We start from the raw sequence: 139731 nt of genomic DNA, 5'->3' as shown, positions 1-139731 counted from the left end.
TAAGGCAGCACAGAGTATTTCAGGAGATGAGCGTGCAAAAGTTTGGGGTCACTCAGACAATTTTGTTTTCCATGAAAACTCACACTTATATTTATCAAATGAGTTGCAAAATGACTAGAAAATATAGTCAAGATATTGACAAGGTTAGAAATAATGATTTTTATTTGAAATAATAATTTTCTCCTTCAAACTTTGCTTTCGTCAAAGAATGCTCCATTTGCAGCAATTACAGCATTGCAGACCTTTGGCATTCTAGCTGTTAATTTGCTGAGGTAATTGGGAGAAATGTCACCCCATGCTTCCAGAAGGCCCTCCCACAAGTTGGATTGACCTGATGGGCACTTCTTGCGTACCATACGGTCAAGCTGCTCCCACAACAGCTCTATGGGGTTGAGATCTGGTGACTGCGCTGGCCACTCCATTACAGATAGAATACCAGCTGCCTGCTTCTTCCCTAAATAGTTCTTGCATAATTTGGAGGTGTGCTTTGGGTCATTGTCCTGTTGTAGGATGAAATTGGCTCCAATCAAGCGCTGTCCACAGGGTATGGTATGGCATGGCGTTGCAAAATGGAGTGATAGCCTTCCTTATTCAAAATCCCTTTTACCTTGTACAAATCTCCCAATTTACCAGCACCAAAGCAACCCCAGACCATCACATTACCTCCACCATGCTTGACAGATGGCGTCAGGCACTCTTCCAGCATCTTTTCAGTTGTTCTGCCTCTCACAAATGTTCTTCTGTGTGATCCAAACACCTCAAACTTCGATTCGTCTGTCCATAACACTTTTTTCCAATCTTCCTCTGTCCAATGTCTGTGTGCTTTTGCCCATAGTAATCTTTTCCTTTTATTAGCCAGTCTCAGATGGATATGGCTTTTTCTTTGCCACTCTGCCCTGAAGGCCAGCATCCCGGAGTCGCCTCTTCACTGTAGACGTTGACACTGGCGTTTTGCGGGTACTATTTAATTAAGCTGCCAGTTGAGGACCTGTGAGGTGTCTATTTCTCAAACTAGAGAATCTAATGTACTTGTCTTGTTGCTCAGTCGTGCAGCGGGGCCTCCCACTTCTCTTTCTACTCTGGTTAGAGCCTGTTTGTGCTGTCCTCTGAAGGGAGTAGTACACACCGTTGTAGGAAATCTTCAGTTTCTTGGCAATTTCTCGCATGGAATAGCCTTCATTTCTAAGAACAAGAATAGACTGTCGAGTTTCACATGAAAGCTCTCTTTTTCTAGCAATTTTGAGAGTTTAATCGAACCCACATATGTAATGCTCCAGATTCTCAACTAGCTCAAAGGAAGGTCAGTTTTATAGCTCCTCTAAACAGCAAAACTGTTTACAGCAGTGCTAACATAATTGCACAAGGGTTTTCAAGTGTTTTCTAATCCTCCATTAGCCTTCCAACACAGTTAGCAAACACAATGTACCATTAGAACACTGGAGTGATGGTTGCTGGAAATGGGCCTCTATACACCTATGTAGATATTGCATTAAAAACCAGACGTTTGCAGCTAGAATAGTCATTTAACACATTAACAATGTATAGAGTATATTTCTGATTAAATTAATGTTATCTTCATTGAAAAAAACTGTGCTTTTCTTTCAAAAATAAGGAAATTTCTAAGTGACCCTAAACTTTTGAACGGTAGTGTATATATATATATATATATATATATATATATATATATATATATATATATATATATATATATATATATATATTTATATATAAACACAACAAAAGCTTGAACTGCACATTCCATCAAAATGATACAAAACGTGTTTGCAGGTGCAAGAACACCTGTGACTGCAAATATACAGCAGACAAAGAAATGGTGACAGCACACTGCGAACACTAATGCCACCTAAGCCACTAAATATAAATAAATATGTATTACTGCCAAATCTACTTATAAATAGGGAGGTTCTTAGTGCACATTTTGATCAAAAAGTGTTTGCCCACCTGCCACGACAAGGCGACCTCTGTAAGGTGGGGACCTACTCTGCACATACACCCAGAACTGGGACTAAGCCTACATATATATCTGGGGATGGTAGGAACCAGCATTGAACTAATTAAAATCACCCAGGGCAGAATGAGAGGAGTGCAAGAACAAAAATGGAGGCAGTCACTAACCCCACATATATGAATCACATAAACACAACAAAAGTGTGAACAGCACATTCCAACAAAATGATACAAAACGTGTATGCAAGTGCAGGAACACCTCCCATTCTGCCCTGGGTGATTTTAATTAGTGATTTAATCTATTTGTAAGTAGATTTAGCAGTAATGCATATTTATTTATATATATATATATATATATATATATATATATATATATATATATACATACACAGTATATATATATATATATATATATATATATATGTAGCCTTTTAATAGTGTACATAGCTTTTAAGAAATTCAGTAAGGCCTCTTTCACACACAATTTTTCTGCCGTTTAAAACTGCATCAAAAAGCACTTGCTGTCACGATCTGTGGGTATGGGGCACCCACTGGGCTGTCCCGCCGTAGCGGGAAAGCAGCTGGCCAAACAGTGTACCAAGTCAATGTCTATATAGTCCAAGCACAAGGGAACCTGTAGAGTATTCAGACAGTAGTAACGGCTAGGCTCAGATGGGACCTTGGCAGCAGACACCAAGCGTGTAACACAGCAGGCGTGACCGATGGCAAAACACGACTCCAACTTTCTAAGGCACAGGAACAAGGGTAGCACAGGATACAGGATTCAGGTAGCAGGTACACACTGGAAACGGGATAACACTAAGGGACCATTTGCAAGACTAACACGGGTAAACACAACAATGCTCAGGCAATGAGTGAAAGGTGATCATGGGTAAATTTGTTGATTATTTTCATGTGCACGCTGCCCCTTTAATGCCGGGCAAGGGCGTGCGTGCGCACCCTGCGAGACACAGCAGAACGGAGCAGAAGTGAGCACTGGTGTCTCCTGGGGAGGAGATGCGGGCCAGCACTCACAGATCCATGGCTGCAGCCGTCGGGGGGTGAGTAATCCCGACGGTCCGCAGTCGTGGACACTACAGTATCCCCCCTCTTACACCCCCCCCTCTTCTTGGGAAAAGAACGAGAGAGGAACTGTTTAATGAGGGCAGGATCATTTAGGTTCTCTTCTGGCTCCCAGGACCTCTCCTCTGGACCAAACCCCTACCAATACACCAAATAAAACTTTCTTCCTCCTACATTTTTGAAGTCCAGGATCTCATTAACCCCGAATACATCGTAAGAACCGCTGGGAGCAACTGCAGAGCTAGGTGTTTTTGTGTAGCGGTTCAGGACCACAGGCTTCAGGAGGGACACATGAAAGGAGTTGGGGATCCTGAGGGTAGGAGGCAGCCGAAGCTTGTAAGAGACAGGGTTGATTTGCTGTAGGATCTCAAATGTCCGAGGAACCTGGGAACAAACTTGTATGATGGCACCCTCAGTCGGATATTCCTTGAGGATAACCAGACCTTGGTATATGGAAGACACAGAGGTGGCTCTCTTCACCTAGCATCTGCTTTTCGCTTCATGCGATCGACTGCCTGCAGAATAGAGGACCGGGTTTGCTGCCAGACCTGTAGAAAATCTCCAAATGCAGAGTCAGCTGCAGGTACCAGGGATGTAGCCGGAACAGGAAGAGGAATTCGTGGATGTTGGCCTTAGACAATGTAGAATGGTGTGGAGGTGGTGGACTCACCTGTGTGGTTATTGTACGAGGACTCGGCCCATGGAAGAAGCTGTACCCAATCATCATGCTGCATGGAGATGAAGTGGCGAAGATAATTCTCCATGATTTGGTTAATCCTCTCGACTTGGCCATTAGACTGGGGATGATAGGCTGAAGAAAACTCCAACTTCACATCTAGGAGCTTACTGAGGGCTTTCCAGAATTTCAAAGTGAACTGAACCCCCGATCAGACATGATATGAAGAGGCAAACCATGCAAACGGAAGATGTGCTGGATGAAAAGATTCGCCAACCGAGGAGCAGAAGGTAGGCCGCTCAGCGGAATAAAATGAGCCATCTTCGAGAACTGGTCCACCACCACCCAGACCGTATTGCATCCTGCAGAGGAAGGAAGGTCAGTGACAAAATCCATTGCTATATGCTGTCAAGGAGCATTGGGCACAGGCAGATGTTGGAGCAGACCATCAGGCTTGACGTAAGCAACTTTGTTGGAAGCACACACAGTGCAGGACAAGACAAAGTCCACAATATCTTTGGGCAGCGTGGGCCACCAGAAATTACAGGCAATCAGATCTCAGGTCTTACGAGCACCCGTGTGCCCAGCCAGTTTGGAGCTGTGCCTCCCAGCGAAGGATTCTCCTCCTGTCTGCCAACAGCACAAAAGTCCTCCCCGGAGGGTTGTCTCTTCAACTAATCCTAGGCATTTAAGTCCTTTTGGCTTCTGAGGACACAAACGCACAACATGGCCTACGAGGCCGCAATACAGACAAAGTCCTGAAGTGCGTCTGCGTTGTTTCTCCTGGGCTGACAATTTGAGCCGGTCCACCTGCATAGACTCCTCTGGTGGAACAACTGGTGAGGGCAGCAGGGATTGCTGGAAAGTAGGAGCCAGACTGGGGAATCTTCTCTCCCCACGAATCTCTTGGGATCGCTCCTGGATACTCAAGTCAATCCGGGTGGCAAGAAGAATGAGGTCATCCAGGGTAGATGGCAGATCACAAACGGCAAGTTCGTCTTTAATCTCTGCCAGAATGTAGCCACCAAGGCCTCGTTGTTCCAGGACAGCTCTGCCGCCAGGGTACGAAACTGAATGGCGTACTCGCCTACGGAAATGTCAGCACAGATGCAGCTGCTGACGAGACTCGTCCAGGTTCCTCAAATACCGTACGAGAAGTTTGTAGGAAACACTGGAAGTCACGGGTCTCTGGTCCCTGATGCTCACAGATAGGATTCGCCCATGCTAGGGCCTTGCCAGTAAGGAGAGAGATGATGAACGCGATCCTTGCGCCATCGGAAGGAAATGCTCTGGCATATAGACTGAAGTGGATCTGGCACTGGTTCAGAAATACCCTGCAGGTGCTTGCTTCTCCATCGCAGCGAGGAGGTAGTGGCAGCAAAAATCGGGAGTCGGCACCGGTACTGACAGGAGGTGTAGTAGGAGGAACAGCCGGATCAACAGGAACAGGTGCCATGATGGCTGCAGCTTGCACATCCAGTCGCAATGGAGTTCACTGCCAGGAGGAGTTGGTCTGAAGGTCTCGCAGGTCTGTCTGCATGGCTTGTGACGTCGTCATGGTCCTGGGTTGATTAGCAGGGTCCATGGCCTGAGCATACTGTCACAATCCATGGGTATGTGGACCCACTGGGTCGTACCACCGTAGCGGGATAGCAGCTGGTAAAACGGTATACCAAGTCAATGTCTATATAGTCCAAGCACAAGGGTATCTGTAACAGTTCAGACAGTAGTAACGGCTAGGCTCAGATGGCTCCTTGGCAGCAAACACCAGGCGTGGTATAACACAGCAGGCATGACCGATGGCACAACACGACTCCAACTTCCTAAGGCACAGGAACAATGGTAGGACAGAATACAGGTAGCAGGTACTGGAACACTGGGAGCTGGATAACATTTGCAAGACTAACACGGGTAAACACAACAACGCTCAGGCAATGAGTGAAAGGGCAGAGCCCTTTTTATAGTCCAGGGTGATCATGGGTAAATTGATGATTATTTTCATGTGCGTGCATTGGCCCTTTAAGGACGGGCACGAGCGTGCTTGCACACCCTACGGGACACAGCAGAGCGGAGCGGAAGTGAGCGCTGGCATCTCCTGGGGAGGAGATGCGGGCCAGCGCTCACAGATCTATGGCTGTTGCCGTGGGGGAGGGGGGAGTAATCCCGACAGTTCGCGGCCGTGGACGCTACACTTGCATTATTAAAATGTAACATGGAGGCGTGTCCGGATGCCGAGTGAAGAGGATGTGTGAGGCAGGAGATTTGCGCTACTTTCGCCATTAGTGGCTCAAACAGCAGCGAAAATTAACCAGGACACACGCTCCTTGTGCCTGCTTACCTCCCTTCATCCTGGAGTGTTCTGCAATAATGACGATGAGTAAGAGGAAAGGTCAGGGTCCGCCGAAACTAGCAGCTTTTTTCCAGTTGGTCTCCCAAGATGGCGCCGGAACGCTACTAGCAGCTACGGAGGTGAACACATCCCCTTCTGCCAGCCCTAACATATCTCCGGTTGTGATAAACCTCCAGACGAGCTGACCACCCAGCCTCTCTCCGGAGAAATTACCCTTTCCTCCATTCCTCTCTCAAGAGGGGAATTTTGTAGCAGTAGCGCTGCCTCCATCTGATCTACCAGTCTCCTCAGCTGAAATGAGACTCCTTTTCCAAGAGTTCAAAGAAGCTCTGCACAATGACATTCAGTCAGCAATCTCCATTATGCATGCTAATATCACAGAGGTGGGGGAGAGAGCAGCTCATTTAGAAGAAACAATGGAGGCATTTGTTAATGCTCACAATTATCTGGTTGACACCCACAATGACATGGAGGATGATATTTCCATTATAAAGCTCAAGTTAGCTGATCTGGAAGACTGCTCCAGGAGAAACAATATTAGGTTCAGGAACATTGAATCTGTCTCAGACACACAACTACAAGAATTCCACTCCGATTTATTTGTAGCTCTCATTCCTACAGCTAAAGAAAGAGATCTCCTCATTGACAGAGCTCATAGAGTTCCTAAACCAAAGAACCTTCCCTCCAGTGTGTCAAGGGACGTTCTTGCACGCCTCCACTTCTATTATTTTAAGGAGGCGATAATGAAAGCGGCAATCCATAAAAATGATCTTCCAGAACGCTTCCAACAAATCTCCTTATTTGCAGACCTCTCCCATGCCATTCTATCCAGGAGAAGAGAATTTGCAGCATTCACGAAAATTTTGAGAGACCACAGCATCTCCTATAAGTTGGGATACCCCGTTAAACTGATCATCATGCACAATGGCACTACTCATATTGTTCTCGATCCAAAAGATGCAAATTGGTCTCTCTACCAGCCACAAGATGGCGACAGATCCCCTCCTAAGAAAAAACCTCCTCCAACTCTTGCTCAGGAATGGATAAAATCAAAGGATGGCAGACACTCTCGTGACGCTACTTGAATACAGGACTAAGGCCTCTCAGGTACCACCTATTCTTATGGATAACTTTCTTTCCGTTGCTTTGAATCTTACAGTTGTCATTTACAGCATATGTTTGATTTCCTCCTCATGTCACATCCCTTTCTTACATGCACAAAATAAGTAAACTACCTTTTGCTTCATTGCTCTGATTGACGGCACCGGAGCTCCTTCTGCCTCTATTTGGTAAATTTTGCTCTACCTACTATTTGGAACCACCCTCCATTTTGGGTTGCCTCGTCTGTGGCTTCCCAACGGTTCATTTTTAACTTGGACTGCAATTTTCTGCTATATTGTATAGTGCTTTGTTTATTTTATTATGTTTTGAATTAGTGTTTTACATGTATTTTTTTCATTTTTCTTTTCATTCAAAGTGATAAGATGGTCAAAATTCATTAATCCAGATGCTCTTTTGTGCTCTTTATCTTCCCATCTATACCTAAGGCTTAAATCAACTACTCTATGTATGTATAAATGGTGTTTAAAATATCCTCCTTGAACGTTAGGGGACTTAACAGTCCCTTTAAACGCTCACTGCTATGGAAAGAGATTCAAAAGCAAAAATGTGATATCTGTTGTGTCCAAGAAAACCATCTCCTGCAGTCTGACTCAGTGAGAGTACATAATCGTAACGTTTCCGTGACTCCCATAGAATTGAACGGTAGTTACGCAAACATCGTATCTCGCATGCTACGCTGCTTCCGTAACTGCCATTCACTACTATTTACACTGTTTCAGTAGCTCCACTTGTAACCAAGTGGCTGCTGGTTCAAGTCCCCTAGGGGAACTAATAAAATGTGTAAAAAATAATAATAATATATTAAAAGTTGGGAAAAAAAAACAACCTTTCCCCATTTTTCCCTAAGCACAATGTAAAAAATAAAATTATTTGGTATTGCTGCGTCCATAAAAGTCCCATCTATTACAATATACAATTATTTAACTCGCATGGTGAGTTTAAAAATTTAAAACCTCAAAATCGTTTTTTGATCACCTTAGCGCTTAAAAAATGAAATAAAAAAAAAAGTGATCCAAAAAATCGTATGTACCAAAAAATGCTACCAATAAAACTACAGCTCGTCCCGCAAAAAATAAGCCCTAACACTGCTAAATCGATGAATGCAATATAAAAAAAGTTTTGGCTCTCAGAATGTGGTGAAACAGAATAAATTATTTTTTAAGAAATAATTTTTTTACTATTTTCTGTTGTCTAAAACCTGTGTGCATCTTATAGTCCGAAAAATACGGTACTTGGCATGCAGATTTTGCTTGATTGGTTTTTGGGCACCATGTCTAATTTGCAGAGCCCCTGAGATACCAGTACAGTAGAAACCCCTGAGAAGTGACTCCATTTTGGAAACTATACCCCTCAGGGTAATCATCTAGGGGTGTAGTGATCATTTTGATCCCACACATGTTTCATAAATCGTATTAGAATTAGGCAGTGAATATGAAAAAATATTGTTTTTTCAAAAAATATGTAGTTTTGCTCCCAATTTTTTTATTTTCACAAGGGGTAATAAAAGAAGCAACACCACACAATATGTTACCCAATTTCTCCCGAGTATGGCAATACCCCATGTGTGACCCTAAACTGCTGTTTGGGTACATGGCAGAGAACAAAATGGAAGGAGCGCCATTTGGCTTTTAGATCGCAGATTTTGCTGGACTGGTGTACAGGCGCATTGTCGTATTTGCAGAGCTCCCTTAGGTACCAGAGTAGAGTGGAAAACCCAGAGAAGTGAAACCATTTTGTAAACTACACCCCTCAAGGCATTTATAATTTGCTTTGACATATGAGAGGGCTTAGGCGTGAAAGAGCAAATGCGCATGTGAGGCCTATTTGGATGATTTTCGAAGCATTGGCCCACAATGGCAGGGCTCTGGGGTTAAATAGTAAAACAAACTCTCAAGTAGTGAACCCCATTTTAGAAACTGCACCCCTCAAGGCTTTTTTTAGGGGGTGTAGTGGGCATTTTGATCCCACAGTTTTTTTTTTATTAGAAATGAACGCTCAGTGGATGGTGCAAAGTGAAAATTGCAATTTTCCACAGGTATGTGCCATTTTAGTGCACAATATGTTGTGCCCAGTTCGTGCCACTGAATACAAATACTTCAAACTGGGTTCTCCCGGGTATGGACAATAAAATCACTTTTGTTTCAAGTAATGTATTTTTTGTGTCACCATATTCTCAGAGCCATAACTTTTTTATTTTTCCGTCAAAAAAGCTGTGGGAGGGCTTGTTTTTTGCAGAACGGGCTGTAGTTTTTAATGGTATAATTTTGGGGTACATGCAACTTTTTGATTACTTTTTTTATTCTGTTTTGGGAAGGGTGATGACTAAAAAACAGCGATTCTGGAATTGTTGTTTTTTTTTATTTTTTTTTATGGTGTTCACTGTGTGGGTAAAATAGCATGATACTTTTATAGTTTGGGTCATTATGGACGCAGTGATACCACATATGTGCACTTTGTTTTTTTATGCTTTCCGTTTTTGTCCTACAATAAAAGACATATTATGGGAAAAAGGGCGGTTATTGTTTTTTTAAACGTGAAACTTATTTTTTTTCTTATTTACATTTTTATTAACTTTTTTTTGTCCCACTTGGGGACTTGAAGGCATGAAGCCCTGATCGCTTTTCTAATACACTGCACTACCTACATAGTGCAGTGTATTAGAGCTGTCAGCTATTCACTGACAACAAGCCTATTGGGCTGCTGAGCCAGCTCCATCACATACACGTTCTCAAGGACATCTGTTTGGTCAGTCTGCTGTCACTGACCAATCATAGTGATCGCCGGCAGGGGACCGCTGTGATTGGTCCCCTGCCATCTTACTGTGCCAATCAACTGTCATAAACATTTGATGGCACAGTTCTGTCACCCTGTGTTTTGACAGGGTGATACGGTAGTTGTTAACCAGGACGCACCAGTACATCCCGGTGCCTTAAAGCACTGCAATACAGGACGTACCGGTGCGTCCTGGTGCAGCAAGGGGTTAAAGCTTGTGTTATCCTGCCCCTGGCACTGTATGTAAGCACACACTAAATAAGTATCTGTGTCAATTCTGAGATAATTTCTGGATTTTCCTTTTAGATGAGCTGAAATAAACCACACTTTCATATTTCCTAGAAGATCCATTAGCAAAACACAATTGACTAGTCATTTTATTTATTGCAGTTTGCATATCATGGGAAAATAATATTGATAATTCAACACGCATGAGAAAATATTATGAACATTCTGTCTATGTGTCTTTAAATGAGAACATTACATTACATTACATATCACCTCACTTACAATACCTAGAAATCCGAATGACCTCAGTGCTTAATAGATAGATATATGCAGCAGATCAATAGCATTACTTTACCATACATTTATAGCAATACAATTTTATAATGACTGGTTCGTATTCATTCATTTTCCTAATCTTTGTTTGAGTTTATGGGATTGTCCACTTTGGACAATCTGTTTTTGTTAAATGTTCCCCAACAATAGAGTGACTAACTGTTGTCCCGCTGCTGGGACCTCTAACGATTGGCTGTAATCTATGAGGGAACCTGGCAGAGAGTGTTCAGTTCTCCTGCAGCGCCACCACAGGCAAAATTTATTATCACATGGTTCAGTACAGGAGCAGTGAACTGTGGGAATATTCAACACATCACCATCTGGTGGTCTACCATAAATTTCACGTCTGGTATATTCCCTGGTATAAAAGCAACTCAGTAACATAATGTTATTATTGTAATGGCTCCCTTTAGGCTGAGGAATGATTCCATTAAAAATGCACACATTAACAGCCTTTGTCTCCTGACGGATTTTTATGGAAAGCATGAGGTATATGAAATTCCCCACTACTGGGCTTAACAATCAATTACAATAATAACCTATATGACTATTCTAATTATTTAATATGTTCTCTAAAGGGGCTAAATATGCTTTAAATAATACCTATAGTTACAAAAAAAAAAAAAAATCGCAATAACTTCTTAGGTCTCTGTAGTGTATTAGATGTTGCCCAGCCAGAAATATTTGCGTCTAACCTCCAAGTTTTGGGATTTTTTTTCCTCTGTAACAATGCACATTTTCTCTCTCCATGACCTCTCCGTGGTGCCATGTAAGGGATGTTTTGTCTGTACTGAACCAATTAGATGCTCTCCTGCTGCTCAATCTCAACGTCTTTTTCTAAAACTATAAGGGGGAATTTATTAAGATTAGCATTTCATACACCAGTCCTAATCTAAAGTTCGCTGAAGTATAATGCCCCTAATTTATTAAAAGGCGCACATCTCCTTATAAATTAGGCACACCTTTGGCCATCCTTGCCCTAGATTTGCGCTATAGTTTACGCCAGTTTCATGGCGTTAATTATAGAGAATCTGTCCGGTCCCATCCCTTGCACTGAGCCACACTTGCTTTTGTAAAAATAGCAAAGGCAGAGTAAAATGGCAAAGAATAGCAAATTATTGCATGTATATGGTGTGCGCCATAACTTGTGACTTTTCAATACTGGCGTATAGCCGTTGAGAAATTCCCCCCTAAGTGAGAAGCTGCAGCTGAATCCCCTCATGCTCCTCATCCTCCTTCCTTATATGCTACTCATTTACGCAAACAAGTTGTAACGATGAGTACGTTAGAAATTAACTTTATTAGACAGGATTTAAATAAATAAACCTTTGTCATTTTTTTATGCACTTTTTATCATATCTGCTTATGAAGAACCATCTCAGTTTAGCTGTTTTCATGGACATAATGTATCTTGATGTTCTCAATCCTATTCTACTAAATTGAATACCAGTATTTCGGGTCATTTAGTGTCTTATGTAATGTTAAATGTCTGTGTGTTTTAGATTCTTTTGCTACTTATGGAGTTTAAATCTAAATATATAGCTTTACTTTGTTATGTATTGTAATTTCCCTTTGGATATGTGCACACGCTAGCTTCCTTTTACGTCTGAAAAGAAAGACTGTTTTCAGGAGAAAACAGCTGCGTCGTTTCAGACGTAAAAGCACCTCCAGGTCTGTGACGCCCGTAATCTTGAGCTGTACTTCATTGACTTCAATGAAAAACGGCTCAAATTATGTTGCAAATAAGTGTCCTGCACTTCTTTTGACAAGGCAGTCATTTTACAGCTGTCAAACGACGACGCGTAAATTACTGGTCGTTGGCACAGTACGTCGGCAAACCCATTCAAATGAATGGGCAGATGTTTGCCGACGTATTGCAGCCATATTTTCAGGCGTAAATCGAGGCATAATACGCCTCGTTTACGCCTGAAAATAGGTCGTGTGAACCCAGCCTTTGGGTTTGCATGTAATTGTGCTATTTTATGCCCCATTCTAATGCTCTGGAAAAAAATTAGTGCAGATTTATAAAAGCGTCGCTAATTTTGAAATCTAGAGCATGTTCACTTTTTTTTACGGTTTCCATGTTGAAAAAATACGGATTAGCTCCAATAGAACTGAAGTTCGTGCGGATCCACAAGCCTGCTGAACAGAAATATGACTCTTTTCAAACTAAGATATGACTCTTTTATGCTCATTTGCATACGGTGTGGGAACACTAAAAAACTGAACACTAAAGCTACAGAGCCGACTAAGAAGACAATTATAGGTTATATAGAAATGATTTGTCACGCATTACCACCTGATATTGCTGGTTTAACAGGTGAAATGCTGGTGACAGGTTCCCTTTGGCTGGATTCACACGAGCATGTTCGGTCCGTAAAGGACGGAATGTATTTCGGCCGCAAGTCCCGGACAGAACACACTGCAGGGAGCCGGGCTCCTAGCATCATAGTTATGTACGACGCTAGGAGTCCCTGCCTCTCCGTGGAACTAATGTCCCGTACTGAAAACATGATTACAGTATGGGACAGTTGTCCCGCAGCGAGGCAGGGACTCCTAGCATCGTACATAACTATGATGCTAGGAGCCCAGCTCCCTGAAGTGTGTTCGGTCCGGGACTTGCGGCCGAAATATGTTCCGTCCTTTACGGACCAAACATGCTCGTGTGAATCAAGCCTTTAAGTCACTCTGTGTGTTCATAAGACGGGTATAATTTGATGTGATTCCTAGCACACATCACATGCGCTGGCTACAGTATGAGTGATTTATATGTTAAAGATAGACATGCCTTCCTGTCACTCATTTTAAATTTTTAGTTACAATGTTGGGGATGACAAGTTTTGAAAATAGTGAAAGTGGCACATTCATTACATTTAACAATAGGTACAGCTTAAACATCCCAGCATATATTTTCATAGCAGAAAAGAGTATGCCATAAACTAAGTACAAATACAGCGTTAAAATATTTCCTAAGCCATTAATTTCTATTGCTTCTATAGGAAGTTTTTTTTCAGCAACGTGGATAACTCATCTTATAGATGCAGACAGTTCGGAAGAAATGGCAGTTACAGAAGGCGCATGGTTCACAGCAGGGTGGTGCAGGGGGCTTACAACTGGATTTAAGAGGCACACAGTTCGGAGGCGACGTCCATGCTTTCTTTTTAAGGCGATCTTTTTTCTGCAATATAATTGGTAATAATTATCAATTTCAGCAAGCACAATAAATCTTGATAGCCTGATACAAAATTACAAGAAGTGTATGATCTTATATATAATTGAGTTCTATAACATAACATAATGCATCCCAGAAAATATCATGTCTGAGTGGATTTATTCCATGTGTCTTGCACTGGCATAAAATAATTTTATGCTTAATTTATAATCTTATAATGACATTTGAAACTACTGTAGATTACATCAGACTACCCATCAGCACATGAAGTGGTTACTTTTTTGACAAAAAGGGGTTAATCAGCAGCTACAGTGTGCATCATATAGATATTTGTGCCATATGCTGCAAAACAACATAATGCACACTTGAGAGTCTGCCAACCTATAATATAAATGGAAATATCTGTTCTATATAAAATATTCCATCTTTTGTAAACTTGAAGTTGACCCATGTAACTGGTAAACCATGGATATTCTAAGGCCCAGTTCACATAAATTTTTTATGCTAATTTTGTCACGTCACCCCAAATCCCCCTTCATTGATATCAATCGGAGGTAGAGGTGTTTTTTCCAGTGGTCATTTGCTGTCCATTCCCAGGAAAAAAAAAAAGCACCATACCCTTTCTTGGAGCAGTTTCTGCAGAAAAAAAGAAGCGTCGGAGCGTTTTTTTAAACGAGGTTTTTGACCAAAATCCACCCCTGAGGATTTTTTGCCATGGCTTAATAAAAATAAAAAAAACGCCCAAAAAAAACCAAACCGTAAATAACAGCCACAGAATATGTGTCAAACGCTTGCATTTCAAAATCTGCCACAAAAATCCGATAGGGAGTTTTAAGGCAGATTTTTTTCTGCTTGGCAAGAAACGCTGTGGGCACACAGGGTCGGCCTTAGGGGTGTTCGACCTGTGTCATTGCAAAGGGCGCATCATTCCAGCAGGTGGAAGGGGGCGCTGCGCTGACTCCCTCCCTCTGCTTGTGTTTCAGAAGCGCCCGGGCCCGGCGGATCAGCGGCCTACTTTCTGCCCGGGGACTTCTTCTCTCAGTGGCGTCGGTACCATTGTTGCATCCATGGCGGCTGCTAGCGGCGACACCGGGCATGAGGGCGCCTGTGCGCCCATCGGGACGGGCCCTTCCATGGCTGGCGACGCCATATTCAATAGTATCTGCGTCCTTATGACGCAAATACTATTGAACGCTAGAGAGGAGCATGGAGGTATCTCCCTGCTCTGCTATCTACTAGCGCCACTGTAGCTCCCTGAAGGAGCGGTGTGGCCGGGGATTCCGCTCCTGGATGGAGCGCTTGATGTCTCTGTCCATATATGGACAGTGACATCAGGGGCAACTCCTGAAGTGGAATTCCCATCCCCGTGACCGGGGCTTGCACTCTAGGAGAAGTCCCTGACGTCAATGTCCATAAATGGACAGAGACCTCAGGAGCTTCTCCTGAAGTGGAATCCCCAACGCTGTGACCGGGGATTCCACTCCAGGAGAAGCACCTGACGTCACTGTCCATAAATGGAAAGAGACATGAAGAATCCCTGGTCACAGCGTCAGCAACGCTGTGGACGGGGATTCCGCTTTAACGCTGTGGACAGGGATTCCGCTTCAGGACTTGCTCCTGATGTCACTGTCCTTATATGGATAGAGACAACAAGCGCTCTGTCCAGTAGCAGCATCCCCGGCCTCAGGGGGATCCTGCTCCTTCAGGGAGCTACAGTGGCGCTATCTACAGGAAGGGGGGGGGGGTGCTACCTGCAAGGGGGCTGTGTGGCACTACCTGCAAGGGGACTGTGTGGCACTACCTACAAGGGGTTTGTGTGGCACTACCTACAAGGGGGCTGTGTGGCACTACCTACAAGAGGCCTGTGTGGCACTATCTACAGGGGGCATCTGTGAGTGGCGGGCTGATGATCATTTTAGTGAGAGTGGCGGGCTGATGGTCATTTTACTGTGAGTGGCGGGCTGATGGTCATTTTACTGCGAGTGGGGGCTGATTTTTTTGTTTTAGGGTGCATCGAATCCGAAAAGGTTTACGCAAGGATCCCGTCATCTGGGTTGCGGAGCAGCTCAGTTCATCGTGGGAATGGGGCCTAGGTGAGTAAAAAAAATTTTGTTTGGGGGCATTGTCTACAAGGGGGAGATGGGGGCTCTATGGCACTGGCTACATGGGGGAGGCAGGGGGCTGTATAGCCGAAAGATAATTTTGCACGAGGCGCCATCTATCCTAAGACTGTAGTTGTAGAAAGCAAAGTTAAAAAACAGTTTGATTTACCAATTGTTACTTGTTTGAGCTTTAAGTAGAAGGAATAAATTATTGCAGTTTCCAATAGAACTTAGACACCAGGTATATCAAAACAGCAAAGTATGTCAGTGAGCAAAGTACTTTGTTTGGGAATATCACATAACACAAATCTAACAGATGAGCTTCCACAACCTACGATTCAGCAATGCTGCTGGACAGGTGGAATCATGGCCGCCATCAGGGCAGTACTAGGGGTACTGCTGTAAAGGACCCAGCCAAACGTAACTGAAAGGGGGCCTGGCAACTGCCGCCACTTGCCTTTGGTAGAAAAAAACAGGCCCCTTCAATGGGGCCCATTCTTTTCACCAAAGTAAAGTCGTGAGCTGCGGGCCCCCCTCCACTCTGAGTTTGTCTGTACCTTTCTCCACCCTGAGTTTGTCTGTGCCTCTCGTCATGGGGGTCTGGCCATCAAACACCGCCCACCGCGCGCACACGCGAGCTACCGCGCACACCCGCGCACACAACCACACCAGGCTGGATGATTTCAGAGTACATCCCCCCTCTATTATACTCACTTGGGCCTCCTCCTCCTCCTTCAGAGCGTAGCTGCGTAAGGAGAGGGGGAGGAGTCAAGTTGTAGCGCGGTGGCGTGTGTTCTCCGATCCCCACCATTTTCTGGAGCCTGGAGAGGGAGGACTGGACCTGGAAGACTGGACCTGGAAGGCCTGTGGAGAAATCATCGCCTGACAACGAGGACTAGAGTGGGAGCTAGCAGCTCTTCTGACACAGTAAGCAAAGTGTCTGAAAGTGCTGATTAAGTATGGCCCTGTTCACACGGGGTATTTTGCAGGCAGAATAAATCCACCTTAAAATTCCTTCAAGAATTCCTTCCGATTTTGACCTGCCCACACCTTCTTGCCGCGTTTTTTGCTGCGTTTTTTGCCCGCGGCGATTGAGGACCGCAGACAAAAAACACAGCAAAAAATGCTTTTTCTGCCTCCCATTGATTTCGATGGGAGGTCAGAGGCGGAACCGCGGCAAGAAAGGTCATGCTGCTTTTTATTTTTTCCGCGACTGGCTCCCATTGATTTCAGATGAAATCAATGGGAGGCGGTTTTCCAAGCTTTTTGGCGCTGATTCCGATGTAGTGTCCTTGTCAAAATCAAGGCCAAAAAACTCTGTGTGAACTGGGCCTTATTATTAGGGTAGGAACACACTAGGCGTGAACACTTTTATGCAACAAATTTCATTGCAGAAAATCTGCAGCGTATAACAGTAGCAGCAGAGTGTATGAGATTTGAACAAGCAAAAAAAAATGTATGTCAATTTATGCTGCGGAATCACTGCTCCTCTGATGCAGTTCTGCCGCAAAAATCACAATTGAGAAATAAAAGGTATTTTTTTTATTTTAAATTTATAAAAAATTTTTAACTTACCGCCGGCCGTAGTCTAGGCGACGCAATCCTCTATTAGCGCAGCCCGGCCTCCTGTCATGACGTTACATCCAATGTGACTGCTGCAGCGGTCACATGGTCTACAGCGTCATCCCAGGAGGCTGGGCTACGTTCAGAAGAGAGACGCCTAGACTACGGCCGGGGTAAGTCTAAACTTTTTTTTCCCTGCAGGATTTCTGCAGCGGACATGCCTCACGAAATCTGCACCACTATTTGGTGCGGTTTTGCTGGCGGAATTCCCTGCGGCTACCAGGGCGGATAAGCTGTGTAGTTATACTCAGCGTATCAGCCTAGTGTGTTCCTCGCCTTATGATGCGCTCCTGAAGATGCTGGATATCTCTAAATAGGCAGTTGGTCCAGTAGAATTTGTAATATTTTTTTCTTTGTGAACCAAAAAATACAAAACTTTTGTGTCAGGCCTTGTTCATATCTGCGTTGGAGGCTCCGTTGCAGATCTGACCAAGAATACCAGATTCAATAGTGCAGCATGCTGCCCTATTGTTTTCGTTAAAACCACGGCCACCCCAACGGAAATCCAAGAAAACCCATTAAAGTCAATGGGTTTAGTTGGCGGCAGGTGTTGTCCGTTGTGCAACGGAACAGACGCTTCTTATTTTTCCGTTCTGCTCCTCTGACAGAGTAGAGTAATGGAAAGCTGAACGCAGGTGTGAACCCAGCCCTACATTTTGGGCATTTTCAGTAAAATAAAACTTGCACTCCCATGCAGGCGGAGCTTGTACGGAGTGGCGGTCAATCATGTACTCTGCTGTTTCCGTCATTGCCATACACTTTGAATGAAATGGAAGTGTGCACGCTTCACCAATACGCTCAATTCAATGTCACCCTTACTGCGGGGGGGGGGGGGGGAGTGCAGTGAGGAGGATCTGGGGGTTTGGGACCCTCGTTCTTATAATCACAAAAAAAAAATAAAGAATCAAAAACTGTAAAATTATTGTTAACTTACCTCACTTTCTTGCTTCCCTCTCGATCCCTCATTCTGGTCCCAGTTGTCCGAGATCCAAGATGACTGCTACCGTCTCAGACTTGCATGTGGAGAGCGTTGTCTGCAAGTCTGAGAAATGCCCCCACCTCCTTCACTGCTCTAAGAAGGACAAGCACCGATGATGTCAGTGCTGTGTCCATCTCTTCTGACACTTCTCCTGCTGGGTCCTTTACAGGGGCTCCAGCTGCAGCAACATCCTCACTGACAGCGCGTCAGTGGAGGACGGAGGAAGACAGCGCCAGGGTTGTCATGAATCATCTTCTGTATTTAAGTATATCATTGTATGCTTGTAATGGTCTTATATGTTTTATTGTCTGTGTTTTTTTTTTTACAGGTTTCAGTATCTTGGACTACGTCAGATCGTTGTAGGATCGAATTTTTACCAATAAAATGGTCAAAGCGGGTAGTAGGGGGCAGTATGTTTCAATAAAATGTTTTTTATACATTTTTTCACTGTATAACAGAACTAGTAATCGAGGTGTCTGACACCTCTCCATTACAATCACTAGAGCTTGGCGTCAGCCAGAGGTGTGCTATGTCCACTTTTGACTGACACCAACCCCTCCAATCTATTACCCCAATACCCAACGCACCAGGGATACTGGGAAGAGCCGAGGACTATCAGGGGCGGCCCATCTAATGTGATGGGTGGCCCCTGGGATGGCCGCAGCCTGGTGTTTTTAGGATGGGAAGGAACCAATAGCCATGGACCTTCCCATCCGGATAATCAGACTGCAGCTATTGATTTTCTCCACGTTTTTTTAAATTATATATATATTGTTTTATTTATGCATAGTGTAATGCATTTCTTAAAAAAAATAAGTAAATGATTAAAAAAAACAAAAACATGTGGGGTCCTCATATTTCTCTATCCAGCCAAGAAAAACCAACAACCGCAGTCTGAAATTCTCAGGATGGGAAAACACCAGCCAGCGGCCGCCAATTACGTTGGTTGGGCCGCTCCTGATGGTTCTCGCCTCTTCCTTGTACCCCTGGTGCGTTGGGTACTGAGCTAATTGGAGTGGTTTGTGTCAGCCAAAGTTGGACACAGCACACCTCTGGCTGACGCTAAGCCCTAGCGATTGTAATGGAGAGGTGTCAGTCAGACACCTCGATTACTAGCGCTGTTACACAGTTGAAAAAAATATATAAAAAACACTTTTTTCAAATAAACTGCCCCCCCCTACAGCCCGCTTTGACCATTTTATTGGTGAAAATTTGATCCCCCGACAATCCAACATAGTCCAAGACACGGAAAACTTTAAGCAAAATACAGACAATAAGGCCTGATTCATACAAGCGCTGCGCATCTCGGACTTGAAAAACTGCAGTTTTTCACGTCCGAGGTGCATCCGTGCTCAGTGCTGCGGGACGCGATGTCACGCATCCCCTATAGATGGGAGTCTCTGGAGGGATGCGTGATGCGTGAAAAGATTCGACATGTCCTATTTTCCCACGGATCCTTCACACGGTCCGTTGAAACAACGGCTGTGTGATCGGCCACATTGAATTACATAAGTCCGTGGGACGTGTTTCAACGGCTGTCCCACGGACGTTTAACACGTTCGTGTGAATCAGGCCTTAAACATATTAGACCTTTACAAGCATACAATGTGATATACTTACATACAGAAGTTGATTCATGACAACCCTGGCACTGTCTTCCTCCGTCTTCCACTAATGCGCTGTCAGTGAGGATGTTGCTGCAGCCGGAACCCCTGTTAAGAACCCAGCAGGAGAAGTGTCAGAAGAGATGGACACATCGCTGACATCATCGGTGCTTGTCCTTCTTAGAGCAGTGAAGGATGTGGGGGCATGTCTCAGACTTGCAGGCAATGCTTTCTATATGCAAGTCTGAGACAGCATCAGCCATCTTGGATTCCGGAAAACAGGGACCAGAATGAGGAAGCAGAGCCAGAAGCAAGCAAGTGAGGCCAGCAGGTAGGTTAATGGTTGCTTTTTAACCAATAAGCAGCAGCTCCAATGTGCGTCTAGCTGGGATGTATTTAAGTTGCTCAGCAGTCTCATGCTGCAATCTAGCACATCTTGACATCAGGCTCACAACGTCATAAGCGTTAACCGTAAAGTTTAAAATTCTGTAGAACTAATGATGAAGCTCATTATAAAATTTATTTTTTAATTTGTATTATTGCTAAAGGTCCAAAGCACTGAAGGGCAATACCAGTGACACCAACTGCTGTGTCTGCATAGGGCAGTGGGAGCGGCTCAGCTTCAGTGTGTGGTGAACACTTGTGAGCTTGATGCCTCAAGACTGCAAAGGTAAGTGTAAAATGACTAAATGGGTTACATAGAGAATTAGAATGATATTTACACACAGGGGTGTAACTACATTATGCTGGGCCCCATGCCACACTTTTGAATAGCCTTGTCCCTCTTAAGCATGGACCCCAGAGCCGACAAAAAAAATTACTCCCCACTACTCGCTCCTCTTGCTTTCATGGCCTGGTACACAAGGCCTACTGCCACATCAGGCCGGGCAGCGTCAGGAAATTATATTCGACGCAGCATACACCGTCCTAACGCTTCGTTAACCCCTTCAGGACTGAGCCTGTTTTGGCCTTCAGGATGAAGCCGATTTGTCACTATATGTGGTAATAACTCCGGAATGCTTATACCTATCCAAGCGATTCTGAGATTGTTTTCTCGTGACATATTGTACTTTATGTTAGTGAAAAAATTTGGTTGATAAATTCAATATTTATTTGTAAAAAACACCAAGATTTTGAGAAAATTTGCAAAAATTTGCATTTTTCTAAATGTAAATGTATCTGCTTGTAAAACAGATAGTAATACCACACAAAATAGTTACTAGCTAACATTTCCCTTATGTCTACTTTAGTTTGGCATAGTTTTTTGAACATTCTTTTATTTTTCTAGAACGTTACAAGACTTAGAACTTTAGCAGCGATTTCTCATATTTTCAAGAAAATTTCAAAAGCCTATTTTTTCAGGGACCAGTTCAGTTCTGAAGTGGCTTTGAGGGTGTTATATATTAGAAAGTCCCCATAAATCACCCCATTTTGAAAACTGCACCCCTCATAGTATTCAAAACAGCATTCAGAAAGTGTTTTAACCCTTTAGGCGTTTCACAGGAATTAAAGCAAAGTAGAGGTGAAAGTTATAAATTTCCAATTTTTTTTTACAAAATTCATTTGTAATAATTTTTTTTCTATACCACAGAAAGTTTTACCCGAGAAATGTAACTCAATATTTATTGCCCAGATTCTGCAGTTTTTAGAAATATCCCACATGTGGCCCTAGTGTGGTAATTTACTGAAATACAGGCCTCAGAAGCAAAAGAGCACCTAGTGGATTTTGGGGCCTCCTTTTTTTTTTTAGCATATATTTTAGGTACCATGTCAGGTTTGAAGAGGTCTTGTGGGGCCAAAACAATAAAGACCCCCAAAAGTGACCTCATTTTGGAAACTACACCCCTCAGGGAATTTATGTAGGGGTATAGTTAGCATTTTGAACCCACAGTTTTTTTGCTAAATTAATTTGAATTAGTATGTGAAGATGAAAATCTACTTTTTTTCTGAAAAAACGTAGAAATGTAAAAAATTTTCAAGGAATAAAAGAGAAAAAACACCCCAACATATGTAAAGCAATTTCTCCTGATTATAGCAATACCCCATATGTGGTAATAAACTGCTGTTTGGAAGGAGCACCATTTGGATTTTGAAATTCTGATTTTGATGGAATAGTTTTCAGTGCCGTGTCGCGTTTGAAATGCACTGGAGGGAACAAAATAGTGGAAACCCCCAGAAAGTGACCCCATTTTAGAAACTACACTCATCAAGGAATTTTTCTAGGGGTAAAGTTAGCATTTTGACCCCACAGTTGTTTTTCTGAATTCATTGCAATTATTCTGTAAAGGTAAAAATCTACTTTTTATCTGAAAAAGGGTAGTCATTTTTAATTTTTAAAAGGAATAAAGGAGAAAAAGCACCCCAACATTTGTAAAACAATTTCTCCCGATTACGGAAATATGCTATATGTGGTAATAAACTGCTGTTTGGACCCACAGCAGGGTTTAGAAGGGAAGGAGCGCTATTTGGCTTTTGGAGCTCAAATTTAGCTGAAATGTTTTTTGGGTGCCATGTCGCATTTGCAAAGCCCCTGAGAGGCCAAAACAGTGGAAACCCCCCAAAAGTGGAAATTGCACCACTTAAAGAATCTATCTAGGGATATAGAAAGCATTTAGACCCCACAAGTCTTTTGCAGGATTTATTAGAATTAGGCCGTGAAAATGAATATCAATATTTCTTCCACTAAAATGTTGCATTTTTTCAATTTCACAAAGAATAAAGGGGGTAAAAGCTGCCCAATATTTGTAAAGCAATTTCTCCCAAGTACAGCAATACCCCACATGTGGTCATAAATGGTTTTTCATTAGAAAGTAATTAACCCTTTCTGGACTGATACATTTTTTTCTTTTCCTTTTTAGTTTTTTCCTCCCCGCGTTCCAAGAGCCATAATTTTTTTATTTTTCAGTCAATAGAGCGGTATGAGGGCTTATTTATTGAGGGACGAGCGGTCGTTTTTATTGGTACCATTTTTTGGTACATACACCTTTTTGAGCACTTTTTATTAAATTTTTAGGTAGAGCCAAGGTGACCAAAAAAACAGCGATTTTGCCATTTTAAACTCTTTATTTTTCGCGTGAGATGCTCCATACATCACCCCCCACATGCTATGTCGTGGTGCGCAAAGGGGTTAATGTGCAGCGGATGGTGCAGAGTGAAAATTAAAATTTTCCACTCATATGCCATTTTAGTGCACTATATGTTATGCCCAGTTTGTGCCACTGAAGACAAATACCTCATAAAATATTAACCGGGTTCTCCCGGGTATGGTGATGCCATATCTGTGGACGTAAACTGGTGTTTAGGCACACTGCAGGGCTCAGAAGGGAGGGAGCGCCATTTGACTTTTGGGGCGCAGATATAGCTTGGTAGTTGTTCTGTTTGGGGTTTTACTGGTGTTTGAGTTTATAATGTGGGGGCATATGTTAGCTGTGCGGGGTACATCAGGGTATAATAAGAGGGTATAATAATGCAGTAAATAAATAATAATTCATAGATATGTGGCACTGATAAATGGCGCCCAATCTTATCCGCTTTTGGACACTCTGCACAACTTTTTATTTTTTCTCTACCGGAGCTGTGTGAGGGTTTATTCTTTGCGGGACAATCTGTAGTTTTCATTGGTAACATTTTGGGGTACCAGAAATTTTTTTGATCACGTTTTATTTAATTTTTGGGCAAGCAAGGTGACCAAAAACCATCAATTCTGACAATGTTTTTTTTTTTTTTTTTTATGGCCTTCACCCTTGTCTATAAATGACCATTTTACTTTATTCTGCGGGTTGGTACGATTACGGCGATACCATATGTATATAATTTCTTTATGTTTTGCAGCGTTTGTGCAATAAAATCACTTATTTATAAAAGAAGTTATTTTCTGTGTCACCATAATCTGAGAGCGATAACTTTTTTATTTTTCAGTCAAAAAGGCGGTGTAAGGGCTTGTTTTTTGCGGGACGGGTTGTAGTTTGTATTGGTACCATTTTGGCGTACATGCGACTTTTTGATCACTTTTTATTGCATATTTTGGGAGGGTTGGTAACCAAAAAATTGTGATTAGGGCATTGTTTTTCGTTTATTTTTTTCGTGTTTATTTTTTTACGTAGTGTAATGCATTCCAACTGTCATTGTGACGTAACAGTCACACTGACAGGAAGCCTCTGAGGACCGGCCTGAGGCTGCTCCTCCGAGGCTTCCGTACATGGCAGCCCGGAGGCCATTTTCTGGCCTCTGGTTGCCGTGATAAGGATCGCTAGCCCCCGCAAATGCATGTGGGGGGCTGCCGATCCGCTGTAAACCTCTTCAATGTGGTGATCGCAATCGACCACCGCATCGGAGGGGTTAATTGCTGATTTCAGCGGCGACAGGCCGCTGAACGGCGACGGGGAGAGCAGGGCAGACACCAGTTAACCGCCGCTGCGGTGTAGTGCCGCGTGGCGGTTAACTGTTAAAGCGCAGACGTAACTGCACGCCCAGGTGCGCGAAGTTACTGCTCACCTGGGCGTTCATTTACGTCAAGGCGCGGGAAGGGGTTAAATACATGGATCCAGTTTTAAGTGGGGCTCGCCCATTCCAGGTCGACCCGCCCCCCTGTGACCACAATTGTTATGCCACTGTTTTAACAACCTTTTTCCCCTTTGCTCTTATGCATCTATTTTTGATCATAGATGGGGTTTTAAGATTGTACCGAACCAAATCCTATATCTTCTATTTTGTTATGTGAAACTGTCGGCCTATTAATGTTGCCCTAACTGCGGGCAGTATGATATAGTGTCAGGTGTACTGATTAAACTAAACTATGTGTTACTCTAAAGTGCTGCGTCACTTTAGAGAAATCATAGCTTTAGCACTGGCTTGTGTCCATTGTTAGGGCAACATCAGTGTGCTAAAAAGTTCCTTTTTAAAGTGTTTTTTCAGTCCCTAAAAATGTATGGCCTATCCTCCGGGTCCAACTATCAAGACTCCCACCGATCAACTATTTTGAAGTGAGTGCTGCTTCCCCTTCATTTCTGCTTGCTCACTGTGAATCGTTGACATGGATGTAGCGGAAATTCACAGTATTGCAGCCTTCTCCCATTGAAGTGAATGTGAGAAGGCTGCAATACTCTGAATTGCGCTACATCTGTGTCGACGATTCACAGTGAGCAAGTAGAAATAAGGGGAAGCAGCGCTCGTGCGAGCGCTGCACACCTTTCATAACAGGTAGTTGGACCCCGACCCATCAGCTATTGATGGCCTATCCTGAGGATAGGCCATCAATTTTTAGGGACTGGGAAACCCCTTTTAAGTATTATGTTCATTACATTTGCAGAAAAAGGAATAAAGTCTATTTACTTTTAAGTTAGATTAGAGTAGGGCCCTGCCAAAAGAGTCTACCTTGTTGTGGTGGCAGGCTTCAAAATCTTTCGGCCAAATAAAAAGTTATTAGTTATGTATCACTTAAAGAGTGTGATATGGTGCTGGACGGAGTATTGTTAACGGGCGGTGCCACGGTAGGGGGGCCCAGACAATTTAGCTGTATGGGGCCCTGAAATGCCTGATGGCGGCCCTGGGTGGAATTACAAGCATAACAATAATGTAATTCCAGATAGATTGCAGGCCGTTCTTATTTGGCCTATGATGCTATGATGTTAGTCAAGGTAGTTAAAAAATGTCTGTGCTCCACATGTTTTCATGCTGCCATAGAGTTGTTAAATACCGCAGAATTCAAGCCTAAATAATAGCCAACTAGGCCACATGTAACATCTCACATTTCCATTGGGTCATTTAGCATTACATTCTGTTTTTGGAGTCAAAATAGTGGAAAATGGAAAAAACGTCCTACGGCTTCACATTCACGAACTATAAAAAGGAGGGGGTTTATGTATCAATAGCACCTCGTTGAAGGTTTGAATTCCAATTTATAATATCTGATAAAAATAACCGGGGAGACCTGGGGAACTATTTAAAGGAGGACCATATTGCTCAGGTTGAATATACTTTAAGACCCCATGCACACGACCGTAAAAAAACTCTGTAGTTGCAGACCACAATACAGTCCGCAATTACGGACCCGCCCGGTTCTATTGGCCGCAGACACTTTTCCGTAGCTCTACGAAAGGGTGTCCATGCAGTAGAACAGTGACGGGAAATATGGAGCATGCCCTACTTTTCGGATTTTACGGGCCGTGCTTCCATACTTTGTATAGGAGCACGGTACGAAAATGCGGCGCATGGCCCACGGGCATCGGCGGCCAGCCGTGCCCGCAATCGCGGGCTGTGATTACGGGCACGGCCGTGTGCATGAGGCCTAAACAGATATTGGGTGAGAAATATTTTCCAAAGAATAAACTTTGGAGATTATCATTTTGATTGTGCACAATTTTGTGCCGCATCGATAGTAGGATCGCTGAAAGTATACAGAGAATATGAGTCTGCTATATTCTTTAAGCGATCCTATCAGCCAAACGAAAAAAACCTGTGGCTACCAGGAGTTCGGAGCTGTGGCTGTAATATGCTGCCCTTACATAGGGTTGTATATGTTAAAGGGAGGGAAAAGAGGAAAGAATGTGATCTATTAATATAAAACTTTTATTGATATGCTTTATGAAATGTTAAATACTTTTGTGTCAAAAAAGACAAAAGTATAATAGGTATGATACCTTTATTGGCTAACCATAAAAGTTCTATATGCGGCTTTCAGAGCACAGAGGCTCCTTCTTCAGGCAGTTTACAAAAAAAAAAAAAAAAAATGATATGCTTTAAAATTGACAATAGAGAAAAATCCAATAGTGCAAACGGGTACGTGCGAGTGACCCCCAAGCTTACATACCCCTTGGCCATATCAGGGGTGTAGCTAGGGGGGGGCAAGCGGGGCATTTGCCTCGGGCGCAAGGGAAGAGGGGGCACCGAAGAGCAGCTGATCGCTGCTGGCAGGCGCCCCGTATGTCGGACACCTGCAGCAGCTTAGGAAGAGCCAGGAAATATAGGGCGTTCTGACTGGGGTCTGTGACAGCCATGGAGTGGACCAGTCCAGTCACCTGACCTGTCACCTGACCTCACGTCAGTGACATGAGGTCAGATGAACTCAGGTCAGGGGACAGGTCCACTCCCGTGCTGCAGCCTAGCTGCATCTGCCTCCACTCTGTGATCTGTGCTCTGCCGAGAAGCAGAGAGGAAGCTCCGCCCACAGCCCGTACTCACCTGTCAGCAAGGAGACATGGTGAGTGTCTGTGTCTGTCTGTCTGTCTGTGTGTGTGTGTGTGTGTGTGTGTGTGTGTGTGTGTGTCTCTGTCTCTGTCTGTCTGTGTCTCTGCATGTGTTTGTCAATTATATCTACTACATTATCTGTACTGTGTAGCAGAGCTGAGATTGTAATTTAGCACAATGTGTTATCTGTGATTTTACATAGGACTGCAGGGGACACAACTACATTATCAGTACTCAGAGAGTTATCATTGTGCTATCCAGTGGCGTAACTACCGCCGTAGCGGCTGCTACGGTGCCTGCGGCATGAGGGGGCCCGTGTTGCCCGCCGGCACGGCCCCCCCCATGGCCGGAGGCTCCGCTAGCTGCCGCTATGGCTGCTACAGCGCGACACCACTGAACACTACTGCAGAGCAGGGAGGTATCTCCCCGCTCTGCCATTAAACAAAAGACATGTATCCCCTATCCACTGAAAGTCCCCTGAAGTTCTCCATCACAAACCTCGGACTTCCGGGGTCTGTGTCGGCTTCTCCGTAGAAATGAATGGAGCGCCGGTCGCGCTTGTGCGCATGCGTGACCAGCGCTCCTTTCATTTTTATTGAGCTGCCGACACAGACGCCGGAAGTCAGAGGTTAGTCATGGAGAACTTCAGGGGACTTTCAGTCCCCCGTTCTCCCTATCAATCCAGCGATCACACATGTATCCCCTATCCTGTGGAGAGGGGATACATGTCTTTTGTAGGACACACTGTAGGTCAGATTTTTTTGGGAGGGGGGAAGCTGTATGGCGTTCCCTACAGGGGGGGGGGCAGTATGGCGTTCTCTACAGGGGGGCTGTATGGCGTTCTCTACAAGGGGGGCTGTGTGGCGTTAGCGCCATACATCCCCCTCTGTAGATAACGCCATACAGCCCCCTGTAGATAACGCCATACAGCCCCCCCCTGCAGGGAACACCATACAGCCCCCCCTGTAGAGAACGCCATACAGCCCTCCCCTGTACGGAACACCATACAGCCCGCCCTGCAGGGAACGCCATACTGCCCCCCCCCTTGTAGGGAACGCCATACAGCCCTCCCTGTACAGAACGCCATACAGCCTCCCCCCTGCAGGGAACGCCATACAGCCCCCCTGTAGAGAACGCCATACAGCTCCCCTGTAGATAACGCCATACAGCCCCCTGTAGATAACGCCATACAGTCCCCCTGTAGATAACGCCATACAGCCCCCCTGTAGATAACGCCATGCAGCCCCCTCTGTAGATAACGCCATACAGCCCCCTCTGTAGATAACGCCATACAGCCCCCTTTGTAGATATCTACTGGGGGGGGCTGTAAAAAAGGCACTATCTACAAGGGGGGGGGGGTTGTGTGACACCCAGGGGAGGGGGGCCCCAGTCAAAAGTTTGCTATGGGGCCCAGTCTTTCCTAGTTACGCCCCTGGTGCTATCTGTAGTGTTACATAGGACCGCAGGTAACATCTCTGTAGCAGAGCTGAGATTGTAATTTAGCACAATGTGTTATCTGTGGTGTTACATAGGACTGCAGGGGACACAACTACATTATCAGTACTCAGAGAGTTATCACTGTGTTATCTGTGGTGTTACATAGGACTGCAGGTAACATCTACTACATTATCTGTGCTGTGTACATATGTGCCTGTGTGGGTATATATGTGTCTGTTTGTGAATGTGTCTTTGTGCTTGTATATTTGTGCCTTTTATGTATTTGTATATGTTCCTGTCTGTGTATTTATCTGTGTGTGTGTGTGTGTGTGTGTGTGTGTGTATATATGTGTTTGTACGTCTATTTACCTGTTTTTATATATTCCTGATGTGTGTATGTATATTTGCCTGTATGTCTAAATATCTGTCTTTATGTATGTACAGTATATATGTTCCAGCGTGTCCATATATGTGGTTAGTTTTTGGTTTGTGTAGGGGGCGGCAATAGAGAGTCCCGCACAGGGCGCCATCCAAGCGAAGGCCGGCCCTGGCTGTCACCAACCCTAGTCAGAAGGAACTCCGCCGCTGCCTGCGCCGCATGACCTCCTCGGCTTCTCCGGTAAGTCACACCAGGCAGAGCGGAGAGTGGTAGCGGTAGGCTACCGCTCACTGGTCTGTTCACAGTGTGGCGCTAAGTACAAGGGGTGGGAGTGTGGCTCTATCTACTAGGGGGGAAGCGGGCTGTGTGTCGCGCTATCTACAAGGGGGGCTGTGTGTGGCCTCTTTAATTTATTTTCTTTTAATTTATTTTTATGTTAATTACATTATATAACTATATCGCTTGTAAAATGTAGAGATGCTTTTATACTCGCCTTACATTAAAAAAATAGTGAAAAAAAATTACACCTCGTTGATTGGTAGGGAAAGAAAACATGACGAGGGGGAAGGAGATGTCGGGAAATAAGTTGGGGGGGGGGGGCGCCAAACTGAATCTTTGCCCCGGGTGCAGGAGAACCTAGCTACGCCTCTGGCCATATAGCCAGTATAGCAATATATGTTGTTGTGAGATTCACATTAGAATGTGTGCTGCCAGCTTAGGTAACTATGGAAATTACATTGAGTCCTGTGCTGCCAAAAATTGGCAAGCAGCACAGTATGAGTAGGTTCCAGCTGCCGGCAATACAGTGAGCGTTGTATGACAGAAAGCGAGATGTACTCGCAATTGAGGCCGGCCGAGACCAAGTGTGCTGCCATGCTGTTAGCAAGCGGCACAATGTGAACAGGTACCAGCCAACTGATCTCTCACGATAGTGCTCCAGAGGCCGCAGCAGCAGCGTGGTAGACAGCTGTGGCTGGTGTGATGCAACAGCGCCCAGCTGTCAGCTGGAGCAGCGGTATGAGTGAGTCATCTAAATGTCAGACTCTTTCCGGGTAATGCAGGACCCGGCATATACGATGTGCCTGGGAGCAGAGCGGCAAGACACTACTCCCGCAGATGGACAGAGCAACAGTGTAAGGGAGACCGTACGGTGGATTGACCGACGACGGTCAGCAGTTATTGCAGGAGGTAAGTAATGGATCACACCCAGCTGCTGACATGGAGCACAGCGGGGTGTGTTACGAGCTGCACTGTTGTGCTCGTGTGACAACTGTCAGCTGTCAGTTGGTCCGATTGTGGGATAGTATTATGCTGGTAACCGATTGATTATTGCTGTACAGCAAAGGCCATGTACTGCACCATGGATTGTAAAAAAGTGCTAAGCACCCAACGTGCATTTCGCCAGCATTCTAGTGTCTTCTAGGGGTGGGGGACCGCCATTAAACTGCCCTATAAATAGGGCAAAAATTGATTGACAGCCAGTCCAGACAATCTAAGGCTTGGAATAAAAATCAATACAAAGGTCATATTAGAATAATGGATGACCAATCAGATCAAAGATTATTGAATTGTGGATACCCATGGCTGGATAAATGGTCAATAATGGCATATTAATGTTAAAAAAATGAATGTTTTTTTGATACTAGAAAAACTAGAAAAATTACACAAAGAGATGTATGCAAATAAGAAAAGAGATTAATAAGAAAATAGAATTATGAAATAGAGCAAGGGGAATTGTATGTACAGATGGAATGAAAATATAGAATTGTGTTTTATGGTGAAATTGACATATAGTTGAAACTTTAACCTCAATATCTAGTATTAGAGAAAACAGCTAAATCCAAAGTTCTCATTGAGTCCAAATGGATTGACTGAATTAAAATTAAATATCCCCTCACTCTCTTTTTTAAGGAGTGCCAAGTCTAAATCTCCCCTTCTAATGCCCAGGCGTATTTGACACAGAGCCCAGCCTTTGAGAGTAGTCCAATTCAAATTGTGCTTGACTTTGAAGTGTCTAGCTATTGGGGTCGGGCAGAATGGTTTATTTTTTGACTGACACTTACTTAGATTTTTGTCAGAATTAATGATGGAGTTGATGTATTCTCTGATGCTAATACGTAGTTCTCTCACTGTTTTGCCAATATATTTGAGGCCACACGGACATTCAAGACAGTAAACCACCCCAGGTGTGGTACATCTGATGTGGTCTCTGATGTGGTGGTTGATTCCATAGGCGTCTACGAACTCTCTTTTTTCTTCCAGAATTCTACAAGCCCTGCCCATTTTGCAGGGATAGAAACCAGGATTCAGAGTTGCCTTGGTTCTGTTCTCTCTTGAGAAATGGCTTCGTACCAGTTTGAAATTGTCTTGCCCTTTCTATATCCTAAGGATACTCTATTTCCTAAGATGTTCCTAAGTATTGGGTCACTGAGCAGGATTTTCCAATGACAATTGAGGATGTTGTTCATTTCATCCCAATTCTCATGGAAATCCGTAATAAATCGTGGTTGTTCTCGTCCCTTGTCAATTTTCACCTTCGGGGTTAACAATGTCTCACGTTCCCTTCTCAGCGCCCAGTTATATGCCTTTTTGATGCTCTTTTTGGAATAATTCCTCATTGACAGTCTGTTCTTTAATTTTGCTGCCCTCATTTTGAATAGCTGGAAGGTGGAACAGTTTCGTCTAAGACGCAGAAATTCCCCTTTGGGGATCCCTTTGATAGTATTAACTGAGTTGTGCACTGGTGGCATCTAGGAGGCTATTTGTAGCTGTATCTTTACGAAACAGATCAGTCTCGATTATGCCGTGTTCATTTGTGAAGAACTTTACATCAAGAAAAGGTATTGAATGTTGGTCATACGTTAAGGTCAGTCTTAGGTTAAAAACATTAGTGTTCAAAATTCTTATGAAATCTTTCATCAGAAGAACCATTCCAAATGAACAGAATATCGTCAATGTAACGACGCCAAATAGTGATCTTGGCTGGGAAATTATCCATTGAAGAGCAAAAAACAAATCTTTCTTCCCACCAACCAAGATAAAGATTCACAAAAGTTGGTGTTACCGCCGCCCCCATCGCCATTCCGCGTGTTTGTAATAAGAACCGTCCATCAAAAAGAAAGTAATTGTGTTTGAGAATAAATTTAAGTGCACGTAGGACAAAAGTCCTACGGGTAGGATTGTAATATTCTTATAGCATTTCTTATTTGCATACATCTCTTTGTGTAATTTTTCTACTTTTTCTAGTATAAAAAAAACATTAATTTTTTAACATTAATATGCCATTATTGGCCATTTATCTAGCCATGGGTATCCACAATTCAATAATCTTTGATCTGATTGGTCATCCATTATTCTAATATGACCTTTGTATTGATTTTTATTCAAGGCCTTAGATTGGCTGGCCTGGCTGTCAATCAATTTTTGCCCTATTTATAGGGCAGTTTAATGGCGGTCCCCCACCCCTAGAAGAAGCCAGAATGCTGGTGAAATGCACGTCGGGTGCTTAGCACTTTTTTACAATCCATGGTGCAATACATGGCCTTTGCTGTACAGCAATAATCAATCGGTTGCCAGCATAATACTATCCCACAATCGGACCAACTAACAGCTGACAGTTGTCTCACGGGCACAACAGTGCAGCTCGTAACACACCCCGCTGTGCTTCATGTCAGCAGCTGGGTGTGATCCATTACTTACCTGCTGCAATAACTGTTGACCGTCGTCGGTCAAGCCAACGTACAGTCTCCCTTACACTGTTGCTCTGTCCATCTGCGGGAGTAGTGTCTTGCCGCCCCGCTCCCAGGCACATCGTATATGCCGGGTCCTGCATTACCCGTAATGAGTCTGACATTTAGATGACTCACTCATACCGCTGCTCCAGCTGACAGCTGGGTGCTGTTGCATCACACCAGCCACAACTATCTACCAAGCTGCTGCTCCGGCCTCTGGAGCACTATCGTGAGAGATCAGTTTGCTGGTACCTGTTCACATTGTTAACAGCATGGCAGCACACTTATACATTTATATGAATTCAACAGTAATACTACTTGACAGCACATAATCTAAGGTCGAATTTGTGATACTCACTGATCAGCCTCGTGGGGTCCTGTTACAGCTGATTGTCAAACAGTTGGTCTCGGCCGGCCTCAATTGCGAGTACATCTCGCTTTCTGTCATACAACACTCATTGTATAACCGGCAGCTGGAACCTACTCATACTGTGCTGCTTGCCAATTTTTGGCAGCACAGGACCCAATGTACAGGGTGGGCCATTTATATGGATACACCTAAATAAAATGGGAATGGTTGGTGATATTAACTTCCTGTTTGTGGCACATTAGTATATGGGAGGGGGGAAACTTTTCAAGCTGGGTGTTGACCATGGTGGCCATTTTGAAGTCGGCCATTTTGTATCCAACTTTCAATGGGAAGAGGGTCATGTGACACATCAAACTTATCGAGAATTTCACAAGAAAAACAATGGTGTACTTGGTTTTAATGTTACTTTATTCTTTCATGAGTTATTTACAAGTTTGTGACCACTTATAAATGTGTTCAAAGTGCTGCCCATTGTGTTGGATTGTCAATGCAACCCTCTTCTCCCACTCTTCACACACTGATAGCAACACCGCAGAAGAAATGCCTCCCGATCTGACCCCCTTAGACTTTTATCTTTGGGGTCATCTGAAGGCAATTGTCTATGCTGTGAAGATACGAGATGTGCAACATCTGAAACTACGGATACTGGAAACCTGTGCTAGCATTTCTTCTGCGGTGTTGCTATCAGTGTGTGAAGAGTGGGAGAAGAGGGTTGCATTGACAATCCAACACAATGGGCAGCACTTTGAACACATTTTATAAGTGGTCATAAACTTGTAAATAACTCATGAAAGAATAAAGTAACGTTAAAACCAAGCACACCATTGTTTTTCTTGTGAAATTCTCGATAAGTTTGATGTGTCACATGACCCTCTTCCCATTGAAAAAACTAAAGTTGGATACAAAATGGCCGACTTCAAAATGGCCGCCATGGTCAACACCCAGCTTGAAAAGTTTCCCCCTCCCATATACTAATGTGCCACAAACAGGAAGTTAATATCACCAACCATTCCCATTTTATTTAGGTGTATCCATATAAATGGCCCACCCTGTAATTTCCATAGTTACCTAAGCTGGCAGCACACATTCTAATGTGAATCTCACAACAACATATATTGCTATATTGGCTATATGGCCAACGGGTATGTAAGCTTGGGGGTCACTCGCACATACCTGTTTGCACCATTGGATTTTTATCTTTATTGTCAATTTTAAAGCATATCAATAAAAGTTATATATTAGTAGATCACATTCTTTCTTCTTTTCCCTCCATTTAACATATATAATATTCAGGTGGTATACACCATTGTGATCTATCTTTCATTTCATTGTGTGATTGGTGGTCCTCCACATATTACCCTTACATAGGGTTGGATATTAACCCTTTCAGGACTAGACAAATTTTCGGTTTTATTCTTTTGTTTTTTCCTCCCCGCCTTCAAAAAGTCATAACTCTTTTATTTTTTCATTAGCACAGCCATATGCGGGCTTAATTTTTATGGGATAAGTTGTACTTTCTAATGGTACTATTTAATGTTATCTGCAATGGAAGCTGGAAAAAATTCAGAATGGGGTGGAATTGAAAAAACAGCAGTTCCGCCATTTTCTTATGGGTTTCCTTTTTTACGGTGTTTAATGTACAGTTAAAATGACACGTTATCTTTATTCTGTGGGTCAGTACGATCACGGTGATACCAAGTTTATATAGTTTTTGTTATAGTTACATAGGTACATAGTTAGTACAGTTGAAAAAAGACACATGTCCATCAAGTTCAACCTAGGGCTGGGAAAAGGGAATGGAGAAATTTCTACACATAGGGGCTGATATTTTTTTGTTCTAGAAATTATCTAAGCCTTTTTTAAAGCCATCTTCTGTCCCTGCTGTGACCAACACCTGCAGTAGACTATTCCATAGATTCACAGGTCTCACACCTTTTTTTCTCCAGACGGAGGGAGTGCCTCCTTGTTTTTTGAGGTGGTTTTACATGGAACAGGATTTCACCATATTTTTTGTATGTGCCATTAATATATTTATATAAGTTAATCATGTCCTTAGTCGTCTCTTTTCAAGGCTAAATAGGTTTAATTATTTTAATCTTTCCTCATAACTTAGATTCTCCATGCCCCTTATTAGCTTCGTTGCTCTTATTTGTATTTTTTTCCAACTCCAGGGCATCCTTTCTATGAACTGGAGCCAAGAACTGAACTGCATATAGTGAGGCCTCACTTATGCTTTGTAAAGTGGTAATATTACATCCCTGTCCTGCGAGTCCATTCCTCTTTTAATACACGACAATATCCTGCTGGCCTTTGAAGCAGCTGATTGACATTGCATGCTGTTATTTAGTTTATGATCTACAAGTACACCCTGATCCTTCTCAACAAGTGACTCTCCCAGTATAGCTCCCCCTAGGACATATGATGCATGCAGATTGTTGGCACCCAGATGCATAACTTTACATTTATCTATATTAAACTTAATTTGCCAAGTGGATGCCCAAACACTTAGGGTATGTTCACACGCTGAGTCAAAAACGTCTGAAAATACGGAGCTGTTTTCAAGGGAAAACAGCTCCTGATTTTCAGAAGTTTTCTAAGCCACTCGCGATTTTCGCTGCGTTTTTTACGGCCGTTTTTGGAGCAGTTTTCAGTAGAGTCTATGAAAAACGGCTGCATAAAAAAACGGCCCTTCACAACATAAAGCCGTTTTTCCCATTGAAATCAATGAACAGATGTTTGTAGGTGTTCTGCTTCTGATTTTTGGGCCATTTTTCAGGCGTTTACGGCCCAAAAAACGGCCGAAAATAGGTTGTGTGAACATACCCTTAGTGTGTTCAAATCAGCTTGCAATTTAAGAACGTTTTCCATAGACTGAACATTACTACATAGCTTGGTGTCATCTGCAAAAATAGACATAGTGCTATTAATCCCATCCTCTATATCATTAATAAATAAGTTGAGTAATAGTGGTCCCAGCACTGAACCCTGGGGTACACCACTTATAACCATTCATAGTAGGAATCATTGACCGCAACTTTCTGGATACGGTCCTTGAGCCAATTCTCCATCCAATTACAAGCTATACTTTCTAAACCTATAGTCCTTAATTTACCCATTAGACATATATGAGGGACAGTGTCAAATGCCTTTGCAATGTCCAAAAATACTATACCCACAGTACTATATGTTTTAGTACGTTTAAAAACATGTAAATGTTTGAAAGAAACTGAAACATTTTTGCATCACCATATTGTGACCCCTGCAACTTTTTTTATATTTCTGTGTACAGAGCTGTGTAAGACGTATTTTGTACGTGGAAAGATGTAGTTTTTATTAATACCATTTTGGGGAATGTCGAGCATTTCGATCACTTTTTATTAAATTTTTTTGGGTGTTCAAGTGTCATTTTGACCTTTTTTTTCCGCTATTGGATAAATATTTTATATTTTTACAGTTCGGGCATTTTCGGATGCGGGGATACCTAATGTGTTTATGTTTATTATTGTTTATTTAATTTTTATATGTGATCTAGCGAAAGAGGGATGATTTGAATTTTTATATTTTTATTAAAACTTTTTTTTAACTTTTAGTTAGCCCCCCAAGGGGGTTTGAACCTGTGATCATTAGATAGCTTATGCCATAGACTGTAATATCACAATATTGCAGTTTATAGCAAAATCAGTGCATTGCTATTGAGACCTGCCACAGGCAATCTTCCTATCGCAGGCATGGGAGCGATCTCGCTGTGCGGGAGTCGGTGACTGGCCCCGAAGCAAAAGAGGCAGTAAAAACCCCTCAGATGCTGGTGGTCACATCTGACACCGGCCTATGATGGGTTAAATGCTTGCGATCAGAATTTTTTTTTTGTACGAGCGTTGCAACCCCTTCAGAATTGTTGACCGGCGAGGGTGGTGGAAGTTGGACCACAAACTATAAGATATTGATGGTCTATGCTGATAATGGAACACACATTTTTTAGGCCTGGACAACCCCTTTAAGCTGACAGAATAATTGCTCTCCAGGCAACTATACAGCCACATCCAGCTTCTAACCTTCCCCACTGCTGTCTTGCATACTTGCACACTATCTGCAAGTCATAGGCAACAGCCAGCAGGGCCAATCTAGCTCTCTGCTATGTACTTTTCACAGGCAGGGAAGCAGTGGATTACCTAAATTCTCCTATTGGTTGAGGAATTCAGCCTGGGATCGAGGACTAAAGCGGTAGGAAGAGATTTAGCACAAGCTGGAGTCTAATATATGTTTAGCCCATCTTCACAAGGCTTAGTTTTAAGCATATTTCGGAGAGTAAAACACCCGTATTACACTGAGAAATGCACTTAAAAAATTCCTGCAAATAACTTCCTATTGATTTCAATCAAGTAGTTCATGTGAGGCGTATTTTTGCTCTGCTGAAGTATTAAAATGGCTTTTAAAAATAATGTCACTAATGTCACTTGTGACATGTTACTTATTGAAGCGTTTTACAAGCTAACATTTTCCCATTTGCTATAGACACTTCAAAAAATGCTTCCTTAAATGCGGCTTGAAATATGCTTCGAAGAGCGCTTGCAAAAATCAAAAAAGCTTTTGAAATCAAAAACGCCTGGATTCAGCTGCATTTTTCTTTTGAAATCCGCCTCATATTTTTTACCCTAAACATATGCTTTATGAACATATAGAGAAGCAAGTTTATTAATGCAAATTTCCCAGATCAAAAAGAGGGACATTTAAGGAGCAAAGAGGGACAGATGGATTTGGGTCAAAAGTAGGGAAATTGGAATGTTTGTATAACCCTGCATCTGCACACCAGTGGATTTCCCTGGTGATAAGGTAATATATGTTTGTTTTTTTTATATATACAGAGTTTAGTCTTCTTGTCAAAAAATTAACAAGCCTCATTTTGACTGATAGTATCAAACATAATGTGCTGATAATCCTTGCTGATTATACATATAGGGCTTGTTCACGTCCTTGTTGAAATTCCGTTTGAATTTCCGTTCATCATTTCCGTATTTTTGTTTAAGTTTGCTTCTATTCTGCTAGGTTTCCGATTTTTTTTTCCACAGAAACAATAGCGTAGTGTGCTGAACTATTGCTTCCATGAAAAAACAGAAACCTAGCAGAACGTAGGCAAGCTGAAACAAAAATACAATTCAAATCAATGGTGATGCAAATGGAAACTTTCCGTTTGTCGGAACATTTGAATGGAAATGCAAACAGAAGTTCAACGCTGATGTGAACAAAACCTAATTCATCCATTTGTTTTAGGTTACTTTAAGCAGTTTTAAAAAATGTACTGTAATTTACTCCATGGATCTTCATGAATTTTAAAGAGTGACTTATTGTTGGATACCTTGGTTGTGCTTTTTGCTTTTTCAAAAAGTATACATATTGATGATGCTAATATAATTGGTCGAAAATGTTTACAATTTTGTCTGAACTTGTATGCTAGTGTTAGAAGAATTGATAGCCTATATGTAGTGTCAAGGTTTTCTATAGCAATGTAACCCACATCTTTGTGTAAGTCCCAGAGATATGGAGAGTAAAAAAAACTAGTATATCACACAATTCACTTAACCCCTTCAGGACACAGCTTGTTTTGGCCTTGTGGACACAGCCGATTTTTCAAATCTAACATGTTTTACTTTATGTGGTAATATCTTTGGAATGCTTTTACCTATCCGAGTATTTCTGAGATTGTTTCCTCGTGACATATTGTACTTTATCTTAGTGAAAAAAAGTGGTCGATAAATTCAATATTTATTTGTGCAAAACACCAAAATTCAGAGAAAATGTGCAAAATTTAGCATATTTCTAAATTTAAATGTATCTGCTTGTAAAACAGATAATAATACTACACAAAATAGTTATTGTCATGGCGCGGGGTGTGGACCTACTGGATCGTAACGCGTAGCTGGATAGCAGCTGCCCAACTAGGTACAAAACAAAGTCTATAGTCCAGAAAGGGTACCTGAGGCAATGCAGACAGTAGCGGTGACACAACTTGACTTTCACTGTAGATGGCAAAGTAGATGCAGCGGAAGACACGACTTGACTTTCACCGTAGATGGCACAGTAGATGCAGCGGAAAACACGACTAGATTTTCACTGTAGATGGCACAGTAGATGCAGCGGAAGACACGACTTGACTTTCACTGTAGATGGCACAGAGGCACGGTAGCATGGGATACAGTGTATAGGCAGCAGGAATGGGAGACCATTAGCAAAACAAACTTTAGGTATACAACAACGCTCATGCAAGGATCAAATGGGCAGAGCCCTTTTTATAGGCCAGCAGCATTCTGGGCTAATTACTGATTATTAGCAACTGGACGCGTACTGACCCTTTAAGGCCGTGTACGCGTGAGCGTGCGCACCCTGCGGGAATCAGTCTCAGTACCCGGAAGTGAGTGCCGGCGTCTCCCTGGAGGGAGATGCTGCCGAGAACCCAGACGTTTATGGCCGGGGCCGTCAGAGGGTAAGTCTGAACGATGGTCCGTGGCCATAGACGTTACAGTATCCCCCCTCTTACGCCCCCACTTGTTGAGCGGGAGAGAAATCTCTTCACAAGGACAGGGGCATCAATGTTCTCCTCTGGCTCCCAAGACCTCTCCTCTGGACCAAATCGCCTCCAATCCACCAAATAAAACGTCCTTCCTCCCACTTTCTTGTTGGCCATTATCTCCCTCACTTCGAAAGTCCCTGATGAGCCGCCAGGAGCCACTGCGGAACTAGGAGTCCTGGAGTAGCGGTTCAGGACCACGGGCTTCAGCAAGGAGATATGGAAGGAGTTAGGAATTTTGAGGGTAGGAGGCAGCCGAAGCTTGTAAGACACAGGATTGATTTGTAGCAGAATATTGAATGGTCAGAGGAACCTGGGAGCAAACTTGCAAGACGGCAACCTCAGGGGGATATTCCTGGAAGACAGCCAGACCTTCGTACCTGGAAGAAACTGGTGGGGGGGGGGGTTCTCGTCTTCTAGAGTCTGCCTTTCTCTACATGCGGTCCACCGCCAGCAGAATAAAAGCTTGTGTCTGTTGCCATATCTGTAGAAGGTCCCTGAAGGCAGAGTCAGCTGCAGGCACCTGGGACATAGTAGAGACAGGAAGAGGTATACGAGGATGTTGGCCGTAGACGATGAAGAACGGACTGGAGGTGGTGCACTCACTAGTTTGGTTATTATAGGAGAACTCAGCCCACGGGACAAGTTGCACCCAGTCATCATGCCGTCTGGAGACAAAGTGCCGCAGATAGTTCTCCATAATCTGGTTAACCCTTTCGACTTGTTCATTGGACTGAGGATGATAAGCCGAGGAGAAGTCCAACTTTACACCGAGGAGGCCGCAGAGTGCTCTCCAGAACTTCGAGGTGAACTGGATCCCTCAATCCGAGACAATATGCAGAGGCAAGCAGTGCAGACGGAAGATGTGTTGAACGAAGAGGTCGGCCAGTCGAGCAGCAGAAGGCAGGCCAGTCAGGGGAACAAAATGAGCCATTTTAGAAAATCGATCCACCACCACCGAGATCACACTGCATCCCGCAGGAAGAGGCAGATCTGTGACAAAGTCCATAGCAACATGCTGCCAGGGGGCATCAGGCACAGGCAGTAGTTGGAGCAGACCGGCTGGTCTGGAGTGGGCAACTTTGTTTGCTGCGCACACCGTACAGAAGGAGACAAAGTCCATGACGTCTTTGGGCAGTGTGGGCCACCAGAACTGACGGGCAATTAGGTCTCAGGTCTTACGGGCACCCGCGTGACCTGCCAGCTTGGAACTGTGACCCCAGCGAAGGATTCTTCCTCTGTCTGCCAGACATACAAAAATCCTTCCCGGAGGAATGTCTCTAAATTGCATAGGGTTGACAGAGAAGATGCAGGAAGGATCAATAATATTCTGTGGGGACTCCACAGTGTCCTTTGTTTCAAATGACCTAGACAAGGCATCGGCCCTCACATTCTTATCAGCAGGTCGGTAGTGGAGTTCGAACCGGAACCGAGCAAAGAACAACGACCATCTGGCTTGATGAGGATTCAGCCGTTGAGCCGTCTGTAGATAGGTCAGGTTCTTGTGGTCCGTGAAGACCAGGATAGGATGAGCTGCGCCTTCCAGTAGGTGTCTCCACTCCTGCACGGCCAGCTAGATGGCCAGCAACTCCTGATCCCCAATCGAGTAGTTGCGCTCTGCGGGAGAAAACAGCTTAGAATAGTAGCCACATACCACAGTCTTGCCTTTCGAACCTCTCTGGAACAAAAGCGCACCGGCACCAACAGAGGAAGTGTCCACCTCTAATGAAAACTGTAGGGATACATCAGGGTGATGAAGAATAGAGGCTGACGTGAAGGCCTTTTTTAGGGTTTCAAATGCGACTTCTGCTTCTGGAGTGCCCACCTAGGCATTCATGCCATTTTTTGGTGAGGGTAGAGATGGGAGCAATCAATGAAGAGAAGTTGGGAATGAACAGCCGGTATAAGTTGGCGAATCCCAGGAAGCGTTGTATGGCCCTTCAGACTTGTGGGCGTGGCCATTCCAGGACAGCCTTTACCTTTTCAGGGTCCATTTTGAGACCCTGATCGGAGATGATGTAGCCCAGGAAGGGTAGAGACTTCTTTTCAAACACACAGTTTTGCAGCTAGGTATAAAGATGATTGTCCCTTAATCGAAGCAACACCTGATGAGTCACAAGATCTGGGGAAAAAAATCTAAATGTCATCGAGATACATCACAACATAGACATAGAGGAGATCACGAAAAATGTCATTGACAAATTCTTGAAATACCGCGGGGGCATTACACAGGCCGAAGGGCATGACCAGATATTCGTAGTGTCCATCACGTGTATTAAATGCAGTCTTCCATTCGTTACCCTGACGAATCTGGATTAGATTGTAAGCCCCCCGCAGGTCTAGCTTAGAAAAATTGTTTGCCTCCCGTATGCGATCAAATAGTTCCGAAATCAAAGGAAATGGGTACCTGTTGATCTGGTTGAGGCCCCAGTAGTCAATGCAGGGTCGGAGGGATCCATCTTTCTTCTTGACAAAGAAAAACCCGGCTCCGGCTGGGGATGAGGATTTACGTATGAAACCCCCTCTCCATATTCTTCTTAATGTAGGCTGACATAGACTGGGTTTCAGGCAAGGAGAGAGGGAATACTGTACCCCGAGGAGGAGATGAATCAGGAACCAATTCGATAGGGCAATCATATGCTCGATGTGGGGACAATGTCTCTGCTTCCCTCTTGTTGAAGACATCTGAGAACAGAGAGTAACAAGGAGGCAACCCTGCCAGTGACTGATGCAGAGGAGACTGAGGCGGATGGACATGCACCAGACAGCGATCGAGACACTTGGGACCCCACTGAAGAACTTCACCAGAGTTCCAATCCAGGACAGGGGCATGTAGACGGAGCCAAGGCAAACCCAGCAGCACGGGGTTGACGGCCTTGGGCAGGACAAACAGGGAGATGAGTTCAGAGTGAAGAACTCCCACTTGGAGTCTTAACGGCTTGGTCACAGGCAAAACTGGGTCAGGCAAAGGCAGTCCATATACCGAGGCAACGATCAACGGCCTTTCCAGCAGAACAGTGGGCAACTGAAGAAGATCCACAAGGTCTTGGCAGATTAAATTGGCTGCAGAGTCCAGGTAGGCAGAGACTGGATGGGACCTCTCGCCAGCGACGATGGTCACAAGAATGAACAGTTTGGAGGAGAGTTTTCTATAAAATGCAGTATCACCCAGGGTTGTCCTCCAACCAATAATAGGCGTTGGGGTTTTTTGGCGTCTGGGGACACAGACTCACGACCTGGCCAGCGAGGCCGCAATATAAACAGAGTCCAGAGGTGCGCCTGCGCTGTTTCTCTTGAACGGACAGTTTAAGCTGATCCACCTGCATCGGAAACTTGGGTGGAGCAGAAGAAGAAGGCAGGAGGGGTTGCTGGAAGTTGGGCGCCAGTTTAGGAAGCCGTCTCTCCTGTCGAAACCTCTTGAGATCTCTCTCTGAGCCTTAAGTCAACTCGAGTAACAATATTATATATACAAAATAACTCCTATAGCAAATTCAATAAGGGGCTAGATGCTATTGAAGTAAAGCATACTCCCTAAGTAGAAAAATAGGCAACTCCTGTACATACATTTATACAATAGAGGAGAAAAAGGAGCATGGAAGCCATATAGTAAAAATAAACAGCTAGAATGGCAGACTACCTATAGCATATAGGGAAAGTATCAGACAATGAAGGAGATGAATGTGAGGTGTGGGTGGTAAGCATATAATGAGCACTAGTTACCATGCCCTGACGTAATGCAAGTAGTACATAGAGATAAACAGAGATAGGATCGAGTGCTAATGACAAGTAACAATCAGTCCGAGGACTGATAAATCCACCCTTCCCCTCTACTTCTGGAGAGTCTTACCCATTTGAAGATGGTAAAAAGTCTGACAAACGTGCAAAAGGACCCCAACGCGCGTTTCGCGGTATGCTTCCTCAAGGGGTATATAGTGTCTAATAAATGACAGCTTTAAATAAGGTGAGACACAGGTGAACTGACTGTTTGTTGATTCACGGAGATCACGGCGCACGTCTCCTGCCGAAACCGGAAGTGAGGCATGCTCCACTTCCAGCCCCCAGCGCCATAGCGCACATCCAGGATCCCCGACGTGTACGGAGATCCCGGACATGCGCAGTGCGCTATGGGGGGCGGGAATGGGGCCGGCCACACACCGGCAATGTACAGAAGGAGTGCACACCTCATTTGACAAGAAACAAAGAGGGAGGCAGAAGGTAAGTATTGATACCTAAGCGTAAATTATAACCCCAAAATGTGTGCCGACAGCCGAAGTTATCCCCATGATTTTAAAATCGATCTAAGAACAATTCAAAAATCAATACATACAGTAATAACAAAAATAATTAGTGTCTAACATGAATATGTTAGTTAAAGGAAAATATATAAGAGTCATCAATGGCTCATTATAAGTGGTAAAATCAACAAATGGTGTGTTAAGACTAATACCGCAGTACTATCACTGCAAAATTAGATACGAGGAAGAATTAATCTCCCATGAAAAACAAGGAAAAATTAGACACTACAGTGATATATTAAAAGAAAACGTGCACTAATGATAAAACCACATAGATAGTGATACAAGATATAAATATAATTATAAGAGTTACTGTGGGGCATGGGGTATACCACAACCCACGTCCAACAGTAAAAACAAAAAGTGATTAAAAATTATTTTAAAAATATAAATAGAGAGGAACATAATTGGAGGCTATCAACCCATTGGGATACATATTAAAAATAATACATAAACAACATTTGTGTATTCTCCATCTGTATTTCGGAAACGGTCCAACTCAGAGTTTCATATTCTTATCAAAAAGAGGCTGTCAGGACAGATGATGCATCAAATACTTATGTACCATAATAAAAGACACAAAGTTAAAATACAATTAAACCCTTCCCTCTTTGGCCACTTTTGACCTTCCTGACAGAGCCTCATTTTTCAAATCTGACATGTTTCACTTTATGTGGGAATAACTCCGGAATGCTTTTACCTATCCAAGCGATTCTGAGATTGTTTTCTCGTGACACATTGGACTTTATGTTACTGGCAAAATTTGCCCGATACATTCAGTATTTAATTGTGAAAAACACCAAAATTTAGCGAAAAATTGCAAAAATTAGCATTTTTCTCAATTTAAATGTATCTGCTTGTAAGACAGGCAGTTATACCACACAAAAATATTGCTAACTAACATCCCCCATATGTCTACTTTATATTGGCATCGTATTTTGATCATCATTTTATTTTTCTAGGACGTTACAAGGCTTAGAACTTTAGCAGCAATTTCTCACATTTTCAAGAAAATTTCAAAAGGCTATTTTTACAGGGGCCAGTTTAGTTGTGAAGTGGCTTTAAGGTCCTTAGATATTAGAAACCCCCAATAAGTCACCCCATTTTAAAAACTGCACCCATCAAAGTATTTAAAACAGCATTTAGAAAGTTTCTTAACCCTTTAGACGTTGCGCAGGAATTAAGGCAAAGTAGAGGTGAAATTTACAAAGTTCATTATTTTTTTCCAGAAATTCATTTTGAATCCATTTTTTTTGTACCACGGAATGTTTTACCCAAGAAATGCAACTCAATATTTATTGCCCAGGTTCTGCAGTTTTAGGAAATATCCCACATATGGCCCTAGTGCGCTAATGGACTGAAGCACCGGCCTCCGAAGCAAAGGAACACCTAGTGGATTTTGGGCCTCCTTTTTATTAGAATATATTTTAGGCACCATATCCGCTTTGAACAGGTCTAGTGGAACTAAAACAGTGGAAACCCCCCAAAAGTGACTCCATTTTGGAAACTACACCCCTCGAGGAATTTATCTAGGGGTGTAGCAAGCATTTTGACCGGCCAGTTTTTTTGCAAAAATTTTTGGAACTAGGCCATGAAAATGAAAATCTAAATTTTTTCAAATAAAATGTAGGTTTAGCTAATTTTTTTTCATTTCCAAGAGAACTAAAGTAGAAAAAGCACAACAACATTTGTAGAGCAATTTCTCCCGACTAAAACAATACCCCACATGTTGTAATAAACGGCTGTTTGGACACACGGCAGGGCTTAGAAGGGAAAGAGCGCCATTTGGCTCTTGGAGCTCAAATTTAGCAGGAATGGTTTGCGGAGGCCATGTCACATTTGCAAAGCCCCTGAGGGGACAAAACAGTGGAAACTCCCAACAAGTGACCCCATTTTGGAAACTATACCCCTTGAGGAAATTATCTAGGGGTATAGTGAGCATTTTGACCCCACAGGTTTTTTGAAGAAATTATTGCAAGTAGGCTGTGAAAATGAAAATCTAAATTTTTTCAAATAAAATGTAGGTTTAGCTAATTCTTTTTCATTTCCACAAGGACTAAAGGAGAAAAAGCATCATAAAATTTGTAAAGAAATTTCTTCCGAGTAAAACAATACCCCACATGTGGTAATAAACGGCTGTTTGGACACACAGCGAGGCTGAGAAGGGAAAGAGCACCATTTGGCTTTTGGAACTCAAATTTAGCAGGAATGGTTTGCGGAGGCCATGTCGCATTTGCAAAGCTCCTGAGGGGACAAAACAGTGGAAACCCCCAACAAGTGACCCCATTTTGGAAACTACACCCCATGAGGAAATTATCTAGGGGTGTAGCAAGCATTTTGACCAGCCAGTTTTTTTACAGAACTTATTGTAAGTAGGCCGTAAAAATGAAAATCTACATTTTTTCAAAGAAAATGTAGGTTTAGGTATTTTTTTTTCATTTCCACAAGGACTGAAGGAGAAAAAGCACCGCAACATTTGTAAAGCAACTTCTCCCGAGTAAAACAATACCCCACATGTGGTCACAAACATCTGTTTGGACATACGGTAGGGCTCAGAATGGAAGGAGCACCATTTGGATTTTGGAATGGTTTCTGGGTGTCATGTCATATTTGCTGAGCCCCTGTAGTACTAGTACAGTGGAAACACCCCAAAAGTGACTCCATTTGGGAAACTGCACCCCCTGAGGAATCATCTAGGGGTATAGTGAAAATTTTGATCCCAAAGGTTTTTTGCTGAATTAATTAGAATTAAGCCATGAAAATGAAAAATATTTTTTTTTCCAACAAGATGTCGTTTTAGATACACATTTTTCATTTTTGCAAGGAATAGAGAAGAAAAAGCACCCCAACATTTGTAAAGTAATTTCTCCCGAGTACAGTAACGCCCCATATGTGGTTATAATCGGCTGTTTACGTATATGGGAGCATTCAGAAGAAAAGGAGCGGTATTTATCTTTTGGAGCGTAGATTTTGCTGGAATGGTTTGCGGACGCCATGTTGCATTTGCAAAACCCCTGATGTACCAAACAAAAGTGACCCCGTTTTAGAAACTACACCCCTAAAGGCATTTATCAAGGGGTGTAGTGAGAATTTAGACTCCACAGGTGTTTTTCAGAAATGAATACGCAGTGGATTGTGCAAAGTGAAAATTGCAATTTCTCCACTGATCTGCCCATTCACCGCACAAGATGTTGTGCCCCTAGAGAATCTTACCCCATAAATTGTTAAGCGGGTTCTCCCGGGTATGGTAATGCCTTACTTGTGGCCATAAATTGCTGTTTGGGCACACTGTAGGGCTAAGAAGGGAAAGACCGCCATTTTGAGCATGGATTTTGCTTGGTAATAGTCCTGTTTGGGGTTTTGCTGGTATTTCCGTTTATAATGTGGTGGCATATGTAATCTGTGTAGAGTATATCAGGGGTATATGTAATCTGTGCGGAGTATATCAGGGGTATATGTAATCTGTGCGGAGTACATCAGGGCATAATAAGAGGGTATAATAATGGGGTAAATAATACAATTATCCATAGGTGTGTTACGATGTGAAGCGATCCGTTATGCGCAGGCCGGTGTCACACTGATAAACGGTTTTCTTTCTTATCCCCCTTTTGTAACACTCTTTACACTGCACCTTTTGGGGACTTTTTCTCCTTCGTAGTTTGGGAAATATTACTGGGAAAGTTTTGCACTGGTATAATACGGGCACCCTCGCTTCCAGCGGATGTCCCTTCCCTTTCCTAGTTCCTAAATACTAGGGCCCTGAAACTGAAGGAATGTTCCCCTCCGGCCTGCGCATTGAGATGTTTTTCATAACCGCATTACTAGTGCCATAACTTTTTTATTTTTCAGTTGATTGGGCGGTGTGCGGGCTTGTTTTTTGCGAGACGGGCTGTAGATTTTATTGGTACCATTTTAGAACACATACGACTTTTTGATCACTTTTTATTTCATTTTTTGGTAAAGGAAATTACCAAAAACAAGCAATTCTGGAATAGTTTTTTATTGTTTTTTTTATCGGCATCCACAGTGCGCCCTAAATTACATGTTCGCTTTATTCTGCGGGTCGATACGATTACGGCAATACCAAATTTATATAGTTTTTTTTATGTATTGCAGCTTTTGCACAATAAAATCACTTTTTTTTATAAAATCATTTGTTTTCTGTGTCGACATTCTAAGACCCATAACTTTATTATTTTTGCGTGCACAAAGCGGTGTCAGGGATTATTTTTTGTGGGACGGATTGTCGTTTTTTATTAGTACTATTTTGGAGTAAATGTGACTTTTTGATCACTTTTTATAGCATTTTTTGGAAGGAGATGTGACCTAAAAACAAAGATTCTGGCGTTGTTTTTCATGTTTTTTTTTTACGGCGTTCACCATGCGGGATAAATTACATAATTGTTTTGTAGTTTGGGTCGTTACGTACGCGGCGATACCAAATTTATATAGTTTTTTTTATGTATTGCGGCTTTTGCACAATAAAATCACTTTTTTTATAAAATCATTTGTTTACTGTCTCGCCATATTCTAAGACCCAGAACATTTTTATTTTTGCGTGCACGAAACGGTGTCAGGGATTATTTTTTGCGGGACGGATTGTCATTTTTTATTAGTACTATTTTGGAGTAAATGTGACTTTTTGATCACTTTTTATAGCATTTTTTGGAAGGAGACGTGACCTAAAAACAAAGATTCTGGCGCTGTTTTTCATGTTTTTTTTTTACCGCGTTCACCGTGCGGGATAAATTACATAATAGTTTTGTAGTTTGGGTTGTTACGGACGCGGCGATTACAATTATGTATAGTTTTTTTGATTTTTACGGTTTTTCCCATAATAAAAGACTTACTATGGGAAAAAAGTCAGTTTAGCTTTATTTTTATTTGAAATGTGTGTGTTTTTATTGTTTTACCACATTTTTATTAACTTTTTTTTACTTTTCTGGCTTGTCCCACTAGGGGACATGAGGGCCTGATGCCCCGATCGCTACTCTAATACACTGCACTACATATGTAGTGCAGTGTATTAGCGCTGTCAGTTATTCACTGACAGCAAGCCTATGAGGACACGCCGCAGCGATTGCATCACTGGGTTGTCACTGGGTTGCCACTGGGTTGCTCTATTGAGCGCAGCATCTAAGGGGTTAATCTGCCGGATCGGAGAATAGCTCCGGTCCTGGCAGTTACAGGAGGGTGCCAGCTGTATAATACAGCTGTCACCCCGCGGTGATGGTGCCGGCTCTGCTCCTGAGCCCGCACCATCACTGCGCCGTATATATACGGCGCTTTGCGGGAAGCACCTCCCGACAGCGCCGTATATATACGGCGGATGTCGGGAAGGGGTTAAAAACATATGGTGGTAGGGAATTTAAAGAAGAGGAGGTACCATGAGAGGAGGTGACAATCTGACTATTACTCAGAGGAAAGCGTTGAGTGAATTGCAATTGTTGGATGATGTCGTAATTAGACCAGCAGACAAGGGGGGGAACATCGTGGTCTGGCCAACAGCTAAATACGAAAAAGAAGCTCTAAGACAACTACGTGACAAACAGACCTACGTCAAATTAGCACACAGCCCTTTGTCTACTTTTTCCTCAGAATTAGCTAAAATTCTCAACAAACCCTTGGATAAGGGACTTATTCCAAAGAAAATACATGAGGGACTTCTGATTGATGAGCCTAAGATGCCCACGATCTACTTTTTACCTAAGGTGCATAAGAGTCTGGTGGACCCCCCAGGACGTCCAATCGTGTCAGGTATGGGTGGTCTTTGTGACCCAATTTGCAAATTTGTTGAATACTATTTAAAACCACTGAGCTACCCTCATACGTCAAAGACACGACGGACGTCCTGGGTATGTTAGATGGAATCCAAATTGAGTCAGACATGCTACTGGTTACGGCAGACGTAGAGTCGTTGTACACATGTATACGACACTGTGATGGTCTGGAGGCGGTCCGCTTCTTCCTGGGGACCAGCAACCGAGATGGTGAAACGTGTGATCTAATTTTGGAATTGTTGCAATATATTTTGACTCACAACTTTTTTGTGTTTAAGGACCATTTCTACCTACAGACCCCCCCCGCCTGCGCGCCATCCTATGCAAACCTGTTTCTCGGACTCTGGGAGAGGCAGGTTTTCCTTGGGGATGGCGCTTGGGCCGCTGAACATGTGCAGTGCTGGCTTCGGTATATTGATGATGTTCTTTTCATTTGGCAGGGGTCTGAGTGTGAACTGGCGGAATTCATGCAGCGGTTGAATCTGAATTCTCTTAACATTAAGTTAATTTATAAGTCACACAGACAAAAAATAGATTTCGTGGACATACAAATTTTCACTGATTATGATGGATTTCTTCAGACTCTTGTCTTTCGCAAATCCACATCAGTAAATTCACTGCTGCATGCTACGTCTTTCCATACACGTTCAACTGTCAAAGCCATCCCGGTTGGGCAGTTCCTTAGGATGAAGCGGATCTGCTCCACTGACAGACTGTTTGAACAACAGTCAGATGAACTTAAATCCAGATTTGAATTCACAAAAGTATGGGTGTAGCAGGTATACGTTTACTTGTATTGACTTATATTTAGAACTGCCTGTGTAAACGTTTTAAAACAAATTTTATTAAACATAATTCATTATTAAAACATGTAGGGCAAAAGTTGCCAAAGAAATCAGCTACAGGCGTTGGCAAGCAAATCCGGATTGCACACAACAGCTTGCGGGGTGTGGACATGCAGTCAGCACAAGAATAGAAGTGCCTAGCATGTAATGAACCCCCCACACATTCACAGCTGCTAAGTGTGTTAGCAAAATATTTGAATGGGTTTGCCTGCCACAGATATAAAAAGACCACTTCCCAACGCGTTTTTGCACCAAGTAGGGGAGCGTCCTCAGGGGTATATCTTGTCTTATTAATCTTCATTGGTAAAGGGCCGGTCAGCATGTATTATGCTGTTTAAATTTCAGTTACGGCACGTATGAGACATCTGATGTCGGTCCCAGCACGCGCCGGTAGAGTGTCTTCCACTCTGTGACTCGTCTGATCTGTCGGCTATGTCACTATGCGGTGTATTTGCTGCATTTTTAATTGGATCTTGATATGCGTACTTGACGGTATGTTTGTGCCTTTGCGTGGGCATCGGTGACTGATGCCGGCGTCTATGTCGTCCTGGCTCTCTATTCTATAGTGCACGTGCATCTATTTACGGCCTTCGGGCTGTCATTTTCCGACTTTATGTCCCTTGCTGTATCACAGCGTTCATTTTGGTGCTATGTCGTCTTGCTGGGTTCGGCCGCCTTTGGCTCCCCCCACGTTACTAACGATGCTGTCTGCATCGATCCCTTTGGCTGAGTGGTTATCAGGGGGCCGGCTGATTGAATGGGCGTCTGTTTTGATTGGTGCGGCTCGATCACGCCCCTTGCAAAGGAGATGGGGGGGCTCTATGTGCATAAGATCCCAGTGTTCTGCCGGCGCGGGCTGGGACCGACATCAGATGTCTCATACGTGCCGTAACTGAAATTTAAACAGCATAATACATGCTGACCGGCCCTTTACCAATAAAGATTAATAAGACAAGATATACCCCTGAGGACGCTCCCCTACTTGGTGCAGATACGCGTTGGGAAGTGGTCTTTTTATATCTGTGGCAGGCAAACCCATTCAAATATTTTGCTAGCACATTTAGCAGCTGTAAATGTGTGGGGTGTTCATTACATGCTAGGCACTTCTATTCTTGTGCTGACTGCATGTCCACACCCCGCAAGCTGTTGTGTGCAATCCGGCAGCAAAGCCCTGGCGTGGGCGAATCCAATCTGGGAATGACAGGGACCCGTGACCAGAGACTTCCTGGGGTTTGTGCGGTTGTTCCGTTCCGTATTTGAGGAGCCTGGACGAGCCTCATCGGCAGCCACTGCTATTTTTAACCTGCGTCAGGAGGACGCCTCTGTGGGCGAATACACCATCCAGTTCCGGACTCTGGCAGGAGAATTGTCTTGGAACAATGAGGCCTTGGTAGCATCCTTCTGGCATGGCCTATCGCCTGAGATCAAAGACGAACTTGCTGCTCGAGATCTCCCTGCTGCCGTGAATGATCTGATTCTACTGGCTACCCATGTGGACATAAGGCTCAGAGAGAGATCCCAAGAGATTCTTCAGGAGAGACGGCTTCCTAGACTGGCGCCCAACTTCCAGCAACCCCTCTTGCCCTGTTCTTCTGCTGCATCCGAGGTCCAGATGCAGGTGGATCGGCTTAAACTGTCTGATCAGGAAAAACACCTCTGGACTCTGTCTATATTGCGGCCTTGCTGGCCATGTCGTGCGTCTGTGTCCCCAGAGGCCTAAGAAACCATAATGTCTGGGATTGGTTGGAGAGACAACCCTGGGCGCTACAGCACTTGATAATTCTCGTCCAAGCTGTTCATTCCTGTGACCATTATCGCTGGTGGGAGACCTCATCCAGTCTCTGCCTACCTGGACTCTGGCTCCGCAGCCAATTTCATCTGTCAAGACCTTGTGGATCTCCTTCAGTTGCCCACTGTTTTGCTGGAGAGACCATTGATCGTTGCCTCGGTAGATGGACTGCCTTTGCCTGACACAGTATTGTCTGTGACCAAGCCGTTGAGACTCCAGTTGGGAGCTCTTCATTCCGAGCTGATCTCTCTGTATGTCCTGTCCAAGGCCGTCAACCCCGTGCGGCTTGGTTTGCCTTGGCTCCATCTTCATGCCCCAGTCCTGAATTGGAACTCTGGAGAGGTTCTTCAGTGGGGTCCCAAGTGTCTAGACCGCTGTCTGGGCCATGTCCATCCATCCCAGCCTTCTTTGCCTCAGTCATTGACAGGGCTACCTCCTTGTTACTCTCAGTTTGCTGATGTCTTCGACAAAAAGGAGGCAGAGATATTGCCACCACATCGAGAATACGACTGTCCTATCGATTTGGTTCCTGACTCTTCTCCTCCTCGCGGTAGAGTATACACTCTTTCCTTGCCAGAGACCCAGTCTATGTCGGCCTACATTAAAGAGAATCTATAGAGGGGCTTTATACGAAAGTCTTCATCCCCGGCCGGAGCCGGTTTTTTCTTTGTCAAAAAGAAGGATGGATCCCTTCGACCCTGCATTGACTACCGGGGTCACACTCAGATCACGGTGAAGAACAGGTACCCCTTGCCGTAGATTTCTGAGCTCTTTGATCGTATATGGGGCGGCAACATTTTTTTCCAAGCTTGACCTGCGGGGGGGCCTACAATCTAATCCGGATCCGTCAGGGAGACGAGTGGAAGACTGCCTTTAACACACGTGATGGACACTACGAATATTTGGTCATGCCCTTCGGCCTGTGTAACGCAGTATTTCAAGAATTTGTGAATGACATATTTCGTGACCTCCTCTATGTCTTTGTTGTGGTGTATCTCGATGATATCTTGATTTTTTCCCCAGATCTTGTGACTCATCAGGGCCATGTCCGCCAGGTGTTTCTTAGATTAAGAGAGAATAATCTCTACGCCAAGTTGGAGAAGTGTGTGTTCCAAGAGAAGTCTCTACCCTTCCTGGGCTACATTATCTCTGATCAGGGTCTCAAGATGGACCCTGAAAAGGTCAACGCTGTCCTGGAGTGGCCACGTCCCCAAGGCTTAAGGGCCATACAACGCTTCCTGATATTCGCAAACTTCTACAGACTATTCATCCCCAACTTCTCTTCTCTGACAGCTCCCAACTCCACCCTCACTAATAAGGGTATGAATGCCAAAGTATGGACTCCAGAGGCGGAGATCGCATTTGAAACCTTAAAGAAAGCCTTCACGTCTGCCTCCATTCTGCACCATCCTGATGAGTCCCTGCAGTTTTCGTTAGAGGTGGACGCCTCCTCTATTGGTGCCGGGGCTCTATTGTTCCAGAGGGGTTCGAAAGGCAAGATGGTGGTATGTGGTTACTACTCCAAGCTGTTTTCTTCTGCAGAGCGCAACTACTCAATTGGGGACCGGGAGTTACTGGCCATCAAGCTAGCTCTGCAGGAATGGAAACACCTACTGGAAGGCGCAGCTCATCCTATCCTGGTCTTCACGGACCACAAGAACTTGACCTACCTACAGACGGCTCAACGACTGAACCCTCGTCAAGCTAGATGGTCATTGTTTTTTGCACGGTTTCCGATTCGAACTCCCCTGCCGACCTGCCGACAAGAATGTGAGTGCCGATGCCTTGTCCAGGTCTTTTGAAACAGAGGACACTGTGGAGTCCCCACAGAATATGATCGATCCTTCCTGCATCTACTCTGTCAACCCTCTGCATGTTAGAGGCATTCCCCCAGGAAAAACTTTTGTACGGCTGGCAGACAGAGGAAGAATCCTTCGCTGGGGTCACTGTTCCAAGCTGGCAGGACATGCGGGTGCCCGTAAGACCCGAGACCTGATTGCCCGTCAGTTCTAGTGGCCCACGTTGCCCAAAGACGTCATAGACTTTGTCTCTTCCTGTACGGTGTGTGCAGCAAACAAGGGTGCCCACTCCAGACCAGCCGATCTGCTCCAACCACTGCCGTTGCCCGAGGCCCCCTGGTGGCATATTGCTATGGATTTTGTTACAGATCTGCCTCCCTCTGTAGGATGCAGTGTGATCTGGGTGGTGGTGGATCGTTTTTCAAAGATGGCTAATTTTGTTCCCCTGACTGGTCTGCCTTCTGCCGCTCGACTGGCTGACCTCTTCATGCAACACATCTTCCGTCTGCATGGATTACCTCTGCATATTGTCTCGAATCGAGGGATCCAGTTCACTTCTAAGTTCGGGAGAGCACTCTGCGGCCTACTCGGGGTAAAGTTGGACTTCTCCTCAGCTTATCACCCTCAGTCCAATGGGCAAGTTGAGAGGATTAATCAAATTATGGAGTACTACCTACGGCACTTTGTTTCCAGAAGACATGATGACTGGGTGCAGCTGATCCCATGGGAGGAGTTCTCTTATAATAACCATACCAGTGAGTCCACCACTTCCAGTCCGTTCTTCATAGTCTATGGCCGACATCCTCGAATACCCCTGCCCGGCTTTACTATGTCCCGATTCTACTTTCAGGAACTTTCTGCAAATATGGCAGCAGACACGGTCTTCTATTCTGCTGGCGGTGGACCGCATGAAGAGAAAGGCAGACACTAGAAGACGAAAACCTCCCCAGTTTCTTCCAGGTACAAAGGTCTGGCTGTCTTCCAGGAATATCCGGCTGAGGGTGCCATCTTGCAAGTTTGCTCCCAGATTCCTTGGAGCCTTCGAGATTCTGCTACAGATCAATCCTGTGTCGTACAAGCTTCGACTGCCTCCTACCCTCAAGATCCCTAACTCCTTCCACGTCTCCTTGCTAAAACCCGTGGTTCTAAACCTCTACTCCAGGACTCCTAGTTCCGCAGTGGCTCCTGTCAGTTCATCCGGAACTTTCGAAGTGAGGGAGATCCTGGCCACCAAGAAAGTAGGAGGCAGGACATTTTACTTGGTGGATTGGAGGGGATTTGGTCCAGAGGAGAGGTCTTGAGAGCCAGAGGAGAATATCGATGCCCTTGTCCTCGTGAAGAAATTTCTTTCCCGCTCAGGTCCCAAGTGGAGGGGGCGTAAGAGGGGGGATACTGTTACGTGAATGGCCGGGGATCGCCGTTCTAACTCACCCCCTGACGATCGGCTCCTCCTGCTTCTGGCAGACGCCGGCACTCTCTTCCGGGTCCTCGTGCTGTTCCCCGCAGGGCAAGCGCGCCCGCGCGTGCACGGCCTTAAAGGGCCAGTATGCGTCCAGCTGTCAGAAATCAGTTATCAGCCCAAATGGCTGCTGGACTATAAAAAGGGGCTCTGCCCACTGGTTCCTTGCCTGAGCGTTGTTGTATACCCTAGTCTATCTTGCTAAAGGTCTCCCAGTGTTTTCCAGTTCCAAGTGTTACCCGTTCCTGCTGCCTGTACCCTGTATCCCGTACTATCATCACCTGCTGTGAAAGCCAAGTCGTGTCTTCCGCCGCATCCGCGGCATCACCTACTGTGAAAGCCAAGTCGTGTCTTCCCGCTGCATCCGCGGCGTCACCTGCTGTGAAAGCCAAGTCGTGTTTCTGCCACTGTCTACATTGCCTCAGATACCCGTTCTAATCTATAGACATTGTTTTGTACCTTGTTGGTCAGTTGCTACCCCGCTACGCGGTACGGCCAAGTGGGTCCACACCCCGCGTCGTGACAATAGGTATTTGATGTATCATCTGTCCTGACAGTCTCTTTTTTATAAGAATATGAAACTCTGAGTTGGACCGTTTCCGAAACACAGATGGAGAATACACAAATGTTGTTTATGTAATATTTTTAACCCCTTAAGGACGCAGCCTAGTTTTGGCCTTAAGGCTCAGAGCCCATTTTTCAAATCTGACATATTTCACTTTATGTGGTAATAACATCGGAATGCTTAAACCTACCCAAGCGATTCTGAGATTGTTTTCTCGTGACACATTGGGCTTCATGTTCGTGGTAAAATTTGGTCGATATATTCAGTGTTTATTGGTGAAAAATTGCAAAATGTAGAGAAAATTTTGAAAAAATTGCATTTTTCAGAATTTAAATGCATCTGCTTGTAAAACAGACGGCTATACCACCTAAAATAGTTACTATTTCACATTTCCCATATGTCTACTTTAGATTGGCATCGTTTTTTGAACATTCTTTTATTTTTCTTGGACGTTACAAGGCTTAGAACATAAACAGCAATTTCTCATATTTTTAAGAAAATTTCAAAAGCCTTTTTTTTAAGGTACCTCTTGAGTTATGAAGTGGCTTTGAGGGGCCTATGTATTAGAAACCCTGATAAAACACCCCATTTTAAAAACTAGACCCCTCAAAGTATTCAAAACAGCAGTTAGAAAGTTTTTTAACCCTTCAGGCATTTCACAGGAATTAAAGCAAAGTGGAGGTGAAATTTGCAAATTTCATTTTTCTTGCTGAATTTCAATTTTAATCATTTTTTTTTCTGTAACATAGAAGGTTTTACCAGAGAAACACTACTAAATATGTATTGTCCAGATTCTGCAGTTTTTAGAAATGTCCCACATGTGGCTCTAGTGCGCTCGTGGACTAAAACACAAGCCCTAGAAGCAAAGAAGCACCTAGTGCATTTGGAGTCCTCTTTTTTATTAGAATATATTTTAGGCAGCATGCCAGGTTTGAAGAGGTGTTGAGGTGTCAAAACAGTAGGAATCCCCCAATAGTGACCCCATTTTGGAAACTACACCCCTCAAGGAATTCATTTAGGGTTGTTGTTACCATTTTGACCGCACAGTTTTTTCACAGCACGTATTTGAATTGGGCTCTGAAATGAAAAAAATGTCATTTTTTCCAATAAAATGTCATTTGTGATCAAAATTTCTTATTTTCACAGGGAACAAAATACCCCATTTTGTTGCCCAATTTGTCCTTAGTGTGGCAATACCCCATTTGTGGTGATAAACTGCCGTTTGGGCCCATGGGAGGGCTCAGAAGGAAAGGAGCGCTATATGTTTGTTGGAGTCCAGATTTTGTTGGATTGGTTTTCGGGTGCCATGTCGCATTTGCAGAGCCTCAGAGGTATCAAAGCAATGGAAACCCACCAAAAGTGACCCCATTTTGGAAACTACACCCCTCAAGGAATTCATTTATGGTTGTTGTTAGCATTTTGACCACACAGTTTTTTCACAGCACCTATTTCAATTGGGCTGTGACATTAAAAAAATGACATTTTTTCCAATAAGATGTAATTTTTTACCAAAATTTCTTATTTTCACAGGGAACAAAATACTCAATTTTGTTGCCCAATTTCTCCTGAGTGCATCAATACCCCATTTGTGGCAATAAACTGCCGTTTGGGCCAATGGGAGGCCTCAGAAGGGAAGGAGCGCTGTGTGTTCTTTGGAGTACAGATTTTGCTGGTTTGGTTTTCGGGTGCCATGTCGCATTTGCAGAGCCCCAGAGGTATCCAAGCAATAGAAACCCACCAGAAGTGACCCCATTTTGGAAACTACACCCCTCAAGGAATTCATTTATGGGTAATGTGACCATTTAGACTCCATAGTTTCTTCACAGTTCTTATTTGAATTGGGCTGGGAATTAAAAAAATATATATTTTTTCCAATAATATGTCATTTTAGCTCAAAAATTCTTATTTTCACAAGAAATAAAATACTCCATTTTGTTGCCCAATTTGTCCTGAGTGCGGCAATACCCCATTTGTGGTGATAAACTGCCGTTTGGGCCCATGGGAGGGCTCAGAAGGAAAGGAGCGCTGTGTGTTCTTTGGAGTACAGATTTTGCTGGATTAGTTTTCGGGTGCCATGTCGCATTTGCAGAGCCCCAGAGGTATCAAAGCAATGGAAACCCACCAGAAGTGACCCCATTTAGGAAACTACACCCCTCAAGGAATTCATTTATGGGTGTTGTGACCATTTTGACCCCATAGTTTTTTCACAGAACTTATTTGAATTGGGCTGGGAATGAAAACAAAATTATTTTTTTCAAATAATATGTAGTTTTGGCTGAAAATTTCTTATTTTCACAAGAAACAAAATACCCCATTCTGTTGCGCAATTTGTTCTGAGTGCCGCAATACCCCATTTGTTGTGATAAACTGCCGTTTGGGCCCATGGGAGGGCTCAGAGGGAAAGGACCACCATTTGGCCTACTGGGGATTTTCTAGTGCGAAGTCATGTATGCAGAAGCCCCTGAGGTACCAGTACAGTTGAAACCCGCAAGAAGTGATCCCGTTTTAAAAACTACACCCTTAAGGCATTCATCTAGAGGTGTAGTGAGCATTTTGACCGGAGACCTACACCCCATAAACTGTAATGTGGGTTCTCCCGGGTATGGCAATACCCTACATGTGGCTGTTATCAGCTGCCTGGACACACAGCAGGGCCCAGAGGGGAAAGACGAGGGGGGATAAGCTGTGTGGAGTGCATCAGGGTAAGTAAAATTGGGGTAAATTATAAACCAAGGGATGTATGATAAATTTTAAAACACTTTCATACAGAGCTCTGGTTATTCGGGACACGTGTCACATTGATATATTGTGTCATCCCTTATCCCCCTCTTATAGCAGACTTTGCACCTCTTTTGACTTTTTCCCTTCTTGCCAGTTTGGGGAACTTCTCCTGGAAAGTGTTGCCCTGGTACGATGCGTGTGGGCTCGCTTCCAGAAGTACTGGGTGCCCCCCCTTCTTGGTCCCTAAAGATTAGGTTCTTGATAATCACCTCTTGAAATTCCAGGAAAGTTCCCGTCTGGCCTGCACATCGACGTAGCATGTACGCATTGTACAATGCCATCTGTATGATGTGCCCGGCCAGCTTCTTATACCACACCGCATGGCGCTGTAGGGCTTCAGGGCTTGATCTTACAAGTCCATCCCTCCCATGTACCTATTGTAGTCCAGGATGCAGTCTGGTTTGGGGGTGTCCTTTCCTTCATATATCCTAAACCTGTAGGTATACCCTGATGCACTCTCACAGCTTATACATCTTCACGCCATACCTTGCCCTCTTACCCAGCAGGTACTCGCGGAATTGAACCCTCCCGTTAAAATGTACCAGGGACTCATCAATAGAAATACACTTCTCGGGGGTGTATGCTTGGGAAAACCGGGCACTGGAACGGTCTAATAGGGGTCTCCGTTTATACAAATGGTCAAAACTGGGGTCATCTCGGGGTGGGCACGGCTCATTATCAGTATAATGTAAGAAGCGAAGTATTGCCTCATTTATTTATTTTTTTAGGTTCCAGTTCAGTTCTGAAGTTGCTTTGAGGGGCCCATATATTAGAAACCCCTATCAAATACCCCATTTTAGAAACTAGACCCCTCAAAGTATTCACAACAGCATTTAGAAAGTTTATGAACCCTTTAGGTGTTTCACAAAAATTTAGAGCAAAGTAGAGGTGAAATTTACATTTTTTTTGTCAGAAAATCCTCTTTATACCATTTTTTTTATAACACAAAAGGATTTATCAGAGAAACGCAACTTAATACGTATTGCCCAGATTCTGCAGTTTTGAGAAATATCCCACATGTGGCCCTCGGGCGGTAATGGACTGAAGCGCCGGCCTCCGAAGCAAAGGAGCACTTAGTGGATTTTGAAGCCTCTTTTTTATTAGGCACCATGTCCGGTTTGAAGAGGTCTTGTGGTGCCAAAACATTGGGAACCCCCCAAAAGTGACCCCAATTTGGAAACTAGACCCCTTGAGGAATCCATTGTAGTTTTTTTGGGGTGCATGCAGCTTTTTGATCAGTTTTTATTCTATTTTTAGGTGGCGTGGTGACTAAAAAACAGCAATTGTACGATTGTTTTTTTTTTCGTTTTTTTTTACAGCGTTCACCGTGCGCTATAAATGACATATTCACTTTATTCTGCGGGGCGATACGATTACGGCAATACCAGATGTTTATAGTTTTTTTTTATGTCTTATGGCGTTTGCACAATAAAATAAGTTTTGTAAACAATCATTCACTTTTTGTGTTACCTTATTCTAAGAGCCAGAACGTTTTTATTTTTCAATCAATAAAGCCGTGCGAGGACTTATTTTTTGCGTAACGAACTGTAGTTTCCATCAATACCATTTTTAGGTACATGCGACTTTTTGATCTCTTTTTATTCCATTTTTTGGGAGGTGAAGTGACCAAACAATTGTGATTTTGGTACGGTTTATTATTATTTTATTTTACGGCGTTCACCGTGCGGGATAAATAACTTAATAGTTTTGTAGTTCAGGCCGTTACGGACGCGGCGATACCAATTATGTATAGTTTATTTGTTTGTTTATATATTTTTATTAATAATAAAGGACTGATAAGGGAAAAAGGGGGATTTTTACTTTTAATACTTTTAAATCTTTTATTTTCTTATTTTTACACATCTTTTTTTAACTTTTTTTTTACTTTATTACTTTGTCCCACTAGGGGACATGAGGGCAGGAGGCCCTGATCGCTATTCTAATACACTGCACTACATGCGTAGTGCAGTGTATTAGAACTGTCAGCTACTCACTGACAGCAAGCATAGTGGGTCCTGACGTTGTCAGGACCCACTAGGCTTCCGTCTATGGCATAGCCGGACGCCATTGTTTGGTGTCCGGTTGCGATAGTCACCATCGCCGGCCGCTATCGCGTAGCAGGCCGGCGATGGCAGCTTAACCCCTAAAAAGCCGCGATCTCTATAGAACGCGGCTTTTAAGGGGTTAATCAGCGGGGACACAGCGATCGGTCCCCGCTGTAGGAGCTGTGACAGCTGCTGAACAAGACAGCAGCTGTCACAGCTCCTGTATGTGTCGGGAGGACGGCCGAAACGGCCGTTACTCCCGAGACGTACTATTACGGCATGGAGCGCGAACGATACAGCTGCCATGACGTAATAGTACGTCAAGGAGCGGGAAGGGGTTAATATGTATCCCTATGGGTTGATAGCCTTCAATTATGTTCCTCTCTATTTATATTTTTAAAATAATTTTTAATCACTTTTTGTTTTTACTGTTCGACGTGGGTTGTGGTATACCTCATGCCCCACAGTAACTCTTATAATTATATTTATATCTTGTATCACTATCTATGTGGTTTTATCATTAGTGCACGTTTTCTTTTAATATATCACTGTAGTGTCTAATTTTTCCTTGTTTTTCATGGGAGATTAATTCTTCCTCATATCTAATTTTGCAGTGATAGTACTGCGGTATTAGTCTTAACATACCATTTGTTGATTTTACCACTTATAATGAGCCATTGATGGCTCTTATATATTTTCCTTTAACTAACATATTCATGTTAGACACTAATTATTTTTGTTATTACTGTATGTTCTGATTTTTGAATTGTTCTTAGATCGACTTTAAAATCATGGGGATAACTTCGGCTGTCGGCACACATTTTGGGGTTATAATTTACACTTAGGTATCAATACTTAACTTCTCCCTCCCTCTTTGTTTATTGTCCAATGAGGTGCGCACTCCTTCTGTACGTTGCCGGTGTGTGTCCGGCCCCATTCCCGCCCCCCATAGCGCACTGCGCATGTCCAGGATGCCTGTACGCGTCGGGGATCCTGGATGTGCGCTATGGCGCTGGGGGCTGGAAGTGGGGCATGCCTCACTTCCGGTTTCGGCAGGAGACGTGCGCCGTGATCTCCGTGAATCAACAAACAGTCAGTTCACCTGTGTCTCACCTTATTTAAAGCTGTCATTTATTAGACACTATATACCCCTTGAGGAAGCATACCGCGAAACGCGCGTTGGGGTCCTTTTGCACGTTTGTCAGACTTTCTACCAACTTCAAATGGGTAAGACTCTCCAGAAGTAGAGGGGAAGGGTGGATTTATCAGTCCTCGGACTGATTGTTACTTGTCATTAGCACTCGATCCTATCTCTGTTTATCTCTATGTACTACTTGCATTACGTCAGGGCATGGTAACTAGTGCTCATTATATGCTTACCACCCACACCTCACATTCATCTCCTGGATTGTCTGATACTTTCCCTATATGCTATAGGTAGTCTGCCATTCTTGCTCACACTGGAACTGTATAGAGTCCTCCTGTCCTTTTTTGTACCTTTTTAAACACTTCTTGTGTATGTAATTATGTGTATAATAAAGCTGTTTATTTCTACTATATGGCTTCCATGCTCCTTTTTCTCCTCTTTTGTATAAACTCGAGTAGCAAGCAGAATCAGGTCGTCCAAGGCAGCTGGTAGATCTCGAGCAGCAAGTTCGTCCTTGATCTCGGGCGATAGGCTATGCCAGAAGGATGCTACAAAGGCCACATTGTTCCAGGACAGTTCTCCAGAAGAGGCTGGACGCAGCCTGCAAGGCTTAGGAGGGAAGCCTCCATGACAGACCTAGTAGGGAAAGGGTTAACTGTGAGGGAGAGGTAGGGGGTGGAGGATGAGAGGAGGGAGGAGTTAGGGGGCCGTTACCAGGCTTCCCGCTGCTTTCGGCATTGAGCCGGAAGCAGCGGGAGGAGTAACACACACACCAGTATAAGCTCCTCCGTTGTCCCGCTCTGTGCCATGTCGGAGGCCGACATACTTGCGCGGCTGCGTGCTGCAGCTGTTCACCACGGTCCCGGATGGTTGGAGGAGACGGTGGCGGCACTCACCGCGATCCCGGATGCCGAATCGTCGCCACGTCAGGCACGGCACCCGAGGTCTGTTGTTGAAGGGGACAGGCTCCCCTCCCCCGGCCCCCTTCCTAGCAGTAATATGGCGGCGGGGGGGGAGTCGGCAACACCCGCTCCCTCTCGGAGGAGGCAGAGAGCGTTGCCTGGGGCGACGGTGACTCAGGCCGGGTCTACCCGTCGCTCCCGCCCTCCAGAACGCCTCAGCCCTGAGGTGGTCCCGCAGACATGGCGTCGCAGAGGGAGCCCTACAAAGGACGCTGCAGGCCAGGCAGCTGGGGGGGCCGCCTCTTCCAGGCCCTGCGTCCTGGCAGGAATCCCCAGTCGCGACGGGGTCCGGCGGTAATCAGGGAGTCGCAGGCCGGGCTCCCTGTCACCCCTCCCCCATCAGATGCAAGATTTGGAGGACAATCTACGGCCGCCCCGCCTGGTGATGCTCCGGCCAGGGGGCAGGCTTCATCTGGATAGTCTAGACGGACGCCTAGAGCTGCAGCGACGACGAGGCAACAGGTCCGGTCGGAAGTCTGGGTCCCAGCGGTTGGGCGGCAGGTTGCCGGCCCATCTGTCAGCGCGTCGTCGTCCCCGTGTAGGAGATGTCGGTGGGATGGCCAGTCGTCTGCGAGAGAGGAGCTAGAGGAAGGTGAACTGGACGTTTATCGGCGAGGTCAGGATGGTCCGGCTGACGGGAACACAGCGCCTGTGCAGCCCGGTGAGTGCATAACTCCGTCTTTGCCATATCCTGCGATTTTTATGTCGGGTGTCGGCGGGGGGGCTGCTAGCGTAGCGTCGGCGGCCGGTAGCGGCGCGGTCGGGCGCGACGGCGCTGGTCTAGCGGACTTAGTGGGTTGCTTGCGGGAGCTGGTCGGGCGTTTAGATAAGGCGGCGGCTCCAGTAGTTACGGAGGTGTCCCCGGCGGTCGTTTGGGAAGGCCCCCGGGAAGTGGGATCGTTACAGGCGCGGCCCGGGATGGCGGCGAAAGAGGCGGTCGCGGTGTCAGTACAGACCGGGGCCCAAAAGGAAGGCGATAGGGTGCGTGTATGTTTGCTTCGAAGGTCCGTTGGGGGTGCATTTAAAGCAGGAGGTGCGTGAGCGGATATGGAAGGACGAATATGTCGAGATTTTTTCTCTCCTGCCGCTTGCTAAATTCAATTTGGATAAGAGCAAGCTGGACGAGAGTAAGAAGGATGAGGAGGAACGTCGGCGGTATAGGCTTATCCCGCAGACGTTTGTCAATTGGTCGCAGGCGTTCGCCATATTAGCCAGTGTGATAGGGGAAAAGGCGCTGGAAAATTGTTCGGCGTTGTTTTGCTATTTTGATGCCATTGGGGAGGCTCATAGGGCGTATGGGGGGCAGGCGTGGCTAAGATACGACGAGCAATTCCGTCAGCGGAAAGCGGTTCGGCCGGCGATTCGGTGGGACCAGAAGGATATTGCTCTCTGGTTAAGGGTTACGGCTCCGGTTAGGCAGTCCTTTCCCGGGAGCGGCGGCCAGGGAGGCCAGTCCAGTCAGGTCGGGCAAGGCGTCGGGGCAAAGCTGGGATTCTGCTGGCAATTCAACGATGGCCAGTGTAAGTTCGGGGCCACGTGCAAGTTCAAGCACGTGTGTTCAGAGTGTAATGGTGCATCCCACGGGGCTGAAAAATGTATGCGAAAGAAGAGGTCAGGGAACCAGTCCTCCTCGGTTAGTCAAGGGGTTGTCACCGGTGAGGGTGGAAAGGATGGTCCCTTATCTAAATGAGTATCCGGATAGAGCGGCGGCCAAGTTACTTTACGAAGGGTTTTGTGTTGGTTTTATTATTCCCCCGCCTCCTTATGAGGTCCCGGTTACGCGGAGGAACCTTAAGTCGGCCTATTTGCATGCTCAGGTCGTGTCGGAAAAATTGTTTAAAGAGGTTTCGTTGGGTCGCATGGCGGGGCCTTTTGTTGATCCGCCAACAAAAGATTTAGTGGTGTCCCCGTTGGGTATTGCTCCAAAGCGGGAGCCTCGGAAATTTCGTTTGATTCAGCATTTATCGTTTCCCAGGGGTTCGTCGGTGAATGACGGGATTGATCACGAGTTGTGCTCCGAAGTGTATACCTCATTCGATAAGGCGGTGGGGTTAGTTCGGGCGGCGGGGCCCGGCGCGCTGTTAGCAAAAACCGACATCGAGGCGGCTTTCAGGTTGTTGCCAGTTCATCCAAAGAGCCAACGGCTGTTGGGTTGTTTTTGGAATGGGGCTTTTTACGTGGATAGGTGCCTTCCGATGGGATGTTCCCTTTCTTGCGCATACTTCGAGGTGTTTAGTAGCTTCGTTGAGTGGGTGACGAAGGGAGTAGCTGGGGTCGACTCTTTGATACATTACTTGGACGATTTCTTGTGCGTCGGCCCGGTGGGTTCGCCGGTTTGCGGTAATTTGCTTCATGCACTGCAGAAGGTGGCGGGGGATTTTGGGATCCCTTTGGTGCCAGAAAAGACTGAGGGCCCGGTATCGACTATTTGCTTTTTGGGGATTGAAATTGACTCGGTGGCAATGGAGTGTCGTCTTCCTGCGGATAAGTTGGGGGCTTTGATTCAGGAGGTACGCCGGGCTTGTAGGTTAAAGAAAATTACGCTGCATGAGCTTCAGTCGTTGCTGGGAAAGTTGAATTTCGCTTGCCGGATTATGCCAATGGGGAGGGTATTTGGTAGACGTTTGGCGGCGGCAACGGCGGGGGTGCGTGCGCCACATCATTTTGTGCAGCTCAAGGAGGAGCATCGAGCTGATCTGCAGGTATGGGATGACTTCTTGGGCCAGTATAACGGTCGCTCGCTATGGATGGCTCCGGCGCAGGATACGAGTGATTTAAATATTTTTACGGATGCGGCTGGGGCGGGCGGTTTTGGAGCATACGGGGGAGGTCCGTGGTGCGCAGGTCAATGGCCGGCTAGCTGGTTGTCCAGTGTACTCACGCGGAATCTGGCCCTGCTCGAGCTGTTCCCCATTGTGGTTGCGGCGACCATTTGGGGGGACAGGCTCAGGGATAAGAAGGTTCGTTTTTACTGCGACAACATGGGGGTGGTGCTGGCCATTAATAACATCACGGCATCATCTCCGCCGGTAGTTCAGTTGTTGCGACATTTAGTGTTGGTGTGCTTGTCATTGAACGCGTGGGTGGTGGCGGTTCATGTGTCCCGGGGGTACGGAATTGTATCGCTGATGCTCTTTCTCGCTCGCAGTGGGACCGGTTTCGGCAATTGGCACTGGGAGCGGACCCTCTCGGTTTGGCTTGTCCGGAACATCTCTGGGATCTGGTCTCGGTCCCGTAGAACGATTGGTGGAAAGGTCTTTGGCGCGCACAACGTGGAGTGCTTATTCTGCTTGTTGGAGGCAGTGGGATGAGTGGGTAAGAGAGTTGGGTGACGTCAACACGGATAGAGACAGGTTGGTGGCACTTTTGTACTGGTTAGGGGACGCCTGGGAGGCGGGGTTTTCATTGGCAAAGGATAATCGTTTCATGTCTGCGGTAGCGTTTGGTTGTAAGTTGCGGGGTTTTCGGGATATATCTAAGGAATTTTTAGTGGGACAGGCCTTGAAGGGTCTGCGCCGAGGTAGGGTCGAGGCAGATCGTAGAAGGCCTGTGTCGTTTTCTCTGCTTAGCTCTTTGGGCGGATCGTTAGCATCGGTCTGTCGTTCTTTGGCCGAGATGGAGTTGTTTCGGTTCGCATTTTCTTTGGCGTTCTTTGGGGCATTTAGAATTGGCGAGCTGGTGTCGCCTAGTACCAAGCGGGCAGGGGGGTTGAGACTGGGGGAGGTGAGCCTATATGCGGATCGGCTCGAGGTATGGTTGCGCCGGTCAAAACTGACCAAGTGGGAAAGGGTAAGCTGATAGTTTTGTTCGCCCTCCCGGGTTCGGCTATGTGCCCGGTCGCTTGCATGCGTGGTTTTGAGCCACGAGGGGGGTCCCCAGAGTTGCCATTGCTACGTCACGAGGATGGGTCATTTTTGTCCAGATTTCAATTTGGGGCGGTATTTAAAAAATGTTTGGCGGCGGTTGGTGTCGCGGCGGGCCCATATTCATCGCATTCCTTCAGGATTGGCGCAGCAACAGAAGCAGGGCGCTGGGGGTTGGATGATGAAGGGGTGCGGTGCATCGGTCGTTGGGAGTCCAACAGATTTAGGTCTTATGTCCGCCCCCATCTGTTATGAGTCATGCTGGTTGCGGTTGAAAAATGTTTGTGTGTTGGTATCTAACTTTCTTTTCTGTTTCAGATCTGCCTCCGTGTCTGGTGTGGTTTTTGGGCCACTCTTGCGTGCACTGGGGGGCTTTGAGGGCGGACGTCCGCCCGGACGGTCGCCAGTTGCGCATTCCGCGGCAGGATGCGGTTTTGCATTGGCTGGGATTTAGAGGTATGTCATGGAGCAGGGTGTTAGCGGAATTCCAGACATATTCCCGGCTGGATAGGGTTCCAGAGGTCTTGGTTTTGCACGTGGGTGGGAATGATTTGGGGGTCCGCCCCTTTCGTGAGTTGGTGCGGGATATTAAACATGATATGTTGTGTTTGTGGGTTTCTTATCCCAGGTTGGTGATAGTGTGGTCGGACATTGTCCCAAGGAAACATTGGCGACTGGCTAGGTCAGTGGAAAGAGTCAATAAGGCTCGCATTAAAGTTAATCGGGCGGTGTCCCGTTTTGTAGCCAAAAATGGGGGCATTTGCGTGCGGCACAGGGATTTGGAGTCAGGAGTGGGGAACTACTGGAGGAGTGATGGGGTTCATTTGACCGAGGTTGGGATCGATTTGTGGAGCCTGGCAATAGCAGAGGGAATTGAAAGGGCGGTGGTGGTGTGGCGGAACTCACAGGCTTAAGGTGGTCAAGGCCTGTTTCGCTGTGGCGGGGGGAGACCTTGAGGTCAGTCAGTACAAAATGGTGGGGGGGGGTCGCATCGGGGGTATGCGTCCCCCAAAAAGGTACATGGTTGAAGACTTCATCGGGTGTTATCCCTTTGAAGTTGTCTTCTAGTGGTTGGAGCCATCTGCAGAGGTGAGCGGTGCCTCCGATCTGGTTTACGGCTGGAGGTAATTGGTTGGTGGTGGTTGCAGATGGCTAACTCGGGGTGTTTAAAAAGGAATATCTAAAATGGCTTAAAGGACTTCCCCTGCTCGGATTAATGTTAACGTTAAATTGTTATTTATGATTCTGACCCATGTTGGGTCATGTGAATTATTAGAAGGAATTCTCTGGTTGGATTCCTAATTAGTTATCCGAATGTTTCGGATTTAAATGGTATTTTATAAAACTGTGAAATTAATAAACGGCTGCTGTGGCCATTTCACATCCAACCTCGGTGTCACGTGTCTTTCCTAAAAGGTGGGGGTGGAGGGATAGGAAGGGATAAGTGAAGGTTCACTAACACACGACTCTACTTAGGCAGGTCAAGAAGAGGCTGGACGCAGCCTGCAAGGCTTAGGAGGGAAGCCTCCATGACGGACCTAGTAGGGAAAGGGTTAACTGTGAGGGAGAGGTAGGGGGTGGAGGATGAGAGGAGGGAGAAGTTAGGGGGCCGTTACCAGGCTTCCCGCTGCTTTTGGCATTGAGCCGGAAGCAGCGGGAGGAGTAACACACACACCAGTATAAGCTCCCACCCTCCCGCCCTTTGTTTGTTGATCCCTTGTGGTCTTTATGTGAGTCCGTCTATGAGTGTTTTGCTTTTACTGTGTGCTCATCTAACATGTTGTTTTTATTTTCATTCGGAGTAGGTCCAGGTGTCATAGCAGCTGGTGGGGGGAGTCCTTGAGGTCAGTCAGTACAAAATGGTGGGGGGATCGCATCGGGGGTATGCGTCCCCCAATTAGGTACGTGGTTGAAGACTTCATCGGGTGTTATCCCTTTGAAGTGGTCTTCTGGTGGTTGGAGCCATCTGCAGAGGTGAGCGGTGCCTCCGAGCTGGTTTACGGCTGGAGGTAATTGGTTGGTGGTGGTTGCAGATGGCTAACTCGGGGTGTTTAAAAAGGAATATCTAAAATGGCTTCAAGGACTTCCCCTGCTCGGATTAATGTTAACGTTAAATTGTTATTTATGATTCTGACCCATGTTGGGTCATGTGAATTATTAGAAGGAATTCTCTGGTTGGATTCCTAATTAGTTATCCGAATGTTTCGCATTTAAATGGTATTTTATAAAACTGTGAAATGAATAAACGGCTGCTGTGGCCATTTCACATCCAACCTCGGTGTCATGTGTCTTTCCTAAAAGGTGGGGGTGGAGGGATAGGAAGGGATAAGTGAAGGTTCACTAACACACGACTCTACTTAGGCAGGTCATGCCAAGGTCCGGAACTGGATGGTGTATTCGCCCACGGAGGCATCCTCCTGGCGAAGGTGAAAGATAGCAGTGGCTGCCGACGAGACTCATCCAGGCTCCTCGAATACGATATGGAATAACTGCACGAACCCCTGGATGTTTCGGGTTCCTGTCGTTCCCAGATTGGATTCGCCCACGCCAGGGCCTTGCCGGCAAGTAGAGACATAATGAAAGCGATCCTGGCTCCGTCTGAAGGAAATGCTCGGGTGTGCAGAGTGAAGTGGATGTGGCATTGGTTCAGAAACCCCCTGCACGTACTTGCGTCTCCATGGAACCGATGTGGCAATGGCAGCGAGAACCGAGGATCCGAACCGGAGCTGCCAGGAGGTGTAGCAGGAGGGTCGATCGAAGGAGCTTGAATAGGAGCAGACAAGGATGTAGCTAGCGCCCCTAGCTGCTGTGCCATGCAGTCTACTGCCACAAGAAGTTGATCCTGTCGTGCTCGCAGATCCTGCAGGTCCGCCTGCATGGCTTGGGAGGGTGATAGGCCCTTGAATTGACCAGCGGGGTCCATGGCCTGAGCATACTGTCACGGCGCGGGGTGTGGACCCACTGGGCCGTGCCGCGTAGCAGGATAGCAGCTAGCCAACTAGGTATAAAACAATGTCTATAGTCCAGAAAGGGTACCTGAGGCAAATCAGACAGTAGCGGTGACACAACTTGACTTTCACTGTAGATGGCACAGTAGATGCAGCAGAAGACACGACTTGACTTTCACTGTAGATGGCACAGTAGATGCAGCGGAAGACACGACTTGACTTTCCCTGTAGATGGCATAGAGGCACGGTAGCATGGGATACAGGGTACAGGCAGCAGGAACGAGTAACACTGGGAACTGGCAAACACTTGGAGACCATGCCGCCGAGAACACAGACGTGCATGGCCGGGGCCGTCAGAAGGTAAGTCTGAACAACGATCCGCGGCCCTAGACGTTACAGTTATTAGCTAACATTTCGCATATGTCTACTTTATGTTTGCATCGTTTTTTGAACGTCCTTTTATTTTTCTAGGACGTCACAAGGCTTTGAACTTTAGCAGCAATTTCTCACATTTTCAAGAAAATTTCAAAAGGCTATTATTTCAGGGACCAGTTCAGTTCTGAAGTGATTTTGAGGGCCTTATATATTAGAACAGGTGTGGGGAACCCTTTTTCTGCCAAGGGCCATTTGTATATTTATAACATCATTGACGGGCCATACAAAATTATCAATGTAAAAATTATATGGTCAAACATTTAATTAACTCACCCCCAATGTGATGGCTGGAGCTGCTTCTCTTTGGTGAGGCGTGTGATGTTAGCTGGTATTGATGATGTTGCTACTACGTCGGTCAGTCTGGAGCGGTCAACTCTTTGGTAAGTTTTGAAAAGAAGTGCACGCAGCAGTAAGTTTTTCCGACTTACTTAAATGGGTTTTTCCATCCGGGACATTTATGACATATCCACAGGATATGTAAAAAATGTCAGATAGATGCGGGTCCCACCTCAGGGACCCACACCTAGCTGTAGAACGGGGCCCCCTAAACCCCGTTCTACCTCTCTGTGTTCCGGCTGATTTCCGACCATGAAGAAGAAAACAGCGTAGCTCACTGAGCTGCGCTGTTTCCTTAACTCTCAAAGTAGTGAAAGGCAGTTACACTGATACCTATTTTTGCGCAGATGCAGCACCTTTCATGTGTCCTGCGTTTTTTTTGGGGTGGGAGGCACTTCACTTGGAAAGTGCTGCGCAGGAAATACACGGCAAATACTACTTGGACCACGAGAAGTTTCCCCACCTCGTCTCCAAGCAAAAAAATTAAAAAAATAATTATATAGTGTCATCTGGACAAGGTACACTGCCAATTTATTGTATCAGATTTTGCTTTTCCTTATGGCACTATAGGGCTTTAACCCCTTAAGGACGCAGCCTAGTTTGGGCCTTAAAGGGGTTGTCCAGGAATACATTTTATTTCAATTTTAACTTAATTAGACATATTTAATAACATTTCTAATATAGTGTCTGCTTACCTGTGCCAGCGTTATCCTGTTCTGATTTGCCGTCATGTGAGCGCACCCAGGGTAAATGTTTTATTTCCTGTGACGTACCGTGTCTTTGCTCAGCGGATGTTTCATGAGCTCTTCAGAGCTCCGCCTCCTCTGGTCCCGCTGCTGGTAGACCTAGTTGATCACGCGCAGGAAGTGATGGCTGAGCAAAGACACAGAGTGTCATCAATCATAGCACACGCCCCCTCCTCCTCATGTCTCGTCGTACACGCCTCCTACTCCTCCTTCTTCATTCTTGGAGCTCCCGCACTGAAGTGCATGTGAGAAGGAGGATGAGGAGCGGAATCCCTAATCCCCGGCCACAGCATTGCCGAAGCTGTGGCCGGGGCTTACGCTCCAGGAGAAGTCCCTGACTTCACTGTCCATATATGGACAGTGACTTGGAGGACTTTTCCTGGAGCGGTCCCCTACTCCTGAAATGGAATCCCCGGACACAGCGGCCGGAGATTCCTCTCCAGGAGAAGTCCGTGACTTCACTGTCCATATATTCTGGTCACAATTTCATTACCGGTACTTTATGGTATGGTCCTGAGAGGCATTTTGCTAATGCTTCTCCTATAGTTTCTATATGTAATTTCTTGTCTATCTATAATGTAATTTTACATTGTATATGCTTTATATCTTGAGAGTTCTTGATAGATACATGATTAGGAGTCTCCTTCATACATGCATTTACTATCTATTATATGTTACTTGTCTTCATTTTAATGATTTACTGTACATGCATGTCATATATAATAATTCTATACCATGTATTCTTCTGATTGAGACGTGAGATATGTTTAGGTTTACTAGTCTCATATTTCGCACTGGATTCATAATAAATAAATAAATATATATCTTGTAATCTAGCTTCTATATATCTTACATTGTTTGTAAATATAAATATTTTCCTTTGCCAATGTTTTTTGTATATATATGTATATATATATATATATATATATGTATACCATGTTCTTATTTCGTCTTGTCTCTTTGCAGCGATTGTGAGAAAGGCCTAGGTTGGGCCGAAACGTTACTATACATCGCTTGCTACAAGAATATATTCTATGTTATTATTCTTTGGAATAAAAAATAAAAAATAATAATTTCTTGAAAACCAAATCAAACAAGTATTCCCGAAGTGCTTTTTATTTAGGTTTTATAATATACATATATGTGAAGCCAGGGACTGTTCCTAAAGCGGAATCCCCGGCCACAGTAGCCGACACTGTGGACGGGGATTCCGCACCAGGAGAAGTCCCTGCCTTCACTGTCCATATATGGACACAGTGACGTCAGGGACTTCTGAAACGGAATCCCCACCGCTGTGGCCGGGGATTCCGATCCAGGAGAATTCCCTTACTTCACTGTCCATATATGGACAGTGAAGCAAGGAACTTCTCCTAGAGCCGTCCCCTTTAGGAAGGGGGGTGATTATGTACAAGGGGGCTATGTGGCATTAACTACAGGGGGGCCGTGTGGCATTACCTACAGGGGGGCCATGTGACATTACCTACAGGGGGCCGTGCGGCATTGCTTACGGGGGGCCATGTGGCATTGATTATAGGGGGCTGTCTGGCATTATCTACAGGGGGGCTGTGTGGCATTACCTATGGGGGGGCTGTGTGGCATTGCTTACAGGGTGGCTGTGTGGCATTGCTTACAGGGGGCTGTGTGGCATTACCTACAGGGAGACTGTGTGGCACTACCTACAGGGGGGCTGTGTGGCATTACCTACAGTGGGGCAGTGTGACATTGCTTACAGGGGGGCTGTGTGGCACTACCTACAGGGGGGCAGTGTGGCACTACCTACAGGGGGGCTGTGTGGCATTGCTTACAGGGGGGCTGTGTGGCATTATCTACAAGGGGGCTGTGTGGCATTACCTACAGGGGGGCTCTGTGGCATTGCTTACAGGGGGGCTGTGTGGCACTACCTACAGAGGGGCTGTGTGGCACTACCTACAGGGGGCTGTGTGGCACTACCTACAGGGGGCTGTGTGGCACTTCCTACAGGGGGGCTGTGTGGCTTTACCTACAGGGGGCTGTGTGGCATTGATTACAGGGGAGCTGTGTGGCACTAACTACAGGGGAGCTGTGTGGCACTACCTACAGGGGGGCTGTGTGGCATTATCTGCAGGGGGGCTGTGTGGTATTGCTTAAAGGGGGGCTGTGTGGTATTACCTATGGGGGCTGTGTGGCACTACCTACAGGGGGGCTGTGTGGCACTACCTACAGAGGGGCTGTGTGGTACTCCTGTTTACTCTGAGTTTTTTGCACGCCGTTTGCAACGTTCTTCATAGCGTTTTTTTTCTGGGCCATTGAGCTCCTGGGACAAAAACGCATTAAAAAAATGCTTTCTCTGCCTCCTATTGATGTCAGTGGGAGGTCAGAGGAGTAAATGTCGGAAGATAGGGCATGTCGCTTCTTTTTCTCGCAAGCCGGTTTTACCGCTCGCAGGAAAAAAAGCCTCCGCCTCCCATTAAAATCAATGGGAGGCATTTTCGGACGTTTATTTTCACGTTTTGATGCGGAAACCGCGAAAAAAAACGGCCAAATACGCCTCCTATTAATTTCAATGGGAGCCGGAGGCGTTTTTTTCCTGCGACCTGTAAAACCGGTTCAAGACAGAATTTTGAGGCAGAATTTTCTGCCAGCAAAAAACTCAATGTGGACAGGGCCTAATACAGGATCTATTGAAACAGATCCAGCAGCAGGTGAGAAAAATGTGCTGACTGGATTGTGTGTACCAAGATGTCTGACATAGGTGGACTGAGCAGACTTAGGGTATGTGCACACGACCTCTTTTCAGACGTAATGGAGGCGTTTTACGCCTTGAATTACGCCTGAAAAGACGGCTCCAATACGTCGGCATACATCTGCCCATTGCTTGCAATGGGTCTTATGATGTTCTGTGCAGACGAGCTGTCATTTTACGCATCACTGTCAAAATACGGCGCGTAAAATGACGGCTCGTCAAAAGAAGTGCAGGACACTTCTTGGGACATTTTTGGAGCCGTTTTCTCATAGACTCTATTGAAAACAGCTCCAAAAACGGATGTGAAAAACGCTGCAAAAACGCTGCAAAAATGCCGCGAAAAACGCAAGTTGCTCGAAAAACGTCTGAATATCAGGAGCTGTTTTCCCTTGAAAACAGCTCCGTATTTTCAGACGTATTTTGTTAATCGTGTGAACATAGCCTTACATTTATCAAGCTGTGAAAGGGGTGGGGGATGGAGATGGGGGCTTGTACTTAGATCAGGGATAGATGGAGGCACAAAGGATAATTATGATTATTAGTGTGTAAGACAGTGTGCAGCGAAGGAGCTGCCTGGAATTAGAGCAGGAAATGATCCTGTGAACATAGAGAGGCGTTGCAGTATGCAAATAGCTGAGATGCTTTGGAGGAAGGGGGGCGGGTGCAAGCTGTCACCTCAGATGCAGCAGGGGATCATGGGTATGGTGGGTTACAAGACAGGAAACAGCTGCAGTGACGATGGAGATCAAACAGAAACTGGTTAGAAGTTTAACCGGGGGCATTATGGAAGGCAAACCAAGACTGGGGGGGACACTTTTTGGATTATTTTTTTTCCTGGACAACCCCTTTAAGGCTCAGAGCCCAATTTTCAAATTTGACATATTTCACTTTATGTGGTTATAACTACGGATTGCTTAAACCTATCCAAGCGATTCTGAGATTGCTTTTTCGTGAGGGCTTTATGTTAGTGGTAAAAGTTGGTCGATATATTCAGTGTTTATTTGTAAAAAATAGCAAAATTTAGAGAAAATTTGAAAAAATAGCATTTTTCTGAATTTAAATGCATCTGTTTGTAAGACAGAGGTTTTTTTTCCACCCATCACATTTCCCATATGTCTACTATATGTTGGCATCATTTTTTGAACATAATTTTTTTTTTCTAGGACGTTACACGGCTTAGAACAGGGGTCTCAAACTTGGCCGGGTAAGTGGGCCACATATAGAAAAAATGTGAAGTTGACGGGCAGCATTACTTTCAAATTTTATACATTTCAAAATTATTGTTAATTAATTAGTTATTTGAACTACTATAACACTACATTACTATAATAATAGTGCTAGGTTTAAACTTACTGGAAATTTGCGAGAGTTCTCCACGTGCTTATTTCAACAATCCAGGTTTACAGTTTAACACTTTCACGACCAATGACGAAAATGAACATCATGGTCGGCTGCTAGTTCCCGCTCCAGGACGTTAATTTTCGTCAGTATTTCAAACTGTCACTCTGTGTAAACACAGAGTGACAGGCCCGCGCTGACAGCTGTCCTAGACAGCTGTCACATCAGTCTCGCCGGACAGCGGACCATCGCCGCTGCTTTCAGCAATTAACCCCTTAAGTGTGGCGACGGATTGCCGTCGCCGCATTTAAGTGGTTTGAAGCACATCGGCAGCCCCCACGAATTGATCGTGGGGGCTACTGATCCTTGTCGTGGCAATCGGAGGTCAGACAATGACCTCCGGGTTGCCATGTACGGAAGCCTCGGAGGAACAGCCTCCGGCCGTTCCTCCGAGGCTTCCTGTCAGTGTGACTGTTACGTCACAAGGACAGTTAGAACACATTACACTACGTGTGTAGTGTAATGTACTCTAGCAGCGATCAAAGCTGCAAGTCTAAATGTCCCCTCGTGGGACAAGTGAAAAAAGTAAAAAAAAGTAATAAAAATGTTTTCAAAAAAGTGTAAAAATAAAAGTTATAAGTTATATAAACACAAAATGCTTTTCTTCCTATAATAAGACTTTTATTATAGAAAAAAAATGAACACGTTAAGAAAGTACACATATTTGGTATCACCGCGTTCGTAACGACCCCAACTATAAAATTGTAATGTTATTTTTCCCGCACGATGAACACCCAAAAAAAATCAATAAAAAACAACTACAGAATCGCAATTTTCTTGGTCACCACCTCTCCCTAAATAAAGAATAAAAAGTGATCAAAAAGTCACATGTACCCAAAAATAGTACCAATAAAAACTTCAATCCGTCTCGCAAAAAACAAGCCCTTACATAGCTTTTTTGACTAAAAAATAAAAAAATTATGGCTCTCAGAATATGGTGACACAGAACTTTTTTTATTTTTATAAATAAGTGATTTTATTGTGCAAACGCAAAAAAAAAAGGACCAAACCTATATACATTTGGTATTGCCGTAATCGTACCAACCCGCAGAATAAAGTAAAAATGTCATTTATAGCGTACGGTGAGCGCCGCAAAAAGAAAACCTAAAAAACGGTGTCAGAATTCCTGTTTTTTGGTCAGGATTGCAAAAAAATAGAATAAAAAGTGATCAAAAAAAAATCACATGTACCCCAAAATGGTACCAATGAAAACTGCAGATTGTCCCGCAAAAAATAAGCCCTCACATTGCTCCGGTGGTGAAAAGTTCTGGCTCTCAGAATATGGCGATGCAAAATGTGCAGAATGTTCCAAAAGCGGATAAGATCGGGCGCCATTTATCAGTGCGACACTGGCCACACATCTGCGGACTATTATTTATTTACCCCATTATTATGCCCTCTTATTATGCCCTGATGTACTCCGCACAGCAAACATATAACCCCACATTATAAACTGAAATACTAGTAAAACCCCAAACAAAACTACTACCAAGCAAAATCTGCGCTCCAAAAGCAAAATGGCGCTCCCTCCCTTCTGAGCTCTGCAGCGTGCCCAAGCAGCAGTTTGCGCCCACACATATGGCATCGCCATACCTGGGAGAACCCGCTTAACGTTTTATGAGGTATTTGTCTTTTGTGGCACAAACTGGGCACAACATATTATGCACTAAAATGGCATATCATTGGAAAATTGCAATTTTCACTTTGAACCATCCGCTGTGCACTAACCCCTTTGCGCACTATGACTTAATTGCCCATCATGGTGCGGTGGTTGATGTATGGAGCCGGCTCACGTGCTGTGCCCGCTCCATACGCTGCTGTGTATTGCAGCTGACACCCGGGACTAACGGACAGGTACAGCGATCGCTCTGTTACAGAAGCCTGTAAGAATAACAATATACTGCAATACATTAGTATTGCAGTGTATTGTACCAGTGATCCAATGATCGCTAGATCAAGTCCCCTAAGGGAATTGATTTAAAAATAAGCATAGAAGAATAATAGTTATTAGTAGTGAGAATTTTATTTTTTTTAAAGTAAAAAAAAAAAACACCTTTTCCCATTTTTCTTCTAAAGTAATGTAAAAAAAATGAACAAAATTGGTATCGCTACGTCCGTAAAAGTCTGAACTATTACAATATACCATTATTTAATTTGCACAGTGAACACCTTAAAAAAATGTAATAATTGAAACCGCCAAAATCGCAGTTTGTTTTTTTTTTGTCACCTTAGCTCTAAAAAAAAATGTAATACAACTTTTTAATCACTCTTTATGTACCAAATAATGGTACCAATAAAAACTGCAGCTCCTCCCACAAGAAATAAGCCCTCACACCACTCTATTGATGAAAAAATAAAAAAGTTATGGCTCTTGGAAAGCGGGAAGTGAAAATCTAAAATAAGAAAGCAAAAAATGGATCAGTCCTGAAAGGGTTAATTCATATCTAATGAAAAAAACGCATGACCACATATGGGGTATTTCCGTACTCGGGAGAAATTGCTTTATAAAAAATGGTTGTTTTTTTCCTCCTTTATCCCTTCTGAAAATGAGAAAATGCAACATTTTAGTGGAAAAAATTTTGATATTAATTTTCGTGCCCTAATTCTAATAAACTCTGCAAAAGACCCGTGGGGTCTAAATGCTCACTATACCCCTAGAAAAATTCCTTGAAGGTTTTTCCAAAATGGGGTCACTTTTGGTGGGTTTCCACTGTTTTGGTCCCTCCAGTGCATTGCAAATGCGACATGGCACCGAAAACCATTCCAGCAAAATCAGAAATCCAAATGGCACTCCTTCCCTTCTGAGCCCTGCTGTGGGTCCCAACAGCAGTTTATTACCACATATGGGGTATTGTCGTAATCGGGAGACATCGCTTTACAAATGTTGTGGTGCATTTTCTTCGTTATTCCTTGTAAATATTAAAAATTTCTATGTTGTTTTAGAAAAAAAAGTACATTTTAATTTTTACAGACTAATTCCAATATATTTAGCGAAAAACCTGTGTGGTCAAAATGCTAACTATACCCCTAGATAAATATCTTAAGGGGTCTAGTTTTCGAAATTGGGTCGTTTATGGGGAGTTTCTATCGTTCTGGCAGCTCAAAGCTTCTCCAAATGTACAGTGGGGCCTAAAACATTTTCAAGCAAAATATGAGTCCTGAAAGCCTCCGGGTGCTCCCTTCCTTTGGGGCCCTGCCGTGTGTCCAAACAACGCATTAGGGCCACAATTTGGGTATTTTTGAAAACAGGAGAAAGAGGGTGATAGATTTTGGGGTGTGTTTCTTCATTTTTATGTTCGCTTTACAAAGAAATCGGTCTTCAAACTAATACTTTTATGAAAAAAGTGAAATTATTATTTTTTTCACCTGTTATGCATTAAATTTAGCAAAAAACTGTGGGGTCAAAATACTTACTATAAACCTAAATAATTACGTTATGAGGTCTAGTTTTCTAAATGGGGTCGTTTATGGGGAGTTTCTATCGTTCTGCCAGCTCAAAGCCTCTCCAAATGTACAGTGGGGCCTAAAACATTTTCAAGCAAAATATGAGTCCTGAAAGCCTCCGGGTGCTCCCTTCCTTTTAGGGCCCTGCCGTGTGTCCAGGCAGCGCATTAGGGCCACAATGTGGGTATTTTTGAAAACAGGAGAAACAGGGTGATAGATTTTGTGGTGTGTTTCTTCATTCTCATGGTCGCTTTACAAAGAAATCGGTCTTCAAACTGATACTTTTATGAAAAAAGTTAAATTATTTTTTTTTCACCTGCTATGTATTAAATTTAGCAAAAAACTGTAGGGTCAAAATACTTACTATACCCCTAGATAAATACCTTAAGGGGTCTAGTTTTCTAAATGGGGTCATTTGTGGGGGTTTCTATCACTCTGAGACCTATGAGCCTCTGAAAACCTGGCTTGGTGCAGGAAAACAAAATGTACTTAAAAATTAATAAAATTATTATTCAATTTGTAAGTCCTCTAAATTGCTGAAAATTTATTTTATTTTTTCAAAAGTTCTGCCAAAATAGAGTAAAGAGATGGAAATATATATTTAATTAAAAAAATTGTACAGTATGTGTGTACATATGTGACATATTGCAGTTAAAAATAGTGAAAAATGTTAATTTTTACAAAATTTCTTCCATTTTTCTATTAATTTCCACAAATTGTATCAGTCTACTTTTACCACTAAAATAAAGTACAACATGTGACGAAAAAACAATGTCAGAATTACTTGGATATTCAAAACTTTCACAGAGTTATTCTCTGATAAAGTCAGACATACCAGATTTTACAAATCTGGCTTGGTCATTAAGGTACAAACAGGCCCGGTCATTAAGGGGTTAAATGTCACTAAATACAGTCCGGAAGCTCAGTTGGCAGACACACAAATGTCAAAATTAGGCATCCCCTTTTTAGATCGTGCCACAGAGCCCTCTATAGATGCTTCCACAGTGCCCTCTGTAGATACTTTCACAGTGCCCTCTGTAGATACTGCCACAGTGCCCTCTGTAGATACTGTCACAGTGCACTCTGTAGATAATGCCATAGTGCCCTCTGTAGATACTGCTACAGTGCCCTCTGTAGATAATTCCACAGTGCCCTCTGTAGATATTGCCACAGTGCCCTCTGTAGATACTGCCACAGTGCCCTCTGTAGATAATGCCACAGTGCCCTCTGTAGATAATGCAACAGTTCCCTCTGTAGATGCTGCCACAGTGTCCTCTGTAGATGCTGCCACAGTGCACTCTGTAGATGCTGACACAGTGCCCTCTGTAGATGCTGCCACAGTGCCCTCTGTAGATGCTGCCACAGTGCTCTCTGTAGATGCTGCCACAGTGCCCTCTGTAGATGCTGCCATATTGCCCTCTGTAGATGCTGCCACAGTGCCCTCTGTAGATAATGCCAAAAACACACCTATTGTGGATAGTGCCACAGACAGCCCCAGTAGATAGCTCCATTGGGGCTCCCTCTAGGAGTGGAATCCCCAGCCAGAGCGTTGCCGGCGCTTTGGCCAGGGATTCCTCTGCTGGAGGAGCCCCTAATGTCACTGTTCATACACAGTGACGTCATGGGATCCTCCTGGACCGGAATGTGATGTCAGGGGCAACCCCAGAGCCGGTGTCCCAGAGCGGAGCACTAGTATAGGCTCTGCTCCGGAACTCTGGGGAAGCAACTGACATCAGTGTCCATATATGGACAGTGATGTTTGGGGCTTGCCCAGAGCTGGATTACCGGAGCAGAGCCGCTTCTAGCAGCCTGCCTGGGATTCCAGCTCTGCTCCTGACATCACTGTCCATATATAGACAGTATATAAATATAAGGAAAAAACACGGCGCCACATAGTGTGAGTAAGCCCAGAAATAACAGTCAATAATTGACAAGTGGATTCTTACCACAGGAAGGTAGATCAATCATGTTGAATAGGTGGATAGCAGTGAGTGCTGCTGCCGAAATCCCAAACGGTCAAGCCTGCTGGCCACCGTGCAAAGTAATAAACAATTCGTGAAAAACGGGATCAAGTACGGCGCTGCTACTCAATAATGGTACAGTTGCTGTAATTTAATGATGTTTATTTGATCAAGGCTACGCGTTTCAATGCCGCACCGGCATCTTCCTCAGGCCATATGAATTGCAGTCTAAACAGAAATAATTTAAATACACCACGCGGAGAAAAAAACCGCCAATGTGATCAGGGTCAGAGTGCACTAATGACGTAATCAGTACAGGAAATTAGACATAGGAATACCCAGAAATACACATAAGTACATAATAATTGGCATCATTAATTAAAAAAAGGGAAGGAAAGTGGGGAAAATAACCATAAAATATCAAATAGTAACATTTTAAAAAGGAGGAACATTCGGAAACCTTCAATTATATAGTGACCGACAAATAGAGCACGAGTCCTAAACACAACGCTCACTAGGAAGTGTAAACTTATTTCTACACATCCATTTCGATGTTTATCGTAATAAACATCCATTTGGATAATAACCAGAATGGAGAGAAGTAAAAACAAAAGATTTTATATATATAGGATGCTAAGCTGCCAATCATCCAAAAAAGAAACTCAGCCGGGTGTCAACAGACAACCATTATGATATCCATAACAATAATAGTAATAATCCATTTATGTGGTCATATATAGAAAAAGAGCAAAGAAAATTAATAATACCTATGACATCCATTTGGATGCAATATAATTTGAATGCGGCAATTCAAGCATCCGAATGAATCCCCGGGGGGGGGGGGGGGGGGGGAGCTTGGAAGACACAGAAGGGGAAAGTATTAGGCATACAAATGGATGCAAACAATACAATGTAAAATACACAAAATATGAGATACAAGAAATTATATACTAGGTTAATTAACGATAAAAAAAAATTTGGGATGTGAAATACCCAATTTAAAAGCACAAATTTGCAATTTACTGTAAAAATTACACAATGAGTGACATTGCGTAAATATAAATTAGGAATGCAATATAAACTGTATACTACCTATCTTGTCACTAATGCAGAATAAAAGGGACCGCAGACACCGGCAGCGGACCCCCGGCGCCACCGCAGCCGCAGAGGACCCAGAGCCACGGAGCAAACCCAGGGAACAAGACGGAACAAACCAGTCCAAGTAAGTGTCTATATCAAACAAAAATAAATACATAGAAGAGCCCGATAGTATTTAAGCGCATTCTAAAATATTTTGTAAAATGTATTAAATTGTAAAAGGTAGTGCTCACAGTAATAATTAAATCCTGAATAAGGCTAAAAAAATGTGTATATAAATATGTATAGGATCTAGAGATAAATATTAATCAAGGGATGTTTCGGAAATGTCATTTAAACCGTTTGGATGCAGGGTCAATAGTTTGAAAATCCAAAAGTTTTCTCTCTGTTTAAGTTTCTGAAATCGGTTAGGAATGTCACAGGATATTTGTTCAATAGGGGTAATGGTAATTTTATTGAATTGCCAATTATGAGAAGAAGCACAGTGTCTTGAAACACTATGCTTTAAAAACCCTTTTGAAACATTGTGCCTGTGTTTATTAATTCAACTCCGCAGACATTGGATAGTCCTCTCAATGTACTGTAGTCGACACGAGCATTCAAGGAGGTAAATGACAAAACTGCTGCCACAATTGAGGAAGACCCTGATAGGGAATGTTTCATTAGTTATATTAGAACAAAAGGTATGTTTTTTGTGTGAAATGTTGTTACAACATAGGCAGCGCCCTTGGCCACATTTAAAGGAACCTAGGCGCTGCCTATGTTGTAACAACATTTCACACAAAAAACATACCTTTTGTTCTAATATAACTAATGAAACATTCCCTATCAGGGTCTTCCTCAATTGTGGCAGCAGTTTTGTCATTTACCTCCTTGAATGCTCGTGTCGACTACAGTACATTGAGAGGACTATCCAATGTCTGCGGAGTTGAATTAATAAACACAGGCACAATGTTTCAAAAGGGTTTTTAAAGCATAGTGTTTCAAGACACTGTGCTTCTTCTCATAATTGGCAATTCAATAAAATTACCATTACCCCTATTGAAGAAATATCCTGTGACATTCCTAACCGATTTCAGAAACTTAAACAGAGAGAAAACTTTTGGATTTTCAAACTATTGACCCTGCATTCAAACGGTTTAAATGACATTTCCGAAACATCCCTTGATTAATATTTATCTCTAGATCTTATACATATTTATATATACATTTTTTTAGCCTGATTCAGGATTTAATTATTGCTGTGAGCACTATCTTTTACAATTTAATACATTTTACAATTTAATACATATTTTTTATATATTTAATATATTTTAGAATGTGCTTAAATACTATCGGGCTCTTCTATGTATTTATTTTTGTTTGATATAGACACTTACTTGGACTGGTTTGTTCCGTCTTGTTCCCTGGGTTTGCTCCGTGGCTCTGGGTCCTCTGCGGCTGCGGTGGCGCCGGGGGTCCGCTGCCGGTGTCTGCGGTCCCTTTTATTCTGCATTAGTGACAAGATAGGTAGTATACAGTTTATATTGCATTCCTAATTTATATTTACGCAATGTCACTCACTGTATAATTTTTACAGTAAATTGCAAATTTGTGCTTTTAAATTGGGTATTTCACATAAAAAAAAATTTTTTATCGTCAATTATCCTAGTATATAATTTCTTGTATCTCATATTTTGTGTATTTTACATTGTGTTGTTTGCATCCATTTGTATGCCTAATACTTTCCCCTTCTGTGTGTTCCAAGTCCCCCCCCCCCCCCGGGGATTCATTCAGATGCTTGAATTGCCGCATTCAAATTATATTGCATCCAAATGGATGTCATAGGTATTATTAATTTTCTTTGCTCTTTTTCTATATATGACCACATAAATGGATTATTACTATTATTATTATGGATATCATAATGGTTGTCTGTTGACACCCGGCTGAGTTTCTTTTTTGGATGATTGGCAGCTTAGCATCCTATATATATATAAAATCTTTTTGTTTTTACTTCTCTCCATTCTGGTTATTATCCAAATGGATGTTTATTACGGTAAACATCGGAATGGATGTGTAGAAATACGTTTACACTTCCCAGTGAGTGTTGTGTTTAGGACTCGTGCTCTATTTGTCGGTCACTATATAATTAAAGGTTTCCGAATGTTCCTCCTTTTTAAAATGTTACTATTTGATATTTTATGGTTATTTCCCCCACTTTCCTTCCCTTTTTTTAATTAATGATGCCAATTATTATGTACTTATGTGTATTTCTGGGTATTCCTATGTCTAATTTCCTGTACTGATTACGTCATTAGTGCACTCTGACCCTGATCACATTGCCAGTTTTTTTCTCCGCGTGGTGTATTTAAATTATTTCTGTTTAGACTGCAATTCATATGGCCTGAGGAAGATGCCGATGCGGTATTGAAACGCGTAGCCTTGATCAAAAAAAAAATCATTAAATTACAGCAACTGTACCATTATTGAGTAGCAGTGCCGTACTTGATCCCGTTTTTTACGAATTGCTTATTTCATATATAGACAGAGATGTCAGGGACAACCCCAGAGCTAGAGTCCCGGGCAGAACGCTACTAGCGCTCCTACTGCGACTCCAGCTGTGCTCCTGACATCACTGTCCAGCTCTGGGGAAGCCCTAGAGATCGCTGTCCATATGTGGATAGCGATGTCTGGGGATTCCACAAAGTCCCGGAGAAGAGCCTATGCTATCGCTCTGCCCGAGACTCCGCTCTGGGGAAGACCCTGACAAAATTGTCCATATGTGGACAGTGATGTCAGGGATTTCCACAGAGTCCCGGAGCAGAGCCTATGCTAGCCCTCTGCCCGGGACTCAGGCTCTGGGGAAGCCCCAGACATCGCGTGTCCATTCATTTTTTGTCAGAAAATCCTTGTTATTCCATTATTTTCTGTAAAACAGAAGGTTTCACCAGAGAAACGCAACTCAATACTTATTGCCCAGATTCTTCCGTTTTGAGAAATATCCCACATGTGGCCCTAGGGTGCTAACGGACTGAAGCACCGGCCTCAGAAGCAAAGGAGCATGTAGTGGATTTTGAGGCCTCCTTTTTATTAGGCACCATGTCCGGTATGAAGAGGTCTTGTGGTGCCAAAACAGTAGAAACTTCCCAAAAGTGACCCTATTTGGCAAACTACACCACTCAAGGGACTTATCGAGGGGTATAATGGGCATTTAGATCCCACTGTTTTTTTGCTACATTTTCTGGAATTAGGCTGTGCAATTGAAAATCCCATTTTTCCGATAAAAGGTACGAATTTTGAATTTTGACAAGGAATAAAGGAGAAAAAGCACCGCAAAATTTGTAAAGCAATTTCTCCCAATTACGGCAATACCCCATATGTGCTCATAAACTGCTGGGTGGACAAACAGCAGAGCTCAGAATGGCAGGAGTGCTATTTGGCATGTAGATTTTGCTGGATTGGTTTCTGGGTGCCATGTCGCATTTGCAGAGCTTGATGTACCAGTACAGGGGAAACCCCTTAAAAGTGACCGTATTTTGGAAACTAGACCCATGGAGGAACTAATTGTAGTTTTCATGGGGTGCATGTGACTTTTTGATTAGTTTTTATTCTATATTTAAGAGGCGGGGTGACTAAAAAGCAGCAATTCTACTATTGTTTTTTATTCTATTTTTTTACAGCTTTCATCGTGCGCTATAAATTACATATTCACTTCATTCTGTGGGGCGATACGATTACGGCGATACCATATGTTTATAGTTTTTTTTATGTCTTATGGGGTTTGCACAATAAAATACTTTTTATAAAAAATCATTTAGTTTTTGTGTTGCCATATTCTAAGAGCCTTAACTTTTTTATTTTTCCATGAATAAAGCGGTGTGAGGACTTTTTCTTTGCGTAACAAACTGTAGTTTCGATCAGTACCATTTTTAGGTACATCTGACTTTTTATTCCATTTTTTGGGAGGTGAAGTGACCAAAAAACTTTGATTGTGGTATGGTTTATTATTATTTTCTTTTATGGCGTTCACCGCGCGGGATAGATAACGAATAATAATTTGTAGTTCAGGATGTTACGGACGCGGCGATACCAATTATGTATAGTTTATTTGTTTATTTATTTTTATATTATTAATAATGGACTGATAAGGGAAAAAGGGGGATTTTTACTTTTATTGCTTTTAAAACTTTGATTTTCTTATTTTTACACAACTTATTTTTACTTTTATACTTTGGTCCCACTAGGGGACTTGAGGGCAGGAGGCCCTGATCGCTATTCTAATACACTGCACTACATGCGTAGTACAGTGTATTAGAGCTGTCAGCTACTCGCTGACAGCAAGCATAGTGAGTCCTGACTTTGTCAGGACCCACTAGGTTTCCGTAGATGGCATAGCTGGATGCCATTATTAGGCGTCCAGTTGCCATAGCAACTATCACCGCCCGCTATCATGTAGCGGGCCGTCGATGGTGGTTTAACCCCTAAGAAGCCGCAATCGCTATTGAACGCTGTTTTTATGGGGTTAATCAGCTGGGACATCGGTCTCCGCTGTAGGAGCTGCGGCAACTGCTGTACAGGACAGCAGCTGTAACAGCTCCTGTATGTGTCGGGAGGACGGCCAAAATGGCTGATCCTCCCGTAACGTACTATTCCATCATGGAGCGCGAACGATGTGGTTATCATGACGGAATAGTACGTCAAGGAGCACGAACGGGTTAAAACCTGATTATTCAGATCAACCCACCCCCATGAAATTATTATATGCCTGCATGCATAAAGGCTTCATCGTGGACAATGTGAATCCATGTGTGGGGCAGGGGTGCAGCTGGTGTCATACATGATGTCAACATGCAGATGTCTTTTTTTACTCTAAATTTGAAACACAGGATCCCATCCTGCATCAATGCCCTGCTTTCGCCAATTTGCAGTGACTGACCGATGAGGGTCTTAGGAAGGTGCCTTTGGTTTTTTCAGATCGTCTCACACGCAACTGTTTTTCTGTCCAGAAGACATTTGAACAGGAATTTAAATTCACTTGTGTACCAGTTGTCCAAGTACAAGTCGTACCCCTGATCAACGAGCCGTCAAAAAATGAAGCCTTCCCTATTTTCGGCCGTTCTCCTGGTCGCACGGCTCCCATAGAAGTTTATGGGACCATGTAAAGCACGGCTGTTACTCAGATGTGATCCGAGTGACGGCTGAGCTTTCTGCCGCTCGCTCTCTTCACCTCCTCACAGTGCGAAGTGCATGTGAGGAGGAGGAGGGTATTTTTTTGCTGCCTGTAGGAGCAGAATCCCTAATACCCGGGCCACAGCGTTGTTGAAGCTGTGGCCGGGGATTCTGCTCCAGGAGAAGTCTCTGACTTCACTGTCCATATATGGACAGTAACGTCAGGGACTACTGAAGCGGAATCCCCGGCGCTGTGGCCGGTGATTCCGATCCAGGAGAAGTTCCTGACTTCACTGTCCATATATGGACACCGTGACATTAGGGAATTCTGAAGCGGGATCCCCGGCGCTGTGGCCGGTGATTCCTATTGAGGAGAAGTCCTTGACTTCTTGCTCCAGATATGGACATTGAAGTTAGGGACTTCTCCTGGAACGGTCAGCTACAGTGACGCTATCTACAGGAAGGTAGGGGGTGCCATCTATAGGGGACTATGTAAAAGGGGGCAGTGTAGCACTACCTACAGGGGGCTGTGGAGCACTACCTACAGGGGGCTGTGTGGAATTACCTACAGGGGGCTGTGTGGCATTACCTACAGGAGGGCTGTGTGGCAGTATCTACAAGGGGGCTGTGTGGCACTGCCTACAAGTGGGCTGTGTGGGACTAGCTACAAGGCGGCTGTGTGGCACTACCTACAGGGGGGCTGTGTGGCAGTACCCACAGGGGGGCTGTGGCTGTATCTACAGAGGGCAGTGTGTGGCATTATCTACAGAGGAAAGTGTGTGGCAAAAAATGTACAAATGAAATTCATCAGTTTTTAAAATGGACAGGGAAAAAAACTGACGCAAAACGGGTCAAAATCGGCTGTTAAAAACAGAAACATGGCCCAGAACGCAAACGGAACAGATGCAAAACAGATGCAAAACGGCCGAGAAAAACAGACCAAAACTGCAGTTTTTATCGGCCGACACTCGGACCCTGTCGTGTGAATAGAGCCTAAGCCCTTATGCACACGACAGGATTTACCGGCCATGTGACGGCCTTTCAAAAAATGGCTGTCGCATGGCTGCAGTAAGAACAATAGACCCCAAATGGGGCTATTCACACGACCGATTTTTTGATGGCCTGGGAAACCCGGGCGTCAAAAAATGGGACATGCCCTATTTTCGGCCGTTCTCCCACCGCCCGGCTCCAATAGAGTGTGCTCCAAGTGACGGCTGTGTCTTCCGTTGCTCGCTCTCCTTCTCCTCCTCACAGTGCGAAGTGCATGTGAGGAGGAAGAGGGTATTTTTTTGCTCCCTGTAGGAGTGGAATCCCCAATCCCCGGCCACAGCTTCAGCAACACTGTCACCGAGGATTGGGGATTCCGCTCCAGGAGAAGTCCCTGACTTCACTGTGTCCATATAAGGACACAGTGATGTCAGGGACTTCTGAAGCGGAATCCCCGGCGATGTGGCCGGGGATTCCGCTCCAGGAGAAGTCCCTGCCTTCACTGTCCATATATGGACACAGTGACCTCAGGGACTTCTGAAGCCAAATCCCCGGCGATGTGGCCGGGGATTCCGCTCCATGAGAAGTCCCTGCCTTTACTGTCCATATATGGACACAGTGACGTCAGGGACTCCTGAAGTGAAATCCCGGGCGATGTGGCCGGGGATTTGTAAGTCTAAGTTGTCGGCGACCTTTGGCGTTGTGAAGAACAGGGAGCGATCTCCATCCACTATCCGAAGCCTTGCCAGATATGCCATAGAGTACGAGATGTTCAGATCCCGCAGTCTCCTTTTAACCAACATAAAGGTAGCTCTTCTTTTCTGCAGGTCAGCACTAAAATCAGGAAAATGGAGATCGCCGCTCCATTAAAACAAATTTACGGTAGCTTGCGAGCCAGTCTCAGGATCAGATCACGGTCATTGCTGTTTAACAGGCGTGCCAACATAGGTCTGGGAGGCGCCGGGACTCTGAGAAAACCGCGTCAGGAAACAGGTCATGCAGCCATTTCAATATAAAATCTATCGGATTCAGGCCTTCCACCTTTTCAGAGAGGCCTAGTATTCTAAGATTGTTCCGGCGCAGGCGGTTTTCTAAATCATCCGATTTTTGCTTCCAAAATTCAGTTACAGTCTCCAATGCTGCAATCGCTTCAAGAACAGGGGCCACCCTGTCCTCCACCCCTGAAATGCGTTCCTCAGCATGTGTCAGTCTTTCACGTAAATGATGCATGTCCTGCCTAAGCAGGCCTATATATATTCTGACCTCTTCCAGCTTACCGGTCAAAGAAGCATTGCAGGACAATATGTTCAGTAGATGTTTCTCAGAAACCTCTTGCAGGGTGGGTGCAGTCTCTCCTGTAGCAGAAGCACCAGCAGCTGCAGATTTAGATGCGCCATCAGACCCACGAGAACGCTGTGACCAGGGGCGTAACTAGGAAAGACTGGGCCCCATAGCAAACTTTTGACTGGGGCCCCCACTCCCCTGGGTGTCACACAACCCCCCCCCCTTGTAGATAGTGCCTTTTTTACCACCCCCCCTGTAGATAACGCCATACAGCGCCCCCCTGTAGATAACGCCATACAGCCCCCCTGTAGATAACGCCATACAGCCCCCCCTGTAGACTGTATGGCGTTATCTACAAGGGGCTGTGTGGCGTTATCTACAGGGGGGACTGTGTGAAGTTATCTACAGGGGGACTGTATGGCATTATCTACAGGGGGACTGTATGGTGTTATCTACAGAGGGGGCTGTATGTCGCTAACGCCATACAGCCCCCCCTGTAGAGAACGCCATACAGCCCCCCCTGTAGAGAACGCCATACAGCCCCCCCTGTAGGGAACGCTATACAGCCCCCCTGTATGGAATGCCATACAGCGCCCCCCTGTATGGAACGCCGTACAGTGCCCCCCCTGCAGGGAATGCCATACAGCGCCCCCCCATGCAGGGAATGCCATACAGCGCCTCCCCCCTGCAGGGAACACCATACAGCGCCCCCCTTCAGGGAACGCCATACAGCGCCCCCCCCCTGCAGGGAACACCATACAGCGCCCCCCTTCAGGGAACGCCATACAGCGCCCTCCCTGCAGGGAACGCCATACAGCGCCCCCCATGAATGGAACGCCATAAAGCCCCCCTGCAGGGAACGCCATACAGCCCCCCCCCTGCAGGGAACGCCATACAGCGCCCCCCCCCCCCCAAAAAAAATGCGACCTATAGTGTGTCCTACAAATAACATGCATCCCCTATCCACAGGATAGGGGATACATGTGTGATCGCTGGCAGCGATAGGGAGAACGGGGGACTGAAAGTCCCCCCAAGTTCTCCATGACTAACCTCTGACTTCTGGCGTCTGTGTCGGCAGCTCAAAAAAAATTAAAGGAGCGCTGGTCACGCATGCGCACAAGCGCGACCGGCGCTCCATTAATTTCTACGGAGCTGCCGACACAGACCCCGGAAGTCCGAGGTTTGTGATGGAGAACTTCAGGGGACTTTCAGTCCCCCGTTCTCCCTATCACTGCCAGCGATCACACATGTATCCCCTATCCTGTGGATAGGGGATACATGTCTTTTGTTTAATGGCAAAGCGGGGAGATAACTCCCTGCTCTGCTGTAGTGTTCAGTGGCGTCCCGCTGTAGCAGCCATAGCGGCTGCTAGCGGAGCCTGCGGCCATGGTGGGGGCCCGTGCCGGCGGGCGACACGGGCCCCCTCATGCCGCGGGCCCCGTAGCAGTCGCTACGGCTGCTACGGCGGTAGTTACGCCACTGGCTCTGACATAGGGGAGCGGCCGCCATCTTGTCCATCGCCTCTGGCATATTCTTGGAGCTTTTCAGCCGCTCATTGACCGTGGGTAGGTCCCATTCTACCCTCTGTGCACCACCACTATCCTCGGTACCGTTATAAAATACGTTTGGTACAGGTAAGAGGTCTGCAGGATGATCAAAACATGGGTTCAGTGCGGAGCTATTGACTCATGCGACTGCTCCCGCTGTGAACCTGGCCACACCCCTCCCCCCAAATAGTAATTATTTTTAGTGAATTATGATGAGAAAAAAAACAGACCCACCAATCACAGCAGTCACTGGCAATGGACCGCTGCTATTGGTCCATTGCCGGTCACATGGAAAATGGGGCAGGGGGGGAGCCATAGTTACCGTTCCCGGACTTAACAACAAGTTCCGGGAACGGTTTTTAACACTTTAGACTTAGATACAATGTGATTGGTGGATCTGTACAGATCTACTGATCACATAGATCGCCTGCATTGGACCGCTTTTACGGGTCAATTGCCAGTGACTGGGGAGTGCTAGCTGTCGGGGACAGCGGCTCTCCCGGTTCCCAGTACACAATCAATGCACAATGCATCATTGCACAAATATATTGAGATAAAACTATGTTTGATTTATTCCAAAAAGCAACAAAACAACACCCAGTCATTTAGAGTTAAGCAGAATCGAACACAGAAATCTTGTCAGAAACAAACTTAAATAATGTGGGCTACATCCTGATTGGCCAGAAAGATCAATTCCCTTCCAGGTGCATGAAGGTCAGAAAAGTGATTGTGGTGGGTTTGTAGAAAAGTGGCATGAAAAAAAATAAATCTGATGCATTATTACTAGCTGATGATTGATTACGTTGTTTAACCCCTTAACGACCGGCGTATAGTCTTTTTACGTCGGACGTTCGGGGCAGTTCTTCTAAAGTGCCGTCTTCAGCAATAAATAAATAAAAGTCCCAAGTAAAAAAAAATGTAATCCTTGAAAAATACTAACAAAGGCCCCCAGGTCTGCCTTTAGTAAATGCCTGTTTGGCCAGGCCTAACAGAAGTATTGCAGTGCATTATAAAAGCGATCAAAGGATCGCATAGTAAAGTCCCCTAGTAGGACTAAAAAAAAAGTTACAAAAAGTTTAATAAAGTTTGTAATAAATAAATAAAAGTCCCAAGTAAAAAAATGTATACCCCACTTTTTCCCCTTACAAAATACTTTATTATGCCGAATCAGTAACGACCCCAACTATAAAACTATTGCATTATTTTATCCCTTCCCGACATTTGCCGTATGGGTACACCATGGAAAGCTAGTGTTTCCCGCAATTTGCCGTATCCATACGCCAAATGCTTGGCACCGGCACCGGATCTCAGCGGTATCTTACAGCTGACATCCGGCTGTAATGGAGGGGACCGAAATTAGCTTTGATCCCTGCCATTAACCCCTTCAATGCAGCGTTCAAACGCGATCGCTACATTTAAGGTGTTTGCAGCTCATTTAAGGTGTTTGCCCATGTTCTGGTGGCTGCAATGGCAACCAGAGGCCTAATACTGACCTCCCGGTCTGCCTAGCATGGAAGCCCTTCAAGATCCGCCCGACGGCGGAGCCTGATCGGCTTCCGTAGCCGTCGGCAAGATGGCGCCGGCTCAGGAGCTGATCCGGCATTATCAGCGGTGGAAGTCAGCTGTATGTTACAGCTGACATCCACCTGCAATGGCAGGAAATGGAACTAGCTCCGATCCCTGCCATTAACCCCTTCGATGCAGCGATCGCTGCATCTTAGTGGTTGCTAGCAGATCGCCAGCCCTTACAAGCAATCAGGACTGGCGACTGCTGCTATGGCAACAGGAGACACAATGGCCCTCCTGCTCTGCCGTTACGGAAGCCGATTAGGCCCCGCCGGGAGGCGAAGCCTAATCGGCTTGCTGTCAGTGAATAACTGACAGATCTAATACATTGCACTACGTAGGTAGTGCAATGTATTAGAAAAAAATATATGTATTAGAAAAAATTAATCTGGCAGTTGGACCTTCAAGTCCCCTAGTGGGACTTGAGAAAAAGTGAAAAAAAGAAAAGTTTAAAAACATAATAAAAGTTTCAAGTAATAAAATAAAACACAATCGCCCTTTTTCTCTTATCAAGGAGGGCTTTTATTTTGCGGGACGACTTGTAGTTTTTATCGGTACCATTTTGGAGTAGATGCAACTTTTTGATCACTTTTTATCAATTTTTTTTTAAGGCTGGATTTAAAAAAAACAGCGATTTTTGCAGGTTTTTTTATTTTATTTTTTACGACGTTCACCGTGCGGATTAAATGATGTAATAATTTTATAGTTGGTGTCGTTACAGACGCGGCGATACCAAATATGTGTAACTTTTTTACTTTCTTTTTTTTTTAATAATAAAGCAGTTTGTAAGGGGGAAAAGTGGGTTTTTAATTTTTTTTAAAACTTTTTTACTAGTCCCACTAGGGGACTTTACTATGTGATTATACGATCACATTTATAATACACTGCAATACTTCTGTATTGCAGCGTATTACTGCCTGTCCGTGTAAAACGGACAGGCATCTGCTAGGTCATGCCAGATCTAGCAGGCATTCATTACAGGCAGACCTGGGGGGCCTTTATTAGGCCCCAGGCTGCCATCAGAGACACAGACACTCGGCGATCTTATCGCCTGTTGTCAGTGAGATGAGAGGCAGCTCCCTCCCTCTCTCCAAAACCACTCAGATGCGGTGCACGCTATTGAGCACCGCATCTGAAGGGTTAAACGGGTGAGATCGATACTAATATCGATCTCACACATACGAGCAGGGATGCCCCTAGCCCTCAGCTACCTCTGGCAGCTGAGAGCAGAGAGATTTGACAGCTCCCTGCTCTGTTTACTTATACCGATGCAGCGACGTAAAAAGTCTATTGCATCAGAATAAGGCCCATTAGTGACCGACGTAGAAACACCATGGAGCGGTCACTAACAGGTTAATTTGCACCATCCGCAGCGCATTCATTTATGGAAAAGACCTGTGGGGTGAAAATCCTCACTACACCCCTTAATAAATGCCCTGAGGGGTGTAGTTTCCAAATGGGGTCACTTCTCTGGGGTTTATTTTTATTATTTCACATCTGAGCCTCTGCAATTGTGAACCAATACTTTGTAAATCGACAAGTTAGGCCTCAATTTTACATGGTACGCTTTCACTCCTGAGCCTGGTCGAGTGTCCAGGCAAAAGATTAGGGCCACATGTAGGGTGTTTCTAAAACCGGGAAACACCGCATAATAATTAGAGAGCTGTCTTGTTATGGTGGCACAAGCCGGACACCACATATTGGCATATCTATGGAAAAAAAAACATTTTACTCTGCAACATGGAGTGCACACTAATTTCTACAAAACACCTGCAGGGTTAACATGCTTACTACACCCTTAGGTAAATGCATTGAGGGGTGTAGTTTCCAAAATGTGGTCACTTCTGGGGGGTTTCCACTGTTTTGGTCCCACAGGCGCCAAGAAACCAATCTAGTAAAATTTGCACTCCAAATGGCGCTCCTTCCCTTCTGAGCCCTGCCGTGTGCCCAAACAGCAGTTTATGACCACATAAGGGGTATTGCCGTACTCGGGAGAAATTGCTTTACAAATGTTGGGTTCTTTTTTTCCATTATTTGTTGAGAAAATGAAACATTTTGCACTAAAGCTACGTCTTATTGAAGAAAGAGGATTGTTTTTATTTTCACTGCCCAATTCTACTAAATTCTATGAAACATCTGTGGGGTCAAAATGCTTACTACACAGGTAGATGAATTCCTCAAGGGGTGTAGTTTCCTAAATTGAGTCAATTTTTTGGCATTTTCATTGTTTTGTCCCCTCAGGGGCTTTGCAAATGCGACATGGCCTCCGCAAATCATTCCTGCTAAATGTGATCGCCAAAAGCCAAATAGCGCTCTTTCCCTTCTAAGCCCTACCATGTGTCCAAACAGCCGTTTATTACCACATGTGGGGTATTGTTTTACTCGGGAGAAATTGCTTTACAAATTTTGCGGTGCTTTTTCTCTTTCAGTCCTTGTGGAAGTGAGAAAAAATTAGCTAAACCTACATTTTCTTAGAAAAAATTTAGATTGTCATTTTCAGGGCCTATTTCCAATAATTTCTGCAAAAAACCTGTGGAGTAAAAACGCTCACTATACCCCTAGATAATTTCCTCAAAGGGTGTAGTTTCCAAAATGGGGTCACTTGTGGGGGGTTTCCACTGTTTTATCCTCTCAGTGGCTTTGCAAATTTTACATGGCCTCTCTAAATCATTCCTGCTAAATTTGAGCTCCAAAAGCCAAATAGCGCTCTTTCCCTTCTAATGTTCATATGATGAACATTATTATGCTCTATTCCTGGAATTTTAAGTACTCCAAGTTAGAACCCACTTACCTCCTTGATGACGTGCGCTTGCTCGGTGGTGCGGCTTGCGGCGGTGCCTGCCCCCTTCGGCTTCGATGCATGCACTGCACATGTCCGGAACTCCCGTCACGCGTCGGGACTCCGGATGTGCGCTCCAGCTTGCGGGGCTGGATGTGGGGCATGCCTTGCTTCCGGTCGCGTCATCGGACAAGCGCCGACCTCCATCTCGGCGATAATGTGGATTCACTGGGGTATGTGCACACACTATAAAAGGACCACACACATTGTGGGTTGAATGTACCCCCTGAGGAAGCGATTAAGAACAGTGAAACGAGCGTTGGGGTTTTCTGTGGGCGACTCAGCACGGACGTGCATCGATATCCCTTACTCTTCTTTGAAATGGGTAAGACTGCACTGTTATAACTGCTCACTACTCTCATTACTGATCCTCCCGGTGTGACTCTCTCCTGACTTAATAGTATCCTTTATGCTTATATAACTGAGAGGACACTGCGGATGATCAGTATACAATCCACATGAATGTAATATATTATAATCACTTTTGTGGGTAGTATATACTGGTTTGCGGTATACACCATTTCGTCTGTGTTACATAAAATCTTTCTGTACTGAATGTCGTACCATAGTAATAGTACTAGAGTCTTTGAATGATGTGTTTTTAAATGTATGTTATTTTGTATTAATAAAACTGATATATTCTTATATACTCCTGACTATATGCTCTATTCTTTCTTCGGTATGGTTCTATATTACGGAGCAGTCTATCCGATACATTATGGGGGGAAGTTGGCCTTTTATACTTTACCTAGCCTGTAACCAATATATGCTTGGAGTCTATTTATCTATAATTATAATCTCTGTGTTTTTCACAGCTGCTGGCTCTCAGCACCCTATGGATTTCAGAGTCCGTGACCAGTCATGGCTCACACATTTAGATGAAATGTGCAAAGAAGACTCTAGTTTGCTTTTAAACACTAGTGGGAGGGATTGTAGGGAACTCAGCAGTAGATTGAGGAATCTATTTCACCAGAGAACCAAAATCTGGTGGAATAAGGCATTCCTAGAGAAATACCTTACTAGGAAACTCATCCCTCGTGGTCTGAGAGTCCAGGTATTCCCATCATTCGATATAGAGAATGAAGATTTTAGAAAAAGATGGGAGAAACTATCAGACAATTGCTCAAGAGGATATATGGAGCTGTTAGTATCATCCAATAAGTCCACTCTAACTGAGATTGAGAAAAACATTGAGGAGATTCAAGCCACACTTAAAACAGAACTTTCCAGTGTAGCATTGGATAAAGTATCTGAAGATTTGAATAAGGATCTAGAGAAATGGGAAAAGGATATCTGTGCAGTCAAAGCTGGTAAATTCCAGCGAGATGTCCTAGACTATCAGCAACAAAGGGTATATAAATGGCGCATGAGTAGAGGTTGGTCTAGATCTAAAATAAGATCTCGATCATCCTCCATGTCGTCTCACACATCATTGGACGAACCCTCCAGGCTAAGAGATAGTGGCAATACCTCAGAACCAACTAACGCTCCCAGACCTCAAAATTCACGAAGATTTTTCGATAGACAAGTGAAACGGAAGCAACCATCTAACGATCAGTGGGACAAGAAACCCAGGCGCAATCTTGAGGTAACAAATCTTTCTTCACATGCCCTTTCTGATGCCCAATGTGAGGTGTTGGGTAGAGGTTTAACTTTCTCACCCACAAACTCTTTTAATTTCTTCACAGCCTTAAAAGATCTACATTTGTTTGCAAGGAAACTGGTGCTCAAAAAGCTACACAGTAGGGGAGATGTAGCTGCGGAGTTTAATAGCCCAATGGAGAGGGAAGCACTCCTAGCACTAGAAGATCTATTGCGGGAACAAAGTACTGATGTATCAGGTACGTTCCCAACTACCGTTGTGCCAAAATCTACCAGATTTCCCCCTTTGTCCCTATGTCCTCAGGTGGAGATCTTCACCAAGCTAGTCATTGATGATTTTAAAAAGCTGTCTGTATATAAGACCAATGACAACTTAACCTTTCAACAAAGGACCGCACTGAAAGAGTTACAAGCATTTGACGATATTGTCATTAAACCTGCGGACAAAGGGGGAAATGTTGTAATTTGGCCAACAACCAAATATGAGAAAGAGGCATATAGACAGCTGCGGGACAAGCAGACATATATGAAATTATCTCACAATCCACTGAGCTCTTTCTCACTGGAACTCCTCAAGATCCTTAATATAGCCTTTGAAAAGGGTATTATCCCTATTATCCCTAAAAAAATATACGATGGGTTGGTGACTCTTGATCCAAAAATACAGACCCTATACTTCCTGCCTAAAATACATAAGAATCCCACCGATCCTCCGGGGCGTCCGATCGTCTCCGGCATTGATGGACTCTGTGACCCGATCTGCAAGTTTATCGATTATTATTTAAAACCTTTGGTCGCAGAGTTACCCTCATATGTCAAGGATACGACGATGGGATTGAAATCGAACAAGATACGTATCTCGTGACTGTGGACATAGAATCCCTATATACCAGCACATTAAACATCACGACGGGCTGGGGGCGGTCCGCTTCTTCCTGGGGACCAGCAACTGGGATGGACAATTATGCGATTTGATTATGGAATTGTTACAATTTATTCTGAGCCATAATTTTTTTGTGTTTAAAGATTCTTTTTATTTACAGAAACAGGGTACTGCAATGGGGGGCGGCGTGCGCTCCATCCTATGTGAACCTGTTTCTCGGACTCTGGGAGAGGCAGGTTTTTCATGGGGATGGAGCCTGCGCCGCCGACCATGTGCTCTCTTGGACACGCTATATTGATGACATTTTCTTTATCTGGCAAGGATTGGAGTCTGGGCTGGTGAATTTCATGCAGCACTTGAACGACAATTCGCTCAATATTAAGCTAACATACAAACATCACCCGCATCAAGTGGAATTCCTAGATATACAAATATTTACTGATATTCGGGGTTTTCTACATACAGATGTGTTTCGCAAGACCACATCAGTTAATGCCCTGCTGCATGCTTCATCAGCCCACACTCCTTCCACTATTAAAGCCATCCCAGTGGGCCAGTTCCTCAGGATGAAGCGGATCTGCTCCTCAGATACTCTGTTTGAACAGCAGTCAGCTGACCTTACTGAGAGATGTAGAGAAAGAGGATACAGCAACAGGAATATCAAACAAGGCTACAGTAGAGCGAGATCTACCCCTCGTATTGATCTCTTTAAATCAAAATCACGAGCCGCCGGCAATCCAAATGTACGGTTTATATCAACCTTTAATGGACAATGGGATGCAATGAGAACCATTCTAACCAGACACTGGCCCATTTTAAGATCTGAACCACAGTTGGCGCAGGGCTTATCAGTAAGACCCCTAATGACAGCAAGAAGATCAAAAAATCTTAAGGATCTTCTTGTCAGTAGCCACTACATACCCCAACAAATCTGCCCATTTGGCTCGCGAGGACCGCGAAAGGGGTGCTTCCCATGTGGAGACTGTAAATCCTGTGCCAACATCTGCCGTGCTACTCATTTCTCCACGGTTGATGGAAAAAGGGAGTTCCAAATTAGGGAATACATCACGTGCAGTACCACTTATGTGGTGTACTACGCGACGTGTGGATGCCCCAAGGTCTACGTGGGGCTCACCTCCAGAGAATTGCGGATTCGCACGAGGGAACACGTACGGGACATTATGGGGGCAAGAGAAATCGATGACCTCACACAATTAAAAACACTGCCGCTACACTTCAAAATACACCATAATTGCAACCCCAAAACACTATTAATACGGGACATTGAGAAGGTACATTGTGGCATCAGAGGGGGCAATGTGAAGAAGATACTTGCACAGAAAGAGTGCAGGTGGATTGTCCTACTGGGATCCATGAAACCTGATGGACTGAACGAAACATTGAGCTTCGCTCCTTTCCTGTAATTTCTACTGCTGAGTTTATTTGTTATTAATTATGTTTTTTGTATTATATTTGTATTTTTTAGATATCCTTCTACTTTTCCCATTTGTCTGGTCTCCTTATATGGTGCAAATATGATGCGATCCATCAGAATGTCCAGGAGAAGTTAAGACTAAGAAAATAAAGATCTACTGTTTTTTCTGGATATAACCACTACTATGTAATTATGTGGTACTATACGTAGATGGCGCTACTGTGCTACAACATCCTTGTGAATTTGAGCCCTCTGTTGAATGGATAGAGTGGTTTAGTATGATATTTTCTTTATTTTAGCATAACAGGGATAAAAGGCTATGTGTAATGTGACTGTTGATGAATCTATCCAGCAGCTATGTCAATGCAGTGAATATCTGGATCTACCTCTGTTTCTATATGTATATTTATTTTGGGAAATAGCCGGATGCTACTTCCCTATAATATAGCACGTTTTCTTGGTATAGAGCACTACATCTCTTGGTATGGTTTTGATATCGTACTAGGGTATATCTGTAAATTTTTAATATTCGGTTTTTCCGATGCCACTTTATATACACTCTTTGGTGTATCCTAATACTTCACATTTAATTTATGTTCAACAGAATACTACCGTATGTGTGTTGACATATCATACACATTTATTTATATGTAATTCCAAAATTGTTTTCACGTCATTGCTTTTATACAGTATGTATGTATTTGCTGTATATAACACTCTTTATTTATTTATTTATTATTTATTTTTTATTATTTTTTATTTTATATTTTTTATTTATTATTTAATATTCATCCCGAGTTTTTTATTCTGTATATTCACATATGCTATTAATAATGATGTCCATAACCCAAACTGGCCTTACAGCTATACTGTTATGCTGTCAGAACTTCTTAAATATGATGAACATTATTATGCTCTATTCCTGGAATTTTAAGTACTCCAAGTTAGAACCCACTTACCTCCTTGATGACGTGCGCTTGCTCGGTGGTGCGGCTTGCGGCGGTGCCTGCCCCCTTCGGCTTCGATGCATGCACTGCGCATGTCCGGAACTCCCGTCACGCGTCGGGACTCCGGATGTGCGCTCCAGCTTGCGGGGCCGGATGTGGGGCATGCCTTGCTTCCGGTCGCGTCATCGGACAAGCGCCGACCTCCATCTCGGCGATAATGTGGATTCACTGGGGTATGTGCACACACTATAAAAGGACCACACACATTGTGGGTTGAATGTACCCCCTGAGGAAGCGATTAAGAACAGCGAAACGCGCGTTGGGGTTTTCTGTGGGCGACTCAGCACGGACGTGCATCGATAGCCCTTACTCTTCTTTGAAATGGGTAAGACTGCACTGTTATAACTGCTCACTACTCTCATTACTGATCCTCCCGGTGTGACTCTCTCCTGACTTAATAGTATCCTTTATGCTTATATAACTGAGAGGACACTGCGGATGATCAGTATACAATCCACATGGATGTAATATATTATAATCACTTTTGTGGGTAGTATATACTGGTTTGCGGTATACACCATTTCGTCTGTGTTACATAAAATCTTTCTGTACTGAATGTCGTACCATAGTACTAGTACTAGAGTCTTCGAATGATGTGTTTTTAAATGTATGTTATTTTGTATTAATAAAACTGATATATTCTTATATACTCCTGACTATATGCTCTATTCTTTCTTCGGTATGGTTCTATATTACGGAGCAGTCTATCCGATACATTATGGGTGGAAGTTGGCCTTTTAAACTTTACCTAGCCTGTAACCAATATATGCTTGGAGTCTATTTATCCCTAAATTCTATGAAACATCTGTGGGGTCAAAATGCTTACTACACAGGTAGATGAATTCCTCAAGGGGTGTAGTTTCCTAAATTGAGTCAATTTTTTGGCATTTTCATTGTTTTGTCCCCTCAGGGGCTTTGCAAATGCGACATGGCCTCCGCAAATCATTCCTGCTAAATGTGATCTCCAAAAGCCAAATAGCGCTCTTTCCCTTCTAAGCCCTACCATGTGTCCAAACAGCCGTTTATTACCAAATGTGGGGTATTGTTTTACTCGGGAGAAATTGCTTTGCAAATTTTGCGGTGCTTTTTCTCTTTCAGTCCTTGTGGAAGTGAGAAAAAATTAGCTAAACCTACATTTTCTTAGAAAATTTTAGATTGTCATTTTCAGGGCCTATTTCCAATAATTTCTGCAAAAAACCTGTGGAGTAAAAACGCTCACTATACCCCTAGATAATTTCCTCAAAGGGTGTAGTTTCCAAAATGGGGTCACTTGTGGGGGGTTTCCGCTGTTTTATCCCCTCAGTGGCTTTGCAAATTTTACATGGCCTCTCTAAATCATTCCTGCTAAATTTGAGCTCCAAAAGCCAAATAGCGCTCTTTCCCTTCTAAGCCCTGCCGTGTGTCCAAACAGCCGTTTATGACCACATGTGGGGTATTGTTTTACTCTGAAGAAATTGCTCTCCAAAATTTTGTTTTTCACCTTTAGTCCTTGTGGAAATGTTAAAAAAAAATCGCTAAACCTACATTTTCTTTGAAAAAATGTAGATTTTAATTTCCACGGCCTACTTCCAATAATTTCTGTAAAAAACCTGTGCGGTCAAAATGCTCACTATACCCTATACCCCTAGATAATTTCCTTGAGGTGTGTAGTTTCCCAAATGGGGTCACTTTTGGGGAATTTCCACTGTTTTGGCAGAGCAAGAGCCCTTCAAACCTGACATGGTGCCTAAAATATATTCTAATAAAAATAAGGCCCCAAAATCCACTAGGTGCTCCTTTGCTTCTGAGGCCGGTTCTTCAGTCCATAAGCACACTAGAGCCACATGTGGGATATTTTCTAAAACTGCAGAACCTGGACAATAAATATTGAGTTGCATTTCTCTGGTAAAACTTTCTGTGTTATAAAAAAAATTGGATTAAAAATTTCTGCAAAAAAATAGTACATTTATAAATTTCACCTCTACTTTGTTTTAATTCCTGTGAAATGTCTAAAGGTACAAATATAATGGTGGTTTCTCTTGGCTCAAATACCCACAATACCTCTCTCAGACCGGAGCAGGCAAAACTAAATTGGGTATGATCCAACAAATACCCTAATTGGCATATACATGCCACTTCACAATTGAACTGGCCCCTGTAAAAATAGCCTTTTGAAATGTTCTTGAAAATGTGAGAAATTGCTGCTAAAGTTCAAAGCCTTGTAACGTCCTAGAAAAATAAAAGGATGTTAAAAAAACTATGCCAATCTAAAGTAGACATATGGGGGATGTAAATTAGCAACAATTTTGCGGGTTATAACTGCCTGTCTTACAAGCAGAAACATTTAAATTGAGAAAAATGCTAATTTTTGCACTGTTTCGCTAAATTTTGGTGTTTTTCAAAGTTAAATACTGAAAATATCAAGCACATTTTTCCAGTAACATAAAGTCCAATGTGTCACGAGAAAATAATCTCAGAATCGCTTGGATAGGTAAAAGCATTCCGAAGTTATTACCACATAAAGTGAAACATGTCAGATTTGAAAATGAGGCTCTGTCAGGAAAGTCAAAAGTGGCCAAAGAGGGAAGGCGTTAACCAGCACAATGAATGCCGTAAAGCAATATAATAGCTGTTATATAGCTATGTCAGCACAAAAATAAAAAGGTTATGGCTTTTAGAATATGGCAACACAATAAAACTAATGTAGAAAAAAAATAGTTTTTACTGTGTAAGGCCGGATTCACACGAGCGTGTTCAGTCTGTGATATACGGTCCACAGGTCGGCTGCATTTTCCAGACTGAACACACTGCAGGGAGCTGGGTTCCTAGCATCATCGTTATCTATGACGCTAGGAGTCGCTGCCTCGCTGCGGGAAGACTGTCCCGTACTGAAAACATGTGGAAAACATGCGGACCGTACATCACGCTCGTGTGAATCCAGCCTAAGAGTAGTAAAACATACAAAAACTAGATCAATTTGGTATTGCCGCAATTTTAACGACCCACTGCATAAAGTTATTATGTTATTTATAATACTCAGTAAATGGTGTAAATTTAAGACACAAAAAAGAGTGGCGACATTTCAGGTTTTTTTTCCTATTACCCCACCAAAAAAGTTAATGAAAGTTAATCAATAAATTATAAGTACCCCAAAATTATGCTATTAAAAAAAACTAATAGTCCCACAAAAAACAAGTAGTAATACAGCTATGTCAACTGAAAAACAATAAAGTTATAGCTCTTTGAATGCGATAATGAAAAAACTTTTAAAAGGTTTAAAATATCTTGAGTATTAAGGGGTTAAAGAACTCAAGAGTAGTTTCTATGCACTGGCAATTTTCAAGTGAATTGAAAAATAGTGAGAGTGATTTAAAACATTGCATTAGATTTGTTTCAAATTCCAGATGTTGCAAACAGTGCTTGACAATCTAAGGGTATGTTCACACGACAGCGTTCGTAACGGCTGAAATTACAGGGATGTTTCCTCCTGAAAACATCCCCGTAATTTCAGCCGTAACGGCATGTGCAGGCGCTTGAACGCTGCGTCCATTACGGACGTAATTGGCGCTGTTATTCATTGGAGTCAATGAATAACGGCTCCAATTACGCCCCAAGAAGTGACAGGTCACTTCTTTGACGCGGGCGTCTATTTACGCGCCGTCATTTGACAGCGGCGTGTAAATATACACCTCGTGTGAACAGACAAACGTCTGCCCATTGCTTTCAATGGGCAGATGTTTGTCAACGCTATTGAGGCGCATTTTTCGGACGTAATTCGGGGCAAAAACGCCCGAATTAGGTCCGTAATTAGTGTGTGTGCACATACCCTTATGATCGTGTGTCATCTCACAGTAGATCCCCATTAAATACTAATTGCAATACTAATTGTCTTATAAGGGATTCTCCACGTTATTATCAATAAAGCTCATGAAAACTGACTAAATACATTGAAAATGAAGGTGCTCAGGATGAATGTCATATTTATGAAGCCCCTGCGTCACTTTTAATTTTTTACACATGCATAGCTGGGAGTTAAAGGAGTTAAAGGAACCTTGTGTCAATGGAAAACATACATTTCCTCTTGCCAATGCCGTTAACAGCCATTCAAGGAAGGGGGGATAAAACTGTTACTGTATTACGTTTTGTATCAATGCACAAATATATTGAGATAAAACAATGTTTGATTTATATAAAAAAAAACAACAAAACAACCCCCAGTCATTTAGAGTTAATCAGAATCAGACACAGCAATCTTGTCAGAAAAAAACTGAAATAATGCGGGCTAAGTCCTGATTGACCAGAAAGATCAACTCCCTTCCAGGTGCACGAAGTTTAGAAAAGTGATTGTGGTGGGTTTGTAGGAAAGTGGCGTGAAAATAAAAAGAAATCTGATGTGTATAGCCAGCTTTAATGTTGGTGACTAGTGATACAAAATAATATCCTAATTGCTATCTGATATTATCTAGAAAGATTTAAGGCAAGGTATTGAAGCAGGAAAGTAATTGGCTATTTTAAATCAGCCAAAGCTAGTAGCGTTATTACTAGCTGATGATGGCTTATGTTGTTTAACCCCTTATTGACTGGCGTATAGTCTTTTTACGTCGGACGTTCGTGGCAGTTCTTCTAAAGTGCCGTCTTCGGCAATAAATAAATAAAAGTCCCAAGTAAAAAAAAATGTAATCCTTGAAAAAAACTTTATTATGAAAAAAAGTGAAAAGTTATACATATTTGGTATCGCGACGTTCGCTGGTTTTAGGGGGACGGGGCTCCTTCTCACCGCACCGGCACCCCGCAATGCGATAGCCGGGTGCCGATCATTTCTATGGCAACCAGGGGCCTAACAAAGGCCCCCAGGTCTGCCTTTAGTAAATGCCTGTTAGGCCATGCCTAACAGAAGTATTGCAGTGTATTATAAAAGCGATCAAAAGATCACATAGTAAAGTCCCCTAGTAGAACTTAAAAAAAGTTTAATAAAGTTTGTAATAAATAAATAAAAGTCTCAAGTAAAAAAAATTAGCAAACCCACTTTTTCCCCTTACAAAATACTTTATTATGAAAAAAGTGAAAAGTTACACATATTTGGTATCGCCACGTCAGTAACGACCCCAACTATAAAGCGATTACATTATTTAACCCGCACAATGAATGCCATAATAAATATAAATAAAAACAATGGTAGAATTGCTTTTTTCTATTCATCCTGCCTTCAAATAAATTTGATAAAAAGTGATTTAAAAAAAAAAGCCCTTATACAGCTATGTCAGCAGAAAAATAAATAAAGTTATGGCTCTTAGGCTGGATTCACACGAGCATGTTCGGTCCGTAATAGACGGAACGTATTTCGGCGGCAAGTCCCAGACCGAACACACAGCAGGGAGCCGGGCTCCTAGCATCATAGTTATGTACGACGCTAGGAGTCCCTGGCTCTCCGTGGAACTACTGTCCCATACTGAAAACATGATTACAGTACGGGACAGTTGTCCCGCAGCGAGGCAGGGACTCCTAGCATCGTACATAACTATGATCCTAGGAACCTGGCTCCCTGCACTGTGTTCGTTCCGGGACTTGCGGCCAAAATACGTTCCGTCCATTACAGACCGAACATGCTCGTGTGAATCCAGCCTTAGAATATGGCAACAGAAAAACAAGTAATATAGAAAAAAAATAGTTTTTACTGTGGAAGAATAGTAAAACATACAAAAACGAGATCAATTTGGTATTGCCGCAATTGTAACGACCCGCTGAATAAAGTTATTATGTTATTTATAACACATGGTAAATGGCGTCAATTTAAGACACAAAAAAGAGTGGCAAAATTTCAGGTTTTTTTCCCTATTACCCCACCAAAAAAGTTAATGAAAGTTAATCAATAAATTATAAGTACCCCAAAATTATGCTATTAAAAAAAAAAATTATTTGGCCCACAAAAAAACAAGTCCTTATACAGCTATGTCAACTGAAAAACAAAAAAGTTATAGCGCTTTGAATGCGATGATGGAAAAACTTTTAAAAGGTTTAGAATACCTTCAGTATTAAGGGGTTAAAGAACTCAAGAGTAGTTTCTATGCACTGGCAATTTTCAAGTGAATTGAAAAATAGTGAGAGAGATTTAAAACATTGCATTAGATTTGTTTCAAATTCCAGATGCTGCAAACAGTGCTTGACAATCTAATGATCGTGTGTCATCTCACAGCAGATCCCCATTAAATACTAATTGCAATACTAATTGTCTTATAAGGGATTCTCCACGTTATTATCAATAAAGCTCATGAAAACTGACTAAATACATTGAAAATGAAGGTGCTCAGGATGATTGTCATATTTATGAAGCCCCTGCATCACTTTTAATTTTTTACACATGCATGGCTGGAGAGTTAAAGGAGTTAAAGGAACCTTGTGTCAATGGAAAACATACATTTCCTCTTGCCAATGCCGTTAACAGTCATTCAAGGAAGGGGGGATAAAACTGTTACTGTATTACGTTTTGTATCAATGCACAAATATATTGAGATAAAACAATGTTTGATTTATATAAAAAAAAACAACAAAACAACCCCCAGTCATTTAGAGTTAATCAGAATCAGACACAGCAATCTTGTCAGAAACAAACTGAAATAATGCGGGCTAAGTCCTGATTGGCCAGAAAGATCAACTCCCTTCCATGTGCACGAAGTTTAGAAAAGTGATTGTGGTGGGTTTGTAGGAAAGTGGCGTGAAAATAAAAAGAAATCTGATGTGTATAGCCAGCTTTAATGTTGGTGACTAGTGATACAAAATAATATCCTAATTGCTATCTGATATTATCTAGAAAGATTTAAGGCAAGGTATTGAAGCAGGAAAGTAATTGGCTATTTTAAATCAGCCAAAGCTAGTAGCGTTATTACTAGCTGATGATGGCTTATGTTGTTTAACCCCTTATTGACTGGCGTATAGTCTTTTTACGTCGGACGTTCGTGGCAGTTCTTCTAAAGTGCCGTCTTCGGCAATAAATAAATAAAAGTCCCAAGTAAAAAAAAATGTAATCCTTGAAAAATACTTTATTATGAAAAAAAGTGAAAAGTTATACATATTTGGTATCGCGACGTTCGCCGGTTTTAGGGGGACGGGGCTCCTTCTCACCGCACCGGCACCCCGCAATGCGATAGCCGGGTGCCGATCATTTCTATGGCAACCAGGGGCCTAACAAAGGCCCCCAGGTCTGCCTTTAGTAAATGCCTGTTAGGCCATGCCTAACAGAAGTATTGCAGTGTATTATAAAAGCGATCAAAAGATCACATAGTAAAGTCCCCTAGTAGAACTTAAAAAAAGTTTAATAAAGTTTGTAATAAATAAATAAAAGTCTCAAGTAAAAAAAATTAGCAAACCCACTTTTTCCCCTTACAAAATACTTTATTATGAAAAAAGTGAAAAGATACACATATTTGGTATCGCCACGTCAGTAACGACCCCAACTATAAAGCGATTACATTATTTAACCCGCACAATGAATGCCATAATAAATATAAATAAAAACAATGGTAGAATTGCTATTTTCTGTTCATCCTGCCTTCAAATAAATTTGATAAAAAGTGATTTAAAAAAAAAAGCCCTTATACAGCTATGTCAGCAGAAAAATAAAAAAGTTATGGCTCTTATGCTGGATTCACACGAGCATGTTCGGTCCGTAATAGACGGAACGTATTTCGGCGGCAAGTCCCAGACCGAACACACAGCAGGGAGCCGGGCTCCTAGCATCATAGTTATGTACGATGCTAGGAGTCCCTGGCTCTCCGTGAAACTACTGTCCCATACTGAAAACATGATTACAGTACGGGACAGTTGTCCCGCAGCGAGGCAGGGACTCCTAGCATCGTACATAACTATGATCCTAGGAACCTGGCTCCCTGCACTGTGTTCGTTCCGGGACTTGCGGCCAAAATACGTTCCGTCCATTACAGACCGAACATGCTCGTGTGAATCCAGCCTTAGAATATGGCAACAGAAAAACAAGTAATATAGAAAAAAAATAGTTTTTACTGTGGAAGAATAGTAAAACATACAAAAACGAGATCAATTTGGTATTGCCGCAATTGTAACGACCCGCTGAATAAAGTTATTATGTTATTTATAACACACGGTAAATGGCGTCAATTTAAGACACAAAAAAGAGTGGCAAAATTTCAGGTTTTTTTCCCTATTACCCCACCAAAAAAGTTAATGAAAGTTAATCAATAAATTATAAGTACCCCAAAATTATGCTATTAAAAAAAATAATAATTTGGCCCACAAAAAAACAAGTCCTTATACAGCTATGTCAACTGAAAAACAAAAAAGTTATAGCGCTTTGAATGCGATGATGGAAAAACTTTTAAAAGGTTTAGAATACCTTCAGTACTAAGGGGTTAAAGAACTCAAGAGTAGTTTCTATGCACTGGCAATTTTCAAGTGAATTGAAAAATAGTGAGAGTGATTTAAAACATTGCATTAGATTTGTTTCAAATTCCAGATGCTGCAAACAGTGCTTGACAATCTAATGATCGTGTGTCATCTCACAGCAGATCCCCATTAAATACTAATTGCAATACTAATTGTCTTATAAGGGATTCTCCACGTTATTATCAATAAAGTTAATGAAAACTGACTAAATACATTGAAAATTAAGGTGCTCAGGATGAATGTCATATTTATGAAGCCCCTGCGTCACTTTTAATTTTTTACACATGCATAGCTGGGAGTTAAAGGAGTTAAAGGAACCTTGTGTCAATGGAAAACATACATTTCCTCTTGCCAATGCCGTTAACAGTCATTCAAGGAAGGGGGGATAAAACTGTAACTGTATTACGTTTTGTACAAATGCACAAATATATTGAGATAAAACAATGTTTGATTTATAAAAAAAAAAAACAACAAAACAACCCCCAGTCATTTAGAGTTAATCAGAATCAGACACAGCAATCTTGTCAGAAACAAACTGAAATAATGCGGGCTAAGTCCTGATTGGCCAGAAAGATCAACTCCCTTCCATGTGCACGAAGTTTAGAAAAGTGATTGTGGTGGGTTTGTAGGAAAGTGGCGTGAAAATAAAAAGAAATCTGATGTGTATAGCCAGCTTTAATGTTGGTGACTAGTGATACAAAATAATATCCTAATTGCTATCTGATATTATCTAGAAAGATTTAAGGCAAGGTATTGAAGCAGGAAAGTAATTGGCTATTTTAAATCAGCCAAAGCTAGTAGCGTTATTACTAGCTGATGATGGCTTATGTTGTTTAACCCCTTATTGACCGGCGTAAAGTATTTTTACGTCGGCCGTTCAGGGTAGTTCTTCTAAAGTGCCATCTTCGGCAATAGCTAAATAAAAGTCCCAAGTAAAAAAAAAATTAACCCTTGAAAAATACTTTATTATGAAAAAAAGTGAAAAGTTATACATATTTGGTATCGCCACGTTCGCCGGTTTTAGGGGGAGGGGGCTCCCTCTAACCCCACCGGCACCCCGCAATGCAATCGCAGGGTGCCGATCATTTCTATGGCAACCAGGGGCCTAACAAAGGCCCCCAGGTCTGCCTTTAGTAAATGCCTGTTGGGCCATGCCTAACAGAAGTATTGCAGTGTATTATAAAAGCGATCAAAAGATCACATAGTAAAGTCCCCTAGTAGGACTTAAAAAAAGTTTAATAAAGTTTGTAATAAATAAATAAAAGTCTTAAATAAAAAAAATTATCAAACCCACTTTTTCCCTTTCCCCTTTATTATGAAAAAAGTGAAAAGTTACACATATTTGGTATCGCTGCGTCAGTAACGACCCCGACTATAAAACTATTGCATTATTTAACCCGCACAATGAATGCCGTAATAAATAAAAATAAAAACAATGGTAGAATTGCTATTTTCTATTCATCCTGCCTTCAAATAAATTTGATTAAAAGTGACTCTAAAAAAAAGCCCTTATACAGCTATGTCAGCAGAAAAATAAAAAAAGTTATGGCTATTAGGATTATGGCAACACAAAAAATAAACAAGTAATTTAGAAAAAATTTTACTGTGTAAGAGTAGTAAAACATACAAAAACTAGATCAATTTGGTATTGCCGCAATTGTAATGACCCGCTGAATAAAGTGATTGTTATTTATAACACACGGTAAATGGCGTAAATTTAAGACACAAAAAAGAGTGGCAAAATGTCAGGTTTTTTTTTCCTATTACCCCACCAAAAAAGTTAATGAAAGTTAATCAATAAATTATATGTACCCCAAAATTATGCTATTAAAAAAAACTAATAGTCCCACAAAAAACAAGTAGTAATACAGCTTTGTCAACTGAAAAACAATAAAGTTATAGCTCTTTGAATGCGATAATGAAAAAACTTTTAAAAGGTTTAAAATATCTTGAGTATTAAGGGGTTAAAGAACTCAAGAGTAGTTTCTATGCACTGGCAATTTTCAAGTGAATTGAAAAATAGTGAGAGTGATTTAAAACATTGCATCAGATTTGTTTCAAATTCCAGATGTTGCAAACAGTGCTTGACAATCTAAGGGTATGTTCACACGACAGCGTCTGTAACGGCTGAAATTACGGGGATGTTTCCTCCTGAAAACATCCCCGTAATTTCAGCCGTAACGGCATGTGCAGGCGCTTGAACGCCGCGTCCATTACGGACGTAATTGGCGCTGTTATTCATTGGAGTCAATGAATAACGGCTCCAATTACGCCCCAAGAAGTGACAGGTCACTTCTTTGACACGGGCGTCTATTTACGCGCCGTCATTTGACAGCGGCGTGTAAATATACACCTCGTGTGAACAGACAAACGTCTGCCCATTGCTTTCAATGGGCAGATGTTTGTCAACGCTATTGAGGCGCATTTTTCGGACGTAATTCGGGGCAAAAACGCCCGAATTAGGTCCGTAATTAGTGTGTGTGCACATACCCTTATGATCGTGCGTCATCTCACAGTAGATCCCCATTAAATACTAATTGCAATACTAATTGTCTTATAAGGGATTCTCCACGTTATTATCAATAAAGTTCATGAAAACTGACTAAATACATTGAAAATGAAGGTGCTCAGGATGAATGTCATATTTATGAAGCCCCTGCGTCACTTTTAATTTTTTACACATGCATAGCTGGGAGTTAAAGGAGTTAAAGGAACCTTGTGTCAATGGAAAACATACATTTCCTCTTGCCAATGCCGTTAACAGTCATTCAAGGAAGGGGGGATAAAACTGTTACTGTATTACGTTTTGTATCAATGCACAAATATATTGAGATAAAACAATGTTTGATTTATATAAAAAAAAAAACAACAAAACAACCCCCAGTCATTTAGAGTTAATCAGAATCAGACACAGCAATCTTGTCAGAAACAAACTGAAATAATGCGGGCTAAGTCCTGATTGACCAGAAAGATCAACTCCCTTCCAGGTGCACGAAGTTTAGAAAGTGATTGTGGTGGGTTTGTAGGAAAGTGGCGTGAAAATAAAAAGAAATCTGATGTGTATAGCCAGCTTTAATGTTGGTGACTAGTGATACAAAATAATATCCTAATTGCTATCTGATATTATCTAGAAAGATTTAAGGCAAGGTATTGAAGCAGGAAAGTAATTGGCTATTTTAAATCAGCCAAAGCTAGTAGCGTTATTACTAGCTGATGATGGATTACGTTGTTTAACCCCTCACCGACCGGCATATAGTCTTTTTACGTCGGCCGTTCAGGGTAGTTCTTCTAAAGTGCCGTCTTCGGCAATAAATAAATAAAAGTCCCAAGTAAAAAAAAAAATGTAACCCTTGAAAAATACTTTATTATGAAAAAAAGTGAAAAGTTATACATATTTGGTATCCCACGTGCGCCGGGTTTAGAGGGAGCGGGCTCCCTCTCACCTCACCGGCAGCACACATTGTGATCGTGGGGTGCCGATCATTTCTATGGCAGCCAGGGGCCTAACAAAGGCCCCCAGGTCTGCCTTTAGTAAATGCCTGTTAGGCCATGCCTAACAGAAGTATTGCAGTGTATTATAAAAGCGATCAAAAGATTGCATAGTAAAGTCCCCTAGTAGGACTGAAAAAAGTTTAATAAAGTTTGTAATAAATAAATAAAAGTCTCAAGTAAAAAAATTAATAAAACCCACTTTTTCCCCTTACAAAATACTTTATCATGAAAAAGAGTGCAAAGTTACACATATTTGGTATCGCCGCATCAGTAACGACCCCAACTATAAAACCATTGCATTATTTAACCCGCACAATGAATGCCATAATAAATATAAATAAAAACAATGCTAGAATAGCTGTTTTCTGTTCATCCTGCCTTCAAATAAATTTGATAAAAAGTGATTCTAAAAAAAAGCCCTTATACAGCTATGTCAGCAGAAAAATAAAAAAGTTATGGCTCCAAGTAATTTAGAAAAAAAATTGACTTTGTAAGAGTAGTAAAACATACAAAAACTAGATCAAGAAGTGATTATGTTATTTATAACACACGATAAATGGCGTAAATTTAAGACACAAAAAAGAGTGATGAAATTTCAGATTTTTTTTTCCTATTACCCCACCTAAAAAGTTAATGAAAGTTAATCAATAAATTATAAGTACCCCAAAATTATGCTATTAAAAAAAACAAATTGTCCAGCAAGAAAAAAGGCCTTCTACAGCTATGTCGATAGAAAAATAAAAAAGTTATAGCACTTTGAATGTGATGATGGAAAAACTTTTAAAAGGCTTAAAATACCTTCAGTATTAAGGGGTTAAAGAACTCAAGAGTAGTTTCTATGCACTGGCAATTTTCAAGTGAATTGAAAAATAGTGAAAGTGATTTAAAACATTGCATTAGATTTGTTTCAAATTCCAGATGCTGCAAACAGTGCTTGACAATCTAATGATCGTGTGTCATCTCACAGCAGATCTCCATTAAATACTAATTGCAATACTAATTGTCTTTTAAGGGCTTCTACAGGTTATCAATAAAGTTCATGAAAACTGGCTAAATACACTGAAAAAGAAGGTGCTCAGGATGAATGTAATGCCGAGCGTGATGCCAGGTCTGATCTGACGTTTTTCTAGACAATTGGAGAATAATCAGAAGGGCATTCATATGGTGTGCAGGTAATTGCCCATGTAGGTACATTTAGTTGCTGTCCTTGAAATCTGCTCTCGGGGCATAATGTGTACACTTGCATACTTTACTATATATAATACAGCAAACACTATGCTTAGGTTTTGCAATATCTACCTTTGCCAGTTTATTCTTTTCAGCATCTGCTCTGCTTACTCTTCTGGACGACCTTTTTAAATCTGTAAAATACAGCACATGAGTTATTAATGGATACGTCCTTGCTCTATAATTCATACTGTTTTAAGATGCATATGATACTTACTCACCAACAATGGATATTGGTGGAAGAATCTCTGGAAATCGGACAATACTGTCACTTTTGCCGTTCTCTTGTTTTTCCTCCAGGACAATATGACATTGCACAACCCATATCATACAGGCTAGAAGGAGACTTAAATGTGCCCCATTCATGTCTGTTAAAAAAAAGGATAGCACATATTCATTTACCTGTTTCACTGTTGACTTATGTAAAATGTTAAAACATTAAAAGCAGTGTAAACAATCCAAATTTATGTGTAAAGAAACTATTAGTTCTAACTATTTTAGTGCAAAATACCTCACTTTAATCATTCTCTCTTTACTGACTTTATATATTCATGGAAACTATTTTTTTTTTTTGAATTTCTGGTGGTTTTTGAATTTTTATTTTGGCAGTACTATGAAATAAAAAAATACAAAATATTGGACTTCTCTAGCACTGATGATAAGAAGAAACAACTCATGAATGGTAGGGCATACTATTGACTGTTTAAAACATGCTGCAAAGGAAAGCAATGGGGGAATGACAGCTCTATTGTTTTCTTGATAGGCATAGATAAAGATGGCCTGGACAGATCGGGGCAATGAAGTGAAAAAAATAAATGTAGAGAAAGTATAAAAGCGGCAATGCAATGTGTAAGGTTTTGTTCACACCTGCGCACAATGTTTCCTTAGTCCTGCTCCATCATAGGAGCAGGAAAACAAAAATACTGGAAGTGGCGGATATGTTTCATGTCAACACCAGGGGCGCCTGACAGAATTTATTGACTTTAATGGGTTTCGTTGGGTTTCCATTATGTTGTCTGTTGTTTTACTAGAACAAAGTAGCGCAGCATGCTGCACAATTTTTTGTCTGAAATCTTTTACCAGATCTGCGTCGGATGATTTTAATAGAGCCTATGACGCAGATGTGAACACAGCCTAAGTGAGTCACATGACTGATACCAACGGTGCCCAACAAATTCCATTGACTTCTAATGGGGTCTGTCATTTTTCACTGCGGTGTCCATAATTTTGAGTGAAAAAAGAGTACCTTATATAGCACTATATTTTTTCCATCAAATACTGTATGACGGAACCTGTAACTGAGGCTAAATGTATAAGGGCCTGTTCACATCACCATTCGCTTTCCGTTCAGGGGTTCCGTCGGAGGTTTCCGTCGGGTGAACCCCGCAAAGGAAGGTGAAAGTGAAACCACAGCTTCCGTTTCAGTCACCATTGATATCAATGGTGACGGAAACATCGATAATGGTTTCCGTTTGTCACCATTCTGGCAGGTTTCCGTTTTAACGACGGAATCAATAGCGGAGTCGACTGCGCTATTGATTCCGTAGGAAAAACGAAAATCTGCCGGAATAGTGACGAACGGAAACCATTATCGATGTTTCCGTCACCATTGATATCAATGGTGACTGAAACGGAAGCTGTGATTTCACTTTCACTTTCCGTTGCGGGGTTCACGCGACAGAAAACCTCAGACGGAACCCTGGAACGGAAAGTGAACGGTGATGTGAACAGGCCCTAAGGCAATGAGGTTTGTGGGGCGCCGTTGATATCTATTATAAATGGGGAGTTGTAACTGTCCCTGGCTTGGGGTCCCTGTAATGTATGAATTATCAATGGAATGTGGGCTCTTCGGCTGTCCCTGTTATGGGGGCATTGAAGCTAAGTTGGTGCTTGGAAGCGGTAAGCTTGCTTCTCTGCTGAATAGAGAATAGAGTATAGCTACGTTATCAGACTACACAGGGTTTGTTGTAGAGTCTCTTAACGTCGAGAGACATAGGTCATCTAACCAAAGGCCAGCCATGGTTCCAATAGCAGAGATGTGAAAGCAGCTCTAGACTATAAGCCATTCTGTAGCTCTATATTAGTATAGGATAAGTAAAGTTAGCTATTTGTATATTTAACCAACTACATCTATCTAGAGAGTTCTATCATAGAGATATCTATTTATCATTAACCCCTTAGTGACCAGCCTCTTTTAGGCCTTAATGACCAACCTATATTTTAAGTTTTTCCATCGTCTATTTCAAAGAGCTATAACTTTTTTATTTTTACATTGACATAGGTGTATAAGGTCTTGTTTTTTTGCGGGACAAGTTGTGTTTTTTAATAGCACCATTTTGGGGTACATAGAATTGATTGATTAACTCTAATGAACTTTTTTTTTGTGGGGAATAGAAAAAAAAACACAGATTTTGGCACACTTTTAACATCCTAAATTTACACCGTTTACCATGTGGTATAAATAACACATTATCTTTTTTCAGTGGGTTGTTATGATTGCAATGATACCAAATTTATATAGATTTTGTATGTTTTACTACTTTTACACAGTAAAAACACTTTTTTTTCAAAATTATTTGTTTTTGCGTCTCCATATTTCAAGAGCCATAACTTTTTTAATTTTCCACCGATGCAGTTGTATGAGGGCTTTTTTTTCCGGGACGACTTGTCGTTTTTATTGGTACGACTTTTTGATTACTTTGTATAACATTTTTTTAAGGCGGAATTCAAGAAAACAGCAATGTTTGCATTGTTTATGTTATGTTATTTTTTTACGGCATTCACTGTGCGTTTTAAATGTAATAACTTTTTTTTTTTAATAATGAAGTATAAGGGGAAAAGTGGGTTTTTACTTTTTTACTAGTCCCACTAACAGACTTCACTATGCAATCCTCCGATCGCATATATAACACACTGCAATGCTTTTGGCGTTCACTAACAGGTTAAAGAAGTTTTACCATTACAGAAAATGATGTCATATCGCTAGGAAGTTGGTTATGGAACCCCCGCCGATCATGAGAATTAAGATGCTGCAGCACTGGTTTAGCCCCTTCATTCTCAATCGGTGTGAGTCCTGGTAATTGGACTTACAAAATCCTAGCAATATGCAATACTTTCATGTGATCGAAATAACCCATTTAATTGTGTAAGGCGAAGTTATACAATTTCCCAATATACCTTCTGTATCAATTTCTTGTAGTTTTTAGGATATCTGCTTGCACTTCTTCAAATCTTCATTGTTTATTTTCATTGGATAAAAATCTCTTCTGGTCATGTGATGGATACACAGCTGACTAATAAGGGTCCTTTTACACGTGAAGATTTGTAAAAAAAACAAAACGTGTGCATATTGACAATAAAGCAAGTCATTAACGTTAAAAAAAATACATTTATATGTAACAACTATCATATTTTTTCGGAATTTCTAGTGCTTTTCAAAATCGCTTGTCTTCGGTCCTTTTAACATTCACAATGCCTTGGCCAACATTTCCACACCTCCTGTTTCATCTGCTAATGACTAGCAAACGCCTGTTTACACGAGGGGATGTACCACTGCGACCAGGGGCGTAACTAGGAAAGACTGGGCCCCACAGCAAACTTTTGACTGGGGCCCCCCTCCCCTGGGTGTCACACAACCCCCCCCCCTTGTAGATAATGCCTATTTTACAGCCACCCTGTAGATAACGCCATACAGCCCCCTCTGTAGATAATTCCATACAGCCCCCTCTGTAAATAGCGCCATACAGCCCCCTCTGTAAATAGCGCCATACAGCCCCCTTTGTAGATAGCGCCATACATCCCCCTGTAGATAACGCCATACAGCTCCCCCTGTAGATAACGCCATACAGACCCCCTGTAGATAACGCCATACAGAGTCCCCCCTGTAGATAACGCCATACAGCCCCCTTTGTAGATATCTACAGAGGGGGCTGTATGGCGTTATCTACAAAGGGGGCTGTATGGCGTTATCTACAGGGGGTCTGTATGGTGTTCTCTACAGTGGGGGCTGTATGGTGTTATCTACAGGGGGGTTTGGGGCTGTATGGCGTTATCTACAGGGGGGTTTGGGGCTGTATGGTGTTATCTACAGGGGGGGCTGTATGGAGTTATCTACAGAGGGGGCAGTATGGCGTTATCTACAGGGGGGCTGTATGGTGATATCTACAGATGGGGCTGTATGGCGTTATCTACAGGGGGGGGGCTGTATGGCGTTATCTACAGGGGGGCTGTATGGCGTTATCTACAGAGGTGGCTATATGGCGTTCTCTACAGTGGGGGCTGTATGGCGTTATCTACAGAGGGGGCTGTATGGCGCTAATGCCATACAGCCCCACTGTAGAGAACGCTATACAGCCCCCCACTGTAGAGAACGCCATACAGCCCCCCTGTAGAGAACGCCATACAGCCCCTCTGTAGGTAACGCTATACAGCCCCCCCTGTAGGTAACGCTACGCTATACAGCCCCCCCTGTAGGTAACGCTATACAGCCCCGCCTGTAGGTAGTGCTACGCTATACAGCCCCCCTGTAGGTAACGCTACGCTATACAGCCCCCCTGTAGGTAACGCTATACAGCCCCCCCTGTATGTAACGCTATACAGCCCCCCCTGTAGGTAACGCTATACAGCCACCTGTAGGTAACGCTATACAGCCCCCCTATAGGTAAAGCTATACAGCCCCCTCTGTAGGTAAAGCCATGCAGCCCCAACCCCCCAAAAAAATCCGACCTACAGTGTGTCCTACAAAAGACATGTATCCCCTATCCACAGGATAGGGGATACATGTGTGATCGCTGGCAGCGATAGGGAGAACGGGGGACCAAAAGTCCCCCCAATTTCTCCATGAGTAACGTCGGACTTCGGCGTCTGCGCAGCTCAATAAAAATGAAAGGAGCGCTGGTCACGCATGCGCACAAGCGCGACCGGCGCTCCATTAATTTCTACGGAGCTGCCGACACAGACCCCGGATGTCCGTGGTTTGTGATGGAGAACTTCAGGGACTTTCGGTCCCCCGTTCTCCCTATCAATGCCAGCGATCACACATGTACCGACTATCCTGTGGATAGGGGATACATGTCTTTTGTTTAATGGCAGAGCGAGGAGATAACTGTGGCGTTGCGTTGTAGCAGCCATAGCGGCTGCTAGCGGAGCCTCAGGCCATGGTGGGGGCCCGTGGCTGGCAGCCGACATGGGCCCCCTCATGCCGCAGGACACCGTAGCAGCCGCTACGGCGGTAGTTATGCCACTGGCTGCAACAAATGTTAATATTTATATTCATTATAAAAGAGTAGATCTACTACAGACGAGCAATTTCTCTCTGATCATGCAATTGCAGCACAGAGATGTCGTACTTTTATTCAATATCACAAAATTTGACATGATAATCATCCCTTGTAAGGGCATGGCCAGACGTGGCGGAATTGCTCTGGAATTCCGCTGCGGACATTCCGCAGCGGAAATCCGCAGCGGACCCGTTTCTCCATTGCCTTCCACAGCTTTTTAGTAGGGTTCGTTTACACGTTGCGAAAAATTCCGCTGCCGGGCATAGGCTGCGGTGTGGAATTTGGTGTCCGCAGCATACAATGGTTGTTGCGGACATGTGGCGGACTGGTTGCGGACTTATTGCAGAATTTCTCCATTGACTTCAATGGAGATTCTAAATTCCACACTCGAATCAGCACATGTTATGTGTGGTGCGGAGTTCTGGTGTGTTTCGGTGCGGCTTTCAAGCAGGAGCAGGATATGACATCATTCTGTTGAGGAAAGAAAGCCTCCATTTTCGGCTTGCAGCCTGACAGCAAGAGACAGGAAGAGACAGAAAAGACAGAGCAATGGCCAGATATCGGCGCTTGGACGAAGTATATAAATCTGGTAAGTACGTGTATATGTTTATGTCATGTTGTTTAAAGTGGTCTAGTATGTATGGTGTATCACTAGCAGCACCTGCAGTATGTACATATTCTAAGGCAGATAAACATGTAACAGATCCAAACTTAATCCTAAGTACAAAGCAAACTGCAATATGCACTGTGTATCTCTTTTGTAGGTGCATAATAGGCCAGAATTATGGGACACCTCCAGTGATGGTTACAGTGACCGTAACACACGGGAGGATGTACGTACGTGTGTCGCGGTCTGTACCCCGAGTGGGATGGCATGCTGGAGAGAGAGCAAGGAGTGATTGGTAAGTTTGCATATAGGTTGTAACGCAGATCGTTTTAAAGACTGTATGCTAACGTTGTTTTGCATCATTTGAATGCTTAAATGTCTTCAAATCTTTGGCCTTTCATGGCTAGCTAAACGATACACCAACTTCTGTCATGTCACTATGACATGTGCGAAGTTGTTGACACCTTTCTCCGAACTGTAAGGGTATGTTCACACGCTGAGCCAAAAACTTCTGAAAATACGGAGCTGTTTTCAAGGGAAACCAGCACCTTATTTACCGTAGTTTTTTGATCAAGTTGCGTTTTTCACGCAGGTTTTTACAGCGTTTAAGGAGCTTTTTTCAATAGAGTCTCTGAGAAAACATCTCCAAAAACGTCCCAAGAAGTGTCCCGAACTTATTTTGACGAGGCGGGCATTTTACGCATCGTCTTTGGACAGCGACGCGTAACATGACAGGGCGTCGGCACAGTACATCGGCAAACCCATTGAAAGCAATGGCCAGATGTTTGCCAGCGTATAGGAGCTGTCTTTTCAGGCGTAATTCGAGGTGTAAAACGCCTCCATTACGCCTGAAAATAGGTCGTGGGAACCCAGCCGTAGCCATATCCACTGTCTAGTCGAGTTATGACCCAATGATGTTGTTGCATTGATGACCTATCCTCAGGACAGGCCATTTTAAGTGATTGTTCTGGATACACCTTACATCATCCCCTATGCCCTAATTTTCAAACATAATTACTTTTGCAGAAAATGATGTGCGCAACCGATGGCGGACAGTCCGCGACCGTTTCCAGAAGCAGCTTTCCAAAAAACATGCAAGTGGGTCCTCTCCGGCACATCGCTCCACCATTGCGCACTTTGACGAACTGGCTTTCCTGATTCCGTGCAGGGAGCTGCGAACGTAAATCTCTATTTGCACACACACCTGGGTTAAAAGGGAGCGAATGAAACACCTGATTACAATCAATCAGATTTCTGTTTCACTCCTTTGTCGATTCCAGTGGATATGTATGTTAGGATTTTTCCAGTGTCGTCACTAAAATGGCCCTTGCCCTTACACATTATGACATATCACTCTGCGTTGCTTATGTAACTCATTCTCTTCTTGAAGAGAATGAGTGTTGATTTTGCACACACAAGCTTGCTGTCAGATCGTGTGTGTGTGTGTGTGTGTGTGTGTGTGTGTGTGTGTGTGTGTGTGTGTGTGTGTGTGTATAATGGCAAACAGCAATGTTAGCGATATTTGCGGCTGACAAAGTGTCAAGGAAATGTGTTAAAAATCCAAAAACTCAGTGGCCTTTTTTTTACTTGTAGATCTCAGGGCAATGTACCACCTCGCTCTCCGCAAGTGAGTGGCCTTGCCCAGGTGCAGCAGCAGCCGGTGGGAGCATCGTCCGACAATGTTGTGGGGGAAATGCAGGCTGACGACATGGCTGATGAAGATGTGCCCCACGAGTCTACTCAGGCCACAGCAAGTACTCTGGAACACACCTGTCCAGCCCCCCCAGCAGGACCTCCCCGTCAAAATGCAACGAGTGGGTGGGCGAAAACGCGCGACCACACCCGAAAATACCAACACGGTGGAGTCCCAGGCCTTGACAATGATCCGGAGGGTGGTGGCCGAGGATGACCTGCACAATTTTGGCTATTCCATAACTGGCTGCTGTAGAAGGATGGCCCGAAATCGGCAGGCGGCGTATATGACATGTGTGTTTGCGCTAGCAGATATATTTGAGGCCCCCGAGCCCCTACTCGATGTAGCCGGCATAATATTTCATATGCGCACATTGACTGGGCGTAGGGCTGACCCGTCTGCTGCTGTGCCACACGCCCCACCTGCTGCCTCTGTACACTCATTGCAGCCCGACCAATTGTTATTTCCCCTGGTCTCATGAATACCCTTCTTCTTCCTCTTTCCGTCCTTACTCCAATGTCCCATCCACTTTTCCCACCTCTTACTCTTCTAATCTTCCACCTCTTCACATTCATCCTCCCACCTCTGTGTCATACATGCTTCCTACCACTACCTCCTCCTCTTTCCCCTCTTCGTGTCCCCAATTGACCCCTCCTCCCTACCATACTTGTCGCTACTCTTGACCATTGTTGGGCCTAGTTTTGTGGGAGTGTGACGGTGTCATGCCATGTTACTGTGGTATTGGTTATGCACGAAGTTCTTCCCTGAATTGTTCTCAGGGCGTATAGTTGACATGTGGTGACGTAAGACGTCAATGTTTGATAAAAGTTTTGTTGAATTGCTGACTCTGGCTTATGTCTTTGCCGTTTTTAACGTGTGGTCGTCAAAATGTTGAAGGGCATCAAGGGGACCATACAGAATGTTCTCGGTGTGGTCGCTTTCAGGAAGAAGATAGTGTGTGGTTGGGTATCCTAGGGTGTGCTAAACAAATAAAGCCAACCTGAACATCATACTCACTTTTCAGACATGTGATTACTCCAATACACACACTTAGGGTATGTTCACACGGCCTATTTACGGATGTAATTCGGGCGTTTTTGCCCCGAACTACGTCTGAAAATAGCGCCTCAATAGCGCTGACAAACATCTGCCCATTGAAAGCAATGGGCAGACGTTTGTCTGTTCACACGAGGCGTATATTTACGCGCCGGTGTCAAATGACGGCGCGTAAATAGACGCCCGCGTCAAAGAAGTGACCTGTCACTTCTTTGGCCGTAATTGGATCCGTTATTCATTGACTCCAATGAATAGCAGCGCTAATTACGGCCGTAATAGACGCGGCGTTCAAGCGCCTGCACATGCCGGTACGGCTGAAATTACGGGGATGTTTTCAGGCTGAAACATCCCCGTAATTTCAGCCGTAACGGATGCCCTCGTGTGAACATACCCTTTGGCAAAATGAGAATAATCGGGCAGTTTTTTATTTTAAAGGCAGCAGGTCAAACAGACAATTTCACAATCCATAGGAGTATCATTGACTGAAGAGCCTACTGTTTGTACATGAGACGGATTACTGCTGGGTAGGCTGCACACCACCAACACAGGAATATTGCCAAGGCACGGCCCCTTCAGAAGTCATGAAAAAATCAGAGAAAATATCTCGAACTCGTACACCACATCTGGGCTGCCCAACAGAACCCCAGTTAATGCCACTGCCAACATAGGACAGAAGTGAGTCCCCTTCAACTTCTTGACAGTATTCCTGGAGGTAGTTATGGAGAACACAACATGCCTTGATGACGGCATCAATGGTGGTTTCCTCCAATTGGATGGCCGAGGTAAAGACCCGCCACTGATTTGCCATGATGCCAAACGTGCACTCCACGAAACGTCGTGCCCTGCTCAGCCTATAATTAAAAATCCTTCTACGGACATTCAATCCCCTTCGTGGGTATGGGCGCAGCAGTTAGGGCTCAATGGAAATGCCTCATCCGATACCATCACGAAGGGGACTGGACGCGTGGTTCCTGGAAGAGGTGTCGGAGGTGGTAGAGACACGCGATCCTGGAGAATTTGTAGGCCAATCTGGGAGGCTCGCAGCACCCGTGAGTCCCCAGTACTACCATAGGCACCAACATCAATGGCAACAAATTTGTAATGTGCCTCAGCCACCGCCATCAGGACGACCGAAAAATACTTCTTGTAATTAAAGAAGCGTGATCCTGAGTGCGGTGGCTGCTGCACCCTTAAATGCTTCCCATCAACTGCGCCTATGCAGTTAGGGAAATTGGTTACAGTTTGAAAGCCTGCTGCGACCTTTAACCAACTCGCTGGAGTGGGGCAAGGCATGACAATGGGCTGCAACTTTTCCCACAGAACTTGGCATGTGCTCTTCACAATTTGTGAAATTGTGGATTTGCCAACCCGAAATTGGAGGTGCAGGGATGCATACGTCTCGCCTGTGGCCAAAAATCTGAAAAAAAACAAAAAAAACACAGTATTAATTACATTACATAACATAATTTGTTAACAACAACTTGTAGGGAGACTATAATACATATGTTTCTAAAAACAAGAAACTTGCCCAATATCAACAACTGCTCAATAGGGACATTGATTGGATGTTAGATGACACTCATAAATGTGGCCACTTACCGCAAGGTGATGAGCAACCTTTCCTCAGCAGCAATCGCCATCCTCATCACGGTATTCTGCTTGGTAATGTGAGGCCTGACAATTTCTAGCAGCCTGTCAAATGCTTCGATGTTCAGCCGGCAGAATCCCGTAAATTTGTCGGGATATCTAGAACAAAACACGAAGATAAACCAAAATGGTGGTTAAACAGCCTAATTCGGAAACATGCCAGTATTTACAGACACCATGTGGTGTGCAGGAATGAATCCCTTCGTCCTTTTCTACTACTTTTTCGGAGGTTTGATACAGGTGTGGTCCAGACACGAGTAATGAATATGGTATGCTCAGGATAGGCCATTAAGATATGATCCTTCTGGGTCCTCCAGACGAGACCGTCATCGAGCAGCTGTTTGGAAGTGGCCGCTGTGCTCGGACGACCGCTGCTACCCCTTGATTTACTTGACTTGATCACACTGTCAATTGCCGACACACATGTAGCGTATGTTACGACTGCGATCTTTCTCAGATGCACTTCAATGGTATAGGGTTTGAAATCGTGTAATTGGCCACTGGAGCTGTGTTAGCTACTGAATTGTGAGCAACTTAAGCAAAAGAAGGGTATACCAACACTATGGACCCTTCACGACAACTGATCGGTGACAGGGACGACTGTCAGAGGCCAAGTGATCAGAAATCAATGGCCTATCCAGTGCACAGAACAGCGCGTTTTAAAGCCTGGCCAACACTTTACTCTACACCCTTCTCTCACATGTAGCAGCCAGATGAGAAGAGACTCATTCCAATACATATTATGCATGTTATGTTAAGTTACCCAACAGAACCTCAGGGGCAGTAACAATGAAATATTGTATTAAAAATATATACCTTCTTACATCGCGGTAAAGAAGTGCAAAATGACCTTTGGTTGGTCTTTCAGCAACCAAAGGGTGAACGCACAGTCGGACACGGCCTCTTTCTTCAGCCTGCGTGCAAATAATGTTTGTGAAATCCAAGAAACATGTTACTATATCATTAGCAGACAGAAACACATACTTTTGCCTATGACGTTTGGAGGCAACAAAATATTACTTACACGTTGCCTTCGCCGACGACAGACAATGCTCACTATGGTGCGCAGCAGCAGAATCAGATATTGTCGGCGTAATTGAAGTGGTCGCTCCTGGATGTCAGGCATTGTCCCACACTTCGGTTTAGTATACTTCTCCAGGCAGATTCCCTTCTCTTTCTGGCCACACTTATACATGTATAAGGTGCCATGGGTGTGTCCAGCACATGGTCATCGGAAATGACCTCACAAATTATGCCTTTTTGCCTTGGAAATCCGCACCTAAATCCGCAACGAAATCCGCACCTAAATCCGCAGCACTTTTGCAAAATCCGCAGCGTAATCTGCAATGCGGATTCTGTGCGGCATTGATGCGGACAGTTGCGGAAGAAATCCGCCACGTGTGGTCATGCCCTTACAGGTCCAGTACAGTTATCAGAGCTGTGTCTTGCAATGAGTCGTGCACCTGTGTGTAATCACATGATCAGGACACATTTTAAGCCCTGTGAGTAAACAATAAAAATTCCCATTGAATGACTGCAAGTAGAGATCTTAAAAACCAGAAATTGATACAGAAAGCATATTGAAAAAAATAGTAAAACTTTCCATTGCACACTGAATAACCTTTATTCACTGAAACCCCCCTTTTCAAGATTTTTTGTTTTAGAAAATATTCATTAGTATTTAAATGGTAGTTATGATAAACTTGCCTTGCCTTATTACAAAAGGAACAAAAACGGTTTGCTTTCTTTTTTTACATAAATCACTTAAAAAAATATTAAAGCATGCTTTTATTAATCCTAATCATATTAACCAATAGTGCAATTTTGAAAAAAATAACATAAAAAAACAAACGAGGAAAAAAAAAAAAAAGTAATTCAATTTCATTTTTTTTTTTTATAGGATACTTATGAGAAACTCAAATGTTTTATATAATATTTTGCACAGTACATTGTTTAATATATTTTTTTTTACATAGTACATTTCAATTTATAGCTCCTTTTGAACAAACATTCAATTATTTTACATTGATGGATGTACTAGGTAACCTGATAATACAGGATTTATAGAGAGAGCATAGCCTCTATAAACCAATCTCATATATTTACTACATTTAAGATCTTATCAATAAATGAAGGTAGTATTGCATGGTGTTGATCGTGTATTAACCTAACGAACCCCATGACATATGGCTTTAGGAAAGCATAGATCAAATATTTATATATCAGGTATTTTTCATGCAACATATATCAAAGGTTAAAATTGCTACAATATATAATAAATAAAATAATAATATTCCAAACTATTAAATAATAAATGTAATAAAATAATGTATTATTATGCGTTTAACTAGCAAAAATGCAACTTAATCCATACAGATATATTAGGAGTAAATTCATTATTTATTTCCTGCCTAACTTCCCCATTTCCTTTCATGGAACTAGCAGAATTATTTGTGTATTTAGTTAAATATTATGCTCTATTTCTGTGATAGCGAAAAACAATGGATACTACTGTGACTTTAGTGTTTGATATGGTTTGTAAATAACTTTTTGACTTCATAGTTTTAGTTATAAATTGTATTAAATACTAATTTATTTCAATTAATTAAAAAATATATTTTTGGACTGTAGTTACAGTGTAACATAAAAAAATATTTTTAGAATGTAGTTACAGTGTAACATAAAAAAAATATTTTTAGAATGTAACTATAGTGGATATATAATTATTTAATATACTTGTTTACTGGTGATCCTAATTGACACATGGGCGATTTGTGATATCTGATAATTTTTTAGGATTTGAGTTATCACTTAAATCAAACATAAATTTTTTAATTTCTCAAATTTCTCTTTTTACAACGCAGTATTAATAAAACAGAGATAAAAAGACATAGCTAACAATATAACATTAATTCTGAATTCTCAATCAAATATTAGTAAACATTAATTAATTTCTTAAATAATTTAAATTCGTAGTGCTTGGATATATTTTAAAAACATGAATAAATTACTAATATTTTTTGAATGTCGATCTTAGAACACTAGTCTCAAAAAGTTTGAGTTAATCCCTGATTATAAGTCTGCTTACCTGTATTCCTGTAAAGCTGACTGAGGATTCTGTAGCTAATGCCCGCTAGCACTGTGCCCAACACCGAATCTTTGTGTCTCTCTTAAATAGAGTAATGCTTGGAATTCAGCCATGTGTGGGATTCCTTAATAAGGAGTAACATTCCCATGGAGATGGTGGGTCTATTTTATTCTTTTGGGTGTTATGATTTCCTAAAGGAGTTCTTTGCTTTTTCAACGAAAAAAACTGCTTGAGATTTTTTGGGGAGCCACTGTACATTAAGTGTATGTGCACACGACTACGCCAAACACGTCTGAAATTACGGAGCTGTTTTCAGGAGAAAACAGCTAATGAATTTCAGACGTTTTTACAAGTGCACGCGTTTTTCCCGGCGTCTTTTAGGGACGTAATGGAGCTGGTTTTCATTGGAGTCAATGAAAAACGGCTCCAATTACGTCCCAAGAAGTGTCCTGCACTTCTTTGCCGCGGCCGTAATTTTATGCGCCATCTTTTGACAGCGACGCATAAAATGACAGCTCGTCTGCACAGAACATCGTAAGACCCATTGCAAGCAATGGGCAGATGTTTGCCGACGTATTGGAGCCGTCTTTTCAGGCGTAATTCGAGGCGTAAAACACCTCCATTACGTCTGAAAAGAGGTCGTGTGCACATACCCTAACAGGTGTCTTCAGCCAGTAAAAAATGTAAAGGGTTTAATCAAAAAGTGTGTCTGTCTATCTATCTATCTATCTATCTATCTATCTATCTATCTATCTATCTATCTATCTATCTATCTATCTATCTATCTATCTATCTATCTATCTATCAATCTATCTATCTATCTATCTATCTATCTATCTATCTATCTATCTACATATATATATATATATATATATATATATATATATATATATATATATATATATACATATATATATATATATATATATACATATATATATGTATATATATATATGTTCATATATTCGTCTGCTACAAGTTAATAGCCGCATTCACTGGCCACATGCACAAATGTATTTAAAGGGAATGTGTCGCTAGAATTTATTTTTTTAGTTAAACAGTTAGTGTATAGATGATTAGACATGGTTATAATTTTTTTAATTTTTTCACAAGAGAGGAAATATTATAAATTAGATTCTAATTTATAACATTTCCATGTGCTGGTCACTAGAGGGAGCAATTCCCAAAATTGCAGCATTGGCATGTGGTAAAGAAACCACATTGCTTTATGCTGCAAATTTGGTGTAAACACACACGCTCTAGTGAGCTCACAGAATCCCCCCTCCTTTATTCTGGCTAGTGCCAGGAGAAAGGAGGGGATTGAATGTTCAAACCTCCTACACTGTGTGCCGTCATTTTTTGAGCGAATACACAGTGTAGTAGGCTTACATACAGTGGTAATCACACACTAAAACACGAACATACACAAACATAACTTACCTGCTCCTGCCGCCGCCGCTACCTCCGGTCCGTCTGCTCTTTCTGCTCCCTCCGCTCCTAGTGCTTGCTTCAGAACACATGTCCGGAAGCCGCGACTGGAAGTAGTCATCTTACTGTCCGGCCGCGGCTTCCGGTCCACAAGAAAATGGCGCCGGATGTCGCTTGGCCGAAGACCTTCCATTTGGACTGTGTGGGAGCGGCACATGCGCCGTTCCCACACAGACGGCGTACACCATAGTGAATGGAACGGCTTCCGTTCGCATTCTCTATGGGGATGTATGTGCCGTATTCCATCTCTGTATGTGTCGTTAATCGACACATACAGAGATGAAAAAAAAAATGGCAGCACCCATAGTGAAAAAAAAGTTCGAAAAAAAAAAGTAAAGCACAAACACACAAATAAATAAAAAAAAATGTAATAAAACACTAAAAACAAATTGATATAAATTTTTTTTTTTTTTCGCGAAACCCTTCCTTTAAATGCTCAGATCTGGAGAATTTCTTGACTCAACATAATCATGCCAAATGTTTTAGAATCCCCCTTAAAAGAGGCTGCTGAGACTTTTTACTGAATAACTATCTGTGAGGTTTCATAAGCAAACAGTACAAAAGCCAAGAAATGAAAGTAGGTGTCATTCAGGGTACGAAACATATGCTTACATTTGTTTCTAATTTTCTGCTCATTTTCTACAGAATTACAAACTGTAAGCATACACTTTTACGTTATTATATTTCTTGGTAAATGAGCATTGACACTTGTACGTTTTATTACAGCACAAAAATATAAACAATTAAAGAATACAGCGCACGTGGTTATAGAACCGTATATGAGAAAAGGATTAGTGCAGTAAATCCAAGCAAGTATTAGTCTGCAATAGTTTTTATATAAATAATTTGATTTGTTTCTCTTTGCTGCTTAAGGTATAAAAATAAGCAAGTATGGATTTTACAAAATGGTAATTTAGTGTCTGTTTATTGTGTACGTTCAATTTAGAGAAGAATCGCTGTTCATGGCAGTTTCAGAATGTAAATAGTATATTTACAGCATATGTGAACTGTTTCGGGTATTTTTAGTTAGCAATGTTCTTATCACGAGACAGAGCTGTTTTGAAGGTATTTTATTTTTGAGAATTTAACCCCATAATAGAATTTTGCTTTTGTTTATTGGTCGATTTGAGGAGAGGAAGATAAAACTACAATGATATTATTATACCTTACAACTGAGAAACAGGAGTTCACACTATTTATATATAAAATTAGAAAAATATTAATTTTATTACTAGAGTTTAAACAAATGAGGAAATATAAAATATACAAAGGATCCAAAAACAAGATTGGACGGTACATGGACCACAAAAATGCACAAATTAGTACCACAACAATATCACAGTAATTAGTACTTGAATGTAGGGTTGAACAATGCATGGTACTAATTAAAGGTAGGTAACATCAGGTCTAAAGAAAGAAGGAAGCAAAGCTATAGAGTCTAGCTTTAGTAACCCATATAAAGACAAGAGAGGTAAGTAGATGGTACAAACACGAGGATGGTAGCATCTAAAAAGGTAGTTATGAGCATCTATGCTAATATATAAGTCTAAACAGATGTCCAAAAGACTGTATAGCTGAGACTGGGTAGAGTCCCCGACAAAGTTAAGTGACCTGGTATGCCTTACCTTAGATGTCCGAAATGTGGCCCAATAGTTATATTGGGCCACATGATATAATGATATTATTAGTTCCTAGCAGATAACTGAGATATTTCACCAAAACTATTCCATATCTCAGAATAACAGTTTGCAAAATCTCTTGCGTGACTTAAACTTGTTGTCAGCCTCTTTATTACAGTATTACATTTCTTGACAACCGCAAAAATCTTCCAAGCTGTAGAACAAAGGGCATTGACAGGAAGAGTGTAATTTCTCTTCTCCTTGACATGCACCACACAATTGGTTAACTAGTTTGACCCCTAGTGGAAACAAAAGACATGTTAGAAAGCAATTCAATATGCAAATAACAGTTAAACAATTACACTTACTCAGAACACCTTCAAATTTGCAAGAACCCACACCACTTTGGATTTTTGTTTCTTCCAAATGGAAGACATGTGCCTGTTGGCAGTTTCTCTAAATAATAGGACACTGAATACATGGTATACCCATGTCCCTCAGTTCCTGTGGCGCAACTGAACAATGTGCCCATCTACCATTTATTAACATTCGTTCAGTGCCACCTTGGTGCCCATTTGCCACTTATTTCCCCTTTAGTGTCCTTATGTTCAGTGCCCCCTTGATGCATATTTGCCATTTACTGCCCCTTTAGCACCCTCTGTCACAGAAGAACACTAAATGGGCAATAAATGGCAAATGGGCATCGAAGGGGCACTGAACAGGACAAAAAAGGGGCAATAAGTGGCAAATGGGTACCAAGGTGGCACTGAATCCTCTGCCCATTTGCCATTTTTAGACCCCCATCAGTGCCCCCATACAACCAAAGCCCCACAGTCTGACTGACCTGCTGGGTTTCTTACAGTGCACTGCGTCCGCTGATGCTGCTGGAACGGAGCCCTGGGGAAATAGCCAGAGCAGGACCGCATGGTAAGATAGTCTCCTCCCTGTCTTGCGTCCTGAGTGATGTCATCACGCCTGATCATCACTCCGGACGTAAGACGAGGAGGGGGAGAGGGAGAAGAGGGGAGCGGTTGTCGCGGCGCGGGGAAGCCAGTAGTGAGGTCAGTGAGTGACACCTGACCCGCTGGCACCCCGAGCAGTAGCTGCAGAGCTGGAGAAATTCACCCGCGCCACCCTTACAGCATGGCGCCCGGCGCCCTGTGCGACCGCACGTAGCTGGCGCCGGCCATGCTCAGGAGGACACAACACCAGATATGGTTCCTACTCTCCAGTCTGGGGCTAGTTCCTTAGTTGGTTTAAAAAATAGCTTTCAGAGACCTTTTCACAGGTTTAATCGTCTCACAAGTGTAGGCCAAAAAGTTCCCACAGAGACGCTACTCCTCAATGGCATGTTAGCTTTGTCACTACTTTTGATCGCTCAGAGGGTGAAGTATCTGAGGATTCAGACTCGACTTCTGTAGACGATTTATTTTTCCTTCATAAAGATAAAGCTTTTTCTTTGAAGAAAGGCGCAAAAGACACTACAAGTCACAGACGGATGAAATATATGAAGAAAACCAAAAGAAAATAGGGGAATTTGAGTGTACTAAAAGGATTAAAATGTATTTAAAACCCGCTACAGAGCGATATAAATATACAAGGGTGGGCCATTTATATGGATACACCTAAATAAAATGGGAATGGTTGGTCATATTAACTTCCTGTTTGTGGCACATTAGTATATGGGAGGGGGGAAACTTTTCAAGCTGGGTGTTGACCATGGCGGCCATTTTGAAGTCGGCCATTTTGTATCCAACTTTAGTTTTTTCAATGGGAAGAGGCTCATGTGACACATCAAACTTATCGAGAATTTCACAAGAAAAACAATGGTGTGCTTGGTTTTAATGTTACTTTATTCTTTCATGAGTTTCTGACCACTTATAAAATGTGTTCAAAGTGCTGCCCATTGTGTTGGATTGTCAATGCAACCCTCTTCTCCCACTCTTCACACACTGATAGCAACACCGCAGAAGAAATGCCTCCCGATCTGACCCCCTTAGACTTTTATCTTTGGGGTCATCTGAAGGCAATTGTCTATGCTGTGAAGATACGAGATGTGCAGCAACTGAAACTACGGATACTGGAAGCCTGTGCTAGCATTTCTTCTGCGGTGTTGCTATCAGTGTGTGAAGAGTGGGAGCAGAGAGTTGCATTGACAATCCAACACAATGGGCAGCACTTTGAACGCATTTTATAAGTGGTCAGAAACTTGTAAATAACTCATGAAAGAATAAAGTAACTTTAAAACCAAGCACACCATTGTTTTTCTAGTGAAATTCTCGATAAGTTTGATGTGTCACATGACCCTCTTCCCATTGAAAAAACTAAAGTTGGATACAAAATGGCCGACTTCAAAATGGCCGCCATGGTCAACACCCAGCTTGAAATGTTTCCCCCCTCCCATATACTAATGTGCCACAAACAGGAAGTTAATATCCCCAACCATTCCCATTTTATTTAGGTGTATCCATATAAATCGCCCACCCTGTAGTTCTATAAGGGAGTTACCATAACAGTAAATTAGAAGAAAATAAATTTAAGAGGCCACACACAGCCCCCTGTAGATAATGCCACACACAAATGCCTGTAGATAGTGCCATACACAGACCCATTGTAGATAGCGCCACACACAGCCCCCTGTAGATAGCGTCACTCACAGCCCCCTCTTGTATATAACGGCACACAGTCCCCTGTAGATAGCGCCACGCACAGCTGCCTGTAGATAGTGCCACACACAGCCCCCCTCTTGTATATAACGCCACACAGCCCCCTGTAGATAGCTCCACACACAAGCCCCCATTGTAGTTAACGCCACATAGCCCCCCAGTTGTAGATAGTGTCACACAGCCCCCCTGTTGTAGATAGTGCCACACAGCCCCCCTGTTGTAGATAGTGCCACACAGCCCCCCTGTTGTAGATAGTGCCACACAGCCCCCCTGTTGTAGATAGTGCCACACAGCCCCCCAGTTGTAGATAGTGCCATACAGCCCCCCAGTTGTAGATAGTGCCACACAGCCCCCCAGTTGTAGATAGTCCCACACAGCCCCCTGTTGTAGAAAACGTAACACAGCCCCCTTGTAGATAGTGCCACACAACCCCCCTTGTAGATAATGTCACACAGCCCCGCTTGTATATAGCGCCACACAGCCCCTCCTTATAAAAAGCGCCACCCGGACCCCCTTGTAAATAGTGCCACACTGACACCCTTGTAAATAGCGCCACACTGACACCCTTGTAAATAGCGCCACACTGACACCCTTGTAAATAGCGCCATACTAACCCCCTTGTAAATAGTGCCACACTGACCCCCTTGTAAATAGCGCCCCACTGACCCCCCTTTTAAAATAGCACCACACTTACCCCCCTTGTAAACAGCGTCAAACAGCACCACACAGCCCCCCCTTGTAAATAGTGCCAAACACAAAATTCCATGCAGCCTCATGCAGAGAAAGATTCATAAGTCTAAATAACTTTGATCTTACTACAGCCAGTCATATGGTAATCAGTTAACATAGTAATGACTCATTTTTCTAGACATAAGAAGTGTTTTGCAATACATATTTCTTAGTACAGTCACTCTTAAAAACTCCTGGCCTTGCAATTAAGACAAACTGCCTTCATACTTTCATCATACCCTTCTACTTACTAGACAGTCATCCATTTTTTAGCAGATTTCTCTATTTGTCTATTTCCAACTCAGAGACGGAAACAGACTGCAGAGGGTCCCTGTGCAAAGAATGTGCCTGGGCCCCCCATAAACTAAGCACGCTCGCGCGCATATAAATCTATACAAATCCATATTACACATATTATTACTAGTTTAGAACACAAGTAACAAACATAAATAATGCAAATAATTTCCATATTTAACAACGGAGTATAACACAAAGCACTAACTAACTTATAATGACTTTATCTTTCTCATTGCACTGTCATTTATCAAGCAGGACTAATTTGTGATACTTCACCTATAGGAATGCAATAGTGCTGAACCGAGGGAGTGATGACAGAAAAGTAAAATTTAAAAAAATAAATATTGCAATTCTAATAACCAATACACGAGTATACACAAACATACTTTATACAGCAAAATACTATATCCAAAGTAGTAAACCAATAATAAAATAAGTGTATCTGTCGGGGTGGTACACCATACAGTACTTGAGGAGGCAACCACAGTGTGGTGATCACACAGTGAGTGAACACTTTAGAGGGGTTTGCCCATCTTGGACATTTATGGCATATCCACAGGATATGCCATGAACTTCCGATAGATGCGGGTCCCACCTCTGGCACCCGTACCTATCTCTAGAACAGGGTTCCCTAAACCCTGTTCTAACTTTTTCGACTCCCGCTGCTTTCCGGCCACTTCCTGATTAGATGGTCGGGAGTTACGAAAACAGCAAAGCTCACCAAGCTACACTGTTTCCGTAACTCCCATAGAATTGAATGCTGTTTGCTGTTTTAGTAACTCCCGACCATCTAATTAGTAAGTGGTCGGAAAGCATCGGGAGCCGAGAAAGGCAGAACAGGGTTATGGGGGCCGCTGTTGTAGAGATATGTGCGGGTCTCAAAGGTGGGACTCGCATCTATCAGACATTTATTGCATACCCTGCTGATATGCCATAAATGTTAAAGAAGGACATTCCCCTTTAACTGTCCCCTGAGCTCCACTTCACTCCAAACATTTTCTACAGACAGGGCAGCAATCACTACCTCCTAGTTCCTTTTATTTTCAGTCAGTCCCCATCATGACGCTCAGCACACACGCCACACAGTAAAAGCATCGGCAGGCTCAGGGGGCGGAGCAAGAAGAACCCTAAAACTGATTGGCTGAGAGGGTCAGCCAACCAGTATTAGGCTTAATTTCAGCAGCGCCGCTATCCTGGATCAATAACTGGTCCGAAGATAGCGATGCTGCTTGCTAGGTGTGGCGCGCTCTATCTGGTGGTCTTGGTCACCTAGTTTGCGTCACTGTCAGATGTTGCACTGCATCTGATAGTGATGCTGGTTACTAGGTTACAAAGACCACCAGATAGAGCAAGTTTCGCCAGGCCCCTTCCCCCATACGTTTTCTAAGTAATAGATCGGCGTGGCCGCGCGGCAGATGGTGGGGACCACCCCCTCTCACACTGTACACTTTCGGCAGCTCACAGATGGCATCAATAACATGTGAAGGAAGGGGGACTTGATCTGTGAGTTGCCGAAAGTGCACAGGGAGGGAAGGGGGCTTTCCATCGTCTGCCTATGCGCACAGTGTTTAGGGCAGCTAAGAGGGCCACCACCCCCTCTGGGCCCCTGTGCAGTCAAACCGGCTGCATTGGCGATATGTCCGCCCCTTCTCCAACCGATCTGTTCTAAGCATCATAGACATTTAGCCTATTTTACTATGACTATGAGGAAAATGCAGGGAGGAGGGGGGATGCTATAGTAGAGGACTAGAATTAAGAGAGGTCTTCACACAGCATTGGTGCAGTCACATCTGCAATATTCAATTGAATTCTGGGCATGAGTTCATAAAAAAAGAGGCCACGGAGCTGGGTCATCACAACTGGTAGGCGAGGAAGGTAGCTATCTAGTGTTCAGCTATATCCCCAGCCTAGTAAGGTGAATCAGAATTCCCCCTAATATAAGTCTCCTGCCAATAACCGGTCAACCCACATATTCTCCAGAGATGCATTATATGGACAAAAGTATTGGGACAACTACGGGATCTTTTATCGGGACCCGAGGGTGCATGGGGGATCGGATAGCATGCAAAACAGTTCTAGGGGTAGGCACACATTAGCTGTGACAGTTTATTTGCAAATAAAGTATAACTAAGTTTCACTCTTTACAGCAGAGATCAACATTTAGTCCTTACTTCAGGTATTAAACCTTAACAAAGAAATACGGGTTTCTCTCACCCAGAGATGACCACGAAAGTCCAGTCTTTAGTTAGAGTCTCCTACAGGAGTCCTTTTTCCTTTCAGGAGCATTTAGCACACACAACTCTTCACTCTAAGTGCAGAGTGACAGTCAGCACCCAGCAGCTCACACACATGAGTAGCCACATCTAATTAAATACAGCAGCCTAGGTGGGATGTACCTGCTTTCAACAATTAACCCCTTCAGCTCCTGACACGTTCCATTCTAAATTCATAAACATTAATATGGAGTTGGTCACCATTTTGCATCTAAAACAGCTTCCACTCTTCTGGGAAGGCGATCTACAATATTTTCGAGTGTGTCTGTGGGAATTTTTGCCCAATTATCCAGAAGAGTATTTTTGAGGTTAGACACTGATGTTGAACGAGACAGCCTGGTTTGCAAACTCTATTCTTGTTCATCCCAAAGGTGTTGAATGGGGTTGAGGTCAGGGCACTGTGCAGGCCAGTAAAGTTTTTACACACCAAACTCCCCCAACCATGCCTTTATGGATCTTGCTTTGTGCAATGGGGCACGTCATACTGAAACAGAAGAAGGCCGAAACCCAAACTGTTCTGACAAATTTGGAAGCATACAATGGTCCAAAATGTCTTGGTATGCTGAAGGATTTAGATTTCCCTTCTCTGGAATTAAAGGGCCTAGACAAACCACTGAAAAACAACCCTATAGCATTATCTCTTCTCCACAAAACTTTACATTTGGCACAATATAGTCAGGCAGGTAACGTTCTCCTGGCATTCACAAAACCTAGACTCATCCAACAGACTGCCATATAGAGTAGGGTGATTTGTCACTCCACTGAACACGTTTCCGCTGCTCCAGAGTCCAGTGGCACCACGTTTTACACCACTCTATCAAATTTTTCATTGTGCTTGGTGATGTAAGGCTTGCATGCAGTTGCTTGGGCATGGAAACCCATGCCATGAAGCTCCTGGCAAACAGTTTTTGTGCAGATGTTAATGGCAGAGGAGGTTTGGAGCTCTGGAGTTATTGAGTTAGCAGAGCGTTGGCGAATTTTGTGCACTATGCGCCACAGCACTCAGAGATCCCGCTCTGTAACTCCACGTGGTCTATCACTCCATTGGCTGAGTTAATGTGATACCTAAACGCTTCAACTTTACAATAATAGCACTCAGTTGATTGTGGAATATCTAGGAGGGAAGAAATGTCACAAACTGACTTGTTGCAGCAGTGACATCCTATTACTGTACCACGCTCAAATGCAGTGAGCTCTTTCGAATGACACATTCTTTCACAAATGTTTGTAAAGGCGACTGAATGGCTAGATAATGGAGGTTCTTGATTTTATACATCTGTGGCAATGGGACTCAATGAAACACCTGAATTCAACGATTAAGAGGTATGTCCAAATACTTTTGTCCACATAGTGTAGGTCCTTTCATGGTAAAAATGTAATTTCCAAATAATTAATACTTAAGGTTTATAACGGCCGCTGCTCCTCGTCGCCGCCATATACCTACCTCTCCACTGCGTCCTTTGGCTTCTGGCTGATGCCGTATTCCTCCTTCACTCCAGGTTGGGTCACGGCCTCCATAGCCGCCGCTCCCCTCATTTATCTTGGGCACTTCCTGGTGCGTGGGTTGACCTTCTTCCCTTAAAGGGCCAGTGCACAGCAAATTATTCTCAGAGCTTTCCAGGTTATAAAAGAACCTCTCCTTGCCTGCCGCCTACCCTGACATCTTGCTTTTTTACAAGTGACACCCCTTTGCCCCCTTTCATGACCTTTGGCTCAGTTGGTGACTTTTATGCACTATGCACTTCAGCACTCGTCGAGCCCCGCACTGAGGCTTTACATGGTTTGCCACTTCGTTACTAAAACGTTTCCACATTATAATAATAGAAAATAATAATATAAAAAAGACATTTCATGAACTGACTTGTTGCAATTTAGTGAGCTCTTTAGAATGACCTATTCCTTAACAAATATTTGTATTAGAAGACTGTATGACTATGTTCTGGATTTTATACATCTGTGGCAATGGGACTGAATGAAACGCCTCAATTCAATAATTAAGTGGTGTGTCCCAATACTTTTGTCCATATAGAGTATATATAATAAGTGCCAAGAATGGATAATATAGTGCCGCCTTGTTCATAATCCCTGTATTCCACACTAAAGGAATGAGAGTCTCAGGACCACCCTATTTTTAACACTGTGATTACCACCATGGCCATCTGGATACATTATTGATTAAATGTCTGGGTATATATGTGTGTATATATATATATATATATATCAGTGGCATTGGGATTTTTGGATAAGAGAAATAAGATTAGCTTATGTGTATGTCGTGGAAGTCAATGGCTCAAGATATATTAGACTGAAATTAAGAAGAGTCCAACAGACTCTCAGGCCAGGCACTTTATCCAGCATCCTAATCAGGATATTTCATACCGATATATATCGAGAAAGGAGAAGAAAACACACAGACGCTGCTGATATGCTCAAAATACTCCTCTGAAGGTTTATTTCCAAGCTCAAACTATAATACTATCATTCAGAAGGGGTGTAGGCTTGAGGTTAATCAATCAGAGACAATGTGACAATATTTCTTATTCAGCCAATTACAGACATACGATACATTCCAGATACATCATTATAATTCTTCACACATCAGGTTTGCAGATGGCCTTATCTCTCTTGGGTGTCATGGACACAGGGTATGTGGACCCACTAGGCCGTTCCGCCGTAGCGGGGAGGCAGCTGACCAGGTCACAGTCTATGCGAAAGTCAATGGCAGACAGTAATGCTTGGGTACCTGAAATAGTCCGGAAGGTAGCTGTGGCTTCAGCACGGATGGAGACTGGTGCGGCAGGTAGCGCCAGACGTGGCGGGCAGTATCCGATGAAGCGGAGGACACTGGATGTGGCAGAGGACGCTGGACGTGGCAGAAGACACTGGATGTGGCAGACGACACTGGACGTGGCAGACGACACTTGACGTGGCAGACGACACTGGACGTGGCAAACGACACTGGACGTGGCAGACGACACTTGACGTGGCAGAAGACACTACTCCAACGCTGGTAGGCACAGGAACTAGAACAATACGGAATACAGGAACGGTAACAGGACACGGGTAACAGCTGGAACGGAGACACTAAGGGACCATTGCGAGACAGACTGGGATAGACTAACAACGCTCAGGCAAGGATCAGAAGGCCTGGGGCCTTCTTATAGACCAGGAAATAAGGGCAGTTGATGATGATGACGACGAAATCATTTGTGCGCGCGCTGTCCCTTTAAGGCCGTGCACGAGCAAGCGCGCGCACCCTACGGTACACAGCAGGACGGAGCGAAAGTGAGCGCTGGCGTCTCCTAGGAAGGAGACAGGGACCAGCGCTCACGGATCCATGGCTGCGGGCGTCGGGGGGTGAGTAAACCCGATGGGCCGCGGCCATGGACATTACAGTATCCCCCCTCTTACGCCCCCTCTTCTTGGGGCCAGAACGAGAGAGGAACTTTTTAATGAGAGCAGGAGCACTGAGGTTCTCTTCTGGCTACCAGGACCTCTCCTCAGGACCAAACTCTCTCCAGTCCACCAAATAGAAAGTCCTTCCTCCTACCCTCTTGCGGTCCAGGATCTCCTTTACCTCGAATACATCAGAAGGACAGCTAGGAGCAACTGTGGAACTAGAAGTCTTGCTGTAGCGGTTCAGGACCAGTGGTTTCAGGAGGGACACATGGAAGGAGTTAGGGATTCTGAGGGTAGGAGGCAGCCGCAGTTTATAGGAGACAGGGTTGATCTGTTGCAGAATCTCAAAAGGACCAAGGAACCTGGGAGCGAACTTGTATGA

At 43.4% G+C, this 139731-nt stretch overlaps 1 long non-coding RNA gene across 1 annotated transcript; it reads left to right on the top strand.

Annotated features, from left to right (window-relative positions):
* The first annotated feature begins 20155 nt into the window (after positions 1-20155).
* Positions 20156-99562, top strand: LOC142665861 (uncharacterized). Its single transcript, XR_012851588.1, has 3 exons — positions 20156-20343; positions 20561-20682; positions 99440-99562. It is a non-coding gene; the product is annotated as an uncharacterized LOC142665861 (long non-coding RNA).
* The last annotated feature ends 40169 nt before the right edge of the window (positions 99563-139731 follow it).

This window comes from Rhinoderma darwinii, chromosome 13, assembly GCF_050947455.1.
Source record: "Rhinoderma darwinii isolate aRhiDar2 chromosome 13, aRhiDar2.hap1, whole genome shotgun sequence".
Lineage (NCBI taxonomy): Eukaryota > Metazoa > Chordata > Amphibia > Anura > Rhinodermatidae > Rhinoderma > Rhinoderma darwinii.
This window is presented reverse-complemented; position numbering and strand designations above follow the sequence as displayed.